The sequence below is a fragment of the Lontra canadensis genome, unplaced genomic scaffold (genome assembly GCF_010015895.1).
Source record: "Lontra canadensis isolate GAN:19392208 unplaced genomic scaffold, GSC_riverotter_1.0 scaffold3, whole genome shotgun sequence".
NCBI lineage: Eukaryota > Metazoa > Chordata > Mammalia > Carnivora > Mustelidae > Lontra > Lontra canadensis.
In genome coordinates, this window is record NW_022630997.1 from 24,583,270 (window position 1) to 24,727,448 (window position 144,179).

The 144,179-nt window shown below is 38.2% G+C and overlaps 1 protein-coding gene across 3 annotated transcripts; it reads right to left on the reverse strand.

Annotated features, from left to right (window-relative positions):
• Positions 1-446: 446 nt before the first annotated feature.
• On the reverse strand, positions 447-69,110 carry TNKS2 (tankyrase 2). Of its 3 annotated transcripts, none has more exons than XM_032836555.1 (27): positions 68,652-69,109; positions 54,539-54,763; positions 52,328-52,423; positions 48,200-48,236; positions 47,955-48,030; positions 47,503-47,597; positions 45,837-45,903; positions 43,071-43,257; positions 42,023-42,105; positions 39,322-39,413; positions 39,141-39,219; positions 35,955-36,126; positions 33,528-33,607; positions 29,636-29,781; positions 28,566-28,731; positions 27,396-27,615; positions 24,679-24,788; positions 23,779-23,967; positions 21,357-21,609; positions 20,428-20,510; positions 18,700-18,820; positions 15,446-15,543; positions 14,518-14,592; positions 11,300-11,405; positions 7,477-7,663; positions 3,949-4,105; positions 447-2,920 (listed from the first exon to the last, which is right to left on the reverse strand). In XM_032836555.1, the coding sequence occupies exons 1-27, from the start codon at positions 68,848-68,850 to the stop codon at positions 2,858-2,860; spliced, it is 3,462 nt and encodes a 1,153-aa protein (XP_032692446.1). In that variant the 5' UTR covers positions 68,851-69,109; the 3' UTR covers positions 447-2,857. The 3 variants fall into 3 exon arrangements, 2 of the variants coding, with proteins under 2 accessions (XP_032692446.1, XP_032692437.1); XM_032836546.1 differs by having other exon boundaries at positions 41,984-42,105; positions 68,652-69,108; XR_004380194.1 differs by lacking the exons at positions 447-2,920; positions 3,949-4,105; positions 15,446-15,543 and having other exon boundaries at positions 7,551-7,663; positions 41,984-42,105; positions 68,652-69,110.
• Between the last annotated feature and the right edge of the window lie 75,069 nt (positions 69,111-144,179).

The following is a 144,179-nucleotide window of genomic DNA, read 5'->3' on the forward strand; positions in this document are numbered from 1 at the left end:
GCAGGCTCCCTGCTGAGCAAGAAGCCAATGTGGGACTCTATCCCAGGACCCTGGGATCATGAACTGAGCTGAAGGCAAACACTTAACCTACTGAGCAACTCGAGTGCTCCGAGATTTTAAAATTTATGAAGTTTTTTTTTAGGGGTGCCTGGCTGGCTCATCAATAGAGCATGCAACTCTTGATCTTGGAGTCATGAGTTCAAGACCCCACTGGGTCAAGACCTACTTGAAGCAAAAACAAACAAACAAATACATTCCTTTTTAGAAGACAGATTACCCAGCAATAAGCTTTGAGGTTTGCCAAAACTTATATTGGATTGATTAAATTTCTGAAAGCATCTTATAGCTACTTCCATCTTAAAGCATCTGAATAGGTTATGGTCACAACATTCAAAATTTTAAACTTTAAACTGCACTCTATCACTGTTAGACGCAGAACTACATTGTTTTCCTGAAATTGTGGTTTATTGTAATCTCAATCCATTTTCTCAAAGACCATTCAACACATTTATACTATTCCAGTAATTACCATGCTACCCAGAAAAACAAATAAACACTTTATTAAGAATTAAATGAGGGTATGGAATGTGATACAGTACAAGTAAGACACCCAAGATGGATATAATAGTACTACTCACAAAGTTAAATCTCACTTCAAAAAAAAAAAAAAGAAAAAGAAAAAGAAAAAGAAAAAAAGCAAAAATCACAAGACAAAAGAAAAAGCAATTCCATCATTATAAAGTAAGATATTCATGCAAAAACTCCAAAAAAATTCTCCAAACCACCCCCAACCCCCCGAAACAGCCAACAAACAAAAAGCTATCTGAAAATATTGCCATGCTAACATATTAACCACAATGTAATCATTCATAGGAAAACAACACAGTAATTAAGCAATGGATTAGATGAAACAACACAGGCTACAGTCATAAACTCAGAGACCTTGATGACTTTACATGATAAGCAATTCCAGATTCACTTACAAGGGGAGTGTTATGGGGTCAAAGTTGGGAGATATGGTCATGTAAATATAAACTCCATTAACTCATCTCATTATCTCCTAATTATAAAACCTGGATGATTCCAGAATCTGAAAAATTATATAAAATCTGGCATACTCCATTTGTGTTCCAAGAAATTACTTCAGGATCATAATTGCAATTATTAGAGCGCTGTATAAAAGCACTTCAAGGTCAGGAATATGATCACAATTTACATCATAGAAACAACTCCAGATATGCATTTAGTCTGATTAACTCTTACTTAGGACAAGAAACATGATTTTCTAGCACTTTATGTACAAGTTACTGCAAAGAGCCAGGTAATTTAGAGATAGAATAAAATGTAAAACAAAAGTGAACTGGTACAGAGAGTGAAGGGGAACATTCTCACTTAGAGACTTAAGTCGGTAAAAACCTGCCTTGCCTCTTGAGGCAGCTAGAGTCAACAAATACACTGCTCTAATTCATGTCTCTGGGCCAAGAAGCTTTAGCCGATTTCATGGAAAACACAGTTTTCCTTTAGAAAACAGGAATGGCATTTTACGGGACAGCACTTCCCTCCACAGCTGCCCAACAGGCCTGTCACCATATAGTGCACACACACAGCGTATTTCCAGGTGACTGTGATGTCACAATGAAGCTATCCAGGACCAGGAAGCACCGTGTTATAGCACCTGCCCATGAAGATGACCTGGAGAGAACTGAGACACTTATATTTGTTTCATGGTTCTGGGTTCAGCTTACCTATGGTGTGCAGATTGACTGTAATAGTGAGGCCAAGGAAGAAGAACAAGAAAAAAATACTTAGGACAAAAAAATGACCCCCTCTCATTTCCTTTTTTTCTCCTTTCAATTTAGGGTAATTAGAACAGATTGGAAAATTATTCAGGATTCCTCTTCCTACCTCTGAAATGTAACTTCCTATTTACACTCGACAAAAAGAATCCTGTAATTAATTGCTCAGTGGCAGGATGCAGCCTCTGAAATAAAAAAGCACTTGCTCTGACTTTCACAAAATGAAATGAGAAAATTTTCCAATGCGAAACCCAGAGTTTGAGGCCAGTAAAGAAGTGTCTTTAATCATCAGGACGTTCATAGAGCTCTTTGGAATGTGTCTTATACATAAAAGGTAATCACAAATTAAATCCCCAGAGTCTTCATGAAGTAAGTTCTTCAATGGGAAAGATTTCTAATGAGAGATAAATGCTTCCATCAGCTAATTAAATCTGATAAATCAATCTTTCCCAACTGACAAAGTCTTTGCTAACAGTTTAACCATAGCCTCTGGAATCAGATGTTAAGTTCACTCAGTCATGATGATGCAAGATGAAATACAGATGTGCAGTACATATGAAAAAAATGTGTAAACCGCTGCAGTTCTGAAACAGTAGATTTATATTACAAAGCAATGTAAATAAATACTGGGCTAGTACAAAAGCTCTTATTTACAGTTTTACAAATGAAATTGTATTCAGTGTAAATGCTGTGTTTTAAAGAACACAGTGCTGTATTAGTAAAATGAGTTCTGTGGAGGGGATTACAGTTTCTGTCAGAATCAATGCATAACCTATAAAAGATTCAAGTTAACTTTGTTTATAATTTAGTACAGACAAACCCAGTTTAACCTGGAATGGCATCTGTTAAAGTGCTGAAAAACAGGAAATATTTAGAAAACACTGTACATTATTAAAGCTTTATCAAGTCAGAATGTTAAACTTCTTTCACATTTTTTATCCTTCTGTCACAGGCTTGTGGACAAGATGGTATTTCTCAGCGAAGGAGTAGAACTTAAGAGGCCACCAGCTGCTTAGATGATTTTATTAGGTTCAGTGGATTTAGCTTCCTAAAACAACTATTTATCCATCAACCATACCTTCAGGCCTCATAATCTGGTAAGTAATTAAATATTCAGGATAAGCCTGGAAGAGAAAGATTAATTTAAATGTTGGTAAACAAAATTTTTTGAAAGGTGATTTTACCATAAGAATTCCTAATCTTTAGAGAAGAGGTTCTAAATTAATGTGTGGATCAGACTCCTCTTTGGGCATTTTCTTAAAACATCCTTATCTTGATTCCAATCCCTCTTAGGTTCCGAATCAGCAGGTCTAGGATGAATCCTAAGCATTTTTTTTTCTTTTTTTTTTAAAGATATTATTTATTTATTTGACAGATCACAAGTAGGCAGACAGGGAGGCAGAGAGAGAGGGGGAAGCAGGCTCCCTGCTGAGCAGAGAGCCCAATGCAGGACTCGATCCCAGGACCCTGAGATCAACACCTGAGCCGAAGGCAGAGGCTTTAACCCACTGAGCCATCCAGGTATCCATGTTTGTTTTTAATAACTGAGGAGATCCTGGTACGTATCCTCAGTTCAGAACACTGCTCTAGAGATGCTTCTGACTGCATCTGTGTCACTAAGAGCAGGAGAGAATTGTATGTTTCTCTGCTACGGACAGGTTAACTACAAAATATAAGATTCTGATTAATTATATCTTATGGAAGGTTAAAAAACGGAAAAAAGATCCACCAAAATTGGCAAAATCTGAATAAAGTCTATAAGATAATATTCTATCAATGTTATCTTCCCAATGTTGATAATTTTAAAAGAGAATGTCCTTGTTTTTGGGAAATACACATTGAACCATTTAAGGCTACACAGCAAGCCTACAATGTCCTCTCAAGCAGGTCAGGAGAAAAATCTGTATTCATAGAAACAAGGGAGAATGATAAAATGTTAACATTGGGAAAATCGGGGCAAAGGGTATATGGGAATTCTCTATTATTTTTGCTACTTATCCATAAATCTAAAATTATTTCCAAATAGAAGTTAAAAAAACCCCAGCCCAGTTCTTAAGGCAATATGCCTTGTCAATTTAAGAGAGTAGTAAGAAGAGTTTATTAAAGTATGGCTCTAAATCATTCTGAAGATGAACAAATAAAACTGAATTACCTGTTCTCCTCTGTAAATAACATATTCAGCTAATGCTAGACCGTTCACGCTGGGTCGACCAGTGACTGAGTGATGTCCTGGAGGAGAATGTGCCATTTTCATTGCACTGAACTGCAGGAAAGACTTTCCCAAGGTTACCCGGCAAAAGAGCAGCTGCCTGTAACATGAAAAGATCTCCCTGACAACAAGGTAGTACATGGCAGTTTTATTTCTGTACAGTGCATAAGCTTTTTAGTGTATTTATACAGAGTTATTGGTCATTTCATCCTTAAAAGAACTTTGCAGGAATGACTTCTACTCTCATTAATGAATTTGCCACTTTAATTCTTATTTTAACTATATAAACTGAAAATGTAACAACCTCATAGAGATGGAAACTCTGCTCTGGTCGGTACCCAGAGGAGAAGCACAAACCACAGCCCAAGTGGGAAGAAGGGGATTTAGGAAGCTCCCACAAAGTAGCGTGCAAAGATGAACATCTATCCAACTAATCAAGTCTAATTGATTTCACCTTCAAAATGCATTTGAAATTCATTTTCTTAATTCTATTGCTATTGTTAAATTCAAATCACCAAAATTTTTATTTGGACTGGGAATAATGGCCTCTGAACTTCTATTTCTCCTCTAATTCCTAGCTAAACTATTTTCCATCCAAGCAACCAGTTATCTAAAAAAAAACCAACCCAACACATAAAACATTAATCAAATCACATCACTTTACTGCTTGAAACTTTGCAGAGGCTACTTAGTGTACTTGGAAGAAAACCCAAATTGCTTACAATGGCTCTAAATTCTCAAATCTTACTTCGTGTTCACTGTGCACCAGGAGCATTAATTTCCTTTCTTCACACAGGCCAACTTTCTGAACTTCACGGGCATCATACACACCACTTCCTTTACCACAGAGAATGGTACCTATTTCTGCCACTCTTAACTACCACTCATTTTTTTAGGTTTCAGCTGAAATGTTAATTCTTCAAATAGTTTTCCCTTATCAGAAATTTGAGGAGATTACTCTCCCAATCCCTTCAGGTGTATGACTGACCTTCCTTGTTTCCAATGAACCTTTTTTTTTTTTAATTACTTAATGGTTTCTTTTCTTTGTTTTTCAGAGGAGAAAAGATTTTGGTGAGCCAGTTGATTCTGTTCTCCAAAGAAGAGAGGCTACCTATACTTTTTATTCTAAATATGCTTGTTGGATAAAGCCTTAGCATTTCTAGTAGATTTCTATTATAGTTACGATCAGCCCTGTGATAACCAAAACACAAAAGTCTTAAGTTAATAAATTATTTGTAGAGAACCAACCTTTCTGTTCCAAAGACAGTTTGCAAGACTGTAAAACACTACTTATTATAATCAGAACTATTTTAACTATGAGTTAAAGAGAAAGTACTCAGAACTTTCACCTCCAGATAATGTGACAGCAGAGTTCAATTTATAGACTCTCAAGAAATTATAAGCCTTTTAACCTGTCCAATTAATTTATGATCTAAACAGAAGAGGATGGGAGTTCATGCCCAGAAGGGCTGACTTCAGGTGCCTACACAAGTCTAAATTTAAGGGGAAAACAAGAGTAATATAAAAAAAGACCTTGTTTTCCTCCAAGATTGCAGTTCTTTACTTGGCAACCTTTCACAATCAGCTGGGAAGACTTAAAAAAAAAAAAAAAAAAATCCCAATGTCCAGAAATTTTAAGAGATTCTCTGAGGGTGGGACAACGGCATCAGTAGTTTTTAAAGCTCCCCAGGTGATACCAACGTGTCACCAAGGCTGAGAACTAGTGCTCCAGGGCTTTCTTATAGATCATTGATCAGAAAACATCACCACCCCGGAACTCAGCAGAAATTCAAGTTCTTGTGCTTTATCCCAGACCTACTAAATCAGCAACTGAGCAGGCAGGACTTAGGAATCTGTTTTAGCAAGCCTTCTAAATGATTCTCTTGTCTGCTAATGTTTGATGAAGATTGTTCTAGGTTTTTTAAAAATTTTTTTTAAAGATTTTATTTATTTGATAGACAGAGATCACAAGTAGACAGAGAGGCAGGCAGAGAGAGAGGAAGGGAAGCAGGCTCCCTGAGCAAAGAGCCCAATGCGGGGGCCTGAGCCTAGGACCCTGAGATCATTACCTGAGCTGAAGGCAGAGGCTTTAACCCGCTGAGCCACCCAGGCACCCCGTTCTAGATTTGTATAAGAAACGCCCTAACTATAGAATAAACTGCAATAATTAATTTTACTCAATTTTTCCAATGGCAAAAGATAATTTGTGCTTACCTATAAAGAGTTTATTAACAGGGGCAAGTTATCTAAATGATTTTAACAGCTGAGTTATTAGACCAGGGTAACTAAGAGTGGAGAAAGAAAGTACAAAGTAGTTATTTGATATTAATGTACTTTTTAAAAGGGATTGATGTGTTTTGTTATAACTTTTCAAGTTGTAATATCGTAAATTGAAGATTCTAGGATCCTATCACAGCAGAAGAGAGACTCCCTCATGCACTGCTATGAAATAAGTAGGCTTGGCAAGTAATGCCATTTTAGCATTTGAGTTCTGTCTATTTAAATAGGAGGAGCAGGGGCCTGGGGGGCTTGGTTGGTTAAGGGTCTGCCTTTGGCTCAGAGTCCTGTGACTGAGCTCCACATCAGGCTCCCTCATCAGCTGTGGGTCTGCTTCTCCCTCTCCCTATGTGATCTTTCTCGCGTGTGCTCTCTCTTATTAAAAAAAAAAAAAACAAACCCTCCACAAAACTTTAAATGGGAGTGGGAGGGGCAGAGGGAGAGGGAGAAAATCTTAAGCAGCTCCACACCCAGCAATGGAGTCTAACATGGGGCTTGAGGATCATGATTTGAGCCAGAATCAAGAGTCAGACACTTAACTGACTGAGCCATCATCCAGATGCTCCTTGAATAACGTATTTTGAAAAAATCTACACTCCTATAATATTTAAGAGACACAATAAAATCTCTCAAGTCCAAAGATATTGTCTATTCCATATTCTTTAAAACACTAGGTGTTCCAATGATTAAATGATTTAAATAGGTCAACTGCTCAGAACTGTGCTTGTCCTATACAGATTATTTAATAAATACTAGCTATAATTACAACTGGTGAGAGGGCCAAAAACAACCTGAAACATGCCTAGCTTGGATTTCTAAAGTTGTCCAAGATGATGCCCTTCTCTCCAAATTTCTCAAATATGAAACCAGTTCTTATCAAAATAAATGAGAATTTAAGAAATAAGAGAGAGGATCACAGGGGAAGAGAGGAAAAAATGAAACAAGACAAAACCAGAGGGGGAGACAAACCATAAGAGACTCTTAATCATAGGAAGCAAACTGAGGATTACTGGAAGGGAAGCGGGTGAGGGATGGGGTAACCGGGTCATGGATGCTGGGAAGGGCATGTGCTGTAATGAGCACTGGGTATTATATAAGATTTATGAATCACAGACCTATACCCCGTAACAAATAATACATTATATTTAATTAATTGAATTTAAATAAACAAAATGAGAACAAGTAATCTCTTACCTGTGGCAAACATAACAAGATCTGTCTTTGTGAATTGGACACCCAGTACCTCCTCCAATTCCATAAACATACTGATTGCTTTTTGAAGAGTTTTCAGCAAAATAAATCCCAGCTCCAAACATGCCACCTATGTAGGCATGCCTTTCATCGAAGCCTTTATGGATAATTGCATTCACAAAGGGAGATCCTAAAATACATGTAGGTAAGTAACAATTTAAAATTATCTTAGAAGAAAAATAAAATGAAACGTTCTTTGAAGTTAAATTCCTAAACAGACATACCTGAATACCACAATAAAGAATATAAAAAAACAAGTATAACAAGTTAACTGTCAGCTAGTTTATGCCATTAGAATAAATAACTATTTTAGAAGACTTGCTAATACCAACTGCTGTTTCTAGTAAGGTGGTGGATGAGATGTCAAAAAAAAAAAAAAAAAAAAAGACACGCACAGATTCAACTAGAAAAAGGAAAGATTACTTGAAGTACCAATGTTAAAGTTATTAAATTCCAGACCCCAAATCCATATAAATCCAGAACCAAGAGTTTCACACAATTTACCTAATATAGCAGTGGTGAGTGCAATTAAGTCTTACACTGACACTCACATCTGTGTACATTTTTTAGGTATCAAAAGTGGCCGAAGTGTGTTTTTTTTTTTTAAAGATGTTATTTATTTGACAGAGAGAGAGAGAGAGTGAGTGTGAACACAAGCAGGGGGAGTGGCAGGCAGAGGGAGAGGGAGAAGCAGCTCCCCGCTAAGCAGGGAGCCCAATGTGAGACTTGGTCCCAGGACGCCGGGATCATGACCTGAGCTGAAGGCAGATGCTTAACTAACTGAGCCACCCAGGTGCCCCTTTATTTTTTTAAAAGGATTTTATTTATTTGCCAGAGAGAGAGAGAAAGCACAAGAAGGGGGAGTGGCAGGCAGAGGGAAAAGCACCCAGAAGGAGAATCAGGCTCCCTGCTGAGCAAGAAGCCCAATATGGGACTCTATCCAAGTATCCTGGGATCATGGCCTGAGCCAAAGGCAGACACTTAACTGACTGAGCTGCCCAGGCATCCCCAATGTGGTTTTGTCATGTTCATTCACTTCTTTTTTTTTTGTAAGGATTTACTTACTTGAGAGGGAGAGAGAAAGACCGAGTAAGTGAGCATGAGCGCATGCAGGTGTATGTGTGTGTGTGTGTGTGGGGGGGGGTAATGGAGAGAGGAAGAGATAGTGTTAAGCAGACTCTGCATGAAGTCCTACATGGGGCTTGATCTCATGACCCTGAGATTAGGACCTGAGCCAAAACCCAGAATCGGAGGCTTAACTGACTGCTCCACTCAGACGCCCCTGTTCTCTTCTTTATACCTCTTCTCTCCCATCCTTCCACTTCTCTGCCTGAAATCCCATTATACCAGATTCTATCTGCAAATGTGGTGTGTTCTTTGTTCTCTGCATACTGACTACTTTCTCCCGGTTCCTTGCATGTGTGCCAAGAAGAGCTTAGCCAAAGGGAAGGAGGTAGTCATGGGAACCAGGCCAGAGAGTAGGGTGAGGGGTGGGTGTTGGGGAAAGCCAATATAACAGTTCACTGATTCATTAAGATTAGTGTCCCTGTTCATAAAGGGATGGGAAAATATGCTGAATTCCACTCTGTAGATATACTGAAGGACAGAATCACTTATTTGAATTACTTTGGAAAAACTAAAATCATTTATACTATAAAATAGATAAATCATTCATTTTATCAAGTCAGTACATAAATAAATCATACTCTGTGACAAGGGATTATCATAATGATTTCTATGATTTCAGAATGAGAAATGTTATTTAGATATTATGTACCAATTCAGTCTGCTATAGCCACTCTTCCAAAGGACTATGAAATTAAAATGCTGTGTTCTATAGAACTTTATAGTTCTATAAAAAATCTTCTGCAATCAAAGCCAAATAAAAAAACAGATGGGACTACTATATGCTTGAAGACTTGATAAACACTGTATTACTATCTACATTCATCTTTGCTATAAATTTCAAAGACTGGGGTGCCTGAGTGGCTCAGTAAGTTGGACGTCTGACCCTTGATCTCAGCTCGGGTCTTGGTCTCAGGGTTGTGGGTTCAGGCCCCATGTTGGGCTCCACACTGCTTAGAAAAAAAGAAAGACCAACCAAAATCTGTTAGTTTGCAACATAAAAAAACTCAGGAAATTTCAAAAATAAAGTTGCTCTCAATTCTACGTTAAGTTCTCTGAAAATTCCCTAAGTTCAATGATAAAAATGGCTTAAAAAAAAAAAAGATTTATTTATTTTTAAAAGTAATCTCCATCCCTAAAATGGCGCTTGAACTCAGGAAACCAAGATTAAGAATCACTTGCTCTATTGACTGAGCCAGCCAGGCACCCTTGACTGATAATGGCTCTTTTAACACAATGAAGTTAAATGTAGTTTTTTGTTTGTTTGTTTTTTAAAGATTTTACTTATTTATTTGAGAGAGCACAAGCAGGGTGAAGGGCAGAGGGAGAAGCCGACTCCCTGCTGAGCAGAGAGCCTGATTAGGGCCTCATTTCCCGGACTCCAGGATCATGACTTGAGCTGAAGGTTAGCAGCTTAACGACTGAGCCACCCAAGCAACACACCCCCCCTTTTAAAAAAGGATTCTATTTACTTATTTGTAGTTTTGATACTTAGAATCAAAGGCAGAACAGGATGTGTATGGTCTTCTGAGGCGATTTTCAGACCTTGTTTCATTTTACTTTTATTTTTGTGAAAGAGTGAGAGAGCGAGAGAGCAAGCTCCTAAGCGGGTGGGGGTGGGTGTGTGGGGGTGGAGGGAGAGGGAGAGAGACTCTTAGGCAGTCTCCACACTCAGTGGAGACAGAGCCCAACTGGGGCTTGGCCTCCTGAGATCATGACCTGAGCCAAAGTCAAGAGTCCGATGCTTAATGACTGAGCCACCCAGGGGCACCTCAGCCCTTGTTTTAATTTTAAGGCAATCAATTAGTTAAAAGTAAAACACACCATTTCTCAGAGTGATCATAATATGCAGTTCTGATATAAAGAGAAGAGGAAAATATGAATAGTCAACATTTCCATTTGTATATTTTGTCCTTATGTGATCCTATTTATGAACAATACATTATAAAATATACAACTTCAAAAAAGGTTGGGAATACAAATATAAATCTAGTATTTAGAGAAATAGTATTTATTTTTAAAAAGTGGCATGAGAGAGTGGGGGCACCTGGGTGGCTCAGTGGGTTAAAGCCTCTGCCTTCAGCTCAGGTCATGATCCCACGGTCCTGGGATCAAGCCCCACATCGGGCTCTCTGCTCAGCAGGGAGCCTGCTTCCCCCTCTCTCTCTGCCTGCCTCTCTGCCTACTTGTGATCTTGGTCTGTCAAATAAATAAATTAAAATCTTAAAAAAAAAAAGTGGCATGAGAAAAATAGGCTCATTATTTCATACATGATTAAAAAATAATGTAGAAGAGGATGGTAGTAGGATGGGGGAAGAAAACCCTTTTTAAAAAATTTTTTAGGGCGCCTGGGTGGCTCAGTGGGTTAAGCCTCTGCCTTCGGCTCAGGTCATGATCTCAGGGTCCTGGGATCGAGTCCCGCATCGGGCTCTCTGCTCAGCAGGGAGCCTGCTTCTCTCTCTCTCTCTCTCTCTGCCTGCCTCTCTGTCTACTTGTGATCTCTCTCTGTCAAATAAATAAATAAAATCTTTAAAAAAAAAAAATTTTTTTAAAGTAAGGTTTGAACTCACAACCCTGAGATGAAGAGTTGCATGCTCTCTCTACTGAGCCAGCCAGGTACCTCGGAGAAGAGGAATCTTACCATGAAACAGCATTCTTTCATTTGCATGGTTGTGGTTTTCTTCAGAAACTTCTTTTCTCCTGTGAGTGTATCTTTCCCATAGTTTCTTGTTACAAACTTTCTGAATCTATAAAAAAGAAATCAGAAAAATCAAAATCTTAGTTCATAATTACTTACCTACTTGTTCATCTTAACTAAAATGGTCCACACAGCCAGTAGAGGCGCAAAAGTTTTTTCTGAAATGTAAACTATGTTTTATTTCAGTCAACTAAAAATACCTGGTCTCAAACATAAAGACAGAAATATAGCTACATTTTGGAAATCAAAAACTTCAAAGGGAAAAAAAGCTACATATAGCCTTATGTGAAGGTCAGGAATACTGTTGACTAAAATACTTCCATTCTAATTTAGAATTATTACTAAAACATCTCCCAATCAGGTATGTGGAGTTCTATATATAAATATTAAAAAGAGACAGTTTCTTTCAACCTCCCCCTGCTTTATCTGGCTCGAAGTATCATCTTTATCTGTTATTAATTAAAAATATTTGAAATAGCCACACCAAACACCATTTTTAAGACATGTACAGAAACACAGAGACATACCCTCTACTCTTCCCTATCCTTCCAATTCCTAAAAGTTTTGTTTGGAGAACCATTAAAGATGGTCTCATTTGGAGTATTTATTTTTATTATTATTATTATTATTTTTAAAGATTATTTATTTATTTGACAGAGATCACAAGTAGGCAGAGAGGTAGGCAGAGAGAGAGGAAGGGAAGCAGGCTTCCTGCTGAGCACAGAGCCCGATGTGGGGCTCCATCCCAGGACCCTGGGTTCATGACCTGAGCTGAAGGCAGAGGCTTTAACCCACTGAGCCACCCAGGTGCCCATATTTTTATTATTTTTTTAAGATTTTATTTATTTATTTGACAGAGACGGAGAAATCACAAGTAGGGAGAGCAGCAGGCAGAGAGAGGGAAAAGCAGGCTCCCCACCGAGCAGAGAGCCCGACGCAAGGCTCGACCCCAGGACCCTGAGATCATGACCTGAGCCGGAGGCAGAGGCTTAACCCACTGAGCCACCCAGGCACCCCTCATTTGGAGTATTTCTAGGATTAAAAATCATAATCCTAGAGCTGTTTCTTGGCTGTGTTTAAAGGTGCTACAGACCCTTGCTGGTCCCAGAGCACATCTGGGCGGTGGTGGTTTTAGCCTTGGCTCAAAAAACTCAAAATACCACCACAGATGTAATCAATGAACACAACTGACACAGAGATCTCATTTATATAAAAAAAAAAAAACAAAAAACAAAAAACAAAAAAAAACAAAAACCTCTCCCCAAAAAACAAAAATGAAGTTTTGTCATTGAAAAATTCATTAAATATTGCATTAAAATATCTTTACAGAGGAAGGAAACAGCATACCTTTTCTCAACTTTTAACTATTTTGAAAATCAAAGATATATCCTCTCTCCTGTGCCCACCCTTAACAAATCTCTATACATTTTGTTACTACTTGCAGATAATGCAGACTTGACTGAAATTTGCCTGTTATATGCATAATTGTGTCTTATTAAAAATTATTATATATGTTCATGAATAGAAATCTCAAGGTGTCACTCTTGACCTACTATGATATAAACTAATAAAACGGAGCTTCCAGAAGTAGGATTCCTTTACTTGAATAATGTGTGCTTTTGTTTTAAATCATCTAACGGGGGGCGCCTGGGTGGCTCAGTGGGTTAAAGCCTCTGCTTTCAGCTCAGGTCATGGTCTCAGGGTCCTGGGATCGAGCCCTGCATTGGGCTCTCTGCTCAGCAGGGAGCCTGTTTCCCCCTCTCTTTCTCTGTCTGCTTCTCTGCCTACTTGTGAACTCTGTCAAATAAATAAATAAAATCTTTAAAATAAAATAAAATAAATCATCTAACGGTATGAACAAAGCAATCTCAATAGTTTCAGTATTCACTAACTCTAAAATATGACATCTAATATTATACTCGTAATAGTTTATTATTCTTGAAACAGTAATATAAAACAGATTAAAGATTTGATACTATTCACTTTTGAGTTTAAAATTCAGGTATTATAGGGGCGTCTGGGTGGCTCAGTCGTTAAGCATCTGCCTTCAGCTCAGGTCATGATCCCAGGGTCCTGGTATCCAGCCCCATGTTGGGCTCTCTGCTCAGTGGGAAGCCTGCTTCTCCCTCCCCCTGCTTGTATTCCCTCTCTCACTGTCTCTCTATCAAATAAATAAATGAAATCCTTAAAAAAAATAAAGTAAAATTTAGGTATTACAAAAACATTTGCCACATTTTAATTGTCTTTAGAATTATTAAGCTATATGAGCGTAGCTCACAAAAATATTTATGCATCTCAAGTAGAGTGTGCATTTTTTTTTTTTAAGATTTTATTTATTTATTTGACAGAGATCACAAGTTGGTAGAGAGGCAGGCAGAGAGAGAGGAGGAAGCAGGATCCCCGCTGAGCAGAGAGCCTGATGTGGGGCTCGATCCCAGGACCCTGAGATCATGACCTGAGCTGAAGGCAGAGGATTTAACCCACTGAGCCACCCAGGCGCCCCTAGAGTGTGCATTTTTGCTTGCTGTAGTTCAAGAAAAACACAGCAAAGCTGGAAAAGGCCCTGAGAAAGTCAAGAAAAAGGACTCTCGTGTGAATGACTCACAACATTTTTTAAAGACTGTTTTTGGAAAAGATGAAGATATAGAAGGGGTACTACTAAAATTACAGAAAAGTGACAGGTAGGGGGACTCAGAGAAACCTGGAGTAGTCTCAGGACAAATAAAAGGAAGCATGCTGTAAGACGGAGACCTCCACTGAGCCACACAAAAAAATTCGGCTCTGTTATATAACAGAGTACCTTAATAGTAATTTTTATATTTCAAGTCCTAAACCTACAGGATTTATCGTTATTCCAAGATAAGGCAAACGTGCTAAACTTTAGTATGGTCAAGAGGGGCTGAATTATTCATTATGAAAACAGCACCGCCACCGCCACCGCCACCGCCACCACCAACAAAACAAAACAAAACAAAACCGAACAGCACAGGGATTTCTGAGACTCTACACCTTCCAAGGATATCATCTTTCTCAAAATATCCCGATGTTACGTCAAAGACTTCCTAGGCTAAAAGATCATTATAGTCTTATGAAAGTTAATGATCATTTCAAGCTTTGGAAAACCACAGTCTCCGAAAACTTTATTTTCACTAACTTCTCACCTTGAGAATATTGTATCTGTTGAAGATCCCACCTGCATGACCTCCATCTCTGTGCTCTCGGACTGTACTTTGCATCTGGGGGAAAAAACGCGTCAAATAAATGTGTATTAACTTTTGTTTCTTCTGATATGGGGAACATGGTTCTTGACTCCTATGATTCTGTTTTTGAGAATACAAAATGAGATTTTGATGTATCTGTTGTTTAAGGAATAGGAGTCCTATAAATTCACAAGGGCTGTTTTCTAGAGATAATTAGTCAATATGAAAACTACTTACAGGTGAAAATTATATAATGCAAACTAAAGGAAGAGAAAAACTGATGCACAGGTGAGTTAAACACACAAAGCTAATCACCTGACATGCTAAAAAACAAAGCAATCACTTATTTGTTCCAATTCATGTTGCCCTTATTAATAAAGCACAATTTGTACTTCATCGAGAATTGGAGTTTCTTGAATTTTAGAACTCAGTCCTACTTAACTTTTTATCTCTGTGTTCCTCACACACATGTTCTTCAAAAGTGTAAGGCATTATTCAGAGGTTTCAGTGGATCCAAGAGTTTTGTGGAAAGATATCCAGAAGAAAAATTTCCTAGATAAGTAGCATCCACATACTCTGGGTTTTGTCTGAGATACTGGGCTTTGTAATTGTCTTCATGAAGGGAGGGAATATTGGCATTTTTTTTTTTCCCAAACGAAAGTAAACTCTTTTCCAACAGAATTCTGTGTTAGTATCAATTGTAGTACTGAACCAAGTTACTGGAATTAAAGTTTATTGAGGGAGTGTACCTTAAATACTAAATTTGAATGTTTTCCAAGTGGTAAAAGAGTTAAGGACAATTAAAAAACCCTACGATATTTTTAAGATCTGGAAACCTCTAGGAAGTTTAGCTACTGAACCAACATTCATTTAAGGTATATGAACATACCTCTTCCTCCACAGACTGAAACTCTTTATCATCAGGAGATAGATCTATGAGAATTGTTCCACTTCCAGAGGTGTTCAGAGTTAAGTATGGGTTAAGACCTAGCAAATGAAATTTAAAGGTAAAAAGATATATGCCAAAAAACCCCCCAAAGTTAACATCAACCAAAAACAGCTGCTTGATTTATGATGTTTACTACTGATTTTTAAAAACTTTTAATTTTGGATGAATTTAGATTTTCAGGAAGGCTGAGATCCTATTGAGAGTTCCTGTGTACCCTTCACTAAACTTCCTAATGTTATCATTAAGAACATTAATGCTCCCCCAGTGTTACCATTTTATATAGCCACAGTGCACCTGTCACACTAAGTAAGTAAATTATAGACTTTATCTGGATTTCACTAGTTTTTCCCACTAATGTCCTCCTTTTTCTGTTCTAGGATCCAAACCAGAACACCACACTGCATTTAGACTACTAATTTTGACACAAGCTATAAGGGTTTCCTGGGAATAGTTCAGAAAATCTTTTTTTTTCTTTATCTCTTTTCTTAAGTTTGTCACACATTTTTTTCTTCAGTTATTTCCTTCACTAACTATACAGCCCTTTCCGCACTTAGCCTTTAATTTTTGTAAATATGAGGTAGAATTATGACAAACTTGTCTAGCCTCAGGTAATTCTGAATCATCTCAGAATGATTAACTCGACAAAGTTTACTAACTACTGAATGTTTCTTCTAACCACTAACAGTTTTTAATTCAGCAATGAATGTTGTGTTTTCTTGAATGTCAGTAGTTAAGATAACTGTTAAGTTTTTAAATGGAGTGTTGAACAGAATTTTCTAATTTCTTTGGTGTATCTGGAACACACACCTCTCCCTCAGTCCCTACAACAAGATCCCTAATGCTCTGCTGTTTTCCCAGGTAGGGATCAAATTCATTATTGCTGGCTCAGCGCATGGCAGTTTGCCCCTGGAGAGTTAGAGCACTGTTCTAGTCTGAATAACAAGACTACCATCAACATGCTAAACTCTGATAAAGACTTACAGATATAGCTGAATTACAATATCTACAAGAAGTGTGGAGACTTACAAAAGGGAATAGTTCAACGAATAAAGACTTAACAAAATAAAGAGTATGACACATGCTTGAACCTGTGTACCATCCTAAGATGTTTCAGCAGTGCTCAAAGATGAGGACAAGTCATCTATTGACTTGATGCACTGATGGATAGCTAGGGCTAATCCAGCAAAATGACAGACTGTCAGAAGACTACTGCGGTTCCACTCTGCAAAATGTATAGAATCATGGCTTCAAATGAAGACAAGAAAGGTGGTAACTTTATGCAGGCAAGTGACCCTGATCTGCTAGAGCAGATACAGTTATTCTGTGCCGTAAAAATTCTCCTTCATGTAGGAATGAATGTTCCTTTGCAATTGCAGCTGGATGTTATCAGAGTGACTACAGACCAGAGGTGGCATGCAGTTACATACCTCTGCCATGTGGAGGCAGTGTATCCGTTTCTGCCATCGTTTCCTTAGCCTTTAAATGTAGTCTTTTAAAAAAATTTTTTTTAAACATCTTAATTTTTTCAGTGCCCAAGATTCATTGTTTATGCACCACACCCAGTGCTCCATGCAATACGTGCCCTCCTTAATACCCACCACCAGGTTCACACATCCCCTCATCCAAAACCCTCAGTTTGTTTCTCAAGAGTCCACTCTCATGCTGGTCTCCCCCTCTGATTTACCCCAATTCACTTTCCCTTTCCTTCTCCTAATGTCCTCCATGTTACTCATCATGCTCCACAAATAAGTGAAACCATATGATAATTGACTTTCTCGGCTTGACTTATTTCACTCAGCATAATCTCCTTCAGTCTTGTCCATGTTGTTACAAAAGCCGGGTAGTCATCTTTTCTGATGGAGGTGTAATATTCCATTGTACATATGTACCACATCTTCTTTATCCATTTATCTGTTGAAGGGCATCTTGGCTCTTTCCACAGTTTGGCGACTGTGGCCACTGGTGCTATGAACATTGGGGTACATATGGCCCTGTCTTAATAACTGTATCCCAGACACTGTATGTTTAATAAACAAACACTGCCTGATTCCTTTTTTAACCTGCCTCTTTACTAAATGATCCTTGTTAGTCTAGTACTCCACTGGAATTTCTATCCTACCAGATCTACCTACTATTATTCTAGTAGAGTCATGATGGCCATCCACCCACAACTAACTGAGAGTTCTAGTTTCTCTTCATTTTTGGTGTTTTTTATATTGTATACTAACATTCCAGGGAGCCATGGCTCTTCCCTCCTTTTTATCTTATACAATTTTGTGATCTATAAGACATATTCCAGACTACCTCACATTTTAAACATTTTTGCCTTAGACCCTGCCAGGCAAGTAAAATGCATCTACCTTTAGTTGGTCCTATTCCAGAATTCCAGTTTAAAGATATTCCTTAACTTCAATCACCTAACTTTTAGAGGTATTTTTTCAAGAGATGGACCCTATCCTGCCTATCATACACCCTCCCCTGAAAATGTCTTCATTTTTGTTAGTCTAGGTTTTTCTTGGACTCTAGTTGTATAGCCAGGACTTCAATGACAGGAAGTATCTAACCCCAGAGACAGTGAATCATGCCCTCAGTTGAACTATGGGTCTTGATACTTAGAACACTTCACCTTTTTACCCAGGACCTGGTACACAGGAAATGTTAACTAACAAATGCAATCTGCATTTTTTTAAAGTACCAACATTCAGAAGAATTAAAGATATTACTCAATGCTGTTTTCCCAGATTTCCTCATTACAACAGGAAAACAAGTTCTCCCAGTACTTCCACTACAAGTGTTTAGAATTTAGCCATTTACAACAGAGATTTACATTATTTTATGGGCAGGCCTGAATGTCTAGGCATTGCCTATTATATTACCATAAGAAAGGAAATATTCACGTTTCTGATCTTTTAGAATCATAAAATTTTAAGAGCTAGAATAATTTCAGAGCAAAAGAAATTCCCAAACTTCTGAACGGCCCAGAAATCTTACTTAGGTTCACATAATTACCGGCAGAAGCTCAGGAAACGTTAACAGTAGCAGTGTTATGACTTGATACCAGGATTCTCAAATTCTAGTGTTCTTCATGTTGAATGGACTCGCTCTCACAGATTTATTAATTATCATTTAGTAAGCTGAGGGTTGTCTTATGTCAACTGTTAAACTGATGACCGCATTAATTTAAAATGAAATACCTTGTTGTCCAGAGATAAGTCTTTCAACTCCTTTAATTAGTTTGTGCCTATGTCCATAAGCGTTGATTCCAATCTCCTTCAGCTCCTTGTGCCCCATCTCAACTAATACATCCAAAGTGATCTGACAAAAGAGGATGAAATTGTTTAGAAGACTTATATTTGGTGGACATTCATATACCGGTGTTCTATTAATGTATTAGATTTATACATTTACTTCAGCTTTTGTGAACAGCTTAGAAATGAAACCACTTATTAAATTGAACCTGAAAAGTTACAGCTAATTAAATTTCAGATACGAACTACCAAAAATATCTCAATGAATATAACTATAGTCATTTAAATATAACTATTTTAAATATAAATATAGTTGTTTTCATTTAGCCTAAGAACCTGAGCTGACTTAAACTGCAAAACAAAAATGCACTCTACAACCCATCACTCTACAACCAACCCATTTATACAATGCCTTTACTGCTTCCTCCAGACTCTGGACTACGCTAACTGGTACTTCTGCCTCAGGGTTCAAACTATTCCTTTTCCTTCAAATATATTATTCCCACTTTATGAAACTGAAGACATTCAGAAATCCTGTTTTATTAATGTATCTTCGATGAAGCTTTCCCTGAATAGTCCAGAGAGCAGTAACTTTTCTTTGAATTTCTAAAATCTATGCCAAAACTTATTTCTTCATACACTGTTAGAGTTCCATTAAGTAGATCAAAAATTCCTTAGGGATTTAAGTCTATAACTACCATATTTTCCGTACCAAAAAAAAATCAGTAAATATATCCTGACAGTGTACTTTAAAGTAGGACTGTTCTAGAAAAGCCCAGATATATACCCAGCATTCCTATTACCTTCCCATAGTGGCTAGTGAAATGTCAGACTTAGAGTACATAGTGACTGACACAACTGAACTGACCAGAGCTCAAAGATAACCTACTCTGGGGCTAAATAAGTGATGCTTTCTATTAGAGAAAACTACTTTACTATTACTACACGAGAGTCCATTATTCCATGTATTTTTAAATTTCTTCTTCGATTTCTTGTTGACCCATTCATTGTTTAATAGCAAGCTGTACAACCTCCATGTATTTATGGTCTTTCCAAACTTTTTTCTGTGGTTGACTTCAAATTTCATAGCACTGTGGTCAGAAAATACACATGGGGGGCACCTGGGTGGCTCAGTGGGTTAAAGCCTCTGCCTTCGGCTCAGGTCATGATCCCAGGGGCCTGGGATCGAGCCCTGCTTCGGGCTCTCTGCTTAGCGGGGAGCCTGCTTCCTCCTCTCTCTCTCTCTCTGTCTGCCTCTCTGCCTACTTGTGATCTGTCAAATAAATAAATGAAATCTTAAAAAAAAAAAAAAAGAAAAAGAAAATACCCATGGTATGATCTCAATCTTTTTGTATTTGTTGAGGTCTGATCTGTGATTTAATATGTGATCTATTCTGGAGAATGTCTCATATGCACTTAAAAACAAAGTGTACTTTAATGTGTTTCCATGTATTTTTTTTTAAATTCCATCAGAATCTATCTTTTTGTGCTAATAAACTAAACAGAAATTCCAAGATAGCCAAATTAGAAGACTGACTGATTTCCAGTCTCTTAAAAAACCATTCTCCTCTTCCTACAAACAGGTTGAATGGTCCAAGGCATTTCAAGTATGTCCTAATTTTTCCTTGAGGTCTTATAGAAAATCAAACCAAGCAAAACAATTCATCTACTCACCTGTTCTCTCTCAAATATATCCATCAGGTGCTCAAGTCCAAGATTTCTTACAAACTGAGTTATGCTAAAATCTACTGCTGGAACTGGAAAATAAAAAATCCAGAACAAATGAACAAAGTAATGTATATCAACATTGTAACATCAGAGTTTTGTGGTATTACTATTCATGTGAAAAATGTAAAGATGAAGGAAAATATTCATTGGCATTTGGGATATAATACTGAGTATCTGAACACAGCATTAAAAATTGCAAAAAGAGAAAGTAAAAAATTTCAACATCATTAGAAGAAACAACCAGTGGGGCACACACAGATTAAAAAAACCATCTTTTCATAAAAAAAAATTATTTTTAACTGTATCTTTAAAGTAAGTTTCCATACTGAAGCTAATATGTCAATTTTATTTACACTAAAAAAAAAATTCCTTATCTTTGAGAATGTAAGCAACTTCACAAAAAAGTTTATGCAAACAATTTCCACAATGTTGCATAAGGTGAGAGGAGGTAAAAGGTAAAGAGAACAGTTTTATAGACTAAGTATGTGAGTCTTTTTCTTTCTCTTAAAAAAGATGATCTTCACAATTGGGTAGTTTGACATGGAGCAAAGTTATTTCATAACTGTAATAATACACTGGAAGAGGTATATCAAGGCATACTGATATGCCTTCTAAACCTTTCAAAAAGCGTATTTACATCTAAAGAATAGGTCAGCAGCATAAGACTCATTAAGCCTCAACTCCGAGGGAGAAGTATCATTAGGAATTCTACTAACATTTAAAGAAAACAAGAAAAGACTAAAACGTAAAGCTTATGTTAATTAATCTGACACTAACAGTTGTATTTAAGTTTGAAAAATGACTTGTTAGCATTCTAGACGACAAACATGTGGCTACATTACAAGATAGAAAGTCATTTTTACAGAATGTCTCACCCTCCTTTTTCTCCAAACTAGAGGCACCCTCTGTTCCACTTGAACTAACTACTGAAGACAGCTCAGAAAAACTCCCAGATAAGTTGTCAAGACTGCTGGCTGCAGAAAGACTTGATGGGCTGGATGGACCTGAAGACAGAGAATCTCCGGTAGCTCCTGAGCTTCTCACGCCATTGAGCACTTGAGGTTTGTAACATGAAGGCAGAGCAGAAGGGGGCATGGCTGCGGTCAGGAGAGCGCTAACATCATCTGCCTAGGGTGTGTGTTAGAGATTAAATCTGTGATAAGTAAGTTTTAAAATTCTCCTACACCAATAGAATACATTTAAAAATATGACAAATACTCAGCAGATGTGCAAGAGAATTGCTATTACATAAAACAATTAAAAGTAAAACAAGTGATATCACCAAACTCTTATTAAATATAAAACAATTCAGAACATCTGTTTCAAGACACAGAAAATTAAAAAGAAACTGCTACAGTGGCAGAGCATTAAAAAAATCTAACTTTGATACTATGATTTCCTGAAAAACACCAAAATGAGTTACAGTAGTATCAATTTTATTTATTTATTTTAAAGATTTTATTTATTTGAGACAGAGAAAGAGAGAGAGAGAATGAGCAGGGATGGGGGCAGAGGGAGAAGCAGATTCCCTGTTGAGCAGGGAGCCCGATGCAGGGCTTGATCCCAGGACCCCAGGATCACAACCTGAACCAAAGGCAAACACTTAGACTGAGCCACTGAGGCACCCTCAAACATCTTACATGTTTTATGTAATTAAGTAATCTTAAGTAACCTCTACATCCCACGTGGAGCCCAAACTCAGAAGCCAAGATCAAGAGTAGTATGCTCTTCTGAGCCAGCAGGTGTCCCTTAACCAGACATATTTTGCCCCCATTTATAGATGACATGACTGACGCTTAGAGATCACACAAGGTGAAAGCTGTACAACTTTAAGTGGTAGAGCTGGAATTCTATGGCAGGTCCATTTGACTCTGAAGTCCACATCTGTCCTCTAGAGCACTTTGTTTCACATCACTTATGTCTGGTGGACTAACAAATGGATGGAATGAACTAGAAAAGTGCACTCTCACGGTAGTTTGGAACTAGAAAGACATTTTCCTGAAGAAATACTGCAAACACTGTTGGGCGGTTAGCCTGCTGAGAAAAATCTATTTAAGTCCCAATGCAGTGGAACTAAATCAGCTTCTCAGGGCAACTTGTAACAGTGGAATCTCTCTCAGTAGAAAGCAATCTGTAGGGAAGACTGCCCTTCCATCTCAACTAGAATTTCTTCTCCCTTTCCCTCCATGGCCCTGGTCAATTTCCTCGGTGGTCGAGGCAAGAGAGGCACCTGTGTCACAGTGGCCAAAGCAGAGGTCGAGGCTACAATGGAAATACCTATATGAGTTCCCTTGGGAGATGGAAGGAAAAAACCAAAACCAAACTAAATGAACAAAAACTTCATAGAAAATTGGGGGAATAAGCTTGTTTCATGAACACTACTGGTGAGGTAAGCAATAGAACTTTGGGAAGAGGCCATGTGGGAGGGAAGGGATCCCTACTAGAAGCTTTGTGGCTACACCCTGAGGGCAATGTCTCTGGCTGGGAAAGTTCATCAAGACCTCTACGTCCTATATGACTCTGCACAGTATGCACCGTCAACAGTCTTTACTGAGGGCCTGCACCTATTTTGTTTCCCAACAACTAACTTAAGCAGCTATACCATGTACTTTTTTCCTAAAGATTTTATTTTTAAGTAATCTCTATCCCCCAAATGGGGCCTTTTTTCCTATTTTCAAAAGCACTTGGGATACAACAACTGATTGATAATCCTATTATTTACATATTATATTTCATATTATATTTTAACACTAAAGAAGTCCTAAGTTTAAACTGGGCTAAAAAAATAGATTTAGCCACATTCACCAGGAAGACTTTTTTTTTTTTTTTTAAGATTTTATTTATTGATTTGACAGAGAGAGATCACAAGTAGACAGAGAGGCAGGCAGAGAGAGAGAGAGGGAAGCAGGCTCCCTGCTGAGCAGAGAGCCCGATGCGGGACTCGATCCCAGGACCCTGAGATCATGACCTGAGCCGAAGGCAGCGGCTTAACCCACTGAGCCACCCAGGCACCCGACTTTTTTTTTTTTTTAAGATTTTATTTATTTATCTGACAGAGAGAAAGATCACAAGTAGGCAGAGAGGCAGGCAGAGAGAGAGGGGAGAAGCAGGCTCCCTGCTGAGCAGACAGCCTGATGCAGGGCTTGATCCCAGGACCCTGGGATCACGACCTGAGCCGAAGGCAGAGGCTTAAACCACTGAGCCACCCAGGCACCCCAAGGAAGACATTTTATACATACCAAGTGAACTTTAAAAAATCAGAAAAGCACTGAGATTTTTCAAAAGTCCATCACTTACTGAAACTAAATCTAAAGGCGTTTGTCCTTCCTGATTTTTAAGAGTAGGGTCAGCTCCATGGGCCAACAATAAAGCACAAAGCTGTGTTCGTCCCTTTTGTGCTGCTTCATGCAAAGGTGTGAAAGCCCATTTGTCCGTGGCATTGACACATGCGTTATACTTTATTAGTAAAGCTGCTACATCTACATGCTGTAAAAGAAAATACTCCTGTTACAGTCTAAATTATTATCACATTTTAGTTCCTAAAAAGAAACTAGCTATATACCTATTTTCCGTATTTTCAAACCTACTCTCTGGAAAGGAGAAGAAAAATTGTGTTTCTCCCCAACATCATAATTTATGGATAGTTGATTAAAAATTACAGTAGGTGTTTTAATAAACGTGAGAAATCAGAAAATATTTAAGAATTCTACATAGGATGGGAACTAAATAAATACAAACAACTTAATTTCTCATTTATTCAAGTGTTATAACTGCTGAACATCAATTTATAAACCAGCAACCTTTCTCAGTTATTCCAACTATACTACTGAAGATGGGCAATACTGATTAGAACATTCAGGGCTGTAATGAACTCAAGAACAATGCATCTGAATCTCTACAGACTCCTAGGAGTGCTAGTGGTTTCCTGGCACCAACAAATAAACAAAACCATCAACATCTCAGTGAAAATAGGAGGTGCTAAAGAAGGTAATACAATGAATGATAAACATGCTGCATGTCACACAACTCGCTTACAACAGATTCAGAATTGAGACTTGGACATTATTTAATCTCTTTAGTCCTCATATTTACTCCTCTATAAAATGAGAAAATCAAACTAAATGCCCTTTGAACTGCAATACTGATTTCCACTTAAAAAATTTCAGAGATTTTAAAAGGTAATGTGAAAGGACTTACCCCGTAAGATGCTGCATTATGTAAAGGAATAAGTCCTCCTTTGTCCTGGGCATTCACATCAGCTCCATGTTGCAACAAATACTCTGCAACCTCTAAATTATTGTAACCAGCTAATTTAGAAAAGAAGTAAAATTACTTTCACTTGTTATTATAGACAATGACATCTATATATCTGTATAAAAAACACATATATTCTTTAAAAAAAGAGAGAGAGATTTTATAGAAATCTGATTATTCCCCAATAGAGTCTATTAAAAATTTAGCTTATGGAAAAAACTGTCCACTGGTCTCAAGTTGGAAGCTTTCAGTGATGCCACTCACTCATTTCAGAAACTCTCAAAAGTTAAAACTGATTGATTTGCTTGTATCTTTCCTTCTAAAGTCTTCTACCAAAGTCCCTGTCTTTATTGTTGTTATATGCAACTTCCTAAACTCAGGTACGTTGTCTCAAGGACTACAAGCAAAAGGCACTCAAGTATATAAAAACCAAGTTAGGAACACAAGTGGCCGGCAGAGTAGGAGGCAGCACACCAGCATGGGTCTCAGGACCCCATTTTCCCAGGACACAAAGACATGCTTTTTTGTAGAGAGAGATCTTAGGGATATACATCTCTGCAAGTATGGCAGCAAAATCTAATATTGTTAAAGCCATGAAATAAAACTTGGTATACTATAAATATGCCATAATCTCTTAGCTGTCATCTTGGGAATTGTCAGCTATCTTAGTACAGTCTTATGAAAAAGTATATTTTATCTGACGCATAATCACAGATTGAAAGCAAATCTAGAACTTTGTCAACATAAAACCAGCTACCACGTGAAACTTTAAAACAGTTCAAACTATTTTTCACATTTATTTTCTTGTAGTTTTTATTCTTATGCTGAAGGATTTAAAGCCAAAAAATTTAAAGATCAAGGAGGGAAAACAAAACCAAAGAACTACCATAAGCTAAGTATTACAATGAATCCCAAAGTCCTTCCAGGTCTCAAGGTATAATCTGCACAAATGGGCAGAAATGTTTTGTACATACAACCTATTTACCACTTACAAAGACAACATGGATTTGTACATATATATTTTTCAAGATTTTTACTTATTTGAGAGGAAGAGAGAGCAGGACAGAGAGGAAGCAGGGAAGGAGCAGAGGAGAGGGAGAAGGAGAAAGGGGCTCCATGTTGCATGGAGTCTAACATGGGGCTCGATCCCAGGACCCTGGGCTGAAGACAAACGCTTAACCAATTGAGCCACCCAGGCACCCGACAACATGGGTTTAAATAGTAATTATTAAATGTTCTAGAGAAGCTACCATAAAGATACAGAAAAGCTACTGTAAATAAATATACACAGCATAATTCAAATATACACAGGTCATATCCTGTCTGCATAGATGAGAAACTCCTGACTGCCAGTGGAAGTAAAAGCCTTTTTTTACCATGTTAATATGTGGTTACCACTTTCAAAATTCTCTAAAAGACATATAGAGTAATTCTTTTCCTTGGACAGTGGGTGAAAATTCAAAAATAAGTCACACATAACCAAAATTATCTTTTAAATACTAGGAACATACTCAGTTATTCACACTATAAGACTAAAATAAACAGAGAGAAAAAAAGAAAAGGGTAGACTTCCATTTCCCATATTGCACAAAGCGGCAGAAACACCTGTATCGCTTTTTTCTCTATTTACTTTTTTCTTTTTAAACTATATGTATTTAAACTTGTATAAGTCAAATTATGTCTATAATGTAACACCACCGAAGTATTAGCTGTAAGCTCAGTGATTTTAATGGCCCATTCCCTAGCATTTTCAATGCAGCTAAAGAAACTGAAACTGAAATGCTGTGCATTTGCACTGGAAAAAAAAAAAGTGCACTGTGTCAATTTCATGAGTGAAACTTATAAAAATGTTATGTACTCACTGTTTCCCAAATTCTTGTACTGGCTGTCATTATTTTAGCATGTGACTTTGTATTAGGAGATAAAATCTTTAAAGAGGTAATAAAGTTAAAATGAGGCTGTTAGTGAAAGTCCTAATCGCATCTGACTGGTGTCCTTATAAAAGATTAGGACAAACAGTGAGAGACACCAGACACGTGCATACAACTCTGACAAAAGGCCAAGTCACGATACAGTTAGAAGGTGGCCATCTGCAGGCCGAGAAGAGAGGCATCAGGAGAAACCAATGCTGCCAATGCCTTGATCTCCACAACTGGGAGAAAAGAATCTTCTGTTAAGTCACCCGGTCTGTGGTACCTTGTTACAGCAGACCTAATGAATTAATATAACAACTCTGGCAATAGGTTTATGTGACCTTTGAAAGCCTTAAGATTTTTTTTTCTGCTTGTGCTTAATGGCTGTCATCAGAAGAATGGAAAGCTTTAACTTCCCATGAGGAAGGCTCGCCCAAGATGCTGATTTTTCAAGTTTCTATAGCCAAAACTCACTCAAGGAAAAAGGATTTAAAACTACGGTGACTGGAATAGAGATTCCAAAGCACTACGGTGACTGGCAGATTCTCCTTCCATTGTTCTCACTGCGGTAGTGCACCAGGACTAAAGTGAACACGGAACATAGTTGGCCTGTACGAACACAGGTGTAATGGTAGCATTAGCAAATATCTGAACTGCATCTTCTCAGTTTACTTTCAGGAAATATTTTACTCTGGTAAAATGAACCTCAGACGTTGAGCTTAAACCTGTGAAACTTCGATCACTTACCTGCTAAATGTAAAGGGGTTGAGTGTCGGCCTTGGGTATCACGGCAGTTTACATTATCAGGAGAAGACAACTTCTTTACTCTGGCTAAACAACCCTTCTTGGCAGCATCTAACAAAGCTGCATCTCCCCTAAGGAGATCTTGGATATCCGTATCTCCATCTTTAACAAGATCCAAAGGGGTATTTCCATCCCTGTTTTTCTTGGTAGGGTCTGCACCATGCTGAGCGTGTGAAAAACAAAGAGGAACTGGCTTAAGATTGCCCTTAGTCTATGAGAAAATAGTTAATGGAACTACAGCAAAAAACCCTATTTTATACTGGGAGACTCTACCTTAAAGGTTAACATGTTTGTTATATTTAATATAGTACACAGAAAATTATAATAAAAAGAATACAGAGGCAGTTAAACATTATTGGGCTTTTATAATGCAACTTATTTATTATCATTATTATTCTTTTATCTTAAAGTAGGCTCCATTCCCAGTGTGGGCCTTGAACTCATGACCCCGAGATCAAGCACTGCATGTTCTACCCACTGAGCCAGCCAGGAGCCCCTACAATGCAATTCAGTAAAAATTTAAACTACATTCAAAATAAGGCAGAATTTCATGAACAACTTATTTTCATAAACCCTGAAATAAAATATAAATTTAATGTATTTCTTTTTTTAAAAAAATTTAATGTATTTCTTATTAAGAAAGCACTATGCCTAATGCTGGCTTGAACTCATGACCCCAAGATCAAGAGTTGCATGAGCTATTGACTAAGCGAGCTAAGCACCCTAACTTTTGTTTTTACTGTAAAATATCTACATGGATACCTGTATTAAACCAGTACTATCAATTTTATCGGTGCCAAATTAAATCTGGCTTATAAATTACATAATCTATCAAATATTTTGAGGTTAAAGAAGTATATAGGAAAAATTGGGATAATAATCAGGTAACTGTTACTTGATGATAGCTGGCTTTATACAGTTATAAATCTATGTGTGGTAAACATCCCCACAGAGTAAAATACAGTGTTCATGGCATTTATCCTGAAATCTAGATTGAGAATTATATAGCTTTGCTTCATACCCCTTTACCAGTTTAAGTTTATATTGAAAGTTATTAGAAATGTAATAAACATCTAGTAATAAATCAGGTCCACAGTAAGTACATAAATATACCTGGAGCAGGAGTTTGCAAATTTCGTATTTTCCTTTTGCTGCAGCTTCATGTAAAGGTGTAAATTTCCATAAGTCAGCTACATTAACTACTGCTCCATGCTTAACAAGAAGTTCTGCAACTTCATAATGTCCGTAAGAACATGCATTGTGCAAAGGTACAAGTCCTCTGAAATGAAAAATTACATAAGCAATGCAACACAAAGATATGTTTAATTTAGATAATTGCATATAGCTGATAAATTTCTTCAACTGCGTAAGGGATCACACTGCTTGTATTTTATAGAGCCTAAATTTACTGAAACAGAAATGGAATTATTTTTGGAGGGTGTGGGGAGGAAATTTTAAAAATATAAACATTTTTCTTTTTTTCTTTTTGGTGGGAGCAATAGTAAAGTGATAGTACAAAGCTCCCGAAGAAGGAGGGGACCTGAGAGGGCTGCCTGAAAAATATTTTAAATTGTAGAGAACATAACAAACTCCTATAGACTCGATCTAGAATTGAGGTGTGTGCGTATATTTTAAAGATTTTATTTATTTATTTAGAGAGCAAGCACATACGGAAGCCAGAGGGGTGGTGGGGTAGGGGCTTAGAGAGGGAGGTTGTAGGGAGAGAGAAAAATCTCAAGCAGACTCTGAGTAGAGCTTGATTCCCTGACCCCCAGATCATGACCTGAGCTGAAACCAAGAGTCAGCTGCTTAACCAACTAAGCCACCCAGGGACCCCAAGAATTGTCTATCTTTAAAGAAAAATAATTTTAAGATAAACTGGAAGGATTCAAATCTCCTCAGTGCAAACTGAAAAAATTTATTATATTGAAAATCAATCACACTCATCTCCTTAGTCATTATAAGATTATAAGGCATGATGCAAATAAGTCTATATAAAGGCTAATCATCATAAAATGTTGACTGAAACCAAGAAGCTACATTTAAGCCAGTGTTAGGTAACAGACCTGCCCGAAAACAAAAGAGCCACAACTACTGTAAAATTATTAAAAAAAAAGTTTTCCCAGATTTTCCCAAGAAGGTCAGATGAAGGAAAAGGGGCCATGGCAGTCGCTGGTACTTGCCCTTTGTCTTTGGCATGCACGTCGGCTCCGTGCTGCAGCAGGTACTCCACCACAGAAACCCTGTTATAGCCAGCTGCGAAGTGCAGTGGCGTAGACTGGCGCCCTTCAATGTCTCTGCAGTTGACACTCTGAACAGTACACAGTTTCTGCAGGATGGAACACAGTATACACGTGACACTATATATTCTGAGAGGTTTTCATTCATTTAATAGAAATTTCAAACATCTGACTGAATTTCTTGTCTCATTAAATCAGTATTCTCAGAAACGACTTATTCTTAGTTCACCCTGTCGTTTATTGGGAATCCCTGTGGTCCTCTTACCTATGTATCATCTTTTGCTAAAGCTAGTGGGTAAATTTTACCATTATTACTACTACTATTTACATAAAGGTAATCTAGAGCACTGATTATTGGCAATCCTAACTTCCATTTTGTGACAAATACAAGTAGAGGTAAGCTGGATCCTGGGGTTTGTTAAGAATGCAGAATCTCAGACCCCCATCTACTGAGTCAGAATCTGCATTTTAACAAGGTTCCTAGATGATCTGTAAGCACCTTAAAGTTTAAAAAGTTCTGCTCTACACCAGCAGTTCTCAAATTGTTCCTGTGCACTGGGTCCTGCCTCCAGATTTTCTAATTTAGTGTGTCTGGGGTGGGGCCTGAGAACTTGCATTTCTTTTCTTCTTTTTTTTTGAAAACCTGCATTTCTAACAAGTTCCTAGGTAATGCTCGTAATCAAGAACTACATTTACGATCCTTGGGAAAACTAAGAAAATAGTAAAATACTTCTTTGTGTTCTTTGGTCTAGATGAGGAAGACTGGCTGAGAAAATCTTTAAGAGTAACACTTTTATTCATGCTTGTATGAAAAGTACAAATGTTTGGGGAAGAAAAGAAACATAAATAATAAATCATGGTGCTCAATAAAAGTTTAAGGACTATCCATATTAGTAAGACTTTTTACTATTCTACCATACCCTATCCCTTAGGGATACCCTAAGCCTAATAAATCAATGGAGGAAGATATCTGTGGGTTTAACCTCAAGGGTTTTAATTACTGGACTGATAAAGCTTTCTTATGTTTCCCAAACAAGAGGCTGTTAGGCATATGGACTCAGGGTCCCATTTCAGACAGTATTTTATGGCTTTGAAGAAGGGCTCTAGGTAGGAATGAGGTTTTTTTTTTTAAGATTTTATTTGAGAGAAAGAATGAGAGCGAGCGCGTGCGCACATGAAAGGGGGTAGGGTCAGAAGGAGCAGCAGACTCCCTGCTGAGCAGGGAGGCCAATCTGGGACTCCATCTGATCACCAAACTCTGGGATCATGACCTGAGCTGAAGGCAGTCTCTTAACCTACTGAGCTACCCAGGCACCCTAGGAATGAATATTTTTCATACATGTGCCAAGTGCTACTAGGTTCGGTAGTTTTTTTTTTTTTTTTTTAAAGATTTTATTTATTTATTTGACAGACAGAGATCACAAGTAGGCATAGAGAGAGAGTGGAGGAAGCAGGCTTCCCGCTGAGCAGAGAGCCCGATGTGGGGCTCAATCCCAGGACCCTGAAATCATGACCTGAGCTGAAGGCAGAGGATTTAACCACTGAGCCACCCAGGTGCCCCTAGGTTCGGTAGTTTTCACTACTCACTTTACTCCCCACTTCTCAATTTAGTTCTGTGTACTCAGAGACAAGTTTTCTAATACTTAGTAAGAAGTATCTAGCCTGATGGATCTCCACTAAACAACACATAATTAATTAAGTGTTCATTGGGCAATACGCAGATGTTATTGTCCCAGTAATTCACACCAAGCCTCCTGTCTATAGATAGGTAACAGCTACAAAGGTTGTGGAGATAAACTACTATCAAGTGAAATTTTTTTTTTAAGATTTTATTTTTGGGCAATCACACCCAAGGTGGGGCTTGAAACCACAACCCTGAAATCAAGAGTCACCTGCCCCACCAACTGAGCCAGCCAGGTGCCCCACCACCAAGTGATTTTAAAAGTAGGGTAAGGGAAGACGGCCAGATACTTACTATAGAGAATGAAGAGAGAAAGGATAGGCTTCTTCAATCCATTACTGGGCATTATTTTGTTCTGTAAGTCCCAATTCCTGCCCCCAGCTCTTCTCTTTATCTATTTCTTCCTCTAGACTCCTTTTATCTTTCTTTTTTTTTTTTTAAAGATTCTATTTATTTATTTGACAGACAGAGATCACAAGTAGGCAGAGAGAGAGAGGAAGAGAAGCAGGCTCCCTGCTGAGCAGAGAACCTGATGTGGGCTCGACATGACCTGAGCCGAAGGCAAAGGCTTTAACCCACTGAGCCACACAGGCGCCCCTGGACTCCTTTTATCTTTATGTAAACAAAGTCTAGCCAATATTATATATACTGAATATAGCTTTATGCTCTTTAACATATGTAAGCACATGAACATTTGAAAATTTTACCCCCTCAACAAAAAAATCAGCTAGTTGACCTTTAACTAATTGCCTTTAATTTTTAAATCAATTTTCCAGAAAAAAAAAAATCAACTCACTTCTTTTAACTTAAGTGACTTGTTTTTCCACAAGTCAGTAATACTTTGTAATAGAAACCAAATTCTCCTTCCAATATCTTATTAACCTTCCACTTAAGGGAATGAAAATGTAAATATGAAACATGTCAAACAATAAGATTCCATTATAATGGGTTTTTTTGAAAAATGAAATTATTAAAAAATAAAATCTTAAATTACTTGGAGATGACTGTACTATCTACAGAGATAAAGCAGAAGAGATCACACTGACTTTTAAATCAACTTCCTGAAATCTCTTTATTTAAAAGGACAGTGATGTGTTTCCTCAAAGCTCAAGTTCAGATGAAACCAACTTATCTCGTTCTCTGAAAATCTAAAATCGACTTTATGTCGTTTGTCTGTTCAGGACTGAGGACACCAAATAAAAATACACTGAAACTGCTTCATGTAGCTACTTCCGTCACAAATTTATAAATTTAGATTTTTATAAAACTTATTGCATGTCACTGTTCCCTTAAATAGGATGAGCACTGTTTTTGAAAAAGTCTAGGAGCAAGGGGGGCAGGGCTGGGGGAATATAACAAAGATTTTTTTCTCTCTGATAGCTTTGGGAATTAAAAATAACATTAGAATAAAGTGGAAAAAAACCCAAAACCCCAGTGCATTACTCAAGAATTATTTCATTCATAAAACATGTTAATTTATCTATATTAGTTTAATGGAAAAGTAGTCTTGCTCTTTCAAAATGTAAGGCTTCTGAGTTATTTACTGGGATATACAACTTCTGTAGGTAACAGAAATATCTGGTACAGGCATTCAGACACTACATATGACTCTATGGTAAAAAGTAAAGGAAAATCTGAGGAAGGGTTATTCTATGGAGGACAACCATGGGAGATGGGCCATGTAAGAGCTGAAGTTGGCTAGATGAACTGATGATTATTAGGAGACACTGGCTCTGAAAAATGGCAACACAGTGGTAGAGAGGGCAAAGAAATGAAACCAGAAGAAATACACTGACACAGTGACACACTGTTTAGTAGTTCTTGGTCCCTTTCCTATTTTATGTGTCATATGTAAATAAATGACAATAATTTGATTCTTATTCTTTTAAAGGGACAAAGAGGTTCTTTAAATGAAATTTATTTCCATAAACATGCACTTTATTTAAATCTGTGATTGTCAGGTATTTACTGAGATGCATGTGAAAAGTTTCTTTGCTAACGAAGATTCTCACTTGTGGAGAACTAGAGTATCATTATTAACCTTTTAAAACAAGGCACATATAAATAACTAGGCTCTTCATTACAACAATACAGATTCATTAAACACTGCAAATAAAAATCCAAAGTTAACAAAAACGCAAGATCATATCTTACTTTTACAGTTTCTACATCGCCAGCCTTTGCAGCTTCCAGCAATTGTCTGTCTGCTTCTGAATTACCTAATGGGATGCCTTCTAAAAAGAGAGAAGGAAAGAGTGATTAAAACTCCCATAGAGAAGGCAGGACTAAGCTTTAAGAGAGGCATCTTATCTTAAAGTAAAGTTCTCTTACAGTTTGGTAGATTATATAGTAAATCTCCATGGTAGTAGAGGAAAACCAGAAAGACTTAAAAATTTTTGTGAGACAAAAAAAGGTTTTTTTTCTGGGAGGAAACATTTCATGTATATACATATAAATAAAATGTATGGAAATGTGAATAATAAATATGATTAAAATAATATAATGGAATATAAAACAGATGAAAGAAAAAAAAAAGGATCCATTACTTCTCAAATTGTCATGTTCTACAACAACCAAGGCCACTGGATGGTGGAAAAGCTTTAAATTAGGAGACCAACAGCCAGAGACCTAACCATGGTTCTGCCCTTAACTAGCTATGTGAACTGGGTCAAGGGTCCTCAGATTTTTTCAGTTCTAAAAAGAGAAAAGATGGACTAGAAGATAACTAAAGTCATTTTCAGGTCTGAAATTGTTTCACAGCTCATTTAAAATTTCACAGGAAAGGAAGAAAACATGTACCTTTGTATCTTGGAACAAAATAAACTCCAATGGATTAAAGACTTAAGGGTAAAAAAATTAAAATTTAAAAATACTAAAAGAAAATGTAAGTGAGTATTTTTATACACTTGGAACAAAAAAGCATCTCAGAGTAAGTACACTGAAGGCAGAACCAATATTGATTTGGAAGAATATGTCAGGCAATAACATAACATTAAACAAAGTTATAAGGCAAATAAAAAATGGAAAAAATATTGCAACATGTATCTTAAAAATGCAAATTAAAATAATGAGATCCTGGGTTTTTCTTTTGCATCCATTAATGGCCAAAGAGGAAATGGGGGAGCTACACTGACAGTATTTCTATACTTTATGTTTTAAAAAAAAAAAAGCATCTATTACTTCTCAAGTTCATACACATACATTCACCAAACGAAAAGATTAAGAAATCAGAATATGCGGTTCTGACAAACAGGTCTTGTCATATGCTATTAGCAGGAGTATAAAATGGTACTTAACCACCTTTCTAAAAGATGATTTAACAATTACATGTTATCCGTTAATCTGGAAATTCTACTTCGACAATTTACTCTAAGAAACTAGGTGGAGGGGGATGCTTGGGTGGCTCAGTTAAGAGTCTGCCTTCAGCTGGTTACAATCCCAGGGTCCTGGGATCAAGTCCTGTTTTGGGCTCTCTGCTCAGCGGAGAGCCTGCTTCTCCCTCTCCCTCTGCTGCTCCCCCTGCTTGTGCTCTATCAAATAAATAAATAAAATCTTAAAAAAAAAAAAAAAAAAAAAAACTAGCCGGAAAGGTAAGAAATCACACTTAGCACAAACTAGTAAATGTCCATCACAAGGCAACTGAATAGGATTAACAGTGACATCCCAAAACTGACACTGAAACAAATGTGCAGTATATGAGGAACCAAAGGGAATCATGAAAGAATATCTTGTAGTTTAGTTCAGTTTTGGCAGTTTCCAGGTTGTTTTGTCAACCTGCCTTCACCTATTCAGTGTTTTTCTCAAAAGGTAGTTTCTAGATCACAGGCATAATGACCATCAAAGATGACTGTTAAAGATACAAGTGGCTTGATCTGTTATATTTCTTCTCATTTGAACTTTCAGGTGTCAAAGTCACTTTAAAATTAGACCAGATTTCTAGGGTGAAATGTATAACCTATGCAAAATGTACAGATACTTGATCTAAAATATTTAAAAATAAATATGCACGTATTCAATAGTTAAATGTTTTAATAAGTCAAATAGTGGATTACCTTGTACAAAAACTCTACATGCCTCATTAATACAAAGGACCTAAAGAAACCGTGAAGAGGCAGGGCCAGTCTTTATCGAGTATTACCTATCATTATGGATGCTTAACTCAGATACCTACCTTTTTACGTTTTCCTGTCTTAAAAAAAAAATAGCAACTATTACATCTTAAACACTTTCTAGATACAAACTTAAGAGCCAGCTATTAAGAGAAATTGAGCAGATAATGCTTCTGGAACAAAATCACAGTAAGACTTAATGACATTTGGAACACTGAGTATAATGAATTAAGAATAGCCAAATACTCCACATTTTCTTTTTATTACCAACTTCTACATAGTATGTGACGAAATTTATTTTTATTTTTGAAGTTTTATGTATTTAAGCATCTCTACACCCAAAGTGGGGCTCAAACGCACAACCCTGAAATCAAGAGTTGCATGCTCTTCTGGCTGAGCAGGCCAGGCACCCCTGTGTGAAAAAACTGAAAGGTTAATTCTGAAAAGCTGACTTCATGAAAGCATTGACTACCTTGAAGAAGCTGCTGCACGTTTTCATTTCCCATCTGTAAGGCAGTAAAGCCCTGAAGGGATATGATGCTGGGATCGCACCCATAGCTCAGGAGTAGGCGGCAGGTTTGCAGATGACCACAGTGTGCAGCTCTGTGCAGAGAAGTCTGACCGAGGTTATCCAGAGCATTCACCTTTATAATGCAGAAAAAGCTAAAATTAGCCTGTAGCCTCAAAATGTAAAACCATCTAATCATGTATTTAATGCTTGCTACTCATTTAAAAATCCCAATTATTTTCTCATGAAGTCTATTTTCCAGTGCCAAAACAAGTGTTTTTGCTTCAATCTAGAACATAAATTCACAAGCTCATGAAAGCTGGTATCAGAAGAGATCCTTTTTTGAGTTAAAAGCAGGAAATGCTGAGTAACAGTTGTGTTTGGCATTACACGTAAGGAAGTTTAATCCATGTTTTTATGGATCTCTAAGGTCCAGAAATGTGGAGACTAACCCCAAGACAGGCAACAGTAACAAAGCCGGAGACCAAATTAGCATTAAAACATTTATTCCTACTGGCTTAATCTTCGACTTTTATCATGTAAAATATAATCCGTACAGATAAATACATCATGGTCTATACACACCACAAAATACTTTTGAGCAATAAAAAGGAACAAATGATTGGTACATGGACGAATTCCCAAAATATACAGAGGAGAAAGCCTTACAAAAGAGTGTGCATTGTACAGTTTCATAGACATGAAGGCCTAGAACAGGCAAATTAATCTACATAGGAAATAAATGAAAGGGCCGTTGCCTCTAGGGGTGGCGATTGCCTTGGATGGGGTCCTTCTGTAACTTCTATACGTTGGTGAGTTTTGGTAACACACGTGTATACATTAGGCAAACTTCAGGACATGTACATTTAAGATTTGTGCATTTCACTGCATGTAAGTTCTGCACTCCCAAAAAACCCGTTAATAAATTCTGACCTCTAGATGATGCTTACATGGAAATATTTAGGGAGAAGTGTATAGCAATTTGCAAATACTTTGAAATGTGTACCATGTATGTATACATTTATGGGTTGATAAAGGAGAAACTGATGGGTGTGTAAGAAAATACAGTAAAAAGAAGGGTCCCTGGGTAGCTCAGTTGGCTAAGCGACTGCCTTCAGCTCAGGTCATGATCTGGGAGTCCTGGGATCAAGCCCCACATTAGGCTCTCAGCTCCATGGAAAGTCTGTTTCTCCCTCTGACCTCCCCTCTCATGCTCTCTCACCGTCTGTCTTTTTCTCTCTCTCAAATAAATAAATAAAATCTTAAAAAAAAAATAGTAAAATGTTAACTCCCCCATCTCATCTTCACCTGCACCCTTCCCCACCAGGTAAATAATTTTTTAAAACATAAGTGAAAAATCAAGTTCCTCAGTAATCAACCCTGTGTCCACCAGTGTAATCTGAGACATAGTCCAATTCATATTCATGGAACTGGAGAATATTTGAACAGGAATGTAGTAAGACTTTCTCAGAGAAACCAAAACTGGATTATAAATTGCTTATCTCCATGCTTATGGAACTTGAAAACTGATTTAAAATGATGAGAACAATTAATCTACTTATTCACATACCAAAACTCACTGAAATGTGAAATACATCCATTTTAAAACTTTATTTGGGTACCATTTTCTGTTGAGATCAGGGTGACAAACTTCTTCTGGTTTGCCTGGGACTTTCCTGGTTTTAGTACTAATAGTTCTGTGTTTCTGGAAGTCCCTCTGTTCCTGGACAAACCTGGATGGTTGGCCCCACTATAGTTAGGACTATCTGAGGGAGTTTCACGACTCACATTTAATATGTATTCAGATATTCTAGTAATGTACCACATGTATGAGAAAAGCAATCAATGAAAAGTTATAGAACAGACAGACAAGATAGGCCAAGCAGTCGAGCAGAATAAACTTTATTTTATTCAATAATTTACAATAGGAAAGATTGAGATTACACATTATCAAGAAATCCCCCCGTATCAAAAAGAAATTAGGACACTGAGAGGAAACACAGAAAAAGCTGTAGAAAGAATTCTAAGTGCTTCCTTGAGTGGCATACCAAGGAAGGACAGATCAGAAAACTATTCTGCAAAGCACATTTAAGGAAGAGCCTTGGTGTCACCCATGGGCTAAGGGTCTTACTCCTTTCTTTTCCCTTCATTCACAGCAGCTCCATTCTTTGTTACGTAATGAATTTCTACTAAAGATTTCGTTTGGAAAAGGCAAGGGTTCGTGGTTAAAAACCGTGAGAACTGTTGAATTTGGTGACTGTCATGTCTTCCAATGTGGGATGCCATGTGTATTTTTTACTGAGTGGTATTTTTCAAAGTTCCTGGGCAAGAAATGATGATTTCTAGCCTGATGAAAACACAATTCGGGGCTGCTGGGTGGCTCAGTGGGTTAAAGCTTCTGCCTTCAGCTCAGGTCAGGATCCCAAGGTCCTGGGATCAAGCCCCGCATCGGGCTCTCTGCCCCGCAGGGAGCCTGCTTCCCTTCCTCGCTCTCTGCCTGCCTCTCTGCCTACTTGTGATCTCTGTCTGTCAAATAAATAAATAAAATCTTAGGAAAAAAAAACAAAACATAATTATTCCAAGAATAAAATGCTTTGTACAAATGCCAACTAAAGAACACTGACTTCACAGTATGGGGAACTGTTTTCAGTCAAATTATTTAAATAATTTATTTCCTTCTGTTCCAAGTCCTTTGGTTTAGTCATAGAAACAACATAGTAAGAAAGACTGTGGCCGAGGTAAACAACAAGAGTTACCACAGTAGCCAAGGAACAGAAGATATGAGTGAGAGAAGATTGGAGATGATTGGTCATAACCAGTGTGTCTCTAGCTGAGGATATTCTGAAGAGTATTCTGTTAGAAAAAGAACTTAAGGATAACTCGACTGGTGGGGTGTGGGTAAAAGAAATGGAGAAGGAAGGATATATAGGAAGCATGTATTTTTTTTTTTTTTTGGAGTAAACCCTTCCTTAGGCTTTCTAGCAAAAAATCAGATAAAGAAAAGTATCTGCTAGACTATTTTTAAGTAAAAGTTAAGAAGAAAAAAGTAATACTTATGAGAGAGTAAGCAGTTTAGGAAGCCAGGAATTTCATCTGCTGAACAGAAAATAACTCATTGGATTACCAAAGATTACCAAAAAGGAAGTATACCTTTGCTTCATGTTTCACCACTACTTCGACAACATCATTATGAGCTTTCTCAGATGCCACATGGAGAGGAGTCAAGAATCTTAAAAAGAAAAAGTAGAAAGTCAGCCAATCAATGTATTTTCCCAAAAAAAAAAAAAAAAAAAAAAAAGTGTCACTTTTTAATTACTAAAAGTAGACTTACTCTTTAGTCTTTTCATTGATGTTTGCTCCTTTTCTTAACAACAGTTCACATATTTGCTTTCTTTTGGGGTATGGAGATGCGGCAGCACAATGCTAGATAATTTAAATTGCAGCATTAATCAAAGACTATACATAACTAATTTTTACTTAAGAACATTTGTGTTTCTAATCAAGAACTAAGAAGTTATTTAACCTCTTTGTTTTTTTGACCCGACTTTGCTACTCAAAGACTTTCTACTGGATAGAATGTACAACAATTACCAAATTCTGGCCCAGCCTGCAAATCCTATTTATCAGATATGTTAACTAAATATTCTGATCAAGTTTTATAGTTGCCCTGTATCTTTGAAAAAGCTACTACTGATGTAATGAAAATTTAAATTAACATCATGAACACTCCTTTAAATGCTATTCCCACATAGCATGGTGTCTATGTTCTTTTTAAAAGTTTAATAAATAAAACACTCCTAAGGTTGGAGTTTCTTCACATCAAGTAGTAAGACATTCATCAGCTCTAGATGCTGCCTCGTAACAGCACAGGTCAAACAGCTGACAAGATCAGTATTTACTTCCTTCTCAACTAGCTGCTCAAACAGAAAAAGGAGCTTGGATAACCTGTTTGTCAAAATCAATGGGAGAAGATGATACACTCTAAGTTGGAGTCTGCAGCTTCTGTATCTATGATATATCAAAGAGGAAAGGAGACAGGAGGTAGGGATTTGCTAGTTATAACCTTAGAATGTATCTCATGATCATGTCCCAAATCTTTGCTCCCTAATATTGAGAATGATAATAATTTACAACAGGTGTTCAATAAATGTCTGGATGCATGAATGACTAGATCAATGTAAAAATACAAAGTTAAATCGAAAGCTTGAGAATTCATGGGATAAAAGCTCTGGATAACTGCCAAACTAAGTTGCTCTATACATCTAAATACACAGTACATATGAAACCTGTTCTTATTTTAACCTATTGTTAACTATAAAGCTTATCTGATCTTCATGACTTTGCCTCCGATTCATTCTTCGTTCTGGCTGCTGTCACCAAAATCATTCCTTTGCCCTCAATAAAACCATTTCTAACAAGTAAACATAGCTACTTCGGTATGTTGTGAGTAATCATCCCAGGACATCTATCAGGATAGCACACAGAATGGAAATGGTTTATTTCCAAGATTTCTTGATCATGTCCATTTCAAAACTGCACTTTTACTCCTCTGCCCCATCGTGGGGCAGGGCCCATGATCTCTGGAAACCTGAAGACACTGCCCCTGCACCACAACTATCCACCAATACTTAACTCCTAGTATATTTTAAGATTAATAACAAAAATAAGTTGTTTAATAGCAGAATATTTAAGGGGAGGTAATATGCAGTATTAGTTTTTCAGACCAGAAAATTTTCTTCTCAGTCTTTCTTAATTTCTCTGCACCATCTTGATAATGTTATGATTTTAAATTTGCACTAGCATTTCTTATTAGTCTGAAGCTTTGTTGTTTTTTTTTTTTTTTAACAATTTAAATTAGCAAAAAGGCTTAGTATGTTTTATAGATAGTTTTGACATAACCTTCACATAGTTCACATCCTGGCATAAGAAAGAAAATTAACCAATAACCAAGAAAATGAATTACCTACAAAATATTAGGTAACTAAGACTGTGAGTTAAATTTGCCCTGAAACACACTGGTTTATTTAGGGTCCTCTTCCCTCCCCAAAGCACATTTTGCAATTCATATAGGAGAACTGATTTTGTTCCCTTTAAACTGCTATTTGGGACACCTGCGTGGCTCAACTGGTTAATTGTTGCCTTTGGTTCAGGTCATGATCCTGGGATCCTGAGACTGAGCCCTGCATTGGGTTCCCTGCTCAGTGGGAAGCCTGCCTCTCCCCACACCCTCTACCCCTCATGCTCACCTGCTTTCTCTGTCTCATAAATAAATAAAAATCTTTCTAAAAAATTGGTGTTTCTAATGTAGTCTCTGATTACACCATTGCCTTCCCACCTTCCATCACTTTATCCCTATTAGCTCTCATTCTTTTCTCACTGCTTTTCCATAGACTGTCCAATTTTCATCTACTTTGTTACAGCTTTGTTACAGTAACATAACAGAAGTGTCATTACCTCTAATGGGGAAGTAGCCTCAAATCACACAGCAACTTTATTTACACAGTACAGAGGGGATATATAAAGACTTCAGACTAATTTTGAAAAAAATTGTAATACTGGAAGGAAAACCAAGTTGTTTTTAGATGGATGACATGATTATTTTTCATTACTTTCAGTGGGTATGAAATTCTCAATCACAAGCATTTATAATTTTTATAAGGAAATAATATGTACTATTACAATAATTAAAAAGCTACACATAACATACACCAATATATGAATAAAGTTTTTTTTCCTGGAAGGACACTCAAATGAGTAACAGTATTATCTTCTGGGGGGGGGGGTGAGGTTGTCTATTTTTCTGTACTGTTTGACCTTTTTAAAAAAATGTATGTTCAGGCATTAATTTTTTAAAAAACAGATTTTCAAAAACAATTCTATTACTAGAAGGAGGACATTATGTTACTGTGTATCATCAATAGAAGTAGGACGTTATGATTAGTTCAACATGTTTTTGGTTACTGCATCTTCAGAACTTTAATCTGAAACATTACCAATGCTGTTTCATGTGTTTGAGGATGCTTAAAATTCACCATCTCCAGAGAGAGATGTTTTTTGATTCGTGTTACGTCAGCTTCCCGTGCAGCCTGCAGCAATGAGTGGCCTTTAAACTCATCTAGATGAAAAAAAAAAAAAAGCATATAGATCTGCGTGAGAATTATCAAATTGATGGGACTTACCTAATAAAAGATACTTAGTGTTTTTTAAAGTATTTTCAAAATTATCTACCAAAATTATTCAGATAGAAGCTCTAAAGATATTCTCCAAATATAACCCCCCAGAAGAGAGACAGTGCTATACCAGTTTCCCCTTCAGTTACGACATAATTCATCCCTAAATGTATACATAGATTTAGCCCATGGCCAACTCAGGGTCTATTTTGGTCTGTAGGAATCTGGAGTACTGCAATGTATTACCAGACCAGAGAGCTCTGAGATGGTTCGTGCTCTAACATCATGGTGGTAGATGAGCCAAAAACTGAGTATTTCCAAGAGCCACCTACTACTGATGAACAAGTGAGAGAGTATTTTCTCAAGATTTCTCTTTAATTCATCAGATTTGTGAAACCACCCATTTTCCTTTATTGTTCCAGAGTTAACACAAATTTAAGTTTCCTATTTGTGTACAGTAATATTACATCTGAACTAGGTGGCTGTTTCTTAATACATTTACTTCAGTTACAGACAGAAAACCATAGAACTGCCAAATATCAAAGAATATTAGATGGTTAGGATCTGGGATCCATGTTTAAAAGACAGCAATCCTACAAACGACAAGGCAGATTAATAAGAAACTCACACCAAAGACAGGAACAAAACCCAAATTCACTCGTTTCAAAAGCATACAATCTCATTGAACTTCACTTGAAAAATCAAGTACAAATATATTTTCTTTTCATAGCATCTTAAGAGTAGAATGAGTAGAAACCTCCAGATGACTAAATATGCTAGTAAGAACAACGATACCCATGTGTAAGGAAAATTTTCCATTACTTAAAAATTTCTAAAAACAAATGAGAACAAATTTTTAGTTTGTTGCTATCTTAATATCTTAGTTGAACATTCATCATTTTATACTCACATGATAATCTTTCTTTTAACTGCGGTGTGGGAGCCAAGTCTATAGCACTTTTATTATGACAATTCAGCAGTGTTGGATCTGCACCATAACTTAGGAGAAGAGAACATACTTCAACCCTGTTTTTTGAAGCTGCCTCATGAAGAGGAGTGAATTGCCACAAGTCCATTGCATTTACACAGGCACCATGCTGAGGCGTTGTGGGAGGGGGAAGGTAAAGCATATAGTTAGTGTTAAACTTTTAAAGAGAATTCAGTATTAGTACTGTGTAATTTAACATCATGCAAGCTTAACCAGGCTATATCCTCAAAGTCCACTTTTTAAATATATTATTTCAGAAATACATTTTTTTCCCATGGAAAACCAGTAGCTGGTTGCTAGGCTTATGCATAAGGCCTTTACTTAACTCTTTTGTTGTTAAAAATAGCTAAGAATGAAGCTTTAGATTTAACTTGCATCTTTTCTAATTTCTAAGTTTTTCCCTTGTTTGAGGTATAATTTACATAGAGTAAAACAGTTCTTCAAAGTGAATAGTTTGAAGAGTTGTGACAAATATATATCTTTATCTATCTATATCTCCATGATACCATCACCCAATTCAAGATAGAGCACGCTTTCATTACCCTAGAATGTTCCCTCATGCTCCTTTTATAGGTAATCATGTCCCCATTCTGTTAGCACCATATATTAGATTTATATGCTTTTGAACTTTACAAAAATAGAATAACTCAGTATGTACTTTTGTGTCTACCTTCATTCACACACAATGTTTCTGAGATTCATTCATGTTGTTGTATCAATCTTTTTACTACTAAAAAGATTGCATTCCATTGTATCGATGGACCATAACTTACTTATCCACCATCCTCTTGATAGGCATTTGGACTATTGCTAAATTTTTTACTATTCTATTTACTATTTACCATTATTTAGTATTTTACTATTTGCTAATAAGGTGTTATGAACATTCATCCATAAGTGTCTTTATGGATACATGCTATGTCCCTAGGAATGGAATTGCTGGATGGATGATACAGTAGATACAGGTTTACTTTTATTAGAAACTGACAAATAGTCTTTATTTATTTATTTTTTTTAAAGATTTTATTTATTTATTTGACAGGGAGAGATCACAAGCAGGCAGAGAGGCAGGCAAAGAGAGGGGGGAAAGCAGGCTCTCTGCTGAGCAGAGAGCCTGATGCGGGGCTTGGTCCCAGAACTCTGAGATCATGACCTGAGCTGAAGGCAGAGGCTTAACCCAATGAGCCACCCAGGTGCCCCTAAATATGTATGTTAAACTTCGATCTACTGCTCTTCTTTGGAGCAAGAGATCAATATTCTTGGCAATACCTGAAAGCAACTCTTAAACGTTTTTCTTTTTGAGTTTTAACACCTTCAGCTCCTACACTCTTTTTTTTCATCAGATGGTTTCTAGATTTCCTTTGACCCTTGCCCTCAGCTAAATATACTTCAGCTTCAAAGCTCCATTAAAGGAATTATTGAGTGCCTAGAAAAACAGTCTCAATGCAGTCTGACTGAGAAAAGTACACTGCATCTGTTGTTACGTTTGCTTTTGACACTATACTTCTACTACTGGCATAAAAACATGTTAGCTTTTTAAGCAAGCACATCACAATTCCTACAGTGTCCAGGTCATGAAAAGCAGTTAAGAGAATGTTTGCAGGTAAATGCCAGCTTCTGATAGCCAACTGTTTAGCAAGGGCTGCCAAGTGACTTAGTGTTCCCTACACCTTCTGCCTGTATTCTGTCTCTATCTACTTGGCTAATCTACACACTCCTGAGCTTGAGTGCTCTGGTAACTGCAACTTCACCTCAGCTAACCTCTATACATATGACCTCTAGTCAGCCTGCCATTCTTATTTACGGAACATCAGGTCTTAGGAAAACATCATTGTCTGTAGGTACCAATGCAATCTGCCTCATGTTTCACTTTTACCTACAATAATATTCCAAATGTTCTGTTGAATTCAAGATTCAGTTTTATAGTAAGAAAAGCATTACTGCTCCAGATGTGTAACACTGCAGCTTATACATTTAAGAAGGCTTAGGGGCTACTCAGAGTATCTAATCGTTAAAGTTGTTTCTGTGGGGAAGTATCCTGTGATAGCACATGCCAAAATCAAGCATGGAGGCATTGGGAACAAATATCCTACCATGATGACTGCTGCTAGAATGAGGACAAGTATTAAAAGGGGCAGAATGGTGCAGAGTAAGAGATGCCTAAGGAATGTGGTCAAATATATGTATAGGGACTGGGGGACAAAAGGAAATAGCTATGGGTAACATCCTGCTATCTCCTCTGAAGAAGAATATGTATCTTCTATTTTTAACCAACAGGGAGCAAAAAAAAGTTTGTTTTCAGTCCTGGGAAGTTGCTGGTTAAACAAGAGCTTCCCAGCATCCTGGGGGAAGTACAGCTGACCAAATGAGCCTGCTGCAACCTAATATCTGAATCACTACAAACTGCTTCCTGATATTTTCAAGAATTTTGAAACTTCACCATTAGCCACAAATTACAGATTCATTTAAGGTGGTATTCACAAGATGACAGTGCTATTTTTATACTTAAAATCTTAAGGTATCTTAAAAATCTCAAAGCAGTTGAATGTTGATCTATCAATCACCTACATCTTAGAATGATTATACATATTCCTCTATACCCTCCAAGCACTAAAAACACAGTCAACAGGTATATAATATATTTCAAGTGATTTTATATAATTCTGAGAAAAACAGAAGAGAACTAACCTTGACCAGAAGCTCAGTTACTTCATAATGACCATAAGAACAGGCATTGTGTAAGGGCACCAGATCACTACAATATGAGGGAGGGGGTGGGAGGTGAGAAGAAGCTTACGTTATTATAGATTCCCTACAGGTTTAGTTCATTTAATTTTAATTAACTTTAAATTTACACTGAAATTTAAATAACAAATGGCTTTTATGATCCTCTAGTAGAAATGCACAAAATTTAACAGTTCTAAAAATTCTAACTTCCACATCTCTTCCACATCCACCTTTTTTTTCTCCAAGGCTACTGCCATGCCTTTATTATTTCTTCCTGTACTACTCAAACAGCCCCTATTTCAATTTTTCTTCCAAACTGTAGCCAGATTTTTCTAAAAGTAAATCTGATGTAGCATTTTTTTTTTTTTTTAAGAGGGGGAGACAGACAGAGGGTGAGGGGCAGAAAAATAATCTAAAGCAGATTCCATGCCCAGTGTGGAGCCCCATGTGGGGCTTGATCCCACGACGGTGAGCCAAAATCAAGAGTTGGACACTTAACCGACTGAACCACCAAGGCGCCCCTATTGTAGTTACTCCTTGTTTTAATGTCCTTTACTGATTCTTTGTTGCTTCTGAAAACTGGTTCCAACTGCTTAGCTTGGCATGCAATGGTGTGACCCTCTGGAGCCTTACCCTTCAATAATGGTATGCTCAACCACATGTAGCTCCCTCTATGCCTCTGGGCATACAGATTTCCCTCCCTCCTGCCTTGCTTCTACAATCTTTTCGTAACTCACTAGGAATCAGTCATTCAGCTTCAGAATCTGAAATGTAGTTATCTTTTTATTCCTTTCTCTCTCCTCACATCCAGTCAACAGATCTTACCTATTCTTACACTATAATATCTTTTACACCTGTGTCTTCATTTCCATTCCTCTGCAACATTATATATCTTCATTATGCCTGAACCCCTACAGTGATTACTCTCACTGCTCTTTGATCTCTGGTCCTTCTCTCCAAACTACCTTACATACTGCTGCCAGAATGTGTTCCCTAGAACTCCTATTAAAAAAAAAATCTTTCCCCTTGCTTAAGATTTTTCAATAGCTACTGTAGCTCATACTGTGAATTCCTTAGCCTAGAATACCAAGTCTTCTAAAACCTGGTTCTTAACCTACTTCTCTAATCCTAACCTTCATTCCTCCCCTGTGTAAAGCGTCTGCTTCAGCCACACTGGTCTAGTCATTGTTTCTTAAATATGCTGTAATATCTGCTTTAGCACATCCCCTCGCATAACTTCTCTTGCATGATGTTTCCTAAACTCTCTGCTTTCCTGAGCTGAGTCCAGGTCAAGTATCACCTCCTCTTGAAGGATTTTCTACCCGTACAGCCATCACTGAGAGTTTCCTCCTGGGAACTCCTATCCTACTATCTCTATTATCACCTCATATTTAGTAGAGAACTTATACTGTTAGGTATCTTTTCACGCTTCCTAAAGTGTAGTTTAAGCCCTATGAGTTGTGGCTTTAAGGTTTTATAATTCTGTGTGTCCTCAGAGCAATCTGCATATTGTAAAAGCTCCATAATGTTTACGCTGCTTAGCAAGAAGATTTTTATAAGGTTACAGAGATGATTATAAAGACTGTAACATTTAAGATATCCTCATTTGTTTCCAATGCTTACTTACCCTTTATCTTTAGCATGGACATCAGCCCCATGTTGAAGTAATAGCTGTACAATTTTTACTCTGTTGTATCCTGCTGCCAAATGCAATGGAGTTGACTGAAATATTAATCAGACAAATGAATGAAATTACAATAATAGCTTAAAAAAACCCCATATAACACCAGAAATTAAAAAAAAACAAACCCTTTACATCTTCATAGTTATCAACTGGTTTTACAAAATCCAACATATTTATATTGAAGGCACAGTATAGAAGTTTTTAAGTTCATTACTGTAAATTGGAAGCAAACTAAATGTTTATTACCAATAAAGTTTTACTAAGTTTAAGAATTAATCCAAATTACTACTTAAAAGAAAGTATTAGCATTCTCGCCAAAATGTTTTAGTTTTTAGTAAGACAAATATATTTTCATGTTACCAGGAGGATGAACACAAGCTTAGCTGCAAAAGTACCTTTCTGCCATCACTTGCATGGCAGTTGACATTTAATGGTGTCAGTAGAGCCATCATTTTTTCTTCATTGCCACTCCTAGCACACACACAAAAAAAGGGTTAGTAATTTATATTCTTCATCAGATCCTATCTGGAGACATATGAGATCGAACAAAAATTCATTCTCTCTTAAAAGTTTGCTTGTTACTTAAAAAAAATTAATGATAAAATTATTCATGATACTTATTTATAATACTAGTACACACCTGGCACTTTCCAAAAGTTCATCTTTCTTATATTCACCTGTGAATTAAGGGGGAAAAAATGAAAAAAAAAAAAAATTAATCACAAAAGCATTAACAGCTTCATGCATAAAGCTCCTCATGAACTATATTTAAAGTAGATAAATCTGGAAATAGGTTTCCAATGAACAGAAACTGATTAACAGAATACTGTGCAGTTTAAAAATATTTATATGAACATGGAATATATTTGTTATGAAAGTAAAAAAAAAAAAGGGGGGGGTTTGCCTGGGTGGCTCAGTGGTTTAAGCCTCTGCCTCCAGCTCAGGTCTTGGTGTCAGGATCTTGGGATCATCGAGTCCTGAGGCATGGAGCCTGCTTCCCCTTCTCCCTGCCTGCCTCTCTGCCTACTTGCGATCTCTCTCTCTCTCTGTTAAATAAATAAATAAAATCTTTAAAAGAAAAAAAAAAAAAGTTAAAAACAAAAAGAAAAATCTAGTATTACATCATGAAGCGATCTGAAAACAGTATGTTCCAAAAAGGAAAGCCAAGAAGAAAATATACCAAAATTTCAATAAAGTTTGTCTTAGGTAGTAGGTTACTGGTGAGCTTTTCTTTTTTTTACTCCTCAAATTTTCTAAAACTGGTGTGTTATTTGTGCAACAGACAAAATGCACCCACAACTTCATTCCAAAGTAACACAAAACAAAACCCAACATGCCAACATCATAGAGATAACAGAAGATAATCTATGGGATTACCAACTGGACATAATCATTAATAATTTTATGAATGCAGAAGATTTTCCAACACTAAAACTATATTATAGTACTACTTTAAATATATACAAAAACAGGATTAAATATAAGCTTTTTTTTAAAGATTTTATTACTTGACAGAGATCACAAGTAGGCAGAGAGGCAGGCAGAGAGAGGGGGAAGCAGGCTCCCTGCTGAGCAGAGGGCCCGATGCGAGGCTCCATCCCAGGACCCAAGGACCATGACCTGAGCCAAAGGCAGAGGCTTTAACCCACTGAGCCACCCAGGCCCCCCAAATATAAATTCTTTATGCCGATAGCTTCCATACTTACAAATGCATACAAACAAAACATTAAAAAAATACAACTTAAATTAACATAATTTAACATAACGGAAGTGTACTGATTTGCTGAAATAAAATATAGACTGATGTTCACAATAAAAATATATACTGACTGCTAATGCAAGGATTCTTTGAGCCCCAAGATTTTTTAAAAAGAGAAAAGCAGGGAATAGCATGGAAAAGTGAAGGGGGAAATGGAAGTGATAGTTACAGTAACAGCTTGCTCTTCTAGAGCCTCTTTGGAGTACTGGACTAAATTTTGCCGGTAATACCAGAAGAAGTATCACAAAGTCCAAGCACACGAGCTCATAGCAGAACCCCTCAGGCTCTTGACTATTAGATCAGATGTGATTCTAATGGTGCTCACACAGGTAAGAATCCAGAAAATAATATGGCAGAGAGTTTTTCAAGAGGAAACATTCTGATGAAGAAGAAACATGTGAAATGGATACTACCACTCAAAAAGTTTAAAATGAACCTAGGGTGCCTGGGTAGATCAGTTGTTAAGCATCTGCTTTCAGCTCAGGTCATGATCCCAGCATCCTAGGATTGAGTCCCACATTGGGGACCCTGCTAGGGCGGAAGCCTGCTTCTCCTTCTCCCACTCCCCCTGCTTGTGTTCCCTCTCTGTGTCTCTGTCAAATAAATAAAATCTTTAAAAGAAAATAGGATAAAATGAACCTAGAGACTAAGCCTTATATATGTTAACAGGTTCCAAAGACATGAATATGTTAAGAGAAAACAGTAACTGACATTCTTCAAGGTACTGAAATTGGTATGACCAGAATCCTCTGCTTTAGAAAAAACAGAGCTTTTTGAAAGCTTTTCTTTAAAAAAAAAAAAAAAAAGTATGTCAAAAAAAACGCATATAAAGGGGGTAAAACATGTTACCTGGAAAAGCCAGGGACATTTATTTATTTATTTATTTTAGATTTTTAAAATATCTTACTTCTTTTTTTTTTAATATCTTTTTTTTTTTTTAAAGATTTTATCTATTTATTTGACAGACAGAGATCATAAGCAGGCAGAGAAGCAGGCAGAGGGAAAGGAGGAAGCAGCCTTCCTGCTGAGCAGAGAGCCCCATGTGGGGCTCGATCCCAGGACCCTGGGATCACAACCTGAGCCGAAGGCAGAGGCTTCAACCCACTGAGCCACCCAGGTGCCCCAATATCTTACTTATTAAAAACTGACAGCCTATACAGAATCTTATCATAAAACCATATACATTACAAAAAATTTTTTATAAGAACAACTTCAATGTCTAGAAAAGTAGCATTTTTAGGCAGTTCCAGCTTGGAAATACAAATTCTCTGATTTCAAAAGGAGATGTTTCATAAACTTACTCACTTGTCAATAAAATTAATTTCTGAGATTTCAAATTTTTTTTTTTAAGATTTTTTATTTATTATTTATTTGACAGACAGAGACAGAGAGGCAGGCAGAGAGAGAGAGAGAGAGGGAAGCAGGCTCCCTGCTAAGCAGAGAGCCTGATGCGGGACTCGATCCCAGGACCCTGAGATCATGACCTGAGCTGAAGGCAGCGGCTTAACCCACTGAGCCACCCAGGCGCCCGAGATTTCAAATATTTTAAGCTACTTTCATTTTTAAAAAGTTTTTATTTTAATCACCAGGTGCTCATCACAAGTGCACTCCTTAATCCCCATCACCTGTTTCACCCATCCTTCTACCCACCTCCCCTCTGGTAACCCTCAGTCTGTTCTCTATAGTTAAGAGTCTATTTCTTGGTTTCCCTTTTTTTCCTCTTTGCTTATTTTTTTGTTTGTTTGTTTCTTAAATTCTTTACAAGAGTGAAATCACATGGTACTTGTCTTTCTCTGACTTATTTCACTTAGCATTATACTCTAGCTCCATCCATGTTGTTGCAAATGGCAAGAATTCATTCTGTTTTACGGCTGAGTAATATTCCATTGTGTATATATACCACATCTTTTTTATCCATTTATCTATGGATGGACACTTGGGCTGCCTCTATACCTTGGCTCTTGTAAATAATGCTGCTATAAACATCAGGGTGCACGTGTCCCTCTGAATGAGTGTTTCTGTATTTTTTGAGTAATACCCAGTAGTGCAATTGCTGGATCGCTGGGTAGTTTTATTTTTAACTTTTAAAGGAACCTCCATGCTGTTTTCCATAGTGCCTGCACCAGTTTGCATTCCCACCAACAGTGCACAAGGGTTCCTTATTCTCTACATCCCCACCAACACCTATTGTTTCTTATGTTGTTGATTTTTAGCCATTCTGACAGCTGTAAATGATGTTGAGTATTTTTTTTTTTTTAAGAGAGAGAATGCATGCGTTTGTGTGCACAGGAGTGGGGTGGGGAGGGGCAGAGGGAAAGACCGAGATAGAATCCATCCTGGACATGGAGCCTGATGCAGGGCTTGATCTCATGACCCTGAGACCACAACCTGAACCGAAATCAGGAGCTGGAGGCTAACTGACTGAGCCACCCAGGTGCCCCAACATTGAGCATCTTTTCATGTGTCTGCTGGCCAACTGTCTATCTTTTTGGAGAAATGTCTATGCATGTCTTCTGCCCATTCTTAATTGGATTATTTGTTTTTTGGGTGTTGATTTTTCTAAGTTCTTTATATATTTTGGATATTAATTCTTTATTAGAGATGTTATTTACAAATATCTTCTCCCATTCTGTAAGGTGCTTTTTAGTTTTGTTGACTGTTTCCTTCTCTGTGCAAAAGCTTTTTATTTTGATGTAGCCCCAATTGTTTATTTTTGCTTGGAAAAGTCAGGGACATTTAAAACATATCCTGAATACATGATAGTAACACGCCATTATCTATTACCCGTGAATGAAATACGACAGGAAGCACAAATTTAAACACCAATTTAAAAAGAAAAAAGAAAAGCTTTACTTTTCTTAGGTAATAATCAAACACCAATTATCCAGATGTAAAAAGACTAACAACTGAACTGACAGTATTTTGAAAATCTAGTTAAAGTCATTAACTGGAGGAGGCTCAATTCTTTATATTCTTCCCAGAATACCCAAAGTGAGTACATAGACTTACCGGTCAGCACTGCTTTGGCAGATGGGTCTGCTAAATCTAATGCTGTCCTTCCATCTGTATTCCGGATGGTTGGCTCAGCTCCATGCTGTAAGAGCACTGCAACAACACAGTGACAATAACTTTCAAAATGGTAATCATGACAATCGGATCTTCTCAAAATTCTGGTCCAGAAGTCTTTGAGTTATTTAAAGACCTTCCATATCCTGACGGCATGCTAAATGTTGTATTTTAAAGATAAGATTGTATAAAATATTGCATTATTTAATGTATAAGATACATTAAATAAATGTCCCCTAAGCTCAATGTCAGGTTTCCTTTGCTTTGTGACTAAGGACAGATAAGAGTATATAAAGAAATAAAAGGCTAATTTGCTTGAAAGCTTGTTCTCTAATTCCAAATGAACGACTGCTCGTGGTAGACTGTCCTATCGTAACAAAATGGAATTTCTAAAGCTATGGAAATCCAGGAATAGGGATCTGTGGAATTAGAAAAGAAAAATAAAATCACATGGATAAATTATTTAAAAAAGAAAAAATGCCCTCTGTAGGGTTAACAAACCCCAAATCAAAACCGTTTCATTACATCATAGAACATACACAAAAAAGGCTCGTGCTATATTCTGTATTGTTATTTGTCATATAAAGATATTCTAGCACACTCTATAAGTAAGGTGCAAGGAAAGGCTAATACATGCAGAGAGGGGAGCTAACTCCTGTTCTTTGACACAGTTATATTCATTCCACTCTACTACTCCCTGTAACAATGCTGGCCAATAGAAATAAAATGTGAGCCACACAGGTAATCTAGAATTTTCTAGTAGCCACATTAAAAAAAAAAAAAAATAAAAAGAAACAGGTTAAATTATTTTAAACACATTTTATTTAACCCAATACCCAAAGTACCATTTCAGTATTTTATTTATACTGTGATCAATATAAAATTGAGACTTTTGCATTGTTGTTTTTCCAAAGTCAATCTCTGAAAACTGGTATGTAAAAAATGTATCTCAATTCAAATCAGCCACATTACAAGTCCTCAGCTACTATACTGGGCAGTGAAGACCTATAACTATATCTGGAAAACCCTACATTATTAAAGCTGATTATTTCTATCTCTGAGACTCAGGAACTAGAAAAGGACTATGAGCAGAGGAAGTAGCAACTTAGATAACACATAGGAAAGTAGAATTGGGCAGAGATTACTGGGTAATGTGTTTTGTATCTTTATAAATGACCTAACTTGAACTAACCTGACCAGTATTAACAGTGATTTGGGGCTTTGCGATGAGGGGAGAACAGTCAGTCCAGCTTAGAGCACCTGGGCTTTTCCTAGTGCACAGACCTTGTTTTCTTTCTGTCTCCAACATTTCAACTGTCCCTGTTTTGCATCAGGAAACAGAGCTAAGATAAGCAGAGTCCAAAATCCCCGACTGGTAGGCTCAGAAAAGTTAATACCAGATTAATGAAAACTCTCAAATAAGCAACCTTTTCAATGATAATTTTGTCAGTGATCAACCTGTCAGGCAAATCCTCTATCATTTGTTAAAGAATTCTAAATGATAATTTGTCCTTCAAATGTTTCTGTACTTATCCTGCCATTTTTATTCTACAATAACCCTACTTCATGCCCTCATCATTTGTCATCTGGGTTATTCTACAGCTTCCTAGCTGGTCTCTCTGGTGCCTTCTATTCAACCTAAGCCCCTTCAGATCATTCTTTTGAAAATAAGCTACACTTCATGCGACTGTTTCCTTAAAGTCTTCAATGATTCCACACTACCTACATAACAATAACAAGCTCCCTAACCTGGAATTCAAAGCTCTTTATAAAGAAGTCTATCTACCTTTTCCAATCTTTCTCCCATTACTTCCTGGAAAGACTCCAGGAAGGAGCAACCTGACTCTAACCAAGTCACAGTACTCAGTTCCCTCTAACAATTCCTGTTCACTTCTACCATGACTTTACCCGGTTTTTCATGTGTCTCTAAATTTCTAGAGAACAGGAATTTTGTATTTTCTTCTTTAAAGAACTTAAGTGTAATACCATATAAAAACAGACACTCAGTAAATAATGGTTAGGTTAAATCACAAAGTGTTCTTTAGTATTTAAATTCAGCCTGGCAGAATTTGATCATATTAACAAAGGAATTCAATTTAGACTCAGAATAGTTACAAACTGTTTCAGGAAGATTCAGAAAGTAAATAGTCTTACCAATGCAAACATCAATCTTTCCTTTAATTGCAGCTTCATGGAGGGGGGTATAATTCCAATTATCACGAGCATTTGGGTCTGCACCATGTCGCAAAAGGAGACTGACTACTTCAGCATGACCAAAAGAACATGCGTTATGAAGAGGAATAAGCCCCCCATCATCACGTGCTTGGACATTTGCCCCATTCTGAAGCAAATATTCAACTACATCTTTCCGCCCAAAACCTAGAAGAAAGCAAATTATCCACATTTAAGTTTGCCAAAGAAAATATATCACTTAGTAATGATAAGTACTAGCTATGCTAAAATGTCTTTGGATGAAGAATAACAAAAGATTCAACAATTCAAAAAATAACTGATGGAAAGAAGATCTGGAATATATCACTAACTAATCTTAATGAGAAAGCCAAGGGCCTAACCGTTTAGGCAATACAGCTGATCCTCGAACAACATGGGTGTGAACTGCATGGATCCACTTATAAGCAGATTTTTTACAGTACTGTAAATATGTTTTTTCTTCATTATTATTGTAAGAATACAGTATACAGGACATCACATAATATACAAAATATGCATTACTCGACTGTTTATGTTATCAGTAAGACTTCTATGGTCAACAGTAGGGTGTTTGTGGTTAAATTTTGGGTAGTCAGAAGTTATATGCAGATTTCTGACTGCACAGGGGGTCAACACCCCAAACTTCATGTTGTTCAAGGGTCAACTGTACCATTAACTTCAGAGAATGGTTATGAAATAGGTGACCGAAAGCCCAATGTTAAAATGTTTCCCACTCTAGACTAGCATTTTTTTTTCTTTCTTTTTTTTTTAAAAGATTTTATTTATTTATTTGACAGACAGAGATCACAAGCAGGCAAGGAGGCAGGCAGAGAGAGGAGGAAGCAGGCCCTCCGCAGAGCAGAGAGCCTGATGTGGGGCTCGATTCCAGGACGCTGGGATCATGACCTGAGCCGAAGGCAGAGGCTTTAACCCACTGAGCCACCCAGGCGCCCCTAGACTAGCATTTCTAATAGCAAATACAGAGTTCTGCATATTTAGAGTGCATACATTTTCAGATGTCCTAAGTATATAACTCTTGCTACAGAATCCCTTTCCCACATCTATCTCATAAAATGGTTCCACTAAATTGGGGGACTAAGAGATAGCAACAAGGAATTCTGCTTACAGTTTATAAGTGTCTGTGCAGTGAAGATAAAAGTGATCCTTGGGAAAGGTGTGATATCAGGTGTCTTCAAAGGAGCCCCCAATTTGTCACATGCACAATACAAGCAACTTCTTTCTAGGTAGGAGGCCTCCTTTGGAAAACCATGTACCACAGTTCTGCTCTAAGTGCTCCCATATCAAACAACAGAAAAAGTCCTACAACTAATTTTTACTAGTTTACAGCTTTAGTACCAATGAATTCCAATCTCTTACCATTCTCGTTCTCACATAAAAGCACTTAAAACCTTTTTACAGCTAAAAAAATGAAATGAAAAGAATTTCAGGCATATGTTAAAGCAGATACATGTGTGCTGAGAAAGCCCTTCTCACTCATCTAAAGTTTCACCCCAATATTCTTTTTTACTTGATGAGAATATTTTGAAAATTATTTTTATTAACATATAATGTATTATTTTCCCCAGGGTCACCCCAATATTCTTAAAACCACCAAGGCTGAATATGGTTCTTCTAAAACCAGAGTGGGAGCTGAATGAGAAAGCAGCAGTAGAATGCTTTTAAGGTGTATGCCTAGGGCTGGCCTAGTTGCAGCCGATGGAAGAATTAGATGGCTATAAAGATTACCTGCATTCCATGTTTTATTTATTTCTTTATTTATTTAAAAAGACTTTTATTTATTCATCTATTTTACATAGGGAGATCACATGTAGGCAGAGAGGCAGGCAGGCAGAGGGAGAAGCAGACTCCCTGCTGAGCAGATCACCCTATGTGGGGCTCAATCCCAGGACCCTGAGATATGGCATATAAAATGCTACAGAGTCCAAAGAAGGAAATACCCAAATTGGGGGAAAGCAGAGAATAAGAAGGACTACCCAAGGAGATTCTAGCAAGGACATCTGAGCTGAAGGCATACAGAAAAATTAAGGGGTCATTAGGAGAATGGGGCAAGGAAAGATGAGGGGAAGGATTGGAATAAGGGAAGAGCACTGCAGTCCAAGCAGAAGAGATCAAAAAGTACATAGAAGCATAAAAGAGCAAATCATTCCTAATAGGATACAGAATGCCAATTAGGCAGATGCCAGGTGAGGAAGAACCTTTTATATGTCATGCTAAGATAGCATCTGGATTTTGTCTTATGGAATAGAGAATAGTGTTGTTTTTTTTTTTAATATTTTGTTTTTCTGATAGAGAGTTAGAGAGAGAGCACAAGTAAGCAGAGCGTCAGGGAGAGGGGGAGAGAGAGAAGCAGGCTCTCTGCTGAGCAGGGAGCCTGATGTGAGGCTCGATCCCAGGACCCTGGAATCATGACCCGAGCTGAAGCAGGCGCTTAACCAACTGAGCCACCCGGGCACCCTGAGAATAGTGTTTTCAAAACTGTTTTCAGGCAGATTTTAATGAATCATTTTCTGTCCTTAAAAAAATTTGAGATATAAACTTAAATAAAGCATATGAGTTTCAGGCATACAATATAATAATTCACTATTTATATACATTGTCCAATGATCACAATAAATCTAGTTAACATCCACCAACTCACCTAATTACAAATTTTCTCGTGATGAGAAGAACTTTTAAGATCTACTCTCTTAGCAACTTTCAAATATATGTGATTAACTATAGTCACCATACTATACATTATATTTTTTTGTAATGGAAACTTGTATCTTTGGACCACCTGTACCCATGCACCCACCCTACTTCTCCTACTTCTCCCTCCCTTCTTCTTCTACTCATCCCCTACTTCTGGCAACCACCAATCTGTTCTGTGAACTTGGGTTCTTTTGTTTTGTTTAGTAAGATTCCACATACAAGTGAAATCATACAGTACTTCTTTTACTTAGCATAACATACTCAAGGTCAATCCATGTCACAAATGGCAGTATTTTACTCTTACAGTTAAATAATATTCTATTATATACACATACCACTTTTCCTTCATCCATCAATCGACACTTAGGCTGCTTTAGGTCTTGACTACTGTAAATGACACTGCAATGAACAGGTGTGTGTGTTTATCTTTTTGAGCTAACAATTCCTAATGAAATCTTGTAAAATTCTAATATATAGCGTGATCACTGAAAAAATACCCAATTCCTGGTACATAACTGGCACTCACAGAGTTGCAACTTAACTGAATTCAGTGTAACAATACAATTCAGCTTGAATCCTCCTTCTTCAAAAGCCTTCAGAAAGACCCAAAGGAAATTATCCCTGTATTACTGAGGCATCTCTTAGAAATAGTATGAAAAATACTGCTATACGTTTTAAGTCATTACTGAAGGACAAACAAATACCTAGTAACGTTTAAGAACAACAATAAAGGGGCACCTGGGTGGCTCAGTGGGATAAAGCCTCTGCCTTCGGCTTGGGTCATGATCCCAGGGTCCTGGGATCGAGCCCCGCATCGGGGGCGGGGGGGGGGTCCTCTGCTCGGCAGGGAGCCTGCTTCTCCCTCTCTCTCTCTCTGCCTGCCGCTCTCCCTACTTGTGATCTCTGTCAAATAAATAAATAAAATCCTTAAAAAAAATAAATAAAAAATGAAACACCGTTCTGCAATTTTCTTAAAAAAAAAAAAAATCTATTAATATCCCAGAAACCAACTCCTATCAGTACCTATTTTTATTTGTTGGAAGTATCATAATTTAACTATAGATCTTCCTCAACTTCTGATGGGTTTATAGCCTGATAAACCCATTAAAATTAAAATACTCTTAAGTCAAAAATGCATTTAATGCACCTAACCTACTAAACATCAATCACAGCTTGGCCTAGCCCACTTTAAATGAGCTCAGAACACTTACATTTTAGTCTACAATTGGGCTAAATCATTTCACACAAAGCCTATTTTATAATATAGTGTTGGGTATCTCCTGCAATTTACTGGATACTGTACAGAGAGTGAGTAACATAACGATTGTACAGAATGGTTTTCAGTGAACTGGCTGTGTACCCTCATGACTGCATAGCTAACTGGAGCTGCAGCTCAATGCCCCTGCCCAGCATCATGAGTATTGTACCGCATAGTGCCAGCCCAGGAAAAGATCAAAATTCAAAATCTGAAGTATGGATTCTACTGAATTCATACCACTGTAAAATCATACAATCATAAACCATCATCAGTGGGAGACCTATAGTTCCTTTCTCATGGATAGTTGTTACTAATTTTTTGCTACTGTACACAATATTGCCAGAAGTAACTAAAAAGAGAAAATTGACAGCATCTGGTGACTTCTTTAACTTGAGGACAGAGAAGGAATGGGGGTGACTATCAGATCTCTGAGAAACAAAACAGCTTTTGTGGGTTAAGATGATTTAGTTTTGGAAATGCTTAGTGAGGTGTTTGTGGATCAAATACCAAGTAGAAGGTTCTGCAGATCCTGAACTCAGGAAGGAGCTAGAGCTATGACCATCAGGATGACATTTCAAGCCATGCATGAAAATAAATGAGGCTGGCTACAAAGCACTAGTTTTCTATCCGTTTTGTTGAAAGAAGTGTACTTCTATCAAAGACCCATTACTTTTCATCTTGCACTTTAGTCCCTTCTTACCTTCTCAAGGTCTCTGTTCTCTCCCCACTCCCAACAACCTCTCCCTTTCTACTAGATGATTCCTGATAGTATGTAAACGTGTTCTACATCTTCTATTTTATGAAAAATATCCTCCCTAAACTCAAATTTCCATTTCTCCGCTCCCTTGCATAATCAAATCTCTAAAGGCTGTCACCAATTCTCTCTATTCACACTTCTTTCCAAATCCAACCTGGCTTCTGCTTCTTTTAACTGCTTTAATCAAGGTCATTTAAAATCTCCATGTTGCCAAATTCAAGGGTTGTATGTCTGTCTTCATTTGATCTTACCCCTCAACAACATTTGGCAACTAAGTACTCCCTTCCTTGCTGAAGCACCCTCTCCAAAATGTCCATTTCATCACACACTCCTGGTTTTCCTGTCTCATCCATTCATTTAACAAATGATCAGAGAGTATCTACTACAAGACAGACACTTTTTTTTTGGTGCCTGGGACATGCTAGTGAACAAGAGACCAAATCCCTGCCTTTGAGAACTTTATTCTGTGGAGATGGGGGTAAGTGAGCAATAAATGCAAAAAAAAAAAAAAAAAAAAAAAGCTAGAAGGTCACAGGATAAAGAGCAGAATAAGGAGAGATCAGGGTGTGTGTATGGAGGTGGGTTATAAAGTTGAATAGGGAGGTCACCACAGGTGTTGTTGGGATAGTAACATTTGATCAAAGACTTGAAAGACAGGTGGTTAGCCTTCCGGCCGACAGTATGGCCAGAGTGACCGAAGCTGAGTGAGAAAGCAGCAGCAAAGTAGGAGATGAGGTTAGAAGTAATGAGGGCCAGATACATAGGCTCAACGACCACTCCAAGAATCTGGTGGCAATTGTCAGAATAACGAGCGGCAGATCCTGGAAACTCTGAAGGTAAAGCCTGCATAGTTTCTCTTGGATTGGATGAGGGGTGAGGGTAGGGCTGAAAAGGTGAGAGTGAGAGGAGTCAGGGATGACATTAAAGTTTTTGGACTGAGATAAAGGGGTGGAGCTGGCATCAACTTAGATGGGAAGGCTGCAGACAAAATAGGTCTATGGCAGAAGAGGAGGAGTTCAAGTCTGGGCAGTCCTATTTACCCAAGGCCATCTTGCCTCCTCCACCTAATTTCTAAATGTTTGCATTCCTCTGGACTCAGTTCTTTATCCATTTTTCCCTTCTTAGATGATCTCACCTACTCCTATGGCATTAAGTACCATTTAGATATACAGCTTCCGAATTTAAATTGCCAGTCTAGCTAGACCTTTCACCTGAATTCCAGACAGTTTACTGGACATATCTCTACCTGGATATTTCAAAGCCATCTCAAACTCAACATGTTCTGAAACTTTTCTTCATTTCCAATGCTCTAGACCCAACCACTACCGTCTCCAGCCTGAACTATTATTTCAACAATCTAATTGGGCCTCACCACTTTTGTCCCCAGTGACCATTTATTTATTTATTTATTTATTTTTAAAAGATTTTATTTATTTATTTGACAGAGATCACAAGCAGTCAGAGAGGCAGGTAGGGAGAGAGGGGGAAGCAGGTTCCCCGGAGAGCAGAGAGCCCAATTTGGGGCTCGATCCCAGGACCCTGGGATCATGACCTGAGCTGAAGGCAGAGGCTTTAACCCAATGAGCCACCCAGGTGCCCCCCAGTGACCTTTTATTTTTATTTTATTTATTTACTTATTTATGTATTTTTAAAAATGATTTTATTTTTTTATTTGACAGACAGAGATCACAAGTAGTCACAGAGGCAGGTAGGGAGAGAGGGGGAAGCAGGCTCCCCACCGAGCAGAGAGCCCGATGTGGAGTTCGATCCCAGGACCCTGGGATCATGACCTGAGCTGAAAGCAGAGGCTTTAACCACTGAGCTACTGGCCCCCCAGTGACCTTTTAAAAACAACCATCATGGAGTGTATGGGTGGCTCAACTGGTTAAAAGTCTGACTTTTGATCTCAGCTGAGCTCTTGATTTGAGTTCAGACCCCAGGCTGCGTCCAGGCTGGGTGTGGAGCCTACATAAAAGACAAAAAAACAAACAAAAAACCAAAAAAACCCCCCAGCCCCCCCCCCACCAAAACCAGTCATCATTATTATTTACATTATTTAAACCATGATATAATATGTACTAATATATTATTGTTATATTATCAAGAATATAGTATTTCTTTAAAATAGTTCACTGGCTTCCCAGTGATGCTCACAGAATAAAATTCAATCACTCTTACTGTGTCCTACAAGACCTGCTGCATGAACTAGCTCTTATCTACTTCTCTAACTTCATTTCAGTTTCCAAACATGATCCAGCTTTCTTTCAGTTTATCAAGCATGCCAACGTTGCATGCTGCCCTTCTGCTTGGACTGCTCTTCCCTTTTTCTTTGCATTTCTCACTACTTACTGCAGTCATCCCTCACTATACATTCCTTCTAACTAATTCAATAGCTTCGTATCAACAGGATTTCCTAGCCATCAAGGTCACTGAAACCTGTGTGAAGACTGACAGCAGAAACCAGTATCTTTTTATTATTTAATTAATTTAGTTTTTAAAAAATTATTTTTTTTTAAAAGATTTTATCTTATTTGACAGACAGAGATCACAAGTAGGCAGAGAGGCAGGCAGAGAGAAAGGGGGAAGCAGGCTCCCCAGTGAGCAGAGAGCCCAACTTGGGGCTCAATCCCAGGACCCTGAGATAATGACCTGAGCCGAAAGCAGAGGCTTAACCCAGTGAGCCACCCAGGCGCGCCCCCCTCCCAACAAATTATTATTTTTTAAAGATTTTATTTATTTATTTGAGAGACAGAGAAAGACAGAGAGAGAGAGTGAGAGAGATAGAGAACGAGCAAGGGGAGGGGCAGAGGAAGAAACAGACTCCCCGCTGAGCAGGGAGCCTGGTACCGGACTTGATTTCAGAACCCCGAGACCACGACCTGAGCCAAAGGCAGACTGAACAACCCAGGCATCCTTGAAATCAGCACTTTTTTTTTTTTTCAAAGATTTTATTTATTTATTTGAGAGAGAAAGAGCGAGAGAGAGCATGAGAAGGGGGAAGGTCAAAGGGAGAAGCAGACTCCCACTGAGCAGGGAGCCCAATGTGGGACTCCAGGATCATGACCTGAGCTGAAGGCAGTCGCTTAACCAAATGAGCCACTCGGGCGCTCAATATGGCCCGTTTTAAAAGTTGCACTATAAAGACTACAGTATGTGAGCAGAGGCCATGTTGCTATCCTAAAAGAGTAGATGAAGAGTCGGAGCTCTTGAAGGTCTGAAGCCACTTCTTTGCATGAAAAAAACTATTTAGAGGGGGTCAGCAGGTAGCTATTTCAAATTTTAAAATCTTTTATTGTTGGAAGTTTGGCAAAAGGTTTAGATTTTTTTTTTTAAAGATTTTATTTATTTGAAAGAGAGAGTGAAAAGAGAGCACAAGAGGGAGAAGGAGACTCGTTGCTGAACAGGGAGCCCAATGTGGGGCTTGATCTCAGGACCCTGAGATCATGACATGAGCTGAAGGCAGAAACTTAACCGAGTGAGCCACCCAGACACCCAAAACCTTTAGATTTAAGATGTTTCTCAAACTCCAATGGTTAATCCTTGATGAAATCCTCATTCTTATAGTCTCAAGAGCAGTTTAAAGTCTTCTGGTAAGTACTCTTTAAAAAAAAAAAAAAAAAAAAAAAAAGCTTTGCAGGATATATTCTGATCATGTTCTCACTGGCCAGGTAAAACATGGGAAGGCCTTAGAGTTAATGCCAATCTCTAAATCCTAAGGATCTCTTTACAAAGGTATCAGAAGCCTAAAGTTCGTAGTCATGGCTACTCAGCATACACGGCAGTCTATTTTATAATTATGGAACAGAACTCATCTTCAAATACTGCTCTATGTTTGAAATTACTGATGAAATCATACACTGAGTCTGAATTCACTAAAAAGCATTGACAGGAAAACAAAACAGGCGTATTTGGAAAGTAAATCTGCTGATCAATAAACTGTGTCACTTAATGGTAGGTATTATGTCCTGTTCATTTTTATTCACTGGCCAAGGCCAGTAGCTGGCATATAAGAGGACTTGATAAACATCTGCTTAGTACATTGTTGGAAGAGTAAGCAAATGACCCTCACAAGACTATGCAGTTGCCGATATGTAACCATTAAGGAGTCTATTCAATTTTTTTCTTGTCAAATTTCACTACTATGTCGGTGCCATCAGTTTCAGGACTATTGCTAACCATGACTATTGTTAACATCTTATTTTGCTACTATACTAAAACATGATTTAATCTGAATGGCTTCCAAAGAGCAGGGGAAGTCACAACAGAAAAACCAATTTAGACTCTCAGAGAGTTTCACTGAAGGCCACCACCTCCCCTTTTTTTACAGTTCAAATGTAGGATGGGCCACTGATATAAACTGTCCAATATGAAATGACTGATGTCAAGGCTGGTGTCACACAGGGCTTTGTCAGAAGGAAAAGCTCAGAAACAGAAAATGTCAAAAAACACTGTAAGACAGAGAAGGTTCTTGTGGTCTGGGAGTTGGGAATGTATAATTAAGAAGCCCTCAGCTTTGACTTATACAGCCAGGACTCTTACCAGATTTTTCTGAGGGATGCTATTTTAAACCTCTCATTTACTATTTAGTTTGCCAAGATCCAGGAAAGTTATCCTCCATATGTATTTCTTTAGAATGAGGAATATAAATAACAAGGTTTTGCTCCGTGCAACTTGGGTAGATATACTACCTCTCTGGTCAGACTAGGAGAAATCTGGAAAAGAATGTCATGGCCTCTGGGTTATCAAATCCTGACAATCTGAGTGAAGAGTACTGAAACAAATACTCCAAACTAGTTATTATTGAAGTAAATCTCTAAGTCCTACAAGATCTGAAGAAAGAGGTGTAGCTCAAGTATTGGTAATATACTGGGAGATCTGGTAAGTTAAGAAATATCCTCAATTCTTAAACAAACTGGTCTTTACTTGATATATACATATTTTTTAACTGATGTGGGATTTAATCATTTCCCACAACAAAAACAAATCCTGGAAATAAGATGTAATCCTAGTCCTAGGTAAGGACTATGGATCCATTTTGTGCATCTCCTAGAATTACAGCACTGGCCTATAACCAAAAGTAGGAAAAGCTATTGAGATGTTTTTGGAGGTCTTAGCACCATTTTGGGAAAAGATATGAATGGCAATCACAAAGGCTATTATATCTTTGGTAGCTGACTTGTTAAAACATTCACCTGGGGTAAACATTCCACTTTCTTATACTAGTTCAGATTCTGACCATTTGGTACAACTGCCCACTCTTTCTACAACATCTCTGAAAGATGCCAATCCAACCACTGGACACTTCCAGCCAATTTCACAATCGAACAGATTATTAAAGGCAGTCTGACTCCTTGTAACCTTTCACCTACTGGCCTTGGTTTTGACTGCCCAAGCCACACAACTCGTATCCAATATCCCTTTCACTTTTTTACTTGTCTTCTATTATGTGAACACAATAGCGTTGTCTAACCTTAGTCTTCTTTCATCTCTAAGGTGACTCTAGTTTTCTTATCTATTGCTTTTATAATAAATTCCTTATGTTCTAATTTCACTTCCCTCCTCTGAATAAAATACCAAACCAGGGGTGCCTGGGTGGCTCATCCAGTTGAGCGGCTGGACTCTTCATTTCAGTGCAGGGTCGTGGGATTAAGCCCCGCACTTGGTGCAGAGTCTGCCTGAGATTCTCTCCCTCTCCCTCGTTGCCCCTCCCCCAAAAGCACACTTTCCATCCCTCTCTCAAATAAATAAATCTTAAAACAAAAACAAAAACAAAAAAAGACACCAACCCTCCCAAAACACTCTTACATGCAACTTACACAACTGAATATAATAACTGGAAATCAATCTTAGTCCAACGTAGATGTCTGAGTAGCATATAAATACAAGTGTTACCTTGTTTAGCTAGAACTCTATAATGCAAGCTCTTTTCAACTGGACATTCTCTAATAACATATAAATATGTACCACATCTCTTTCCATCATCTCTATATGTGAATATGTGAATTTCTTAAACCTAAAAAGTGTTTTACATATTTCTTCACTGAATGATACCTCTTTGCACACTGCAAAGACTGAAGCCACGGAATTCTATCACCACCCCCAATCCTATTCCAAGGTTCTAGAGAATGCTATATATTTCCTTCTTTGGCTCTGACAGACAACATGATGTTCTTCCCAAGGTTTTGTCTCTCTTCCTTATTTTTCAGAAATAAATTCAGAGAACCAATCTCCTTTACTGTAACCTGTTTTCTAGGAGATTTTACTGTCAAGAATTTCAGATGGTATTGCTTTTGGCAAAATTAGACTTGCAGCTTCCCTATCCATCAACTTGCCTCAACAAGTTTTGTGACTTATTAAAAAAAAAAAATCATTCATATCCTCTGTGTGTGGTGGGGGACTGAAGAAGAAACAATTTTTTTCTCGTAAGAAATGGCTTCTGAAGGGGTTTCTGGGTGGCTCAGTCTGTTAAGTGTTCAACTCTTGATTCTGGCTCAGGTCACAATCTCAGGGTCTTGAGATTGAGCCCCCACACTGGGATCCAAGCTCAGCACAGAGTCTGCTTGAGATTCTTTCTCTCCCTCTCCCTCTGCATCCCCCTACACTGAGCTCTCTCACTCTAAATAAATCTTAAGAAAAAGACCAAAAATAAATGGCTTCTTAAATAATTTATCTAGAAGAAATGCAATCTAGTTTAATAGTAAAAAGCACCCAACAGAAAAAAAGCTCCTATTTATGTTTATTATTTTTCATTAACAGAAGAACTCCACTCCTTGGGAATTAACTGCCTATTGGGAGCAAGTGACTACCCTCTTTATTTAATTAATTTAATTTAATTTAATTAACTTATTTAACTAAATATTTTAGATGAGAAGACAAACCAAATTTTTTCTAAACTGTTCTAACATGATTCATTTCCTTAAGTCTGCATAAATCTCATTCCCATTGCTTAGAAATCAAAACAAAGACAAAAATATGTCCCCTCCCCCTGTAAAACCTCCAAACTTTAATTGGTTAAAAAAAAAGAAAAAACCCAGCTTGCCCTACAATGTACAAACACAAGAACTGCTTGATCAAGCAGTTCCACAGTCCCCACACCTACACTGAGCTTCCAATGGCATGTTTATATGTACACCAACATGACAGCTCAAGGTCTCTTAAGAGATTATAAAATGTATTCTCCTCATGTAAGAGAAAACGTAGCTGGATACATTTATTTAAAAGTTAATCTAGGTTCTCTCATTAATTACTAACTCAGATTGAATTTACAGAGCTAATTTTTTAAAAGTTTCTTATATGACTGGGTTTAGATGCAGGGGTTTTAATGCTCTGGTTTAATGTACACCATTAGCAACTTTTATTACTCTCCTTTTACACCTTAAATTCTTAGTTGTATAACCTGTACCAGATAATTTGGGTAAATATTGAGACACATTGATTTCTAAAACAAATTTTCCATTTCAGTCAAAGCCATATGAAATCTTTTTTTTTTTTCCAAAAGATTTTTATTTATTTATCTGACAGACAGAGATCACAAGTAGGCAAAGAGGGAAGTAGAAAGAGGGGGTGGGAAGCAGGCCTCTCCGCTGAGCAGAGAGCCCGATGCGGGGCTCAATCCCAGGACCCTGAGATCATGACCTGAGCCGAAGGCAGAGGCTTTAACCCACTGAGCCACCCAGGCGCCCCAAAGCCATATGAAATCTTATGTAAAAAAGTACTTTGAAATGTTGGGAAAGAACTGAGGGTGGGATGGTGGAGGAGGAACAAGGTCAGTAAGAAGCTAATCCCATAACCTCTAAATATTACTATTTTCAGATATGAACTCATTAATACACCAAATTCTTGAAAGGTAGCAACTAAGATCTTGCTTGGCTATTTTTATCCCACAGATCAAGTGAACAGAATCTAAGTAACACTACCCTTTGGATTACTTATCAGTTGGTTATGACAATTTGCCAAATTAGTTGTTTAAATGTCGACTACATGGCCAAACAGGGCAATTCAAATTAGCTGAGAAAAGATAGCACTGATCACTAAAATTTTAGGCAAAATGGCAAGCAGGTGAGATCTGACTTTAGTGTTTTTCACCCTTCTCTTTCTGCTGCCCACAGGCTGTTTCTAGTTCTCCCACCAAACCTTCCTCTTAAAAGGATGCCCAAATAGGAACCCAACAAAGTTGGAACTGATAAAGCATATTCTCCAGTAGTATTTATATTTTAAAACAGGGACGAGTTGAAGCAAATATCTTAAGTAAAAGCAATGTCTGTGAACATGGGAATTTTTCTTACACTCTTTCTGTGCTCATCATGCCAACTACAAAAGAAGGGAACCATTTAAACATACTGTTTTTAAAAAATATATTTTAACCAGACATGTAATACAAAATAAAAAACCAAGAGTATCCTAAGGATGAGAAACTAATCCCACTTTCAATCATGTATAGCTCACCTGAGGATACAGTCATGATCTTTTCTCCAAGTGAAAGGCATAAATGATTTATGGAAATAAACTGAGAAACAGAAATAAACTGAGAACCCCTAGTTCTTTTAAATTCTTCAGTTAAAATACCTTTATATCATAAAGTCAACATAGTAAATACTGAAGGAAAAGTAATTCAAATGATCTAAATCTCAGAAAGAGGCGAGATGTGTCCCAACTTCAATTCTAGATCCCAGCTTAAGTACCTCCACCATCTCTTCATCTCATCCTACCACTTTCCACCCCAACTTGTGTATGTGGCAGCCACGACCCGCCCGCACCCCCCCCCAAAGTAAGATCTCAGTTCATCCAAACTTGATTACTCCCAGTTCTAGCCTCTCCAGAAACTTGCTAATGACTGGCTACCCTGACAAACCCATTAACACTAACGTGTCAATGGCTAATTAAGCTACTCCTCCTAAATTACACCCTTGTATTTTACAAAGGCCTCTAAAACCTTAACCCAAAGGATTGATAAGAATTATAGTGGAACTTGCAAGAACGATAAATTTTGGAGATAACTGGCCTTTCAAATCACAGGGTCTACGGCGTCCCCTACCCTTTCTTGTGTATGGAAGGCTCCTAGAGTAGCAAAACCGGAAGTTGGTACAGGTATTGTTGATACAAACAAAGCAAAAAAAAAAATAAAAAAAAAAATCCACTGAGTGGGGCACGCTCGCCCCCTAGCCCCATGTCCTCGCCTTGGTCCCCAATCGATGAGAGCGAGATGACTAGTACCGGAGTCCTAGGGGGAAAAGCCGGGGCCAGAGGAGCGCAGCGTTTGGTTTCAGGCCTGAGAGCCACGGTAGGCAGGAGGGGCGTAGGGCGAAGCGAGGCGGCATCGGTCGGATTACCTGCGGCAAAGTGCAGTGGGGTCGATTTCCTGCCTGCCGTGTCGCGGCTGTTCACCTTCTCGGGGGTCACTAGCCTCTTGACTCGCTCCACGTCCCCGTTGCGGCACGCCTCGAAGAGCTCGCGGGCGGCTGGCTCCACGGCCTCGGCCGCCGCGCCCGCGCAGGCCGCGCCCCCACCGGCACAGCGGCGGCCCGACATGATCCTGGCCGCCGCCGCCGCCAGCAGTAGCGCCAGCAACGGCAGCAGGAGCCCCGGCCCTGCAAGCAAGAGGGCGAGGCCCCCCGGAGCAGACGCGCTCAGGGCCTGGGCCGCTCGGCTCCCTGCTGTCACCGGGGTTGGCGCAGTCCCATGGCCGCGCCGCCGCGCGCCCCTCGCTCGGCCCCGCGACCCCGGGCTGCCCCTCGGCGGCGGAGGCAGCGCGAACCCGCCGTTCGAGCCCCGAAGCGACGCGGCGGCGGAAGCTGGCAAGACCCCTCCTGCCAGCTCCGCTGAGCCCTGGGAGGGCACGTGACGTAGTGCGGCGCGTGCGCAGTGCTGAGAGACCAGCCCTGCAAGTTTTGGCGAGTGGGGACTTGCGGAGGGGCTTGTGGGAAATGTGAGGCGAGAACCTTTGGCTGCGGGAGGAGAAGGGGCTTCGTTCGACCGCCATCTTTGCAGTGGGTTTTGCTGAAGTCGAATGCTTTTGGTTATTGTTTTTTAGTGCATGGGTTTTATGAGCTGAATTTCCTTATTGTTATTTACACTGAAAAGAGCCATTGAAAGTCCCCCCCCCCCGATCTTGCATATTATTTTGGAATTCTTAGTGTGGAAATTTCCCATTTTTCAGCTTTCACAATCCCTTTCTTCTGGGGGATTTCTTTTCCGTTTTCTTTACTGTCTCTTCCTTTCCCTTGCAAATGGTATTCTATAGTTTCTTGTGAGTCACATCTCGAAACGAATGAGTTGCTTTCCACTTCATGGGGAGTTTGGATAAGCTGTCCCAAAGAAAGCGATGAAAGTGTGTTGCAATTCTAAATAATTGAGTGGGATGGCTCTGATTAATAACTTTTCCATTAGTCGTTAGGTAGAAGTTACTAATAGCCCCATAAGGATATCAGCCTTTTACTGACTTGGTTGGGGTGTGGATACACTGGGTATATGCATCACCGACAAAGTTTAATGATTTGCCATATATATACATATATATGGAAGGAAGGAAAGCACACAGTTAATTGTCACGCTTAAGGTAGTAATCTAGCTGTTATCATTCCCTACTCCATGCCCTGGCCTCAGGAAACTGCTTGAAAGTAAGGTATGCTTACATGAAATGATACATGTTGACCTTTGGCATGCTGACAAGCATTTTCCCGCTTGTCTTTAACTTCTTAACCTGTTTTTCAGGAAAACCAGTTTCTGTTTGGGAATGTTGACTCACTACAGTGCAAGAAGATGAGAATGTACACTTTTAGGAAGGAACATTTTTATACATATAAAAGTTATATAACTATACATGATAATATATTTAGTAATTTAAATTATATTGCTTGTTAATAAAATGAATATCCATGAATGCATATAAGAACTAGAGCACCAGAACTATTGCATCTACCCTTTTCATCCACTTGACAAATGTGTTCCAATTTTATTATTCTGTGTATACTAATTTGTCCTTATTAATCCTTTTCCATGTGTGTATCCCTCAACAGCATATTGTTCAGTTTACTTGTTTTGGAGCTTTATAAAAATGTCAGTCTTTGTGGTCTTTTTTCACTTAAGGAGATGTTTGTAAGTCTCATGAATTCATTTTCATTGCTTTATAGAGTTGCCCTGTATGAATACACTAAATTTACAATTTTACTGGCCACTTGGTTTGCTTCCAAGTTTTGTTACTATGATAATTTTTTTATAGACTTTGAGAGACAGAAATGCAATTGGTGTCTTCAACCAGTAAACACACTCATATATATAAAACAAAAGTTTCACAAAATAATAAAATAGTCATTTCTTCAGTGCTTAAGAAATGCTAATTGTGGGGCAGCTGGGTGGCTTAGGGGGTGTTGCCTGGGTGGCTCAGTGGGTTAAATCCTCTGCCTTCGGCTCAGGTTATGATCCCAGGGTCCTGGAATCGAGCCCGGCATCGGGCTTTCTGCTCAGTGGGGAGCCTGCTTCCCCCACCCCTGCTTCTCTCTCTGCCTACTTGTGATTTATGTCTGTCAAATAAATTTAAAAAAACTTAAAAAAAAAAAAGAAATGCTAATTGTGACTCTCAGTAAATGGATTACAGAACTCAGGATTACAGAACTCACAAATGAGTGTTGACTCAGGGTTTGAAAAGTACCACGGGAATGGACTATTACTAGGTGGAATAGAATTGCTGAGTCTTAGGGAAAATGAATATTCACTTTACAAGGTAATGCCAAATTGTTTTTCAGAGATTGTTAATGATGTACATGCCCACTAGCAGTGTATATATATTTTTAAATTCTCTGTCCTTGTCAATTCTTGGTATTGTCAGATTAAGTTTTCCAGTAAATATAGTGGATGTAAATGGCATTTCAAAAAGGTCTTAGTCTGCATTTTTATAAATACCGAATGATCATTAGGAAAGTGCACATTGAAACCACAGTGCGATTCTACTGCACATCCATTAGGATGACTAGTCAAAAGAACAGAAAATAAGTGCTGGTGAGGATGTGGAGAAATTCTGGAATTCTTGCACACTTTTGTTTTATTATAAAATGGTGTGACTACCATGAAACAGAATGGCATTTCCTCAAGAAATTTAAAATCAGACTATCATATGATCCAGTAAGCCCTGTTGCACACATACAGCAGAATTGAAAGCAGAATCTCTAAGAGATATTTGCACAGCTACGTGCACAGCAGCATTATTCACAATATCTAGGTAGAAACAATTCAAATGTCCATAAGCAGATGAATGGATAAATGAAATGTGGTATACCTATACAATAGAATATTATTCCACTTTTAGGGGCGCCAGTGTGGCTCAGTCAGTTAAGCTTAGACTGTGATCCTGGGGTCTTGGGGTCCTGGGATCTAGCCACTAGTCAGGCTCCTTGCTCAGTGGGGAGCCTGGTTCTCCCCCTCCTGCCCCCCCAGCTTGTGCTTGTGCGCTTGTACATGTGCAGTCTCTCTCAAATAAGTAAAATCTTTTATTTTTTATTTATCTGACAGACAGAGATCACAAGTAGGCAGAGAGACAGGCAGAGAGAGAGGAGGAAGCAGGCTCCCTGCTGATCAGAGAGCTCGATGTGGGGCTCGATCCCAGGACCCTGGGATCATGACCTGAGCCGAAGGCAGAGGCTTTAACCACTGAGCCACCCAGGTGCCCCACAAATAAATAAAATCTTAAAAAAATATTACTCCACTTTTAAAAAATATATTATTCCACTTTAAAAAAGGAAGTAATTCCTCTCATATTCTATGACATGGATGTAGCTTAGTGATGTAGCTTATGCTAAGTGAAATAAGCTGGTCGCAAAAAGGACAAATATTGTATGATTCCACTTACATGAAGTGTATTAGTTTGTTAGGGCTGCCATAATAAAATACCACAGAATGGGTGTATACATTTCTATACTCTAGCAAAAAAACAAGTAGGAAATAAAATTTTAAAGTCTATTATGGATAATTTCAAACACAAAAATGAGAATAATGAACTTCCCCATAACCATTATCTAGCTTCAACAATTGTTACTATTTTGCCATTCTTCTTTTGTCTCTTCCTTTATTTGTAAAACAAACCATTTAAAATGATTTTTATTAACTTTTTATTTTATTTATTTATTATTTATTTTAAAAAATTTTTATTAACTTTTAAACAAACAAAGTATCATCACTTTACTAATAAATATTTAGGAATAAGTTTCTTTTGTTTTCTTTTAAAGATTTTATTTATTTATTTATTCATTTATTTATTTAATAGAGAGCAGGAGAGCAGGAGAGAGGGAGCACAATCACGGGGAGGGGAGAGGGAGAAGCAGGCTTCCTGTAGAGCAGGAAGCCTGACGTGGGGCTGGATCCCAGGACCCTGGGATCATGACATGAGCCCAAGGCAGAGGCTTAACGACTGAGCCACGCAGGTGCCCCTTTAGGTAAAAGTTTCTAAAAATTAAATATCTTGTTTTTTTTTTCATAATGAATACCATTGAAACACATTAACCTAACCAAATTAATATCAATACCTTAGTATCATTTACTATCCGGTCCATATTAAAATGTCTACAAGTGCTTAAAAAATGTCTTTTTAGTAGTTTGATAAGCTATACTTTAAAAAAAACCCACTTATGATTGCAATAAAACTAGAATGTGAAAAACCTATATGAAGGAAACAATAAAATCTTATTGAAATTCATTAAAGAAGACCTAAATAAACACATATGCCACGTCCAAGGATGGGAGGACTCAATATCCTGAACATAGCAATTCTTCCCAAATTGGCCTATAAATTCAATGCAAGTTTCATCAATTTCCCAGTGGGGTTTTGAAGGAACTCAGGACTGATTCCAAAATTTACATGGAAGACCAAATCTTAAAAAAAAGTGAGGAAGAGTTAGGTGTGAGATTTTCCCTACCCGATATCAAAACTTATTACCAAGTTGTATTATGATAGTATTAGCAGATGCGTTAAGATGTAGTGGAAGAGGAATATTTAGGTGAATCAGTGGAATGAAATACAGTCCAGAAATAGACCCATGAATATATGGAAGATTGAAGCGGCACTGCAAGTCTCATCTGAAAGGAAGAAGTTTTAATAGTGACAGGACAATGTGAATATAGTTACCACTACTGAACGGTACACTTAAAAATGGTTAAGATGATATAAAGTGCAAATAAAATTGAGGGTTTTTTCCCACATGGTTATGGTCTATTTGTATTTCCTCTGCAGTAAAATGCTTATATCTTTAGCCTATTTTTCAGTTGTGTTGTTTGCCTTTTACTATTAACTTGTGGGCATTTTGGATACTAATTCTTTGTCAGTGTTGAAACTATCTTCTCCTAATTTATGGTTTGCTTGTTGACTTTCCCAATGAAAATCTATCTCAACTTTAATTTAGTTGAATTATGAATAGTTTCATCTGTTTTATGTTTCCATGTGTGTTTTCCCTTACCCCAAGATAGAAAACATATTCTTTATTTTCTTCTCAAAGTGAAAATTTTTGCCCCTCACACTTACATCCTTAATCCTTCTGCCCTTGATTTTGGAATATGGTATAAGATAGGTATTTACTATCTTTTACTTTTCTCATATAGATAGCAAATTGATTGTTGATGATATTTAGATTTAATGCTGTATTGGATTAAGATTTGGGGGGATTTTCAAGAAATGGGCAGAAGATATGAACAGACATTTCTGCAAAGAAGACATTCAGATGGCCAACAGACACACGAAAAGATGCTCCACATCACTTGGCATCAGGGAAATACAAATCAAAAACACAATGAGATACCACCTCATACCAGTCAGAATGGCTAAAATGAACAAGTAAGGAAATGACAGATGTTGGCGAGGATGCAGAGAAAGGGGAACCCTCCTACACTGTTGGTGGGAAGGCAAGCTGGTGCAGCCACTCTGGAAAACAGCATGGAGGTTCCTCAAAAAGTTGAAAATAGAGCTGCCCTATGACCAAGCAATCGCACTACTGGGTATTTACCCTAAAGATAAAAATGTAGTGATCCAAAGGGGCACGTGCACCCAAATGTTTATAGCAGCAATGTCCACAATAGCCAAACTATGGAAAGAACCTAGATGTCCATCCACAGATGAATGGATAAAGAAGATGTGGTATATATACACAATGGAATACTATGCAGCCATCAAAAATGAAATCTTGCCATTTGCAACAAAGTGGATGGAACTAGAGGGTATTATGCTGAGTGAAATAAGTCAATCAAAGAAAGACAATTATCATATGATCTCTCTGATATGAGGAATTTGAGAGGTAGGGTGAGGGGCTGTGAGGGGTAGGGAAGGAAAAAATGAAACAAGATGGGATTGGGAAGGAGACAAGCCATAAGAGACTCTTAATCTCACAAAACAAAGTGAGGGTTTCTGGGGGGTAGGGGTGGGGTTTAGGGATAGGGTGCCTGGGTTAGGGACATTGGGGAGGGTATGTGCTATGGTGAGTGCTGTGAAATGTGTAAGCCTGATGATTTACAGACCTGTACCCCTGGGGCAAATAATACATTATATGTTAATAAAATAATTTAAAAAAAGATTTGGGGGGATTTTGAAGTGGGGTAAAATGTATTTTGCACATGTGATGGATGTGGGCTTGGGAGAGCCAGAGAGCAGACTATACTGAATTGAATGGTATCTCTTCTAAAATCATATCCAATTTGAACCTCAGTATGTGATCTTATTTGGAAATAGGGTCTTTGCTAATGTAATTAAGTTGAGGTTATATTGGATTAAGATGGACCCTAAATACAACCACTGGAGTCCTTATAAGAAAGACAAGAGCACATAAACACAGACACATAGGGAAAATGTCATGTGAGGATTGCTGGCAATCATCAGTAGCTAGAAGAAGCATGGGAGGATCTTCTATAGAGTGTTTCAGAGAAAGCATGGCCCTGTTGACACCTTGGTTTCCAGAATTATGAGAGAATAAATTTCTGTTGTTATAAGCCACCCAGTTTGTGGTACATAGCCCTGGGAAATTAATACACTGACCCACTGATGGTTGTTAAGAAATTCTTGTCAAACATAGGTATATGTAGGATTGAAAGCTCACAAGATCATAGTAAACTGGGGGGTGCCTGGGTGGCTGTGGGTTAAAGCCTCTGCCTTTGGCTCAGGTCATGATCTCAGAGTCCTGGGATGGAGCCCCACATTGGGCTCTCTGCTCAGCGGGGGAGCCTGCTTCCCCTTCTCTCTATGCCTGTCTCTCTGCCTACTTGTGATTTCTGTCAAATAAATAAATAAAATCTTTAAAAAAATAGTAAACTAGGCAGGTGAATCAAATGAACAAGTGGTGAAGGAATGAAAAAGCGTTACTAAGTGATCTTGGCTTAAGTGTGATGTTGCAGGAGCTTGGGAATTTGACAGTCACTGCAAAATGATTTCGTGAGGAAGCTTTGACTTGGTATTTAACTTGCTACCTAACGGGAACTGATTATATGCCTACTTATTCTTTATCTGTGTATTCCTTTGAATTTCTCTAGATAAATAGGGATTTACCTAGAGAAAATTTTGGCTTTTCAATTTCTGTGGTATTTTCAGCTATTTTATGCTCAGGACAAAAATTTGGCATGTTTTGTTAATGCTAAAGCTGATAGAAATACATCCTCATCTTATTTTGTAAAAAAAGAAAAAAAAAAGAAAAAAGAACCTTTCATATTTTTTCTTTTCCCTAAATGCTTGTTTGTTGAAAATTTGAAAAATAGAGGTCAGCAAAAGGGAAAAATATGTTAACAAAGATTAACACCATGTACTTGTATTAGTATTTATGTCACAACATGGGTTATTTGGGAAGCTGACTCTGAGATGGAGATTAGAGTACAGGACATTTATTAAGGAGTGGTCTTGGGAAGGGAGGCAAAAGAAACAGGACTGAGTAGAGGGAGAAAGTTGAACTGAGATGCAGTCCCAATCAACCAACCTGATGATAAACTCTGGATCTGAGATAGTCCTTCAGAACTGTCCCAAGTTTGGGCAAGGGGAACAGATGCTTATACTTCCTGCACTGATCAGTCACTGGATATGAGCTACCCTTGGAAGGAGGTAGGATCTTGGGCCACTTTCCTTCAGGCAAAACAATCCCCAAAGAAGGCTGAGAGCTAAGGGCTATCTTCTGCAGCACTTCCCAGGGGCTGAGGGGATACGTCCTCCATTTCTGGAGAGGGATCTGGAAGGCAAATGCAGCATCTACCACATATAGCTACAGAAAATTGAGTTCATCATATACCACAATTCATGGCTGCTATGGACTGAATGTTTGTGTCCCCACCAAAATTCATATGTTGAAGGCCCAGTCTCCAGTGTAATGGTTTTTGGATGAGGGGCCTTTGGGAAGTAATAGGACCATGAGGGTGGAATTTTTATAATGGGATTAGTGCCCTAAGAAGAAACACAAGAATGATGATCTCTCTTTCCACCATGTGAAGATCCAACAAGAAGGTGGCCATCTGCAAACCGAAAAGAGGGTTCTCATCGGACATGAGTCTACAGGCCCCAGCAACCCAGCAACTGTGAGAAATATTTGTTTTTTATTTTGTATATTTATTTTTCTAAGTTCATTTACAGACAGAAGTGTCCATTGACAAGTTCTATAATTTATTTATTTATTTATTTTGTAAAAGATTTTATTTATTTATTTGACAGAGAGAGATCACAAGTAGGCAAAGAGGCAGGCGGGGGTGGGGAGGTGGCGGGGAAGCAGGCTCCCCGCTGAGCAGAGAGCCCAATGCGGGGCTTGATCCCAGTTCCCTGAGATCATGACCTGAGCCGAAGTCAGAGGCTTAACCCACTGAGCCACCCAGGTGCCCCGACAAGTTCTATACTTTAAATATATAATTTGTCATAGGACACCTGATTACAGCTGGGATTTAGAGCTCATCATATACCTGATTAAAAAAAACCAAAAACTCTCATGTTCAGGAGTCCAACTTCCCAAATAATAAATAGCTTTACTGAAGGGGAAGCTCTAAAACGTTGTGGTTAGAACTTCTACTACTTTTAGCATGATAGAATAACTTATGGCAGAAAAAGGCACCCTTTAAGAATAACTGGAGAAGTTGAATAAAAAAAAAAATCTTGGGCATGGGGATGCTGCTAAGGCAACTTAGAACTGAGAGGTCAAGTTTCTGAATGGGGGGAAAACCATGGAGAGCTGAACTAGTGTTCTGCATTCATGTTTTTCCATGGGGAATTTCACAAATATAGGCTCAAGGAATATGGCTGGAAACCCGTAAGAGTCTTGGGGGAAAGGGTTGCTGTTGGAAAGCAGAGAAACCATCAAAGCTTTTGGCAGGCCTGTGGTTCTAAATAGACACAAACTGGAAGCTGGAGGGGCAGAAAACTGAGTCCCATTGATTAGGTTTATTCCAAGCCATTTTGCTGAATTCTGAAGAAACAAAGTGTAGCAGGCAAGAAGCTAGGGAGAAAGTTTCTGAAAAGCAGAGTGGAGGTTTTTGGTCATCTCAGTCTAGGAGTTAAGGATTAGAGTTCAAGATATGTCATGAAGGGGGTCATGAAGTGGAGACTGTGGGGAACTGCCCAAGCTATTGGTTGGAACTCTCCAGGCTTTAGTCTAGGGTGGGAATGATGAAGAGGTAGAAAAAGCCTTTGGTAAAGCTGCAGCCTAACCTTGAATCATCAGTCCTGATTAGATTAAGATGATTAGCCTACCTAGCAGAGGAAATGATGAAACCTCCCTGGAAATTCCCTCATGATCCAGAGCTTCTGCAGTTTCTCAATACAATATCTGACTGTCAATCAAAAATATCAGGCATACCAAGAAATAAAACAAAATGACCATGAACACAAGAGAAAAATCAGGTGATTCAGAATTATAGACATCAGCCAATTTTTAAAATATAACTATGATGAGGACATTTGAGATAATAGAGAAAATAGATTAAGAAAAAGAGAATCTCAGTGGAGACAAATGGGACAGAGGGAACAGGTATGACATACATGTAATTTGAATCCCAGCAGACTAAGCACAAAAGGGAAAGCAAATGCTCCAAGATGGAAAAATAAAATGCAGAACACAAATGAAGTGCAATGAAAAAGCTAAATATATGGGTAAATATAAGTGGATTTTGACTATATAAAATAGCAGTAATGTTCTTTGCAATTTAAAATATATAAAATTAATGTATAATATAGAATATATAGAATTAATAACACAAAAGGCAGGAGATGGTAAATGGAGTTAAAGTGTTCTAAAGTCCTAGCATTTTCAGGGAAGTAATAACATTAATAATTAATTTAAGGCTGTGTAGTGGCTTAAATTGTGTTCCAAAAAGATACAGGGAAATTTGTACCTTTAAATGCGTATATTGGGGAAGGAGCCAACATTGTCCTTCAATAGATGAATGAATAAAGAAGATGTGGTTCATATAATGTACTATTACTCAGCCATCAGAAAGGATGAATACCTCCATTTCATCGACATGGATGGAACTGGAGGGGATTATGCAAAGTGAAATAAGTCAGTCAGAGAAAGACAATTATCATTTGGTTTCACTCATATGTGGAATACAAGGAATAGTGCAGAGGACCAGAGGGGAAGGGAGGGAAAACTGAATGGGAAGAAATCAGAGGGGGAGACAAACCATGACAGACTCTGGATTCTGGGAAACAAATTGAGGGTTACAGAAGGGAAGGTGGTAGAGGGATGGGATAACCGGGTGATGGGTATTAAGGAGGGTGTGTGATGTGATGAGCACTGGGTGTTATATGCAACTAATGAATCACTGAACACTACATCAGAAAGTAATCATGTACTATATGTTGGCTAATTGAACATAATAAAAAAAATTAAATAAATGCATATAATGGAAAAGAAGAAAGACTGAAAATGAAGTATCTAGTCACCTTGAAAATTTAGAAAAACAATAGCAAAATACATCTATAAAAGTAGAAAGACGTAAAGACATGAGCAGAAATTAATTAACTAGAAAACAAATGCATAAGAGAGAAAACCAACAGAACTAAAAGTTGGGTTTTTTTAAAGACTAGTAAATTTGAGAGACCTCTAGCAAGGTAAGTCAGGGAAAAACGAGAAAGAAAGCACAACATTCTAAGGCAGGAATGAAAAGAGGCCATTTCTTTGGATTGTATAGACATTAAAAAAAAATAAGACAATATAGACAACATAGATTTTATAGTCCCATATCTACTAAATAAGTTGATTCTGTAATTAAAAAAAAAACTTTCTCAGTGGGGCACCTGGGTGGCTCAGTCGTTAGGCGTCTGCCTTCGGCTCAGGTCGTGATCCCAGGGTCCTGGAATGGAGTCCCACATTGGGCTCTCTGCTCAGCTGGAAGCCTGCGTCTCCCTCTTCCACTCCCCCTGCTTCTGTTCTCTCACTGTGTCTCTGTCAAATAAATAAATAAAATCTTAAAAAAAAACCCCCAGCCTTCCCATATAGACATTTTCAGGCCCACATGGCCTTATGGGTGAATTCTTACAAATATTTCAGGAAGAAGTAACATAAGTTTTATACAAGTCCTCCAGAGAATAGAAAAATATGAAGCACTTCCAACTCATTTTAAGAGATTAGCATAACCTCTGGTACCAAAGCTTGAAAAGAACATTAAGAAATGAAATGAAAATCACAGGCCAAACTCTTACAAGAAGAGATATGCAGAAATCCTAAACAAAATATTAGCAAATTAAATTCATCAATGTATAAAGAGAACGGTATATCATGACCAAATTGGCTTTTGTTAAGGTTGATCTGAAATTTGAAAATTAATCAGTGTAATGCATCATATTAATGGAAAAAAGAGGAAACACGTAATCATCTCTATAGATGCAGAAAAAGCATTTTATCATGCAAAAACCATCGATGATAAAAACTCTTAGCATATTTAGAGTAAAAGGAATTCCTTTTTTTTTTTAAAGTTTATTTATTTATTTATTTGTCAGAGAGAGAGAGAGAGAGAAAGAGCACAAGCAGGGGGAGCAGCAGGCAGTGGGAGAAGCAGGTTCCCTGCTGAGCAAGAAGCCCAGTATGGGACTCAAGCCCAGGACTCTGGAATCATGACCTGAGCTGAAGACAGTTAAGCACTGAGCCACCCAGGCATACCTAGAAGGAATTTCTTTTATCTGATAAGGAATATCAATAAAAAACCCAGAGAAAACATAATACTTAAGAGTGTTATTTAAAAACACCCCCTTGAGGCGCCTGGGTGGCTCAGTGGGTTAAGCCTCTACTCTTCGGCTCAGGCCATGATCTCCGGGTCTTGGGATTGAGCCCTGTATCAGGCTCTCTGCTCAGCAGGGAGCCTACTCCCCCCCCCCCGCCTGCCTCTCTACTTGTGATCTCTCTCTGTCTCTGTCAAATAAATAAATAAAATCTTAAAAAAAAAAAAATAAAAACAACCCCTTGAGATGGGCAATGGGACAAGGTTACCTTTTTTTTGTGCACGAGTATAACAGTGCCTACTTTGGAATTCTAAACATAAGAATTATGACTGCTGCATTACTTCTGCCCTTCAAATCACACACACACACACACACACACACACACACACAGTCGCTTCCTGTGGCCCACTCTAACTAAAAACCATCAGGGAAGGGAATTCTGGAAGATGTAGTTTTGCCTACCTAAATCGACACATTATAAAGCTACCACAGGTATTAGTTTTTCCAAAATCGACTTACTGCTTTAATTCAATTCTAATAACAATCCTAGCAGTTGTTTTAATTGCCCCATAGAAATTGATAAATTGATTCTAAAATTTATCTGAAAATGCAAAGGACCAAGAAGAGTCAATACAGGGGCACATGGGTGACTCAGTGAGTTAAGCCTCTGCCTTCAGCTCAGGTCATGATCTTGGGGTCCTGGGATTGAGCCCCGCATTGGGCTCTCTGCTCAATGGGGAGACTGCTTCCCCCCTCTCTCTGCCTGCTTTTCTGCCTACTTATTATCTCTCTTTGTCAAATAAATAAATAAAATCTTAAAAAAAAAAGGAGTCAATACAATCTTGAAGAAGAAGAACAAGGCTGGTGATTTAGAATACCAGTTGTCAAGACTTGTTATGTTGTTATAATAATGAAGACCCAGGGAAAGACATATAGACCAATGAAAGAGAACAAAAATTCCAGAAAGAAATCCATACACACACACACACACACACACACACACACACACACACATACACATATATATTTACCTCATTTATGACAAAGATAAAACTGCAGTACAGTAGTGAAATGATGGTTTTTTAAAAGTATTTTTTAGATCTATTATTATTATTTTTTTAAAGATTTTATTTATTTATTTGAGAAAGAGTAACTACAAAGAGAGAGAGCACACACAGAGGGAGAGGGAGGAGAGAAGCAGATTCCCTGCTGAGCAGGGAACCTGACATGGGGCTCCATCCCAGATCCCTGGGATCATGACCTGAGCCAAAGACAGATGCTTAACCATCTGAACCACCCAGGCGCCCTTATTATTATTCTCCTTAAGGTTTTTTATTTATTTAAGCAATCTCTACACCTCATATGGGACTTGAACTCATGACCCTAAGATCAAGAGTTGCACACTCCTCCAACAGAGCCAGCCAGGTACTCCAAAAGATTTTTGTTATTTTTAAGTAATCTCTATACCCAAAGTGGCACTAGAACTTACAACCCTGAGATCAAGAGTCACATGCTCTACCGACTGAGCCAGCCAGGTGCCCCATGATGGTCTTTATAATAAGTGGTGTTGGTTTTTTAAGATTTTATTTATTTATTTGACAGAGAGGGACACAGCGAGAGAGAGAACATAGGCAGGAGGAGAGGGAGAGGAAGAAGCAGACTTCCTGCCGAGCAGAGAGCCTGATGCGGGGCTCAATCCCAGGACACTGGGATCATGACCTGAGCCCAGGGCAGAAGTTTATAAAACAAGTTTTTGCCCTTGCCTCCTACCTTACACAAAAAACAACTGCAGATGCATCAGATTTAAATATAAATGGTTAAATAATAAAGCTCTAAGAAGAAAGCATAGAGTAATACATTCATGATACTGGAATAAGCAAAGTTTCTTTTTTAAGATTTTATTTACTTATTTATTTATTTAGCACATGAGTGGGGCTAGGGGTAGAGAAAGAGGGAGAGAGAAAATCTCTAGCAGATTCCATGCTGAGCGCAGAACCCAATATGGGGCTTGATCCCAAGACCCCAAGATCATGACCTGAGATGAAATCAAAAGTCAGATGCTCAACCAACTGAGCCACCAAGGCACCACTGGAATAAGCAAAGTTTTCTAAAAAGGGCCCAAAGAATGTGGTAACTTAAAGGAAAAAAATTGGTAAATTAGACTCTGTACATCAAAAATACCATTTCATCAAAAAAGGTCAAGCCCCAGAGTGGGAAAAAATAGTTACTGTGTATTTGTGTCAGACCACTGACTTAAAAAGCCTCAGATATATAAAGAAATCCTATAAACTGATTTAAAAAATGATATAGAAGTTGATAAAAAAAAATGACCAAAAGACTGGAACATTCTTAATAAGCATATAAACAATTTCATTCATCTTCAAGGAAATGCAATTTAAAACCACAGTGAGATATCACTACTTATCCATCAGAAAGGCTACAATATAAAAGGACTGACAATACCGAATACTGGGGAGGATATTGAACAAAGAAACTCATGTCTTGCTGGTGGTAATGTATATTGCTACAATCATTTCAGAAAGCTGGCAGTATTTACCAAAGCTAAATGTGCATATCCCACAACCCGGCAATCCACCTACCGTAGGTATATACCCACCCCAAGAAATGTATAAACACTTTGATCCAAGGTATGTTTATGAACTTCATAGAAGCAGTATACATAATAGTTCCAAACTGGAAATAACACAAATGTCCATTAATAATAGAATGAAAAAAAGTTGTGATATGCAGCAGTGAAAACAACATGATTGGTCTTGCAAATACCATGGAAAGCAACAGACACAAGAAGATTCATATAAGCTTCAAAAAGAGGCAAAAGTCATCTACGGTATTAGAAGTCAGGATAATGGTCACCATTGAGGGGAAGTGACCAGGAATGAGCACAGATAGGCTTCTGAGTCGCAGGCAGTGATCTAATTCTTGGTCTAGGTGCTGATCACTTGGGTGTAACCAAACAAATAGCAAATGAATTTTAAAAACATAAAATCTACAATTGCACAAAAACATTTACATTCATTTCACTTTGTGAAAATTAATGAAATGATATGCTTATGATTTGTGTACTTTTCTTTAGTTATGTTATACTTCAATAAAAAGTTTACCGAAAAGCTACCAATCAACCAATCTTCCCTCAAACAAGGTGCTCAATTTTCTTCTACTACTCAGATAACAAGTTGTTAAATATTAGTAAATAAGAAAGCATTTGAGGGGAAGAATCAATCTCATTGATGACCAGAGGAAAAATTGTAGCACATGATAAATTCTACTCAATACATTATATATATATATATATACATATATATATTAAAATTTATTTATTTTAGAGAGAGTGAGCATGTATACAAGAGCACACATGTGGGGAGGGGCAGAGAGAAAGAATCTTTAAGCAGACTCCCCGTTGAATGCACAGGTTGGGGGGTGGTGGTCAGGGAGTGGCTCCACAAGGGGCTTGATCATGGAACCCATGAAACCATGACCTGAGCCAAAACCAAAAGTCAGATGCTTAACCAACTGAGCCACCCAGGTGCCCCTCAATAGATTATAGTATAACTTAAAAATACTTTTATCACCTGGAGAAAAGACGCAAAACAAATGCCGACTAGAAATAGTCAATCTTTTTCCCCAAATATTGTATATAACTTTTATAATCAACAAGTATTTTTTGATTTGAGAATATGAACAATTATAAGAGAGAATTTTTAATATATTTCTTTCAGTCCTTCTTAGGGTGAAATTCCTTCTTTCTTTCTTTTGTAAAGATTTTACTTATCCATTTAACAGAGAGAGAGAGAGTGAGCACAAGCAGGGGGAGCAGCAGAGGAAGAGGGAGAAGCAGGCTCCCTGCTGAGCAGGGAGCCTGATACAGGACTTGATCTCAGGACCCTGGGATCTGGCCTGAGCTGAAGGCAGATAGATGCTTAACCAACTAAGCCACCCAGGCATCCTGAAACTCCTTATGTCTTTAAGATAATTTTCAGATGTTGTTAAAGGCAACAAACTTGCAGTGAATAGTAAAGTCCTAGAGCTCTAATGCACAATACAGTGAATATAAACAACTACATTGTTTTATTATCATCAAATTCGCTAAGAGACTAGAACTTAATTATTCCAACTCTAAAAAGAAATGGTAACTATACAATATGATAGAGGTGCTAATTGTTGCTACAAACATATGATTATAGCAAATGAACATGTTGATACCTTAAGTTGACACAATTATAGGTCAAACATATATCAACCAAAAAAAAAGAAAAAAAAAGAAAAAATTTCAACTTGAAATACAGTTGTTCTTCTATGTTTTAAAAACCACATTATGTTTTTAAAAGACTTTATTTATTTATTTATTTATTTATTTATTTATTTATATATTTAGTGAGTGTGCAAGCCAGGGGAAGGGCAGAGAAAGAAGAGAAAGAATCTTAAGCAGATTCTGGGCTGAGCACAGAGCCCAACATCGGGCTCAATCTCAAGACCCTGAGATCATGACCTGAGCCAAAATCAAGATGCTTAAGTGACTAAGCCACTCAGGTTCCAGAAAGCACATTACATTTTTAAACATTTATTGGCTTTTTCCAAAGTGGGGGCTAAGAAATGGATCATAGATAGAAGCTTTGTATGATAAGTCTGCTAAATGGCTGCATATATACCTACCTCTGTAAAAGGTAGGCTTTCAAACTTGTACATTGCCGCTGGCTGGCATAGCTCTTACAGTTCTTGGTAAAGACAGCCATCTAGTGGAAATAGTTCTACTGAGTTTTAAAGACTGGCAAAGAGAATGAATATGAATCTTCAGCCTAACTACAAGCTACAACGTTGATTCAAGGCATAAGAAGAAATTAAAACAAAAAACAAAAAACAAAAAACCCAACAAAACTCCAGTATTCACATGCTTTCTTATTTTATGTGCAGGTCTGGAAGTGAAGTGGGAGGCAGGTTGTGGGGTAGGGAGAGAAACCGATGCTTTGCATTAATAGGTACAAAAAAGAAAGTAAGTGCTTTGCAGCTGGTTGTGATGTAGGAACTTCAGTGAGCTAGTAGTCATTAACCAGTTAGAGTTATAGGATAAGTATTCCTTTAAGCAGATGGTTTAAATAGCTAAAGCAATGTGTCACTTACACTAAAGAGGAAGAAGGAGGATGTGGAGGAGGAGGAGGTGGGAGAAGAGGAGGAGAGGAAAAAGGAGAGGAAGAAGAATACTAAATGAGAAAAAACAAACAAAAATAAAATCGAAAAGCACTGTATTATGCCAAATGTACCCAAGGCTCCAATTCTGAGAAGTAATGGTGCAAAGCAGAATCTGAATTGGGGTTAGAAGACCTGAGTTAGATCTGCTTCTGGTGTGTATAATCTATATGGCTCTGCTTGTTTTATTTATCCAAATTACAGTTTTCTTGTTTATAAAAATAGTATAGTATAGTAAGGACACATACCTAGGAAGAGAGTGACTCTCTCCTTTCAGGTACTGCTGGAAACCTTGGATGCTAGCTGGGAATGAGAGGTATGGAGAGGCACGGAGTAAAATACTTTCTCATCATAACTTACTATCACTCTGTGTTTTTCTAACTTTTGCTGTCCATGGACCACTTAATGGATTTTTAGAGCATATATAAGTTATCAACTTTAGGTTTAAAATCTATTAGCACTTAAAAAGTGAAGCATATTAAAATTAATAATAATACTCTCTGACAGGTTTGATCACGGATGACTTGAACTGCAGTTCAGGTTTCTTACTCTTTATGTTCTTCTAAATTAGAAAATGCTAAATCACAATTATAAGTCATTAGAAGTGGGAACAAATGTTTGCAGATGCTGTCAGATGGTTTTGTATTTTTTGATTGGATACAGATCCAAAAGTGTGGGGAGATTTTTCTTTGAACAGCACACTTAGTTCTTAGATGCTAATGTTTCAAGTGTTTTAAACATTTGAGTATCTAATAACACACTCCTTGGTTGTATGTGGCTCTAAGAAATATTTCTTGATATCTTCTTGCAGCATCTGGTTGCAGTTTTAAAATATGCCCATTAATATACCATAGATTTCTTTCTTTGAAGAGTAAAAAGAATCAAGGGTTGGCAGAGTGAAATTCTTGACTATTGAATCATTTTCACTACAATTCACTTTTCTTATAAAATCTTGGTATTTTAACTTCAGCATTATAAACATCATGGTATGTGGAGTATAAGAAATAGTGCAGAGGACCATAGGTAAGGGAGGGAAAACTGAATGGGAAAAAATCAGAGAGAAAGATAAACCATGAGAAACTCAACTATAGGAAATAAACTGAGGGTTGGTGGATGGGAGGTAGGTGGGGGGAATAGGGAAACTGAGCGATGGACATTAAAGAGGACACATGATGTGATGAGCACTGGGTGTTATATGCAACTGATGAATTACTGAACTCTACATCTGAAACTAATGATGTACTATATGTTGGCTAATTGAATTTAAATTAAAAAAAAAAAAGGCCATCATGGTATTTTTAACCTTAAAATAAGAGGTTCTGGCTAGTCAAGATGCAGGTATATTTCTGAGGTGTGAGGGTTAAGGAAGCCATTTGAAATCTTTAAACATTTTTTACATTTAAGTTCAGTTTAATTAAGATATACTGTATTGTTAGTTTTTTATTCACACAGCAGCACATCTCTTGCTCTAATATATAGCTGCTACTCTATTATTATTATATCTACTATACATTTCCCATTTTCCGTCACAGACTCACAAAGTAATTGTTAACCATTGTCTCTTTTTCTGTAGCATGCATTTGGAGTGATAAACACTTGAAGCCATCAAGTGCATCTCCATTATCTGATACATATAAAATATATAAAGTATACAATCATCTAATAAAATGTTTATAATGTTAAGAGGTAATTCATAGTTCCAGTGGTTTTGAACAATTCCAGAGTTGTTCTAGAGTAGCATGGATATGTGATAGTAATGGCCTTCCACAACTATATTGCTGATATTCAGAATTCAATTGTCTTATTTTGCTAGTAGCTTATTATTGCTTCTTTCTAAGCGAAAAACACAAATTTTATTGATCCTGGCTCTTATTACAAAGTTCCTACCAACAGTATAAGTTACACCTGTTTTGACTACAAGAAAGGAAACTTTGAGCAATGCCTCTGTAATGTTAGCTTTTTTTTTTTTTTTTGCCTTTAGCAACCAAAATTCCTCATTTCATTGGCTTAATGCAGAAATCTGGGTGGTTTAATTGAAGATAACCCTAATGTTTCAATGGCATGAACTATTTGTCAAATTTCCATAAGAGATACTGCGCTGCAGACGAAAAGCAAATGGACTGTCAGTTTTCAAAAATCTCATATTCAGACACCAATCATACTTAGTTGTGATCTTCTTTTGCAGTTCTTATATGGAATAATCATACTCAGAGATGTCTCTGACCCAAATCTAGTTCTATTCACACTGTAGATTTGTGGTATAACTCTTTTTTTTAAATAATTCTTTTTTAAAAGTTTTTATTTAAATTCTAGTTAGTTAACATACAGTGTGATAGTAGTTTCAGGTGTACAACATATTGAAGCAACACTTCCATAAATCACCCAGTGCTCATCGCAACAAGTGCACTCCTTAATCCCCAACACCTATTTAACCCTTCCTTCTCCCACCTCCCTTCTGGTAACCATCAGTTTGTTCTCTAGAGTTTAGAGTTTGTTTCTTGGTTTGCCTTTCTCTCTCTCCCTTTTCCCCCCTTTGCTCATTTGCTTTGTTTCTAAAATTCCACGTATGAGAGAAATCATATGATATTTGCCTTTCTCTGACTGACTTATTTCACTTAGCATAATACACTCTAACTCCATCCATGTCATTGCAAATGGCAAGATTTCATTCTTTTTTATGGTTAATATTCCATTCCTTACCCATTTGTCAATTGATAGACACTTTTGTCAATTGATAGACACTATGGCTATTTTCATAATTTGGCTATTGTAGATAATGCTGCTATAAACATCGGGACACATATATCCCTTTAAATTAGCATTTTTGTATTCTTTAGGTAAATACCTAGTATTGCAATTGCTGGATCATAGGGTAGTTCTATTTTTAACTTTTTGAGGAACCTCCATACTGTTTTCCACAATGGCCCTACCAGATTGCAAGGAAGTTATTGTTATTATTTTTTAAGATTTTATTTATTTACTTGCCAGAGAGAGAGAGAGCAAGTAAAGAGAGCAAGAGTACAAGCAGGGGTTCTTGAGAATTAGGCTCCCCACTGAGCAAGAAGCCCAATGTGGGACTTGATCCCAGGACCCTGGGACCATGACCTGAGCTGAAGGCAGAGGCTCAACCGACTGAGCCACCCAGGCATCCTACAAGGAAGTTATTTTTAATAGCACATGATTTCTCTTATTTTCATTTGCTTTTTTTTTTTTAAATAAAGATTTTATTTATTTATTTGACAGAGATCACAAGCAGGCAGAGAGGAAGGCGGGGGTGGGGCAGGCTCCCTGCTGAGCAGAGAGCCTGATGTAGGGCTCCATACCAGGACCCTGGGATCATGACCTGAGCTGAAGGCAGAGGCTTAACCCACTGAGCCACCCAGGCACCCCCTAAAGCTAGCTTTTAATGTAGAAGTAGTTTTTGCTTAAAGAAACCAGATAATTTTATTAAAACAGGTAAGTGGAATTCTTTCTAAACATCATTTTATTATGATGCAGACAAGTGCTTCTTTAAAGTAACATTTAAAATCTTTACATTTCTGTTCTTAAAACAAATAGAAAAAAATTTATTATAATCCATATAATCTTATTTCCCTAACTGGTTCAGTTACCTAGCTACTCCAGAATCTTTATGTTTGCTCATGGTTGTATCAGCAGTCTCATATCATGGCCCTGTGTATACATATCTTTCCTTACAACTCTTTGCCTGTACTATACATCAACATAACTACTCTTATTTGCAACTATAAAGGGATTTTTTAGATTGGTCTCATTCTCAAAGACCAGCTCTCTTAGCTTCTCTGTTGAGGTAGAAACTAAAAAAGAGCTCATAGTCCTATATAACATTTCTACAGTGTCTTTTTTTTTTTCTTTTAAAAAATCAGGAAATGGTTTTTCAACTTTTAGAGAAAACTGGGATTAAAAATAAAACTTTACTTTTACTCCTTTTCTTTGACTCTTTGCTTCCCATGGGCATCTATTATCTTCTTTAGGTAAAGTCGTCCTGGATATGTTTCCTTGACTGGATGATTTAGTATTATAATGATGAAATAATCCAAAACTTGATACATAAATTCAATGTAATCCCAATAAAAATTCCAAGTGTATATTCTAAGGAATTTGATAAATGTTTGAAGTTATATGGGAGAATAAATATCCATAAATAGCTAAGACAAGAATAAAGAAGGAGAATAAAAAATGGGCTCTTCCTTTGAGATATAAAGACACACTACAAACTATAATAATAACAACAGTGTAGTATTGGCACAAGAATAAACAGATAAAAAAAACATAACTGAGAGATCATAGACCCACGTATACTGAGAATTTAATATATAATGGAGGTGATATCATAAATCAATGTGAAAGAATGGATTTTGTTAGCAGTGGTATTGGGAAAACTGGCTCAGTACATGAAGAAAAATAAAACTGGATTCCTACCTAAGCTCACATACAAAGTTGGATTCTAGATGGCTGAAAGACCGAAATGAGGAAGGTAAGTTATAAAGCTAATGGAAGAAAACTTAAGAGAATATTTTTTTGTAACCCAGGAGCAAAGGAAGACTTAATAAAAGTCCAAAAGCACAGATCATAAAACACAGATACTACATCAAAATTAACAATTACTACAAAGGACACTGTGGACAAAATTAATAGATGACAAATGAGAATATTTTTGAAAATTTAAAAACTGACAAAGAATTAATATTTAATATATCCAAAGAACTCCTATAAATCAACAAGAAAAAGCCAATAATTCAAATAAGGAAATGTGCAAAGGATATGAGCGCTAATTACCTGATTTACACTATAGGAAACTCCAGCAAGCACATGAAGAAATGTATCAATAATTGAGAAATTCAAGTTAAAACAATTAGATATCAGTTTTCACTTATTAGAAAGCTATGTCATGCCAGGTTTGATATTACAGGAACTCCCAGGTACTTGATAAAATCAGAGGTTTATAGCAAGTATATTATACTATACTTGTATACTAGTACATAGTGTATAGTTATATTGCTAGTATAGGGCAGTTCTATTCTTGGGATATATGTCAAAGAAATGTCACACAGGTAAATGTAAGAACTCATATAAAATTTTTCATTTCAGCATTATTTGTGGTGGTGGGTGGATGCTTTCGCGAGTGTCCATTGCTGTAAAAGTGGTTAGGCAAAATATGGTGGTTGCACACCATGGGAACAAGGCAAGAATTAGAAATGGCTAAGTAGATTTTAGATCTATACATGGCACTAGAGATGGACTTAAAAGCATAGTGCAGAGTGACAAAAATAAGAAATGAAAAAATACAGAGCGGTAGCATTTAAACAAATTAAAATTATCTTTTCACAAAACAATATATTTTGCAAATACACTTAAACAAAAAGATACCCATTCAACTCACTGGCATGGCTGCCTATTGGGGATGAAGGAGCAAGGCATGAAGAATGAGGATTAAATAAGGGCGAGGCCTTGCACAAACCAATGATGATAATGGACTATGAAGTGAAGAATATGACGAACTCAACCCTGGGGCATCCACCTCACCCTCCCACCTCTGCAGATAAAAAAAACTCCTGCATGCTTTCATCATGTATTCACTTTTTATGCACGTATATCTAATCTCTTCAGATAAAGTTGTTCCAAGCAAGTTTGGGCACACCTGATTTAGAAAGTCTTGCATTTGAAAAGGAGCTATGAAGCACTAATTCATAACAGCCTTATATTGTTCTCAAACTACAATAATAAGAAACAACTCCTCCAAGCCCTAAACTAAAAAATAAATAGGATAAGGAATATGATGATATATATTCTATAATACTATTTATATAAATTAAAATTACATGCATACACAAAACAGGATCTTTGCAAGAACACCTGTAAACAAAGATACTCATTGAATTCATCACTACAGAGCAGTGGAAAGGATGTTCACATACAATCCTATTGGCTGAAAATAGTAAACATGGAAGTTTGAAGATGAGGAGGGGTTTGAAGGAAATTCACTACATTCTAGCCATTGAACTCTAGCCATTTGAAGGAAATTCACTACATTCTAGCCATTGATATGGTATTACATATATAGTCTCTCATTTAATCCTCACAACAGTTCTGTGAAGTGGGTTGTTAACTCTATTTTACAAATGAAGAAAACTGAAACCCAGAAAAGCTAATGTCACAGCAATTGAGTGGTAGAACCGGGACTCAGATATATTTTTAAAAAAGATTAATCTATTTTATTTATTTATTAGAGAGTAGAGAGAGGGCACAAGTAGGCAGAGCAGCAGGCAGAGGGAAAGGGAGAAGCAGGCTCCTGCTGAGCAGGGAGCCCAATGTAGGGCTCGATCCTAGGACTCCGAGATCATGACCCAAGCCAAAGGCTGATGCCTAACCCGACTGAGCCACCCAGGCACCCCTGGGACTCAGATCTTGATTAATTCTTAGGAAAAGGTTAATAAAAATTATGGATATGCTTAAGTCAGTGCTTGAAGACCTAGTCTTCACACTAGACAACCAAGCCTTAAATAATAGGAGGTTGGTGGAAGTTATTTATTATTTCTGTGGCTTGATATATCATATGATATCCTTCTAAGACCATAAGGAAAAATCAAGCCCAGAATGAGAGTAACTTAACCTGTATTTAGAAGCATTTATTTTTCTCAACTTTCCTAACTATGTGGTGTTTTTCCATGGCCTTTAAAAACATACTTGTTACTCTTCAACTGTGTTAAAAATAGAAAAAAACAGTGGTCTGTTATGTACATATCACGCGGCAATCGAAGAGATCTCACTTCCCAGCTAGTTACTCATTAAGTGGAGCATATAATAATCAGATATTTGACCCTGGCATTGATTGAAGTTGAAGTTGGAGCTCTGGATTGCTTATCAAACTCATGTCATTGAATCTAGTAGGAGTTTATAATAGTTCAATTTTATTATCTATCATAATGTGATATTGGCATAATGAGTACACAACTTTCCAAAATAAAAGTTTCCTGAGAAAAATTTTACATTTGTCTTTAGAAATACTTTATAAGGAATCTTAAACACATCTGTATTCAGATTTATAAGGGAATAAATGATCTATTGCATCGTGTTCTTCATATCCAGTTTTTAATACACTGACCTTAAAATTTCAATTATAGATTACCCAAAATTCAGTTTATTTTTCAGGATTTCTGTTGTTCAGGTAGAGGACAGGAAAAATGAGGCCAGGGAGCAGAAATGGGCAAATCAGAAATGCAGTAGTTACTGGTGACAAAAAATGTTTATTTGAGAAGGGAAAGAAAACGGGCCAAAAAGAAAAGTAAAAAGTAGAATGACTTGTCATTGGCATGGAGATGGAGGGAATATGAATTTGCTCTTGCTGTGTTAAAAATTTAATTTAAAATGAGATGTCTTGGTGAATGTGTGGGTACAAGTTGAGAAACAATTAGAAGTTTGCTTTTTGATTTAGATGATATATTTCCAAGGCTCTAGGCCCATCCTGGAAAAACTTACTCGATATGCTCAGTGCCATAGACATCAGATAATGACTGCAATAACAGAAATAGGCAGTGTCCACATTTGCAGAAGAGTATTGTTTCCTTTTACATCATGAACTGGCACCCTTTTAAAATTAGGGTGCCAAAGTTGCTCCTCCTTTCCCTTTGGCATGTTGGAGGCATCTCATGGAGCGTGTCTTTGGACATGATTTCCAAACAGGGAGGGAGCAGGATAGTCCACTAACAATGAAGTGGAGGAAGAAGCATGCTGGCTGCCAATTTTTGTCAGTGAGGCAGGTAGCAGACAGAGGCAGCAGCGGGGTGGGCATGTGTTGGCAATCAATTTTGATAAGGCATGGACGCTATTGGTTGCTAATCTATTTTCTGATTTAAAACAGACATATTTTGTAATAGTAGTTCTGAGTGAGAGGGGTAAGAGTGGGACTGGGAAGGGATGATTAATGTCTGACCAAATGAGTTCCTGGGTAGCCCTTGCCTTGACTTTTAGGAGAGACTCTGCAAGGAGCAATTGGTTAAAATTGGTGGACTCCTGCAGAACTTCATAAAGGAGGATTTGGTTCTTCATTTATTGATGCTCATTATAGTATCCTACTTTACAACTTAATCCAAGATTTATCTTTAGCCTAATAGTTTGCTGATAACTCTTGAAACATAAAATATTTTTATTCAAACGTTCTTTTGCACATGGATCATGTAAACTGGCAGGTCAGGGGTTCAAAAGGTATTCATTGCATTCTTACTGTTCTAGTTGCAATGTGGGAGAGTAAAACAAAAGTACGATGCAATCTAGAGGGTGTTTCCGTGAGTGGGAAATTTTGAGTCTAATGAGAGAGAGGAGCTATAACTCACATAGAACAGTTTACAATACAAATAAGTGTATATATTTAACTGAAGACTTGAGTCCAGTTTTTATTATATTTTTAAAATTTTAAAAGATATTTTTTATTTATTTGACAGAGAGAAAGAGGGAGAGAGAGAGGTCACAAGTAGTCAGAGAGAGAGGAGGAAGCAGGCTCCCTGACCAGCGGAGAGCCCGATGTGGGCTCGATCCCAGGACCCTGGGATCATGACCAGAGCTGAAGGCAGAGGCTTTAACCCACTGAGCCACCCAGATGCCCCTTTAATATTTTTAATAAGTATTATTTTAATAAGCTACTTTTAATAAAAACTAAAAGTGCAATTAAAGAAGATCCTATTGTGGTCTTAGGTTATTTGGAGAAGATCGGATTTTGACTTGCACTGAAGGAGTATCACAGGCTTTAGATAGGAGAGAAGATGTGTTCTAAATGGTCAGCACTTAATTTAACCATTAGGAGAAAATTTATGATGTTTATATACCAGATGTAATTCAAAATAAACAATTCTAATACTGTAAAGCACAAAACCTGCATATATGATATGAAATTAAAATGGTTAATTCCATATTTTCTGGTTGCAAAATTCTGGGTAAGTCCATTATAGTCATCTCTCTCTTTCTGCTTTCCTAGTGTTTTAAATACCTACTTTGTCTACTGGGTCATCCAGCAGCTAGGAATGTCAAGATCAATTAGATGTAATAAGGAATGAGAATTCAGTAAGGGGAGTTTGTTCTTATTTGTTTATTTGAGCAGGAAGTCTTAGGTTAGGAGATAGTGGGAGGTAAATTCAATGAATTGGTGTGACTGGATTTTAGAATCTTTGAATGCTAACTAGATGAACATTGTCTGATAAATTATGAGAAGCCATTAAAGGTTTTATAGTGTGGTGGTAGATGTATGAAAACAGTGGCTTAGTTTATGAGCCTTCAATATCAGTGGAAACTTCGGATAAAGACAGAGTGGAGGAGGTTGAGACTAGCTAATGAGTGAGGGATATTTATATATACCTCTATCTATCTATCTATATACACTGAGAGTGAGAGATACACACACACACACACACACACATATTTATACACACACACACACACACACACACACACACACACACACACACACACACATCCTTCCTGTAATTTACTCCACTTCCAGGATTATGTCATCCATAAGTTAGTTAGTTGAGTTTGTTTCTCCCTTTCCTCTCTCCCTTCTTCCTTCCCTTTTCTTAACTAGAATGTTCTATGTAAAGGGAAAATACATTTGTTTTCACAAACACATTCATAAACTAAATAATTGAATCAGTTAGGATTTCATTTGGTAGTTAATGAAGGAAAACCAAACTAACAATAGCTTAAGCCACAAGAACATTTATTGTTCACTAAGAACTTTGGAAGTTGGCAGTTCCAAGTTTAGTCACTGGCTCAGTGAGATCATCGAGGACCTATTGTCTTTCTACTTTTCCATTTTGCTATTCTCACTGAGCGACTTTTAGTAGTTATGCATTTCACCTCATGGCTGCAAGATAACTGCTACAGCTCTGAACATTTTATCTTCACACCCATATTCCAAGAAGAAAGGAAGAGACATGCACAAAAGATTAGCTACCTCTACGACTCTTTTATTTGAGAAGGGAAACCTTTTAGTTAACTTTCCCTTTGACAAAATCAGATCACATATCTATTATATAGCTAGCAATCTGTGGCAAAGTGGAATAGAATAACTGTGACTAGTCTAGGAAAATCATGATTCATCATTTAGGATTGGGATAGGTCAATGGCTCTTTGGTTGCTCATAGAGATTAAAGTTTTATTGTCATGGAAGTAGGGTAGAAGGTTTAAGTGATGGGTGGACAATGAACAATGTCTGCCATTATTATTAACATAAAGAAGTAAGAGTAATCGTAAAGAATGGTGATATGGTATAACTTAAGTCTGGGCAGAAGTCTATAGAAAGTTTATTAACTCAACAAATATAATTATTGACCTCCTACTACATGTGAAACACTTTTTTTTAGATGCTGGGGATATACTGGTAAATAAAATAGTGTGCATGTACATACGTATGCATGTATGTATGTTTGTGTTAGAGAGATAAGAAAGAAATAAATCAGTACATATTAAATATAAAGCCAAGTAACTACGTGTGCAATGAAGTTAGAGTAGGTAAAAGGTAGAGAATGATGGGCAGCAAGCTACTTTAGATAACAGTGTTTGGGGAAGTTGCTCCTGATAGGGTGATAATTGAGTAGAGGCCTGAATAAATGAGGTGGTAAGTGTCTGGAGGAAGAGTGTTCCAGGCAGAGGGAACAGCAAACAGAAAGGCTCAATGAGGAATGTGCTTGGCATGTTTGAGTAACAGCAAGGAGGCTGGTGATGCTGGACAGAATGAGCAAGCAGCAGAGTGGTGACTGCAGAGGTAGCTGGAAGTCAGATCATGCAAGGCCTTGTAGATTATGGTAAGGAGTTTATATTTTATTGTATTAAAAGACATTGGAAAGTTTTACGCAAAGCAGTAATATGATGATGTTTGCATTTTAAAAAAAAACTTCAGCTGTTCTTTGGAAAATAGGTTGTAGGGGAGCAGGATGGAAGCAGAAAGGCCAAATAAAAGACAACTGCCATAGCCCAGGCAACAGATAATGCTGACTTAGAGCAAGATAGTAGTGGTGGAAGTGCAAGGAACATTTGGACTTGGAATATATCACACAAATGGAGCAAACAGTCTGTTAATGGATCAGATGTGGGGTGTGGGAGAGAGGAGTCAGTGTGGCTCCAAGTTTTTGATTTGAGTGAATGGGAGAATGGAAATAGCTTATTCAGCCAAAACTTTTTATCTGGCCATCTTAGTTTTGAGAAAGGCTGGGAGAGTGATTATTTAGCTTTCCTAGCTTCTATGGTAAAGGACGCCAAGGAACAAAAGGTAGGGTTGGATGCCAAGTAAGCCAAGCTATGGTGCCTACAACATAGTTATTATAAAAAATAGCATATGCTATATTATTGTTGATTGACTCTGTATCAGTCCATGTCTGTCATTTCCTCCCTCTCTGTTCTCAGGGCACATCTTTACTTGGACAATGCCTATTAAGGTCTCCCTGGTTTTCATCCTATGTCAACTTTAAGGTTGCTGAGTGTGTATTACACAATCAATTGATTTCTGGATACTTTCAAGGCTGTTCTTCTGAAAATGCCAATCAACTATGTAGAAAATTAGGCACTCTCCTCTTATGTAACCAGCTTTTTTGCCTGAAATTTTGTTAACACAGATATCACTGACACTGTCCTTGAGGCCAATTCAGAAAACTGATTTATTTATTTCCTCTCCATTGGTAGGAGATAGAGTTAGGTCTGTAATATTTGTAGCAGCAAAGTATGACTCTGGGAACAGTAGTCGGTCATTTTAGAATTTCCTATTTATTATTATTATTATTATTATTTTTTTTTTTTTTTGAGAGAGAGAGTAGGGGCAGGGAAGGTCAGAAGGAGAAGAAGAGACTCTCAGGCAGGCTCCATGCCCAGCACAGAGCCTGATCTGGGACTCAATCACACTACCCTGAGATCATGACCCAAGCTGAAATTGAGTCAGATGCTAAACCAACTGAACCACCCAGGTGCCCCTAGAATTTCCTATTTCTTTCTTTCTTCTTTTTTTTTTTTTTAAGATTTTATTTATTTATTTGACAGAAAGAGATCACAAGTAGGCAGAGAGGCAGGCAGAGAGAGAGCGGGGGAAGCAAGCTTCCCGCCGAGCAGAGAGCCCAATGCGGGGCTCGATCCCAGAACCCTGGGATCATGAGCTGAGCCGAAGGCAGAGGCCCAACCCACTGAGTCACCCAGGCGCCCCGAATTTCCCTATTTCTAATGTGGTTTTTCACATCGAAAATTTTAGTGTAAGAAGTAGATCTTCTAAGCAGATCTAGTTTTACCTTCCTAGGGAGGGAACTGTTCAAGGAGGTTCACAATTCATTCTTTAACATTAATTGACCCTGACCATGTGAGCAGGATTATTTGATTAAATGAGCAAAGCAGTGTTGCAGGTAGAGGGAATAGCATACGTGAAGACCCAGAAACAACACAGTAATGGCTTATCTAAGGACCCAAAAGAAGTTCAGTGAGACTATCTGTCAAGTATAAGTTATAGGTACAGTACCCACTGGGGAACAAGGAAGCAAGTGCTGAAATCTTCCAGTGTGGGGAAACAGGAGCGTGACTGAGAAAGAAATTATAGAAGTGAGGCTTGAGCTGGATCTTCATATATCCAATAATCCAGTTGTTGGGTAAAAACCAAAAACCCAAGCCCATGTGCCGGTGCTGGCAGAGTGCTGGTTTTAAAAGTGATGAGCTAAACAAATATTTGCTGGCACCTGTTCTTGTGCAGTATATGATCTAGCTCTAGTGGAAAACCACACTAGAAATAATCGCATAAAAGTATATAACACAAACCAAAGTAAGTTCTATGAAGGCAAAGTATAAGATGGTACAATAGAGAGAACTAATTTAGATTGGGGCATGGTGGATAGTGGTGGTTGGGGAAAGCCTCTTGGAGGGAATGACTTTTAAGTTGAGACCAGAAGGATAAATAAGAGTTAGACAGGAAAGGAATCATGGAAATGGTTTGGTAGAGTGAAAAGCACAGGTAAACTCCCTGACATGGGCAGAGTTTGATACGTTTGAGGACTGGAAAGGAGAGAAGTGTGGCTGTAGTGGAATGAGAAGTCAGAAAGGACACGAAATGAAATAAAAAACATACATGGAGCCAGATATTGTAGAATCATGGTGAGGAATCTAGATTTTTATCCTAATTTTAATAGGAAGCCACTGAAGAGTTTTATCAGATTTACATTGCAAGAGTTTTTTCCTGGCCATTTATGTGATGAAAGGACTGGAGAAGGGGAAGAGTGGGAGTGAGAAGTGTCAAAGGGCTCTGAAACTAGTCTAGAAAGGAAATGAAGGTGGCTTGATGGGGCCAAGTCCTCGGTAGAGGAGAATGGGTTTGAGATCTATTTTGGAGGTAGAATGAGCAAAAACTGGTCATGGATTAGATCTGGAAGGTCAGGAAGAGGGAAGTAACAATGAGGACTTCCAGGTTTTTGGTTTAAGCAACTGGTTTGATGGAGGTGTTAATTACTGACATGTGGAGCAACAGGCTTGGATGGGGGAGGGTGTAGAAAGGGAAGAGCTCTGCTTTGAATATATCAGCTGTGAGAAGCTTATAAGATATCCAAGTGGAGATAAGAATCCAAGTGGAGTACAAGAATGTAGCAGCAGTATGGGTCTTGAGGTCAGGAGAGAAACCTGGTTTGGAGGTAAAAATCTGGAAGTTGGTAGCACAGAACTGCTGTTAGAATAAATGTGAATGGATGAGATCATCCAATATAGAATGAGAAGAGAAGACCCCAGATACAGGCCTGGAATACTCTACTCTTTAGATACTGGCAAGAGCAGGGAAGCTGAAAAAATACCAGGACGTTTAAACACTAAAACGTGTTAGGACAGATAACTTAGAAACACACACACACACACACACATACTCATATATACATATACATATATATGTATACACACATATACATAATGCAAATTCAATAAATGATAATGTAGGAAAGAATTAGGCAAAAAAAATGCCATTGCTTAGCTTTTTGTCCAAAACGTCCTTTTACGCCTTAACTATATTAAGAAGATTATTTTACACCTGGCTGGCTTAGTTGGTAGAATGTGCAACTCTTTTTTTTTTTTTTAAGATTTTATTTATTTATTTGACAGAGAGACACAGCAAAAGAGGGAACACAAGCAGGGGGAGTGGGAGAAGGAGAGGGAGAAGCAGGTTTCCTGCTGAGCAGGGAGCCTAATGCGGGGCTTGGTCCCAGGACCCAGGACCTGAGCTGAAGGCAGATGCTTAACGACTGAGCCACCCAACTGCCCCAAGTGTGCAACTCTTGATTTTGCAGTTGTGAATTTGAGCCCCATGTTGGCTGTAGAGATTACTTTAAAACAATAAAATCTTTAAAACTATATATATACAAAGACTATTCTAAAATTGCATGTGAAAAAAATTAAAATCTTAAAAGAAGAAAATATAAATTATATTTGCATTTATGCACACACATACACACACAATAAATTAAACAATAAATTCATACTGTAGGGCTATGTATTTTTCAGGGTCCTGCCAGGAAACCACACTCAAGGGGGTTGCTAAAGGGAGTTTAATAAAGGGAGCATTTACAGAGGGGGTGGGGACAGGGTTAGGGGCACCAGCATGCAGAACATCCCAGGGCTAGGTATTGCAGGAAATCATTTCTATCTGAGGCCCCAGGTAGGAAGAGGAATGGGGAGGGAGCTGTTATTAGAACCTAATGGGAGTTGTAGCTTCTTGGGGGCCATCTAACGGGTACTGTGGATAGAGGTAGAGGAGCCCAGTGGCAAACAGCAGCCCTAATGTGGGAAATAAAAATTCCAGTCTTCCTACCCTACTTCCTATCTCTTTCGGGTGACTCCCTTTGGCCAAATGCAACAAAAAGTCACTTTCGCAAATATTTAGTGTTATTATGCTTTTGTATCTTTGCCCATTTGACAGGTGAAAATCTTTATCTCATGATTTTAATATGCATTTCTTAGATTTACAGTATTATTTCTTAAAAATTCACTCAAGCATTTTGTGCGTTTTTCTAATGAGGCACATTAATTTGTTGGAGATCCTTTTGTATGTGAATAGCTAACTTTGTTTTCTGTCACACATGTTGTAATTTTCTCCCCACAATTTGCCTTTTCATTTTTGTTTGTGGTATTTTCTTTTAGAAGTTTACAGTTTTTATTGACAGTTTTTTTACTTTATATTTTGACTTCTTTTGGTTTGTGCTTAGAATACCTGTTGAGTTTATTTGCCTGGTCTTTTTCTGGATGTTAAACTCTGTTCCACTGACCTATGACTGTCCAAATTCCAGTCTAATATTTAAGCTATTGTGCTTTCTTAGTATATTTTATTAATTTGTTAGACAGGTTTCTAGGCATTGATATTCCTTCTCAACATTGTTCTGTTTTTTGTTCTGGTATGTTTATTCTTGCAGATAAAATTTTGAATCATGTCAACCTGAAGAGAAATTCTGTTCACATTTTTACTGTTATAGTGTTGTTTTGGATTAATTTCTACAGAATTTACATCTTACCACTGAACCTTCCTATTCCAGGATCAAACGTCTCTCTAAATTTCCAAGTCCCATTCATGGCCCTCAATAAAGACTTGCAACTTTTTTCCATATTAAGTCTGCACATTTATTTATTTATTTGTTTATTGCTTTATTTATTTATTTATCTAGAGTGCGAGTGTGTAGAGGGGTTAGATGGGGGTGGGACAGAGCGAGAAGGAAAGAGAAAAATCCCAGGAGTGCTCCATGCCCAGTGCAGAGCCTGATGCTGGGTTTGATCTCGACCATAAGAACATGACTTGAGCCAAAATCAAGAGTCAGACACTTGACCGACTGAGCCACCCAGGCACCTCAGGTCTACATATTTATTTTAAAGGTATTCTGGTGTATTTTGTATTTTTGTTGTTATTAGTAAATATGAAAATGATTATTTTTACATGTTTTGCAACAAATCACCACTTACTGGAATTTCTTCCACTACTCTTCCATTTGATTTATTTTTACAAATTTTGGTAGAAAACCACTTCATGTACAAATAATGACATTTTCCAATACTTATATCTCTTATTCAATTTACTTATTTAATTTTATTAGCTAGAAATGTCAGATTAAAGAAAAACAATAAAAGTAGCAATAGTGGGCATTCTTGGCTTCATGGAAAACCATCTTGGCTTCATGGGAAACCAACTAGGATTTTACCATTAATACCATTTTGGATATCAGTTTGAGAGACTTCTACAAATCATTTTATGAAATATTTATGAATTATCTTAGATTAAAAATACAGAATTTTAAAATGTTAATTAAAATGTAAAATTTCAGTGCACCTGGGTGTCTCAGTCAGTTAAGCCTCTGCCTTAGGCTCAGGTCAAGATCCCAGACTCCTGGGATGGAGTCACCCCATGGGTTTCCTGCTCAGCAGGGGGCTTGCTTCTCCCTCTCCCGCTGCTCCTCTGCTCCTCCTCTGTCTCTCTTGTTCTCTCTCTAACCCAAATAAATAAATACATAAATAAATATTTAACATGCAAAATTTTAAATATAATTTAGCAATTAATAATTTTCCAATATTATATAATCTTTGCATTCATTGCTTAAATCTTACATTATTAAAATATTCTAAAACATGTTGCTGGATTAAAATTTTTGATATTTTCTTTAGGATTTGAAAACCCAAACAAATAAGCAAAAAGCCTGTAGATTTATTGAGGTACAATTGATATACCCTAAATTGTGCCTATTTAAAGTGTAAAATCTGATAAGTTTTGACACATTTGTAACTGTGAAACCATCACCGCAATCAGGCCCGAATACTTCCTCAATCTCATTTGTAATCTTTCCCTCTATCCCTCCCTGCCCTTCTCCACAAGCCATCCCACACCCTATCCCCAGGCAGTTACTGTTCTGCTTTCTGTCACCATAGATGAATTTTCATTTTTTAGAATTTTATGTAAATGAAATCATACAGTATGAACTTTTTTTGCGGTGGGGGGTGGCTTTGACTACTTGTGTTCAAGTACTTATATGGACATATGCTTTAATTTCTCTTGGGTAGATACCCAGGAGTGGAGTGGAATAGTTGGCTCCTGTGGTAGGTGTATGTTTTTGGACCTTTTTTCAGCTTCAGGACTTTTTTGGGGAATACTTTAAACATATAGTGAAGTTGAAAAAATTTTTACAGTCACCTTTATACCCACTATAAAATTTTGTCGTTAACATTTTATGTACTTCCTTTATGAGACAAATATCAGTGCAATCACCACTCTGTCCACCACCTTCTGTCCAATCTTTTTTTTTTTTTGGATGCATTACAAAGTAAATTATAAACACCAGTACAATTCACCCTAAATATTTCAGTAAACAAATCATTAGCCAGTATTTAGTATTCATTTGCAAATTTTTCTTGTGATACAAAGTTTACATGAAATGAAATGTACACAAAAATGTACCTATGGTGAATTTTGAAAAATATATGCATATGTGCCACCCAGAACCCATATAAAGATATAGGACATTTCCAGCACCCCAGAACTCCAGAGAGTTGCTCACAATTGTGCTCAGTCAGCACCTACCCAGAATAGAAACTTTTGTACATTTTTGGTGAAGATCTAAGATAGTATAACCACTTTGGGAAAAGTTTTGGCAATACTTTATGAAAGGAAACATGCTCTCACTTTATGATTCAGATATTTAATTCCTAGGCATCTACCCAAAAGAAATGAAAATATGGTCCACAGAAAGACTTGTGCAAGAACATTCATAGCTTTACTCATAATAACCCCAAGTTGGAAACAGCCCAGATGTCCATGATAAGAGAATAAATAAACACACTGCAGTTTATTCATACAGTTGAATACTGCTCAGCAGCAAAAAGAAAAGAACTACTGATACATGCAACAATACAGATGAAAGGTACCATGATGAATGAAAGAAGCTTTACCCCAAATTATATAATAATACTGTGTGATTCTATTTAGATGAAATTTGAAACAGGCAAAAGAATCTGTGGTGGGAAACCTGAGAAGAGAGTTTAATTTCTTACAACAAAGAGCCAACGTATTTTCCAAAACTGTGGTACCACTGAACACTTCCTTCAGCATTGTACGAGAGTTCCAGTTCCTTCACATCCTTGCCAACACTTGGTATGGTCAGTCTTTTAAATTTAAGCTATTCTAATAAGTATTTAGTAGTATTTCCTTGTGTGGCTTTAATTTGCATTTCCATAATGACTGGTGACATTGAGCATTTTTTTATGTGCTTATTTGCCATCCATATATCTTTGTTGGTGAAGTGCCTAAAATTTTGCCTATCTTAAAAGACTGGGTTCTTGGGGCACCTGGGTGGCTCAGTGGGTTGGGCCTCTGCCTTTGACTCAGGTCGTGATCTCAGGGTCCTGGGATCAAGCCCCACATCGGGCTCTCTGCTCAGCAGGGAGCCTGCTTCCTCCTCTCTCTCTGCCTGCCTGTCTGCCTACTTGTGATCTCTATCTGTCAAATAAAAAAATAAAATCTTAAAAAAAAAAAAAGACTGGGTTCTTTGTGTTCTTTCTGTTGAATTTTGAAAGTTCTTTATATGTTCAGCATATAAATCTTTTCTCAGGTACATGCTTTGCAAATATTTTCTCCCTGTCTGTCGCTTACCTTTTTCATTTCTTAACAGTGCCTTTTGCAGAATAACCATTTTTAATTTCGATGAAGTCCAATTTATCATTTTTTTCTTTTATGGATTGTAGTTTTATTGTCATATTTAAGATAACTTTGCCCAACCCAAGGTCACAAATATTTCCTATATTTTCTTCTAAAAGTTTTATACTTTTGGGTCTTAAATTTGGGTCTATGATCCATTTTGAGTTAATCTTTGTATATGGTTCAAGGTGTGAATCAGATGTTGCTGTTTTTCTGTATAGAGTTATTTGAGTTTTCCTGCACCCTTTGTTGGAAAGACTATTCTTTGAAGAATTTTTTTCACCCCTTTGCACTTACCAAAATTAGTTTGTAATGTATGCATTTTTTCTAAATTCTGTTCTGTTCCATTGATCAATTTATCTATCTTTAAGCCAATACCACACTATCTTATTATAGCTCTTTAATAGGTATTGAAATCAGTGTTAGCCCTCCAACTTTGTTCTTTTTCAGCATTGTTTCTTTTTCAGTGTTAGGTCCTTTGCATTTCCATGTGAATTTTAGAATTAGCTTGTTCACCTCTTAAAAAAAACTGCTGAAATTTTGATTGGGATTGTGTTGAATCTACAGACCAATTTGGGAAACATCACCATCATAACAATATTGAATTTTCAAACTTAGGAATGTGGTATGTCTATGTATTTAGTTCTTCTTTTATTTTTTTCTCAGTATTTTGCAGATTTCAGAATATAGGCACTCCACATCTTTTGTCAGATTTTTCCCTAAAATATATATATATTTTTAATTTATTTGTCAGAGAGAGAGATCATGCAGAAGCAGGCAGAGTGGCAGGCAGAGGCAGAGAGAGAAGCAGACTCCCCACTGAGCAAGGAGCCCGATGTGGGATTCGATCACAGGACCCTACTAGGATCATGACCTGAGCTGAAGGCAGTGGCTTAACCCACTGAGCCACTAAGGCGTCCCTATCCCTAATATTTTAAAAATTTAAAAAAATATTTATTTATCTGAGAGAGAGACGGAGCATGAGCAGAGGGAGGGGCAGAGGGAGAGAAAGAAGCAGACTCCCCACTGAGTACCCCGACAACCCAGGGCTTGATCCCAGGACCCTGAGATCATGACCTGAGTTGAACACAGATGCCTAACAGACTGAGCCATCCAGTGCCCCCATAAAATATGATTTTGTTGCTACTGTGAATGGTATTATTTTAAATTTTAAAATTTTCATTGTTCATTGCAATATATAAATACAATTGATTCTTTTTTTTTTTTTAAATTTATTTGACAGAGAGATCACAAGTAGGCAGAGAGGCAGGCAGAGAGAGAGGAGGAAGCAGGCTCCATGCTGAGGAGAGAGCCTGATGCGGGGCTTGATCCCAGGACACTGGGGTCATGACCTGAGCCGAAGGCAGAGGCTTTAACCCACTGAACCACCCAGGCGCCCCAATACAATTGATTCTTTTTGTATTGGTCTTGTATCCTGCAATGTTGCTAGACTCACTTATTAGTTTCTGGTCCCTTTTTTGTAGATTCTGTCAGACTTTTACATAGGCAAATATGCCATCTCTGAGTAATGACAGTTTTACTTCTTCTTTAACAATCTGGATACTTTTCATTTTTTTTCTTACCTATTATACTGGCTAGAATCTCCAGTACAATGGTGACTAGAAGTGCTAAGAGTGTCTTGTCTTGTGCCTGATCTTAGGTAGCAAACATTTTGACCCTCACCACTGAGTTTGATATTAGCTGTACATTTTTCATTGGTATTTTTTAATGTGTTGGGTATTTTTAATGTGTTCTCTTGTATTCTTAGTTCACTGAGAATTGGATGTCAAATGTTTTCTCTATGTCTATTGAGATGTTCACATGGTGTTTACATTTTTAGTTTGTTAACATGGTGACTTACATTAATTGAATTCTAAATTAAGTTATTCTAATAATATACTGCTAGGCTTTAATTTCAGTGCTTTATTCAGAATTTTGAATTTATATGTTAATAATTATATGTTTTGCGTATTTTCCCAGGTTTAAGTATCAAAGTCATATCATCTGGTAAAATGAATTGGGCAACATTCCTTCTTTTATGGTGTTCTTGAGCATATAAATTAAGTATTCCTCTTTAAGATTTGCAAAAACCAATCTGTGCAACAACATGGGACTCTAACTTGTATCTTTGAGGCGATTTTTTTTTTTCAGTTTGACTTCTTTTTATTTATTTATTTATTAATTTTTAAAATTTATTTTCAGCATAACAGTATTCATTGTTTTTGCACCACACCCAGTGCTGCATGCAATCCGTGCCCTCTCCAATACCCACCACCTGGTTCCCCCAACCTCCCACCCCCCGCCCCTTCAAAACCCTCAGATTGTTTTTCGGAGTCCATAGTCTCTCTTTTCCCCTTCCAATTTCCCTCAACTCCCTTCTCCTCTCTAACTCCCCTTGTCCTCCATGCTATTTGTTATGCTCCACAAATCAGTGAAACCGTATGATAATTGACGCTCTCTGCTTGACTGATTTCACTCAGCATAATCTCTTCCAGTCCCATCCATGTTGCTACAAAAGTTGGGTATTTATCCTTTCTGATGGAGGCATAATACTCCGTAGTGTATATGGACCACATCTTCCTTATCCATTCGTCCGTTGAAGGGCATCTTGGTTCTTTCCACAGTTTGACGACCATGGCCATTGCTGCTATAAACATTGGGGTACAGATGGCCCTTCTTTTCTACATCTGTATCTTTGGGGTAAATACCCAGTAGTGCCATTGCAGGGTCATAGGGAAGCTCTATTTTTAATTTCTTGAGGAATCTCCACACTGTTCTCCAAAGTGGCTGCACCAACTTGCATTCCCACCAACAGTGTAAAAGGGTTCCCCTTTCTCCACATCCCCTCCAACACATGTTGTTTCCTGTCTTGCTAATTTTGGCCATTCTAAGTGGTGTAAGGTGGTATCTCAATGTGGTTTTAATTTGAATCTCCCTGATGGCTAGTGATGATGAACATTTTTTCATGTGTCGGATAGCCATTTGTATGTCTTCATTGGAGAAGTGTCTGTTCATATCTTCTGCCCATTTTTTTTTAATCTGATTGTCTGTTTTGTGTGTGTTGAGTTTGAGGAGTTCTTTATAGATCCTGGATATCAACCTTTTGTCTGTACTGTCATTTGCAAATATCTTCTCCCATTGCGTGGGTTGACTCTTTGTTTTGTTGACTGGGTCCTTTGCTGTGCAGAAGCTTTTGATTTTGATGAAGTCCCAAAAGTTCATTTTCGCTTTTGTTTCCTTTGGAGACATATCTTGAAAGAAGTTGCTGTGGCTAATATCGAAGAAGACACAAAAAGATGGAAGACCATTCCATGCTCTTGGATAAGAAGAATAAACATTGTTAAGATGTCTATACTGCCTAGAGCAATCTATACTTTTAATGCCATTCCGATCAAAATTCCACCGGTATTTTTCAAAGAGCTGGAGCAAATAATCCTAAAATTTGTATGGAATCAGAAGAGACCCCGAATTGCTAAGGAAATATTGAAAAACAAAAATAAAACTGGCGGCATCACGTTACCTGATTTCAAGCTTTACTACAAAGCTGTGATCACCAAGACAGCATGGTACTGGCATAGAAACAGACACATAGACCAGCGGAACAGAGTAGAGAGCCCAGATATGGACCCTCAACTCTATGGTCAAATAATCTTCGACAAAACAGGAAAAAATATACAGTGGAAAAAAGACAGTCTCTTCAATAAATGGTGCTGGGAATACTGGACAGCTATATGTAGAAGAATGAAACTCGACCATTCTCTCACACCGTACACAAAGATAAACTCAAAATGGATAAAAGACCTCAGTGTGAGACAGGAATCCATCAGAATCCCTGAGGGGATATTTTTTGACACATTAGAAAGCTTCCCCCTGTGGTTATTATTCTACTATATTTATCATCAAAGATTTTATTTTATATATATATATGTATATATACATATGTATGTGTGTATCTATATTTATATATGCCTATTTCCAGAAAATTGTCCATTTAGTTGAAATTTTAAAAATTTGTTTGTGTCCCATTTCTCATTCCTTATGTTGTACATTTGTGTTTTTTCTTCTTACCTTGATTAAGCTTTCCAGAGTTAAGTTTTATTGATCTTAAAAAATGAATCATTTCTTAAAATAGTTAATACTTTGAATTGATTAATTTATGCTGTAAGCTGTATTGTGTCTTTCCTCATATTTTCCTTTATTTCTTGGTGCTTTTTACAACTCCTCAAATAAAATATATTTGAATTATTTGTTTGTTTAATATAAATACTTGCAGCTTCACATTTTCCTCTGAAGACTTTTCTCCACATGTTTGGGTATGTAGTGTTCTATTTATTTCTTTGAGTCTGTAACTGCAATTTTATATTCTTTTGTGGCTCAAACTATTTAAGATGATGTTTAATAATCCCAAATGATTTAATTTAATTTAATTTTTTTGTTTTTTCCTTTTATTAATTATATTGTGGTTATATATATTTAAATATAAGTAAATATATATCTTATAAATAAATATATATGTATTTATAAATATATATATATTTATATATATATTTGCTTGTAAAGTCTTTTCGTTTTTGGAATGTGTGGAAATTTTCTTGTTGACTCGAATATCATACAATATAAAGTTTATGGGATACAAAGTGTGATATCTAGTATTAACTCAAGCTTTCAATTATGCTTTTATACATTAACCATGTTTGCTTCTTTTAATTAGATCTACTAAGAAGAGAGAGGTATGTTGAAGCCTCCCATTATGGTTGCAGTTTTAGACCTTTCTCTGTATTTCCAGCAGCTTTGGCTTTATCTATTTTGACGCTATGTTAGATGGTATATGATCATTCATAACTGTATTCTTGGTTGAATTTTCCCTTTTATCCACATAATATTTCCCTTTTTCTTTTTCAAAAATTATTTTTTTCCATTGGATTCTATGTTGTCTAAGATTAATATAGTGGGTGTGGAGGGAGTTTCTCAGCTGAGCTTCAAATTTGTTTCAGACATTTTTAGATGAGTGTGACCAACCAGGGCCATATCTTCCATCACAGTGTCTTTTGGAACGTGCATGGCATTCTTCCCTGATTTCCAACAATAATATAAAGTGTTTCCTCTGGCATTTGGTTGATTATCCAACAGGATTTGGTAGGTGGGTGGTGCTCTGATTCCATCTTGTACTAGAAGTCCCTGCTTCCAGGATTGACTCCTTTTTGCATAGCCCATCCCCCACATGGATCCTTAGGCATCTTTCTGAAATGCAAATATGAGCTGGTCTCTCACCAAAGAATTGAATTCTTCGATGTCCTTCTTTGTGTACAGCATACTACTCCTGGCCACTAAGCTCAATGACACTCTAGCCATCTTGAATACATAGTAATTTCTTGATGCCTCCCACTTGCACAGCCTCCTCTGTGCTGAGGTCCCTTTTGACCTTTTCTCTGCCCTAAAAAATGAAGTCTTAACTCCCATTCATCCTTGGTCCAGCTTAAATGTATCTGTGAGATAAAACCTCCTCATTTCCCTCAGGCATAGTTAGTTTCTTCCTTTTCTGTGTTCTCAAATTATGTAGTTTATGCCTCTGCAGGAGTGGTTAAGAGAGAGGGCTCAGGAATTAGATTCTTCTTAAACTAGTCATGTGACTTTTGGGGAGTCAACCTTGTCAAAACCCTTCTTCACTGGGTTGTCGTAAGGATGAGATGAGAAAGCATGTAGAGGGTCATACAGTATCTGCAGATAGTAGACCCATGGTAAATGTTAGCTTCTCTTATTCTGAATTTTAATCCATCTGCTTATATGTTTATGTCCGTCATTGTCCTATGAATCCCTTCATGGTAAAGAGGTCCTGTCTTTTCCTTGCATCCTCCATTGTCTGGCACTGAGCTGTAATAATCATTGGTGAGATGAATGAGTACTGCCCTACTACTATACTTCTGCGTGTGGGGAGGCAATTTTTCATCACATAAAACTCCCACTCTCCCCTAATTATACCTCAGCGAATGTTCAAGTCTTGAATAAGCAAGAGTTAACATTGTCTTTTTTTTTTTAACTGCAGTATACTTTAAGAGATCTGCAGTTTTTCCAGAATTCAGCAGTTTGAATTTAGATTTGCTGTCTTCAAAACAGCTGGAAATGTTTATTTTCCATTTTAAACATGTAATTTATGGCAAAACACACAATTAAATACTTGGAAAAATGCAACATGGCTTATTTGGCTATTGGCATGAACAAATCCGGCACTTCATAATAATATAGCAACAGTATAGAAAAGAGTTTTTGATGAAAGGAAGTATTTTGATACAAACTGTAAATAAATATGCAGTTTTTCCTATACAAAGATAAACCACTGGGGATTTGGTTAAAACAGTGGTGATGGGTTTAGGATAAGCTGTCTATGCTCTTCTATCTATATTAAGACATAACGAAGATAATTATAATAGGCACCATAGCTGCTGTGTATGCCTACCACTTGCCAACAGATTGAGCTAGTATTTTACACTTGTTAATCTTATCAAAACAGCCCAGCAAGGCACATTTCTGTTTAACAGATAAGGAAATGGAGGCTGAGCAGGTGTATTAATTTCCTGTGGCTGCTGTAACAAACTACCACAAAATTGTGATTTAAAACAACAGATTTATTCTCTCACAGTTCTGAAGGGCACCTGGGTGGCTCAGTTGGTTAAGCCTCTGACTCTTGATTTTGGCTCAGGTCATGATCTCAGGGTGGTGGGATCGAGCCCTACATAGGGCTCTGTGCTCATCAGGGAGTCTGCTGGAGATTATCCCTTTCCCTCTGCCCTTCCTCCCAACTCATACATGCACATTCCCTCTCTAAAACAGATAAATAAATCCTTAAAAATAAAATAAAATAAAATAAAATAGTCCCTCTCCAGAATGACCATGGTTTTAGTGCAGGTGATGGCAGCATAGGAAGAGGGTCAGGCCCTCTGGGGACACCTTAAAGGAAGGGTCTCCATGAAGGAGCCCAGAGGCAGGAAGCCTGGGTAGGACCCTCAGTTTCGGCAGAAAGCCAACATTTAGCATCTGGAGGACTGGGAGTCACAAGAGAAGCATCTGTGATTGTGTTGGGAATGATACTACAATATAGAACATTTTTTTCCATGTTCCACTTTTTGTTTTCTGTGGGGAACAGTTTTGGCCCTAGGGTCAGAAGGACTTCATAGGCCTGAAGAAAAATTCTGTCCATAACAAAGATAATATGATTGTCTCCCAAGGTCTGGTTTCGATCATGAATTAAGCCAATGACCATGAAACAGAATTTTTTCTGCCTGAATTCAAGAAGGTTACATATATCCTAAATGATGTCTTACGTCTTGATTGTCATCTTGCTCTATTCAGCAAGCTGATATTATAAACACCTACAAATTGAGGTTCTTCTTAATGTTTTAAAGTAATCAATGTTGCACCTTACCAGATAAACTGTTTAAAAAATCCACATTGTGAAGAAAATGAAAATATGTCAAATTATATAAGAACGACATAGAAATATTCAGAGAAATAATACAACTTGAAAAGTCACAGCTGTCAACTTCAGATAATGTCAAGTTTAAATAATGGAACATTAAAAAATAAGCCCAGAAAAAGGCACATCCACTGCATATAAAATAATAGTGCCACAAAAACATCCACCTCCCGCTCGTCAACAGGAATAGAAAGGTCCTAGTTGAGTGGAAAGTCACCATGAAGCACTGAGGGAGAAAAGCAAGGAGGAAATTCTTCTTCTTTGTATTGCCATTTTGGATTAATTGTTCCTGTTCAGAATGATTTCAACATCCAAACCTAAAGACACTTGAGACAATTTGATAAAGAGCTTTTACCATCTGAGACCTTTATCCAAGAACATATATAAAAACTTGGGGACTTGGGGACATTTATAAGACTTGGGGACAATAATAAGCTTTTAATATTTAAACCTCTGCATAATAGTTGAAACCTTTGGATAATTCATAGACATTTTTTTTTTCCCCTCCCAGAGCTTATTATGAAAGCTTTAAAACATACTGAAAAGTCGAAAGATAGTGAACATGCATCAGCACACTACAGTCCTTGGGCCAAATACAGTTGCTTGCCTGTTTTTGTAAATAAAGTTTCACTGGAATAGAACAATGTCCCTTAGTCTATATATTGTATCTGCTGCTTTTGCACGACATCATCAGAGTTGAGTAGCTGCAAGGGAGATTGCAAAGCCTAATGTCCTTGCTATAGGACCCTATATGAACAAAATTTGCCAACCTTTGATTTAAATCATACTGAAGTTAACAGGCTGCTCTAATTTGCCTTGTCACATATCAATCCATTCTAAACTTACTGTTGACAGGAAAAAAGAGAACAACAAATAGTCACTGGTGGTCAGATTCACTTAATCAAGTAATTAAGGATTAGTATTTAAAATTCCAAGAGAAAAAAGAAACTTAGAAAGGAAAAAAAAATCACTTAACTGCTATTTGGAAATATAATTAGGCTTATTTTCAGCCCTTCGGCAGATAAAGTTAATTGTGATGTTAGATGCAAAATTCAGATTAACTGAATTTCTGAATACTTTATTTCTGCTTGAATCATATTGAATTATTTAAGTTTTGATGTGTCCAAATCTAGTACCAGGCAGCTTTTAGCAAGGTAGTCTTTATGTTCTTAGACACAAACTTCCTCAATACCATGGAGTAAAAGCTAATTTTTTCACTCTTTAATAGTAGAAATATATATTTTTGGTGAGGTTAATGAAATTGTGTATAGCTAGGGTTGTTACCATTTGTACATTCAAGTCTATAAGAATTATTTATTGAGCCTTTTCTATGCCTTAGACAGAGTAAGAGTTCTATGTACTCTGTGGGATGTGAAGATGAATCAGAGATTCTGTCCTTGAGAAAGACATAATAACCCCCATGTTCATAGCAGCCTTATTTACAAGAGCCAAGACATGGAAAGAACCTTAAATGTCCATTCATGGATGGATGGATAAAGAAGTTGTGAGATATGTATATAATAATATTACTCAGCCATATTATTCAGCCTTAAAAAACCAAGGAAATCCTACCATTTGTGACAACATGGATGGACCCAGAGGACATTATGCTAAGTTAGAGAAAGACCAATACTGTATGATTCTCACTTGTATGAGGAATGTAAACCTTCCTGCCCCCAAACCAAAAAAAGAACAAAGTCATAGAGAAAGAGATTAGACTTGTGGTTATTAGAGGCAGGGGGGGTGAGTGGAGGTGTAACTGGAGGAAGGTGATCAAAAGGTACCAACTTCCAGTCATAAGATAAATAAGTACTAAGGATGTCATGTGCAACATGATGACTATAGTCAACTCCACTAGGTGATACATAGGAAGGTAGTTAAGAGAGTAGATTCTAAGAATTCTTGTCACGAGGAGTAATTTTTTTTCTTTTCTCTTTATTGTACTTATATGAGATGATGGATGTTAACTAAACCTATTGTGGTAATCATTTCACAATGTAAGTGCATCAAGCCATTATGGAACACACCTGGAATTTACATGGTGATGTATGCCAATTATTTCTCAGTAAAGCTGGGAATAAAAGATTGTGTCCTGAAAGCATATGTAATATAGGAGATGGGATATGGGCACAATCACTGTAAGATGGAGTGGAGAGTGTCATAAGAGTGCCATGTTGAAAGAGTGCCATGAGGGCTGGCAGGGAGAACAGAGGAGGGCAGGATTTGGCAGATGGTTCTTTTGGTTAGGTGAGATGCTGAAGGAAAGAGCATTTGATTTGGACCTTTATGGACTGATGACATTTGGAAATGTGGAGAAGGAAATGAAGAGCACTCTTTGAAAAGCAAGGTTGAGAGACTGTATAAAAGCACCAAACTGAATTCAGCTTTGTGGTGGGATATATATAAAGCTTGTGAAAAAATTTTTTTAAATTTTATTTTATTTTATTTTTTCAGTGTTACAAAATTCATTGTGAAATTTAAACACTCTTGTGAACCCATACGGGGTTTTCATTTTCATTGGCTCCTGATGATTTGCAATCAAGGGCCAACTTTTAGTAAAACAAACAATAATCTTATGAAATTGTGGTTTACTAGAGGATAGTTGCTAATCATTCTCTTCCTGTTGGCAAATTAGTCAGGTTTTGGCGATAATACAATTTAAACAATCACTTCCAATGTAATACATGGGTTTAAACGAATTAATGCAACTTCCCAGTAAAGACATTTCTATGAATATATCCTTTTTTCTTTTTTAAGATTTTATTTATTTTTTGACAGAGAGACAGACAGAGAGAAATGGAACACAAGCAAGCGGGGGAGCCTGATGTGGAACTTGATCCCAGGACCCTGGGATCATGACCTGAGCTGAAGGCAGATGCTTAATGACTGAGCCATCCAGGTACCCCTCTATGAATATAACTTAAGAAAGTAATAAAAAATGGGGACAAATACTTCAATATTATAATCATCATAGTATTATTTATATAAAACATTGGGAAAATGTCCAATACAGAGTATTATGAAATGTTCAATATAGAGTAATTATTAAATAAATTATAGTACTGCAGTGAAATAATATCTAGGTCCTGAAAATTATTTTTTTTCTTTTTTAAAAAAATATTTATTTATTTATTTATTTATTTATCAGGGAGAGAGAGAGAACAAGCACAAGCAGGGGGAGCAACAGAGGGAGAGGGAGAGGTGGACACCCTGTTGAGCAGGGAGCCTGATGTGGCTCCATCCCAGAACTCTGGGATGATGACCTGAGCAAAAAGCAGAAGCTTAACCAACTGAGCCCAGGTGTCCCATAAAAATTACTTTCTTAAAATGAATTTTTAATCATACAGGAAATGGAAATTGTTTAATATTTTAAGATAAAAACCATCTACAAAAAAAAAAGCAATTCATTGTACCCAATTTTGAATCAACTACTTAATTTTAGCAAAGGAATTTAAGCTGAAGAAATGAGCTAAAGTGATTTGGAATGGAATTGGAATGGAAAACACCATTTTCTTTGAAGTTTATTTATTCATTTATGTAACATCTACAGGCAACTTGGGGCTCCAATTCATAACCCTGAGATCAAGAGTTATACACTCCTCCATCTGAGCCAGCCAGGTGCCCTGGAAACACCATATTCTGATAAAAATTTTGCCAAGACAATGTATGTTTTCTTCTCGCTAGGAAAATTTATAAAAATATTTTTTCCTGGGTTCTGGTAATATGGCTTACTGAGATACCCCGTATTATCCTCTTTCTTCACTCTAAGCACATATAAATTCAGGGCAAACTCTTGCAACAGGGTCCGAATGCAAAGGCTGAGCTCAAAATAATGAAAGAGCATTCCCTGGTTGCCAAAAACAATGAGGGAATATGAAGCCAGATGTGTAACTTCATGATCTGATGCCCAAATGGCTGAGGAAGATATTGGCCTGGAAATAGACCAAAGAGACTTGTAATTGGGGATTTGCTATTTATGTTCATTTGAGCATGAAGGTGTGGTCTTGGACTCTTATCCAATAGGAAAGTAGATCGGAGACATCTCCATGGAGCTAAAAAACTTAAAGGGTTGTACCCTCAGTGAAGTGGGATTAGAAACTGTCTCCCCACTTACGGAAGCAATTTGAAACATTTCCCTGTCCTTGAGAAATCAGAGACCCAGGCTTGTGACTTGTGTTGGTGGAATTAAAATTTATCTGTACTCCAGTAGTCCCAGAATCTTCAATCCAAGAGAGAATTAAAAAAAAAAAAAAAAAAGGTAACAACTCAGTGAAATTTGTAGAAGCAAATACCAAATCTCTCTGTAGCAACATTTCTGCAACAGGACACATGGGATTTCCATAGGCATCCATTTGAAAATGTGCTCACAGTCCAAATCCATAAGGAAGAAATACTCCACGAGGGAGAGTCAACAGACCAAAGAAATAACAGAATTGGTAACCCACAAATTTGAGATCAGTAAGTTGAATGATACCATAAAATGTATGTTTATGGGATGCCTCGGTGGCTAAGTTGTTTAAGTGTCAGCCTTTGGCTCAGGTCATGATTGGTGGGTCCTGGGATTGAGTCCTGCATCAGGCTCCTTGCTCAGCAGGGAGCCTGCTTCTCCCTCGGCTTGCCACTCCCCCTGCTTGTGCTCTCTCTCTCTCTCTCACAAATAAATAAAATCTTTTTAAAAAGAGCTACTTTAAAAAAAATTATGTTTAAAATTAGAAAATACATAATAGAAGTAATAAAAACCATAATGAAAGAATAGAACAGAATGAAAAAAAAAGAAATTTGGATTTATAGATAGTTCATGGGAGTTTAAATATTTAAAAACTTTATTTTATTTTTGCTTTTTAAAAATTCTTTCTTAAGATTTTGTCAGAGAGCGCATGCACAGGAGCACACATGAGCAGGGGGGAGGGACAAAGGGAGATGGAGAAGCAGGCTCCCAGCCGAGCAGGGGCTGGGTCCCAGGACTGCGGGATCATGACTTGAGCTGAAGGCAGAGGCTTAACTGACTGAGCCACGCGGGAATCTCTGTCTTCTTTATTTCTAAGACAACATATATACCTCACAGCTGGGAATCTCACTTCTAAATTAACTATAGGATCACCAAATGTTATATATAAATCACCAGGGACACTTAATGAGTACAACTGTCCTAGAACACAGCAGGTACTTAGTAATTATCTCTGCCAACACAGGCTTTAGTTGATGTAGAAGGCACAGAAGTATATCAACCCCGGGTCTCCACGTCTTCCCATAATGATCTAGAATTCTTATAAGCTAAATTTCTGTACTGTCTCTGAATACCACTAACTTCTACAGTTAACAAGTTCTCTGTTACGAAGGCTTTTCCTCTGAATTATAGCAGGCTTTCTTTTGCTTTCCCAAATTGTTTCTGCATGTTTCCTGACTTCTTTGCTTACTTACATTTCTCTGATGATTAAAAATAAGATTCACAAGTTACAGATTGCTTTGTCAGGCCTTAATATCACCTCCATCACCTCTGAAACAATTGACAAAGCCTCTTCCCAGTCTCAAAAAGTTTATGATCTTTAAAGGTAACAACACAGATGATTTCCTGATGTCCAAAGACTACATTCTGGGTTGACTTTCTAGGAGTTGGGGTGGATTTATGTTGCACCATCCATATTCTCTCTTTTTTTTCCTTTCTTATCGTTATGTAACCAAGTAGGTGGGAGGACTGGTCAAGACTGAGAATGAAACGTCTGTTGTAAAAATAGGATGGTTGCTACTTTGCCCTTGTTCTCCTCAGCACTACTTTGAGAACAGTTGAACTAAACAGCTACAAAAGTGGTGTGGTGCCTTCAAGTTACTTACTTAGTACAGCAGTAACTTCATTCAAAATAGTTCATGAACTGATCAGCAACTTTGCAGACAGAAAATCTGAGTTACCAAGTCCAGAGGTATGAACTGTAGGCTGGGGGCCAAATCCAGCCTGCAGATTCATTTTATTTGGCCAGAGTATTAATAAAATAATTTTTAATTAGTGTCTATAATTAGAAACTGGGAGATTTCACATAAATGCATGGATTTCTGGCTTCACCTGGAAAGGTGGATTATTTGGCTATGCCAAGAATGGGTACTTCTGGTTGACAACAATGGGCTGGAACTACAGAGTGTTGGTCTCTTCTCCAGCTCTATCCAGACTCTTCTATTCCATTTTGAGTCTCCAGCACTGTGTACCAGGGACTGGGGTTAGTGCTATTTATTAATGTCTTTGAAGTGTACGAGTTGTGCAGTTCAGATCACTTGCCTTTGTCCCATCCATAGGGATACTTGGGGTCAGGACAAGTTTTCATGATTAGAAGCTGGGGTCAAGCTCCTGTTGGGCTCAGGGAAGAGGCACTGGTGTTGCAATCTGATAGTCCTGTCACTGTGTCCTCAAAGATTTAAGTGCTTCATTCATTCATTCATTCATTTGAGATACATTTACTTAACAACTAAGCTACTTCAGCCAGCATGGGGACCAAAAGTGGAATGGCTCACTTCAAGAAATTCAAAATTTAGTAGGGAAGATAATATCATGGGGGATAGAGAGTGGGGGAGGTGAGTGGTTATCTCTATACTCTGTGTAGAATTGCCAGATCCAGCAAATAAAAATATAGGATGCCTGTTATAGTTGAATTTCAGGTAATGATATATTAGTTGGGACATACTTGTAATAATAAAAATTATTTATTGTTTATCTGAAATTCAGATTTTATTGGGCATTCTTATTTTATCTGGCAACTCTAATCCTAGGGCACCTGGGCCTCTGTTGAGTCAGGGACTTGGCTGGTAATCTGTTCATATAGCCTTTTCCTCTTAGACATTTCTGATCAAATCAAACTGCTGAGTTATGCTTGTCCTGCCTGATGAAATCTAAACATAGATGTTGGTCATCTTAAAATCTAACTACTACCCAGAAAATGATAGTCAATAGATGGAGATCTTTTAATCATCCTAAAGTATAGAATTTTAGGGGACATAGCATGCGAACGAGTTGTGCAGTTCAGATCATTTGCAGCAGAACACTTGGGACTTGCTTTTCCAACAAAGCACAAGTCTACCAACCCTGGGTGAAATTGTTTTAAGTCAAAGGTAAGGATATAATCTATTCCAGACAAGATGTGTAATTAAAGCTTAAATAAGTTTATTCAATAGGTTCTAAGGACTGGCAATTTGCAAAGAATATATTGGTAAGGTGATGGGTATCATATCACATTTAAAGTCTAATATTTATTTGCTTTTGAGAGATATTTCCTAACTTTACAAAACGTCATAGTTACCCAATAATGGTAACAATCATAAAAATACCCACTTCTTGAATATTTACTATGCTTTAGGCATTGTGGGAAACACTTTATGTGCCTTATTCTGTCTAGTCCTTATAACCCCGTGAAGTTGGTTCCATTTCTCCTGCCAGAGATGAGGAGGAAATGGAGGCTTGAAGGGGCCAGTCCTTGAAATAGGGAGGTTCTTTCACAGTCACACTGTTATCAGTGATAGGCTTGGATTTGAACCACTCTGGAACATTTTACTCTGCATTCTGGATCTTCTCTGCTTGACTGTATCAGTGACTCAGTCACATTAGTGGGAGGACTCATCAGCAAAGTCCAAAGTGGAGTCCTCTGAAGGTTTTTTTTTCAACCTTTTTAGACTGGGTGTTTCTGACGTTAATATTGGTGGATTCCTTTGGGAGAAATTGCTTGTCTTTTCAGAAGAAATTGGGTAAGAGTACAATGACTACAATAAATTTAAAGACCTCAAAAGGTAGAGTTTTTAGACTCTTGATATCTAAAGACCTAAACATTAACAAGGCTGTCTAACTTTTAATTCTTTAGCTTCTAGGATTTAAATGATCAAAACTTTGATTTTAAGAAAACAAACAAAATGAACTACTCATTAAGACATTATGTTCTTTTGGTTATGTCATTTCTCAATGGAGCTTGCCCTCATTTTAAAGGTTCTTTTCTTGGGTGACACCCTAGGAAACCTGTATCCTCATGGGGAAGAAAGTGTTCCGCCGAGGAACCTCTTTTCCTTTTTCCCCGTGGTGCAAGTTCCCTGCACTTAGACCAGCCTGAAGCTTTGTTAGACTGTACTTAAAGGAATCTCTCAAGGGCAAGTGTATAAAGGAGTAACCCATTTGGAAAACTTCAGGTATAGTTAATCCTCCAAGAACTATCTCAATGTGAAAAATAAAACAAAACCAGACAAGCAAAAGAAAGGTGAGGATTTCTTTAAAATACTTTTTGGTCATTAATTTTTTTTCCTACCTAGTAAAACACACACACACACACAAACACAATTTATTCATATAGTCAACAGTGACAGTCTGATAGATAAGCATGATTTTTTAGTCATGGCATGAGTTGCCATTATAACTTTAAAACATATGTCTCTATTTATGGTTTCATTGTGATTTGGGGAAAGAACAACTGGAATTGGGAAGTGTAGACAGATCCATGGGGTTGGGCAAATGTCAGAAGTCTGGTTACGGGCCCAAAGTCCAGAACCACTGAAGGGGCACAGAGTGCAAAGCTGGTCAAAGTCTAGGTCAGCTTCCATGGATACAGATGATGAAATGTGAGTAGCACTGGTCAAAGTGCAAACAGATTAAAAGTGAAAAGTATAAGTGGGGTGGACTTAGTCATGGGGAGATTGGAGTTTAAGGGCAAGAAATCTGGACCTCTGGGGAAACGAAGACATTGGGCTCTCTTCCATGAGAGAGAAGTACCCTCTTCAGGGCAAAATCCTAGCTCATTGTTGGTGTGTGTACTGCTCATTTGCTTATCTGATCTGAGATCCCACATCTACTTCCTCTATTCTTTTCTAAATCCCAGCAGGGCTGCCCCTGTAGACTGTCTTTTCCCAGGTTTCTTTGCCAACTGGCTTCTGTCTACATTTCACCTGTGGGGCACTCAGGAGAGAGACTGGATAAAAAAGAAAGGGAGAATCCAGGGTACTGCATTTCAACTTTCTGTTTCAGGGGGAGTCTTGAGTTTCTAGTTTCTGTCCTATTGCTCTGGCTTCTGGGTTTTGATAATATGCTGTAGCAACTTTCCACTATTTTGAATCTCTGGGTTATCCCATTGTTCTTCATTCAGCCTCTCAATTGTTCTAACACCTTTATAACGGGTTCCCTGCATTAACTTATCTCCATTGAAGGATCTGGCACCAGCTCCATATTCCTGAGAGAGCCCTGAATAATATGCTCTACATACTGAAAATACCTTCCTATTACTGAATTAAATCCATTAACTCCTGACTAGTAAATGAAGACAGTACTGGATTTCAGGAAGATTCCATATTATTGTTACTATTTTTTTAAATCTTAAATTTGATTTTCCTTCCTTCTACTGGCATATTTCATACATGGCTGACCATTGTCTAGTGTCCTTGAGACACTCCACCAATGACACCTTAGACAAGAAGCTGGACAAATAAATTACTTTTGGTAGCTGCCAAACCAGATGGTGTGTGCCAAATGATGATACATGCACAAAATGTTCTAGAACAGAATGACAATTTAGATGTAAATAAACCATTTGAGCATATGGCATCCACCTAGCTGTTTCTGGAGGTAAAATTGTGGAATTATTGGCTAAAATATAAATTTTAAAATTACTATAAGTTATCAGATAACCGGTGAATTAGCAACGTAAGACATCTATCAGGAAGTTCCAGGGGTGTCCATGGGAAATTATGGACTGTTATGTTATTTTCACTATAATTCTTGGCAATGTAGAAAAATCAAAGATAAAGTATAGGGTCAGTAAACATAAATTAAATGTAACCCAAAAGGTACTTGGTACAGAGCTTGGGATGTAATAGACACTAAACCAACAGGTATGGAATGTTGGAGAAATGTGTTTTTTAAGGGGTTAAATCTAAATAGACATATGCAAATCTGTGAACAAAATTTGACATTCAAAAAGCCTTTGACAGAAAATAAAGAGATGTCATTTTACCCCTATTCAAACTGGATAAAATTTTTAAAAATTATGGTATCCAATAATGAAGAGAAAAATAGGCTGAGAGGGAAATCAGTACAACATTTCTGGAAGGTAATTTAGGCAATATACATCTTAAGTTTGAAATGTGTTTGACTTAGCATTTTAACTGCTAGAAATTTATTCTATGGAGATATCTATAGACATATGCTTTATCATTATGGTTAATTATACTCTAATTTATGACTGAATGAAAAAACTCCACCTAATTCTCCATCAAAAGGGACTTGGTTAAGTAAAGTAAGACATATCTATACAACGGTATAGTGGGCAGTCATAAAAATGATATGTAAGAATAACAGATATATAGGGAAAATGTCTATGATTTATTGATAAGTGAAAAGCAGGTTATAAAGTAGTTTGATTCCATTAAAGTTACATATAAAAAACTTTATGAACCAATATGTTCATAAAGTCAGATTAGATGACTTTTTTTTCTAATGGTTTCTATTTTCAAATGTTCTAGAATAACTTTATTTTGTAAATGGGTGAACATAAATAAGTATTATAACATGCCTTGAATTTTATTTTTAAAAACTCAGCAACTGACTTTTTTGGAAACTGATAATTATGGAAGAGAGGACATGTTTTGTTCAGTAGTGAATTTCATTAGAGACTTAAAGCACCCAGAGTATTTTGTTACACTGTACAAGGAAACAAAAGGTATATAAAAAAGTGACTCTTGTGGAATGAGGTTTAAACTTCATTAAATATATTTTTCACATAATTTTATAGAAAATTTGGAAAGCTAGATAGGTCAGTGCCCTTACTTTCATAGACCACTGTTATTGGCATCTTCCTGAAATGACTTCCAGGTTAGTTTTTTTTGGTCAACAGCATGAGGGTTATAATGCAACTTTGTATTGTGTCTCTTCACTTTATACTATATTGCAAGCATCTCCCCATTGTCCTTGGGGCTGTCACAGTGAAACAACTGCATAGTATTCCACCATGGGGACAGCTACAGAGTATTAATTTAGTGTTGGCATTCTTTTGTGGACAAGTGCTAAAATAATGAGGTAGTTGAACACATTCATCAGTGATCTGGAAGAGACCCTCACTTCTGTTTCTACTGACTGAGGGTGTACAAATAACAAGCTAGAGGTGACCCACTGAAGAGGTATTTGGCAAACTGTGTGCCTGGGCAGGAGCACAGTGAATGAGCATCAGAACGGACATGACACTTTGTTCATGATGTAGGTTCTGTGACCCAAGGAACTATGTCATGATACATGATTGACATTCTGGAAGGAATGATGCTTATTTATTCCTTCTGCCTGGATTGCCTTTTCTCCCTATTTGTGCTATGAATTCATCCATTAACACCCAGATGACTGTCATAACATTCCTTTCCCTATGCATCTATGAATACACTCTCTTGTCACTCATTGTTATGGCTAAATTGTGTCCTCATCCTCTCACTTCATATGTTGAAACCCTAACCCCATACCTCATGTTACTGTATTTGGAAATGGGGCCTTGAAAGTGGTATTTAAGTTAAAATAGGCACATTAATGTGAACCCTAATTCAATATGACTGGGGTCCATATAAGAAGAGGACATTAGGACACAGGTGAGCACAGAGGGAAGACCATGTGAGGACACAGTAAAAAGGTGGTCATCTGTAAGCCCAGGAGATAGGCCTCAGAAGAAACCAAACCTGAGGACATCTGGATCTTGGACTTCTAGCCTCCAGCATTGAACAAGGAGATCTGAGTTCAATTTCTGCCTCTGTCACTGGTAGTTTTTATGATGCTAGACAATTAATTTAAGCTTTGTGAACCTTTGTTCTCTTTATTTAACATAGGGATGCTAACATCTCTCTGAATATTGTTGTATCAAATGAGAAAATGTCTGTGGAAGAGCTTTAGAAACTAGGAACGTAGGCCCAAGAAAGAGGTTATTAATGAGGGCTTCCAGCCCACAGGGGCAGGCACTGGCCATGGTCTTCTTGGGCCTGTAGGAGCAAGCAAGGAAGGGGCTGCTCTTGGCCAGGGGAGGATGTGGGCAAATTCTGGCAATGGGCACTGGCAATAAAAAATGGTTTTCTACCATTTCTGACCACCCCTCTCAAGCATGACCTAATGGGGCTGGCAAAAATCCAGGGGAGGAGAGTAAGTGGTAAAGGGAAGAGAATATTTTCTAGATGAAGATCCGATAAGGAGGTAAGCGTTCTCCCAAACAGAAAGATTAAGACTGAGAGAGTAGAAATAAATTAATAAAAAGTATTGAACTCAGCAGTGCTATAACAAAATCAAATAGTAAATAGATAAGGTTCAAGAGGGATTTAGATATTCATGGATGATAAAATTGAAATGAATTATTGAGGAGCTCTGGAAATGTTTAGGGTAAACCCATACATTTAGGTTTACCTAAATGTTAGGGTAAATTTTTAGGGTAAGCCACCATGAAGTCGCTACCATAAAGGACTCCCTTTAAAATAACTTCTTATTTAACCTCTCATGAGACTAGGGCTGGATAGTTTCTAAGTCTGACACCTATTGTCAAATTCTCTTCATTAAGGAACTGAGTGGAGAAGTGTTGAAAATGTTATTTTCTTTGCTAACAGGACTTCTTTGCAATGATCATTGCACCCGTAACTACTAGCAACATGTCTATACTTTCTGCCATGTGGAAGCTATGAGGACAGGAATAGGGTCAGTCTTATTCACAGGTGTACCCCAGTGCCTGGCATAGCTCCCAGCATACAGTGGTGCTTAATCAATATTTGAAATTGAATGTTATTTCCTCAACAGTGGCTGATGGGGTCCTTTTGTCCAGGGAAGCCACCCTTTTAGGACCCTGACCTGAGCCAATGGAAGCATTCCAGAATTTCACAGAGAGATGTTAGGCCTCTGTAGGGTTTGTCATGAACCACCCACACTACCCATTTCAGCCAGCCTGCCTCTGTCTTCTCCATGACTGACTCTCACTATCCTATAAGTTTCTGCTTTCTTTTGCCCTGTTTGTGGTTCTGGATCCTCTGTTTTCTGCTTGTATGCACAGGTAAATCTCTAAGTTGATGGCCTGTCTCCTTGGATTCCTTTCTGAGTCATCTGGTTTCTCAGGCCTGGCCATTTGTGAATTTCTCCCCTTGGGACAGCCCTATTGGTTTCAATTCTAAGCCCAGGTTTTAGGCTGCTGCCTTCCCTTTGGCCTTGAGGAACAGGGGGCCTGAGGATGGACATTATCCTGAGGATCCACAGAAGCAGCAGGGTATCAAGGAGAGGAGAATGAGCAGAACCCAGTTCAGTTCCATCTCTCTCCCTGAAGAAGGAGTTGCCTTGAGGACAGATCACACTTATTTGATGAGGCACTGGGGGCCTTATAGGAGATTTGACCATTATCCTGGGGTAAGCTCTGCTCTTCCTCCAGCACTACCATAGCAAAAACAGAGTCTTCCCCTTCATACAGTCATCAGCCCAATTTGTCTGGATCCCTGCAAGAGATTGCGTGGGTCTTTGGGCCATCATTGTCCTGGGGAGGCTGAGAACAGAGCTTCTTAGTGTCTCCACCCACAGAGCCAAGAGGTTGGTGGTTGATGATTCCTACAGGGAGACCCACATGTGAAAGCTATACGAGGCTCCTGGCCAAGACGCCCCCACAAAAGTCTGCCCTGGCAAAGAGTGTGGGAGGGGGCACAGATTTGGGCAAGGCCTCTCTGAGATCCAACTGACTCAAGGTAGCTGGGCCTGGCCCATTGCTTATGACTTGGCCTGAAGCAAAGCTGCCCTTTGCTTGGTTCCATGAAGGCCTGGCAGAGGTTCTGTGGAATAAGCATGGATGCCAGGGCTTCTGATGGGAAAGGAGGCTGGCTACTGTCTGCATTTACTCATCTGTTCTCACCCCAGAGCTGCCCCCACCAGTGCCCTAAGCAGCCTTGTCTTAGCCATTTTGGGCTGCTATAACAATTACCACAGATTGGGTAGCTTAACAATAAACATTTATTTCTCACAGTTCTGGAGGCTGGGAGGTCCAAGATCAAGGTGCTGGCAGATCCCATGTCTGGAGAAGGCCTGCTTCCTGGTTTGCAGATGGCCATCTTCTTGTTTCTGCAAATGGGGAGCAAAAGACTCTCATGTGTCTTCTTATGAAGGGCACTAATCCCATTCATGAGGGGTCTACTCTCATGAACTACTTACTTCCCAAAGGTCCCACCTCCTAATACCATTCACATTAGGGGTTAGGATTTCAACATAGGAATTTTGGGGGGACACATATGGTCACTGTATAACATGGCCTCATCCAAAGTCTAGGGCCCAGGTTGCTCATCTGGATTCCTGCAGCCCTAGGAAAACTTCATGGTCGTGGACTTCAAAAAGCCATAAGCGATGAACATTCAGGAGGCAAGGATCCAAGGAAGCACAAATCTTGCATGAAGAACAAGGCAAAACTGGATCTGATTAGAACGAAGGAAGATGGAAATAAGCCTGGAAAGATGGCAGTTTAGGGCAAAGCTCTAAATGAAAACACCAGGATTTGCTTTAACTTTTGCCATAAACATCTGGTATTGTGTAGATGTATTTGCTCTGGCTTGAAGTTATACGAGGGCCAGCACAGAGGATCAAATCTGTATGTTTCTGGAGGAGATATTTCAAGGAGTCTGGGCTCTCCATATCTGTTTGGAAAGCAAATAAGCGAAGATCAGACAAAAACTCTGGCCAAAGTCACCAAATAACAGAAGAGATAAGAGTGTGGGGGTGAGAGAAATTAAGCTACAGTTATCTGTGGTTTGTCCATTAGCTTGGGATGGCTCAATATGATGCAAATTGATAGGCTATGGAGTGGCAGGACCAATGACCAACCATCAGCACCATCTTAATTAAATATTATATTAAAAAACAGTGGCTAACGGCAGTCAATTATAATGGCTTTGCCCAGATAGTTTCTGCTAACACAAGAAAAATTAAACCATTCTAGTCTATAGAGATATTTTAATTATTTCTACACTTCTAGGTTTCATTTGATCTCTTATTCAGAGATCTCTCTGGGGTTGACAGACTAGTCAGAAATCATGCAAAAACTCTGCTCAACATAATAAAAGTGGAAAAAACTAGTCTAGACTTGGTTAGTAAGCTAAACCATGTACCTAAAAGTTAATTAAAATGATTTATTGGATCGGGTAAGAGATACTAGAAAGACAACAAAGTGCCCAAAAGATAAGAAAGACTTTCAAATTTCTGTGCTCACAATAATTTCCTGGGATATTTTAACAATGCAAATATATAAAAACAATAAATTGTCCTATGTAAGGTTAGGAAAGACATTATAAGAAGGAGCAGCTGATGAACAGGGGATTTTCTATTTAATCTATCCATCTCCCCATTTCTTCCCTGAGAACTACCGAAGGAGCTGATTTTTCTTTCATATAATTGTTATTTGTTTTTATTTTTGCTTTGACTAAGTGAAAAGTCATAGAATATTAAAACTATATCATTGGATATCACTCATTCATTAAATGACTATTTACTGAGTGCTGACAATGTGCCCATGCTAGGTATACAATGGGGGCTCAGAGAGCCAAAAGGAGTCTCTATTCTAGTGGACACCACAGACTAAGAGCACGTAAAAAGAAAATAATTACAAATTATGTTAAATCATGAAAGAGTCAAACAGTGCACTCAGCTAGAGTAGAATTGGGAAACCTGATTTTGAGGAGCAGATCAGTAATGGGCCTGAGGTGCAGCAGGATGGAGACACCTGCCCAGGGTCACCATACAGTCAGTGTAGGGCCACAACCCCTGTTTCCTAACTCTGGGGTTCTTTGGACTGTGCTGCCTGCTCTCGCATATCATCTGCCTCTGTTCTTTGGCAATCTGTGTGGATACTGGATGATTTCTTGGCTGGCTTTGCAAAAGCAGGTGGGAGGCTGTGTGGTGGGAAGAGGCAAGGTTCACTGACTGGGGGTGTGTTACGTGCTGCTATGTGTCTCTGAAAGGCTGAGAGAGAAGGAACATGGCAAACTTCTAGAGGTCATCGCCCTGTAGAAGACCTATCATATAATGTAATTCTTAACAAGATATCACGTGTGTGGGTGTGTAGGGGGTGGTGGGGGCTTTCTGCGTTTTCTCCTATTTCCATGGTAACCGGCCTCTTGAGAGTTCCTTTCCCCTGCTTTAGGCAGGACTGCTTCTTGGTCTTTGGATTAAGTATTATGTAAAATCACAGTGAATGAAGCCTCTACCTCAAGGAAAGTACCATTATGACTAGAAAAGTTGGACTGATAAAGAGATATGTCATGGTCTAACATTTTATTAAAGAAGTATGGAGGGGCACCTGGGTGGCTCAGTGGGTTAAAGCCTCTTTCTTAGGCTCGGGTCATGATCCCAGGACCCTGGGATCGAGCCCCACATCGGGCTCTCTGCTCAGCGGGGAGTCTGCTTCCTCCTCTCTCTCTCTGCCTGCCTCTCTGCCTACTTGTGATCTCTGCCTGTCAAATAAATAAATAAAATTAAAAAAAAAGAAGTATGGAAATTGCATATTCTAACACAACAGGCTGTGTTGTTTCTCTAACTATGGGGGTTTCCACTGAATATGTCTTTGCAAATGATAATTTAAAAAAATTCAGTGGCTGAGTCCAGCTCTTCTGGGGTTTCCAGCCCCAGGTCTATAGCACACAAAAGTTCAAAGATGATAATTGACTCTCTCTGCTTGACTTATTTCACTCAGCATAATCTCTTCCAGTCCCGTCCATGCTGATACAAAAGTTGGGTATTCATCCTTTCTGATGGAGGCATAATACTCCATAGTGTATATGGACCACATCTTCCGGGAGGTTGGGGGAGCCAGGTGGTGGGTACTATGGAGGGCACGTATTGCATGGAGCACTGGGTGTGGTGCATAAACAATGAATTCTGTTACAGTGAAAAGAAATAAAAAAAAAAAAATCTAAAAGTGGAAAAAAAAAAGTTCAAAGATGAAGCAGTGAGGCAAGAATAAATTCATCAGCTCCAGTTACCACCCTAGGAAGTTGGTTGGTCTGCCCTGACCATCAGAGAGCAGGTCACAGTGTCCTCTGCCCAGATTAAATCTTTAACACTCTAAAAAATTCTTACTTTCAGAGGACACAAGCACTATATATAGTACTGTAATAGGAGAGTTTCCCCCTCGTGGCCCTGGGGACAAGAACACATGCTTGTCTGAGGCCTTTGATTTCTTAATTCTCTCTGCTATCCTAATGGACACTTCCTGCTGGGCCTGACCACAGGCCTAGTTGTAAATCATCAGACCATCTAGAATCACTCTTAAGCCATAACACGACACATTATTTTGGATAATCTATTACTTTAGAAGACTTTTTAAGTACTTGAACAACTGCTGGCTTGGCTAAAGTTAATGTGAGATAGATTTATTTATTTATTTATTTATTTATTAGCTCTACTTGTCAGAGAGAGACAGAGCACAAACAGGCGGAGCAGCAGGTAGAGCAGGCAGAGAGAGAAGCAGGCTCCCTGCAGGACCCAATCCCAGCACCCTGGGATCATGACCTGAGCTGAAGGCAGACACAGGCGTCCCTCAAGTAAGACTTAAAAATAATTAGACACATGTATTTTTTTTTAAAGATTTTATTTATCTATTTGACAGAGATAGAGAGAGCACAAGTAAGCAGAGCAGCAGAGAGAGGGAGAGGGAGAAGAAGGCTTTCCGCTGAGCAGGGAGCCTGACCTGGGGCTCGATCCCAGGACTCTGAGATCATGATCTGAGCTGAAGGGAGCTGCTTAACTGACTGAGCCACCAGACACCCCATAATCAGACACATCTTAAACATGATGCAGTATAAACACAGAGTAAAACAAACAAACAAACAAACCCCAAACCCCAAATCTAAAACAATTTAGTATAAGCAGTGCAATCAATTTCTTAAGAAAGGTAATGGAAATATCTGGGATACAATTTTTCTATCATCAAAAGGGCAGATACAACGTTTTTCCAGGCCATTGCATGGCTTGCTTATTTTGTGGATGCGAAGTTGAGCTCCAGAGATAGCCTAACCAATGTCCAGGGTTAGCAACTTAGCAACAGAGACAGACAATGTTCAGGGTTAGGAACAGAGATGCTTGGTGTCAGATGCTGTCATCTGAACAGACTAAACAGATGGCCCCAAAATGGGAAAAATACATTTGATAGTTTGGATTATTATTCCCAGTTCTTCTTTCCCAATTCCCAGTTCACTCCCTGATAAAGAATTATACCTCCAAAAAAAAAAAAAAAAAGAAAAAGAGAAAAAAAAGAAAAAGAATTATACCTCCATATACTTTGCCATTGGCTTTGTTGACACTGTGGAAGGGAAAGTTTATCTCCCACTCTTGATGTTGGTCTTGACCATGTGACTTGTTTTGGCTAATGCAATGTTAATAGACATGATATGACCAGAGTCTATAAATGTGCTTGTGTGATTTGGCTTGACCTCTTTATGTCTTGTGATCTATTATGAGAAGAACATGTCCCACATAGCTCCCGGTCTCAGAATGAGAAAACATATAGAGAAAATCTGAACCCAACCTGCAGCCTGCAGCCCAGACCAGCCTAATTTTTGCTCAAAGCACAGTTGTCCTACCTGAGAAAGGAAAATGAATACCTGTTGTTAGAGAGAGAGAGAGAGAAAGAAAGAAGAAAGAGAGAGAGAGAGTGTGTGTGTTATGCAGTATTACTTGTGTGATAGCTGATTAACATATTAAACATCTGTGGATCAGGCTACAGATATCAACTAGAGCAGTTGCAGTCTGGAATTTACTTATTTATCATCTGTGAACAAATACTAAACTGGCCCTTTTGGCAAGCACTGTGCTGGGCTTTGAGCATCAAATAGAAATAATACATTGCCATGCCTATAAGGGCAATGACAGTCCAGGAACATAACAGATAACATAACAGACCTAAACGACAGTATATGAGGGCAACAGTAGGGCCATGTACAGTGGGCTGTGGCCATATAACATGCCTGGAGGGACTCAGAGAAAGTGACACAGAGCCTGTCATTTGGATCAGGTTTTCAAGTAGGACTTTCTCAGCAAAGGAGAGAAAGGCATTGCAGGCAGAGGGAAGAGTGAGGCAGGGCCATTGGAAACCTGATCCTGGCTAGCCACTGTGCTGATGACATCTTTCAACCTTCTGGGCTAGCAGAACTTGAGAATTCCTGGGGAAGTAAGGTAAACATTACATTATAAGGACAGAACTTGGGAGAGTACAAGGGGAAACCAACTTAGTTATTTTCCCCACCACCCGCCTGAATTTATTCTGTAGAGCTAGTTCCCTTCTGTCCCCAGGTATGTTTAGGGCAGGTCCCCAGACTTTTCTAGTCATGTATAAATAATTAAAGTTTTTCTAGTTAGTTGTCACACACAATGTCATTTCAATAATAAAAGTATCCAGTTATAGGTGTTAGTTAAAACTCTACATTTTGTTCAAAGTTCTTTTTGGCAGCTCCAGCCTGCTCCAGGCTTGGAAGCTTTAGTGGAGGGCAGCACCTGGTTGGCTTCCTCTTATAAGTAGATTTTTCTACAGTATTTGAGTGCAATAAAGGGATAGAGAACAAAGAGTCAGATTGGCATTCAACATCCCTAAAGACGGCATGACAGCCTCACCATGCTTGCATGTGGTAGACATCTGTTTCTGATCATAGCCACCCTGTTGGGAGTCATTCATATCCCAAGTCCCCACTGGGAGTATAATCTGTTGCTAACAATCCTTCAAAAGGATACCAACCCAACAGATGTAATCCAAACAGTCAAAATAGGAAGGGAATCAAGTTCAAAGATGGAAATGCTCTAAAAACTCTCTGCAGTCCCCTTCAAAGAGATATGGGGTGTGTGAGTGTGTGTGTGTGTGTATGTGTTTCTGCATTTGCCCTAAGGTCCTGCTGAGTTTAGTTTCTGAAGATAAACATGCATTAGGGTTAGTTGAGAAATACCTAATTCTTAATCGTTTTAAAATATTTATGAAGAATTCCAGGGAGTCTCCCCAATTTTCAAGAATTATAGTCAAAGAGGGGGAGGAATTAAGATGGTGGAGGGGGGAGCCTGCCTTGTCCCTTGAACACAGCTAGATCAAATCAAACTATTTTGAACAACTAGGAATATGATCTGAGGATTAAGAAAACAATCTGCACAACTGAAGGGAGAGAACGTGGTAGATGTGAGGCTTAACAAACAAATCAAAGCACACCTAGTTAAAAGTCCAAACCCTCCCCATTCAAGCAAGGAGGATCTCTGTAGAGGACAGCCCAGTGGAAAAGAGCAGCCAAAATGCAACAGCAGAGTGCATACAGCATATACCAGAAACACTTCCTGAAGTGCTAGACCCTGGTATGACCTCTTTTTAATATAGTATTACCCTGAGGTGCAGGAAACATAACAAGCTTTTATAACACACAATAGGTAGAAACTTAGCCTAAATGACAAAATGGAGGAATTCTTCCCAAAAGAAAGGAGAGGAAGATGTCATAGCTAGGGACTTGCTCAAAGCAGATGTAAGCAGTATATATGAACAAAAACTTAGATCAACAGTTATACTAAGACTACTCGTTGGACTTGAAAAAAAAAAACGTAGAAGATAGCAGAGAAACCCTTGCTGCAGAGATGAAAGAACTAAAAACTAGTCAGGCTAAAAAAAAAAATGTTATAATTGAGATGCAAAACAGACCAGATGTAATCACTATGAGAATTGAAGAAGCAGAGGAGAGGATAGATGATATAGAAGATAAAATTATAAATAATAAAGCTGAGAAGAAGAGGGAAAGAAAACTATTAGATCATGAAGGTAGACTTAGGAACTCAGTGATTCCATAAAGTGAAATAATATCCATATCATAGGAATTCCAGAAGATGAAAGCAGGAAAAAGGGGCAGATAGTTTATTTGAATAAATTATACCTGAGAACTTCTCTAACCTGGGGAAGGAAACAGGCATTCAAGTCCAAGAGGCACAGAGAACTCCCCTTAAAATCAACAAAAAGAGGTCAACACCATATTATAATGAAAGTTCCAAAGTACAAAGATAAAGAGAGACTCCTGAAAGCAGCTGCGTAGCAAAAGTCCTTTACCTACAAGGCTGGCAGCAGACCTTTCCACAGAGACCTGGAAGGCCAGGAAAGACTGGCATGATATATTCAATGTGCTAAATGGGAAAAATATGCAGCCAAAAATACTTTATCCAGCAAAGCTGTCATTCAGAATAGAAGGAGAGATAGTTTTCCAAACAAACAAAAACTAAAGGACTTCATGAATACTAAACCAGCCCTGTAAACCAGCCCTCTCTTTTCCCACCGGGAAAGGGAGACCAAAAGTAACAAAGACTAGTAAGGAACAGAAATAATCTACAGGAACAGCAACTTTATAGGTAATAGAATGGCACTAAATTCATAGCTTTCAATAATTACTCTGAATGTAAATGGACTAAATGCTCCAAAGACACAGAATCTTAGAATAAAAAACAAGACCTATCAATATATTGCCTAAAAGAGGCTCATTTTAGACCCAAAGTCACCTCCAGATTGAAAATGAGGAGGTGGAGAATAATTTAGCATGCTAATGGATATCAAAAGAAAGTTGGAATAGCCATCCTTATATCAGACAAACTAGATTTTAAAACAAAGACTGTGATAAGAGATGAAGAAGGATACTGTATCACAAACAAGAAGATCTAAAAATAATAAATATTTATTCCCCTAACCTGGGAGAAGCCAAGTATATAAATCAATTAATAACAAATTAAAAAAAATTTATTGATAAGGATATAATAATAGTGGGGGACTTTAACACCTCACTCACAGCAATGGACAGATCATCTAAGCAGAAGATCAACAAGGAAACAAAGGCTTTGAATGACACACTGGACCAGATGTACTTAAAAGATATATTCAGAGTATTCATTCGAAAGCAGCAGAATACACATTCTTTTTGAGTGCACATGGAACGTTCTCCAGAATAGATCACATACTTGGTCACAACTCATGACTCAACTGGTACAAAAAAATTGAGATCATACCATGCATATTTTCAGACCACAATGCTATGAAACTTGAAGTCAACCACAAGAAAAATTAGGAAGAATGACAAATACATGGAAGTTAAAGAGCATCCTACTAAAGAATGAATGAGTTAACCAGGAAATTAAAGAAGAATTTAAAAAATACATGGAAGCAGATGAAAATGAAAACAAGACAGCCCAAAATGTTTGGGATTCAGCAAAAGCAGTCCTAAGAGGGAAGTACACAGCAATACAGGCCTACTTCAAGAAGCAAGCAAGGTCTCAAATACACAACCTAACCTTAGACCTAAAGGAGATGGAAAAAGAACTGCAAATAAAGCCTGAAGCCAGCAGGAGAAGGGAAAAAATAAAGATTAGAAATCAGTGATATAGAAATAAAAAAATCCCAGTAGAATAGATCAATGAAACTAGGAGCCACAAGAAGAGCCCAGATGTCCATCAACAGAAGAATGAATAAAGAAGATGTGGCATATGGGGCACCTGGGTGGCTCAGTCGTTAAGCCTTTGGCTCAGGTCATGATCCCAGTGTCCTGGGATTTGAGCCCTGCACTGGGCTCTTGCTCAGTGGGAAGCCTGCTTCTCCTTCTCCCACTCTACATTCTTGTATTTCCTCTCTCTGTCTCTGTCTCTCTCTCTCTGTCAAATGAATAAATAAAATCTTAAAAAAAAGATGTGGTATATATCTCTATATCTCTATGTATAGATACATATATCTCACACACACATATATATACACACACACACACACATATAAACATACACAGTGGAATATTACTTAGCCATTGAAAAGAATGAAGTCTTGCCATTTGCAATGATGTGGATAGAACTAGAGGGTATTATGCTAAGCAAAATAAGTCAGTAAGAGAAAGACAAATACCATATGATTTCACTCATATATGGAATTTTAGAAACAAAACAGATGAACATAGGGAAAGGGAAGGAAAAATAAAATAAGATAAAAACAGAAAGGGAGGGGCATGTGGGTGGCTCAGTTGGTTAAGCGTCTGCCTTTGGCTTGGGTCATGATTTCAGGGTCCTGGGACTGAGCCCCATGTCAGGCTCCCTGCTCAGTAGGGAGCCTGTTTGTCCCCCTATCTTTCTGCCCCTCCACCCTCTGGTTGTGCTTTCTCTCTCTCTCTCAAATGAATATATAAAATCTTAAAAAAAAACAACAACAACAGAGAGGGAGACACACCATAAGGGACTCTTAACTCTAGGAAACAAACTGAGGGTTGCTGGAGGGGTGGTGGGTGGGGGGATGGGATAACTGGATGACAGACATTAAGGTGGGCACTTGATATAATGAGCAGTGGGTGTTATATACAACTGATGGATCACTAAATTCTACCCCTGAAACTAATAATACACCATATGTTAACTAACTGGAATTTAAATAAAACAAAAAAAGAATTATACTCAGGTGTTATAGTCACATATAGGTGCTCTGAAATGTGAATTAAATTAACTGCTTAACAGGAAGCTTGCTCAAGGTGGAAAGATGAGAAAAGGTCCAATGGCATTTGGGGATTCTCTTTGTCATTTGCTCAGCTCTCTGCTTGACTAAGTCAATGTCTGCTCATCCTTAGAGGCTGCCTGCAAATGTTAGCTCCCCTAAGGAGCCTTCCACAAATTCTCTCTCTAGAACGAAGTAGAGTCTCAGAGCACTCAGACCTACCATGATCATCTCTGCCAACTACGCTATAATAGAGTGATTTGTTTGTGTGTTTTCTGCCCCTGTTCTGGGCTCTCATGTCTCCGTCATCTCCATTCCCATCATGCCTTGCATGGTGCTTTCTCAGGGAGGGTTAGTAGATGGGTTTTGAGTAAATAAATCCTACTGTCCATATATCAAATTGTGCACACTGTTCTCTAGCATATCTAGGACTCTATTAGATATCACAACTCAACGGTCAGCTTTGAAGAACTACCTTTTCTTTTCGTAAGTCAGTTAGAGCTCACAATGGGCTATACCTCCCAGCATTTTTGGCTGGGAGTCTGGCATTGCCCCCAGATGCTGCCACTCTATTGGAGGGGCTTGGACAAAATGAAAGCCCTTGGAGGCTTTGGCATTACCAGTTATCAGGTGTAGAGAAACTCCCTTGATTCTTAGTTTGAGAGCTTTGGGTTGAGAAGTGGACATGACCAAGTGAAGGATGATTCTGCTGTGCAGAGGGAAGCCAACTCATGGGGTCTCCACATCCTCATCCAGAACTGGAATTACTGTTCTCTAGAATAGGAACAGTCCTTGTGAAGAAGACCAGCTACTGCTACACTGGCCTGAGGTCTTTAGAAAGCCTGAAGGGCTTCCATTTTTAGAGACTCCTAGGATTTAAAAAAATGGTGAAATGCCAAGTGTTTCCATGCTAAGAGGTGACTACTTCAACCTATAAAATTGCAATTTGATTGTGCTGGTACCAAGGATGTATTTTTAAAATAGGTGGTAAGTACTTCACAGTAGTTCATAGTAGGAAAGTACACGGACTCTGGAGCCCAGACAGCCCGAGTTCAAATCCTAACCCAACACTTAATTAAGCTGTGTGATCTTATGAGCTGTGTGATTTTGGGCATGTTATTTGGTCTTTCTGTACCTCAGTTTCTAATCTATAAAATGGGTATAGGGTTTTTGTGAGGATTTTAAAAAAAGATTTTATTTATTTATTTGACAGAGAGAGAGAGCATGTACAAGCAAGGGGAGCGGCAGGCAGAGGGAGAGGGAGAAGCAGGCTCCCCACTGAGCAGAGAGCCCTGAGATACCCAAGTGCCCCACGTTTTTTGTGAGGATTAAATGTAATGTACACCACTTAAGTGTCTGTCGTCATTGTTATTTTAATGTCCTCTAAGTAGTGTTGTCTGGTAAGAAGCAGCTAATTTAAAGTTTTACCTGGAACGTCACTTTCCTTCACCCTTGTCAGGGTGCTCTTGGTGACTATGTATATAATTTTGCAGATTATTTCAAAATTCAAAATTGGAGGCCATTTGTGAACCGAGACCTGGGCAACATGGTCTCTTAGCACCTCTTGTAAACTGGGATGCTTGCCTTGTGCCTGTGAGTGGTATATACTCCACTTAAAACTGGCTGTCTGAGGGACAGGTCCCTACCTGCCCCCAGTGGCACACCTCCAGCCTCGGGACTAGGGCTCTGGCTGGACAGCCACAATGATAGTTTAGTGACTGACCCCCAGCAAAAGACAGAGACACAGAGGTTGTTGGAATCAATCAATCCTTTGGCTGATCACAAGGGTGTGGCTCTTGAATGCTCGGAGGCTGTTCTCTCCCTGGCTGAAGTTCAAAGTGATTGTGTTGCCAGTTGGCCTGGAGCAAGTTCTACATTACTAATAGGCTCCTGGCGCAAAGCAAAGAGCCCCAGTGCCAGTACTTGCAGTACTCACAGAAGCTTGTGCTAATCTCTGTCCCTAAATATAGTGGCGACTGTCACCATCGAGCTTGAGGGTGGTATTCTCTCACCACCTGTAAACTTAGAGGATTCAAGTATCACCTCACACCTTTGTGTTGCTGCCCCAGCAAGAGGCTGGTATGTAGGAAGAGTGGCATAAAAGGGGCATGGTAGTTGAGTAAGTGGGAGCTGGCTTAGAGGCAGGGTGACTTGCCCTCTGAGGTGTATTGAGATATATTGTGACCTTGAAACTGAGCCTGCAGACAGAGCTCAAATGCTGGAGCCAAGGCCTATGTTTAGATGACTGCTCTTCATTCTGTCGAATCTTGGCCAGGTTCCAGTGCTCCCAGTTATATTTTGCCTAGCAGCGGTGGGGTGGCAGTCACAACACAGAGGTGCTAGGTGGCTGCTCTGTGCCTCTGGGCCGTGCTTCTGGGGGAGCACTGTGGCAAATTCCTCACTACTCTCCTTCCAGCGAAGCCACACCTTAGAAGCTTAAAGGCATGAAGTGAGAGTGAGAGGAAGGCATGCATTTTCAGCTAAACATTCCCAATTATTCCCAAGGCTGTGAGCAGCCTTCTTCCAAAATTCTGAGATGCTGACGTGCCTCCTTAACTGCTAGCAAGTGTGCCATTATCTTACCCCTAGGAGGCGTGGGCACCTGGCGGGCTTTGGGTGTAGGATGCCCATCACTTGAGTTATTTCTAGGGCAATTATTTCCCTGGTTTCTCTTCCTCCTTTCTTCTAGGAAGTATAGGTATAGGCGGGAGGCACATTTGACTGCTCTACGTTCCTAATGTGTTTTGCCTGGAGCAGCCAATGAGCGCTATCTGCCACCTGGTGAGGAGGGAAGGGTGGGCAGAGGGGTGAATGGGTTCAGCTCCCTGGGCCCACAGACTGGGTGCTTGGCCTTGGTTTTTGAGTTTCTACCTGGGAAAGACAATATTTAAAACTCTTACTCTGAATATTGAGAAAGACCTCAGTTAAAAAAATAAAATTTCCGGGGCACCTGGGTGGCTCAGTGGGTTAAAGCCTCTGCCTTCGGCTCGGGTCATGATCCTGGGGTCCCGGGATGGAGCCCCACATTGGACTCTCTGCTCGGCAGGGAGCCTGCATCCCCCCCCCTCTCTCTGCCTGGCTCTGCCTACTTGTGATCTTTCTCTCTGTCCAAAAAAAAATAAAACTTAAAAAAAATTTTTCCTTTAGCCCTTATACTTAGTATACAATGAGGAGAAATTCTCTAAGGAAATGGTTTCCAAGCGATATATATTTCTTTAAACCAAAGAAAACATTTTTTTTTTCTAAGTGAAATCTCATGCTACACCCCAGTATATAAAACTGGAACAACAACAGGAAATCCTCCCTGTTGCTATCTAGAGGCAGCCACCAACTTTCTCCCCCCAGCAAGCTTAAGAGCAGTCACACAGATTTCTAGCATCCTCGGTGCTGCTAAGGCTCCTCTTGGTTTGATTTCGCAGGCATCTGCCTCATCCCAAAGCTACCAATTTGATTTCTCAGACTGGCAAGGGACCTCTGCGGCCAACTGAGTGACATCAGTGGGACTTTGTGTAGGATCTCTGGGGCCTGGCCTTTTATCCTGCATGATTCAGGCACTGAGAGATGGGTGCATGGACATTTGAGGTTCCTTTTCTCATTTGACTTGGTCTTGGCCAGTGCTTGGCAAAGATTTGTAATTTGTTGAAACATTTGTCACTGGACAAATATGAATTGCACTCCTTCTTTATGCTGCCAATCTCCCTGATTTACCCCATGGATTTTATATTCTGATATGGGAAGAGGAAAGAAATAAGGAAATAACAAACAAACAAAAAGGACTATTTCTGTTACTGGCAAATGCTCTGAAGAAAATAAAGCAGGTTAATGGGATGGGGGTAAGGGTTGGAGGGTAGTGCTATAGATTGGACACTTGAGGAAGGCCTCTAAAAGGAGTGACACCCAGGCTGAGACCAGAACGGTGAGAAATTACCCAGCCAGGAGGAAACTTGGGGGAAGAGGAATTGCAGCATGTGCACAGCCCTTGATGAGCGGCGTGCTTGGCTTGTCTGAACAGCAGAAAGACGGCTATTGTGACAGAGACCTTAGTGACTGGAGGGAACGAGATCTGGGGGCCTGATGAGGTAAACTGAGATGGGGTGCTTGGGTTTAAAGATCAATAGGAAAAAAAAAATAAAGATCAATAGGACTGCAGCGTACGGTTTTCAGGTTTTTTCCCCCTCAAGCCTCACTTCTTTTTTCAAGTGTCTGGACTGCCATTTATGTGCAGAAGATGAACAAATTTATCTTTATCTGTTAATAATGTCTCCAAGTTAACAACTAAAACCTACAAGTACCCCAAATTGGAGGAACAGTGGGGTCTCAAAGGAACCAGAAATGCTAGCATTCATGTAATAAATACTAATTTCTTTTAACAGAGGAGTGTTAACTGTAGTCACTATACACATTGCATTCCTAGTACTTATTTATCTTCTAATTGGAAGTTTGTACCTTTTGCAGAATTCATACTTAGAGCTGTGTGACCTTAGGCAAGTCCTTAACCTCTCTGTTCTTGATTTTTCTCATCTGTAAAAAGGGAGTAATAATAATATTTCCCTTACAGCACTGTTCTGAAGATAAAATATCTGAAATGTTTAGAATACATGGTAAACATGATATGTGCCTGCTATTTTTATTTTATGCACAAAGGCACAATTGACTGGTATATTTGATACTTGTTTATTCATAAATATTTCTGGGGTACCTACTGTACTAGGTACTGAGGGTACAACTATGCACAAAGCAGACTCAGTCCCTGCCCAGCACTGGCTTCCTGTTCCTCACTGTGTAAATGAAGGCATGGAATTGCAGAGGAGGCACTCACTACCTTTGGCCAAACCATGTGGAGGGTGAAAGGGAAAGCTGCAGGGGCTTTTTATCATACCAGGAGCCATCAGGGGTCCTACCAGGAGCCATCAGGGGTCCAACCAGGGCCCATCCCCTAGAAAGCCCCTAGAGACCGCAGAAGATGTTCAAATATGAAGAAAATTCCCTTAATGGGACCATCAAATGGTGTGAGCACAGGAACCTACTGAGTCCTTAATTCCTGCAGCCACCTACTTGACAACAGTATCACTGAGCCCCAGTCCTGAATCCTGAGCCTGCCCTTTTCTCAGCTCCAATCCCTGCTCCTGGATTCTGCTTGAACTGATATCTCAAACAAATGGTATGCATCTCTTTTCCTTACTCTGGGACATCCACTAGGCATGTCCTCAGAGGACAGAATCAAGTATGAACATTCAGTGATCCATATTACCTTCCCGAATTAGCCCAAGAGTTATCTGTAGGTTCCTGCCTAATTATAATTTTTAAAAAATATTGTAGGGCGCCTGGGTGGCTCAGTGGATTAAAGCCTCTGCCTTCGGCTCAGGTCATGATCCCGGAATCCTGGGATCGAGTCCCGCATCAGGCTCTCTGCTCAGCAAAGAGCCTGCTTCCTCCTCTCTCTCTGCCTGCCTCTCTGCCTACTTGTGATCTCTGTCTGTCAAATAAAATTAAAAAAAAAAAAAAAAAAGTACCAGTTCCTCGATTCATAGTATTCAAGCAGGAAAGGCCAATGAGCTCACCCAGAGCAAATCATCTTTCTAAAGTACAACAGTTCTTTTTTAATCTTAGAAGTTTATTTTTAAGTTTTTAAAAAATTTTATTTATTTACGAGAGAGAAAGAGAGAGATAGAGGGTCTGTGCAGAGGTTGCAGTGGGGAGCAGAGGGAGAAGGACAAGCAGATGCCATGCCAAGTTTGGAGCCCCACTCAGGGGCTGACTGGCCAAGCCACCCAGGTGCCCCTAAACTGCAAGGGTTCTAAACCATACGTCTCTTTTAAAAGCATTCTGTGCTCAATGCAGCTTTCCAGGTGATCTAGATGCCTTGGAGCCAGGCTTTCACAGCGTGGCTCCTTTATGCTGCAGCGACCTTATCTCTTCTCACTCCTCCCCCTGTTTCCTACCATACCACACTGCTCCACATTCTCCCCCTGCCCAGAGCTATCTTCCTGTCTTTCTTTTAACCCTTACCCAGACTTACCTTCCTGGGATACCAGCTCAATTTTTAGGACTCCCTTGGGCATTACCTCCTCTAGGAAGCCTTCCTTCCTCCCTCAGCATTGGATCAGATACCTGATGACTCTCTGGGCTGTGACTCCCTGGGCTGACGCATCCCCACACTGGAGCACAGGGGCTGTCTCCTTGTGCATCTTTTTCATACACCTGGCCTCCTAGAGGGCAGGTCTCACCATCTCATGTCTGTAGCTTCGCAGGGCTTAATAATTTTGTTTGTTTGTTTTTGTTTTAGAGAGAGAATGAGAGAAAGAGAGAGAGGGAGAGAGCATGAGCATGAGTGAGGAGGGACAGAGGGAGAAGGAGAGAGAGATTCTTAAGCAGGCTCTGCGCTCAGTGCAGAGCCTGATGTGGGGCTCGATCTAATGACCGGGAGATCATGACATGAGCCAAAACCAAGAGTCAGATGTTCACCTGACTGAGCCATGAGGCGCCCCACTAATAATGGTATTAAATGAATGAATGACTGAAACATAATTATTTCCTATAGTCCTATTGAAAATCTCTGTAGCTACATTCATATTTATCACTTGCTATGTATCAATTTTGGGGGTCAGGAAAAAAATATAGTCCTTATGCCTATAAAGGTCTCAGTACACTGAGAAGCTATCTTGTGGGACCCATTTTTTTCTGTGATATATCTTCCTTCTATTAGATAATTACTGATTTTCCTTTCTCTGATGCACACTGGAAAGAGTATTATATGACAATTTTTTAGAATGTCTATGAGGGTATATTTCCCCAGTTTTTGGACTGGGGCTTGAATCAAAAGTAGTATCAGAAATCCCTTGTAATTATTAAAAAATTAAATATAACCCTTATCATTAATCTCAACCACATGTAACAGAAATCATCAACACAACACTGGCTTAAATAGAGAGATTTATTTCTCCCTCATATAAAAGAAGTCTGGAATTTGGCTGGTATCTGCTTCATAGCCATCAGAACTTAGTAACATCTAAATTAATAACATCTAAACCCTCCAGATAACTGTAAATTAAAAGTAATGTTATCAAGGGGTTTTGTAAATATCTAATGTGACAGACTCTGGCCTGGCACAATGTAAATATTCAATAGATGTTAGGAAAAAAAGCCATATCTGTTATTTTATTATTCCTGCTAGTTGTTTCCTCTATCAGCTCCTTTTTAGGTTTGCTACTTTCTAGTAGAGTTGATAAACTTCCAGAGGTCTGTAGAATTTTTCAGACTTAGCTGGAAGGCATCGCTGTGCCACTATTTACTGTAAACATTTGTGTTAAGCTTTCTGAGATGAACATTGTCACAGCAATATTACATCCTCCTGTCCTCAGAGAGTCCTGTAGAGGCCATGCTTCTTGGGGAGAAATAAGAGTTATGGGGGTCATAATGGAGCCCTACTGTCTTGGGGTGCTGCTCTCACAGCTTACATAAATAGCTCCCATTGGTGTCCGGGATTACGTGGTTACGTAATTACGTAATTACGATTACGTGCTGGGTTACGTGATTCTGGAAAAAGGTATCCCTCATTCCTTTTGACTGGACTTCAGTAATTAAAATAAGATGGCTCAGTGTACAATAATTCATTTGGATAATGTTTTTAGACAAAGTATTCAAAAGTAGATTCACTTACTCTGTCTTATTCTGGGCTCTCCAGAAAGAAGGGCTTGAGAAAAAGGATTTACATGCAATTTCTTTACTTGGGATTGTGAGCCCAGGGAGCAGAATGGAGAGACAAAGTAAGGCAGGAAGACAAGGGGATGGAACGATACAGGGCATAGAAGGGTAGGTTACTGAGTTGGTTACTGTTAATTGTTTGATCCTAAGGGACCATTAAGTCTGTCCTCCAAAACCTAAATAAATTCTGTATCCAGAGAGATCACTGGAAAGAAGAACAGGAAGAATGTATTCACTGACTCCTGCCTCGCACATAATGCCATGTTGCACATAAATGGTGGGTTTCACGGCACACAGACCTCTGGGTCAAACGGAAGCCCCAAGGCAAGAAGCAGGAAGTATGGAGTGCAGGGGAGGCATGTCTTTTGTGCGGGTGTGGAGTTGCTCAGAGGCCACTGTGGTGCTGGTCTGTGCAGTGGGTGGAACACGAGACCGGTGTGGCTAACAGAACATGAAAGAGCACTAGGAAGTATCTGATATTCGTTAAACATAAAGTTACCGCAGACCTGCTAGATTCCAGGTAAAGAGATAATCGAGTTGGTAGTTTGACAGTGACCAAGACAACACAACCTTTACCCTCAGGAAACTTCATTTGGGTTGTCGTGAACTTAAAAGGTATTATGTGCTTAACATAAGGTCTATTAAAGAACTGCTCAGCTGTCGTCAGCAGCTCTTAGTTTTATTTTGTGGCATTGCTGAAAAAGGGTAATACATCTGGGCTAGTTCCCAGAGATCACTGTTGGTGACCTGCTCACAAGCCAAGACCCTAAATGATTCTGCCTTTTTTTTTTTTTAAGATTTTATTTATTTATTTGAGAGAGAGAGAGAGAGGAAGGGAGAACATAGAGATAGAGGGAGAGGGAGAAGCAACTTCCCACTGGGCAGAAAGCCCAATGTAGGACTCGATGCCTGGACCCTGGGATCATGACCTGAGCTGACAGCAGAGGCTTAACCAACTGAGCCACCCAAGTGCCCTCGCCATTTTTTTTTTTTTAAAGATCTTATTTATTTGAGAGCGAGTGTACATATACACACAGCGTGGGGAGGTGTGGGGGGAGAGGGAGAGAGAGAATCTTAAGCAGACTCCCCACTGAACCAGGAGCCCCACACAGGGCTTGATTTCAAGAACCTGAGATCATGACCTGAGCCAAAATCAAGAGTTGGATGCTTAACTGCTACCCAGGTGCCCCGATTCCA

Excerpts from the sequence above, each read along its gene's own strand:
- TNKS2 (XM_032836546.1), bottom strand. The coding sequence starts at position 68,850 with ATGTCGGGCCGCCGCTGTGCCGGTGGGGGCGCGGCCTGCGCGGGCGCG. Across the intron at positions 43,258-45,836 it reads TAACTGAGCTTCTGGTCAAG|CATGGTGCCTGTGTAAATGC; the intron begins GTTAGTTCTCTT and ends ACAACGCCTCAG. Across the intron at positions 33,608-35,954 it reads CGTGCAGCAGCTTCTTCAAG|AAGGCATCCCATTAGGTAAT; the intron begins GTAGTCAATGCT and ends CTCTCTTTTTAG.